Below are 132,907 nucleotides of genomic sequence, written 5' to 3'. Positions count from 1 at the left end.
TGTGAGCTGTATTTTGACAAGATCCATGACATCTACTGGGCACGGGTGAGAGCAGTAGCTGGAGGCGAGCATTCTGAGTGGGCCTACTCCCGTGAGCTGCAGCTCTACAGAGACAGTAAGGACCAGTAAAGGAGCTCCTTCACTCAGCTGGGCTCCTGCTCTTCCCAAGGAACCAATGGGGAGAGAGTGCCTTGGAGAGGGCTGGTGGGACATGGTGGGAAATCAAATGAGGATACTGGTGGGAAAAGTGCCAAGAGCCCTAACCAGGCAAAGGGGTGGGAGCAGCACTGCTGGAGAAGGGCTGGGTGAAGGGCAAGGGGACAGAGGACGAGGCACAGTAAGGTGATGACCATGGATGGGAGGCCCCAGGCCACTGAGGCATTGTGAGAATTTGGGTCTGTGCAGGATGCAGCAAGATGGGGTAGGAAGGAGGATCCCCTCCGGGCTTTGCCTTTTAAAAGCATCCCCTGTTTATCTCTGCCATGGCTCTGGGAGGTGATGGGTGTTCCAGCACGTGAGGCTGGCGCAGGCTGGGGAAGGCAGGAGTTGTCCCTCCAGCTCTGTCCGCTGTGACTGTGTGTGAGGTGCTAGCACATGCCTCTTCTCAGTCACAGGCTGGCTGTCCTGGCCAAAAAACCTGCCTGTGTTTTGGAGGAAGAAAAGCTTGAAGACCTCCCCACAGGGGGTTCTCACAGTGAACAGAATGTGTTAGCAGCTGACATGGGATGTAGGGTGGCTGCTTTTCCATCCCTCCTGCACCCAGCTGCCATGGAAACAGCTGCACTTTGCTGGAAGAGCTGTTGCTGTACTCCACAGTGAGTCTCCAACCATCATCTGATGGCTCAAGATAAGGCACTCAGCAGCAAGAAGCAGCTCAGCCATGGCCTGTGCTGGTGTGACCAGAGACACACTGAGCATCACAAAGATGTGGTGGTGGCTGTTTCTGGAGCTGGTTTCAGTCACAGCACAAAGCGCCATCATGCCAGGTCTGAGGAGGTTTCTGTGTGCTGGGAGAGGGATGTCAAACAGAAAAACATCATTTCTAGGGAAACAAGATGCTGCCTTCTGTTTTGGGGGTTTTAAGTTTTCTCTTCCCCTCCCTACAGCCATTGTGGGACCCCCCAGGTTGTCCTGGCTGCTCCAGGGTGACATCCTCACTGTCAATATCATCATGCCACTCACTCCCTATCGAAGGAAAGCCGGCTCCCAGAAGCCGGTTGACCGAGTGCTGCTGAAGCTGTGGTATTGGCTGCGCCTGTACGAAGGGGACATGCTGGTCCAGCAGGTATGTAGCGGGGTTGGGCAAGTGGAGCAGTGCCCAAACCCCACCTCCAGCTGGCTCAGCCACACACCCCTTCTGCTTGCAGGTGCCCTGTAGGCGGAGCAGGGAGGAAGCTCCATGCACCTTCAGAGACCTGAAGCCCAGCACACAGTACTGCCTCCGGACGGTGGCCGCAGACATGTCCCGGGAGCGGAGCCGTGAGGCTGAGCAGTGCATGATAACTGCCACGGGCACCGCAGGTGGGACCTCTCACCAGCTCATCTTGGGTCCTGCTTGTGGCATGGGCATGTACGGAGCTGTGGGTCACCCACCCCCCCAGCCACTCCATCTGGGTTGGTGGCCCTGTGGGGACTTTTGTATGGGAGATAGAATCATAGAATCAGAATAGTTAGGGTTGGAAAGGACCTTAAAATCATCTAGTTCCCAACCCCTCTGCCATGGGCAGGGAAAACAGTTGTTTTTTTGTTGTCCCCCTTGGGCTTGCCCCTCATCTTCTCAAACAGTCTGCCACAGGAGCTCTGTGGAGATGCAAGCATAGGGCAGGCTAGGGGGATGCTTGCTGGGTGGGATGCAGGAAGGGGTCTTTCCACCCCTCAGCCTATTGTGACCTCCTCACAGGCTTTCCCTGGGTCCTCCTCGTTGTCCTGAGTGGCATCTTCCTGCTGCTGACTGTGTCCGGCCTCTGCTTCCTCCTGCGGCTTCTCTTCCCCAGCCCCTTGGAGACCCACCTCCCGAAAACACTTGTGAGTGAAGAGTGTTCCTCCCTCTGCCCCCCGTGTGCTGTGGCTGAGTCAGGGTCCCCTGCACTTCCAGGGGGCTCAGCGCCTCCTTCCCTCCACCTCCTGCACCACCAAAACCGTTGTCCAACCCTTTGCTTTCCTGTTCTCCCTGGCTTCTGTGCAGGGATTGCTTGTGTCCCCAGGCAGGTGAGAAGTCTCCCACGGCCTCTGGCAGCTGGGGCATAGCTTGGGAGCAGCAGTGTGACAGGACTTGTGGCTCAGCGCAGTCCCTGCAGGCTGAGGCTGACGCTGACTGTTTCCCACCAGGGTTTCCTGAACAGGGAGCTGAGTGTGACCTTTAGGACTCCCACCCTCGAGCTCCAGCAGGACTCTGTCGCCCTGCTCCTGCTGCCCATTCCCTGCTCCCATGGGCCACCTGCAGCCGAGCAGACACCCGCAGCCCAGCAGCTCCTCACGGAAAGCCTTTCCCAGAACACGAGTGGCTATTGTGCCAACGGGTTTGGGCCGGACTGCTGGGAGGGAAGGGACCCATCCTGTGTCTTGCATCCTGCGCTGGGGAAGGTCTTGGGCTGCCAGGTCTCCCTGCCGCTGAAGGAGGATGAGACGAGTAGTGGTGATGTGCTGGAGCGGCCGGTGCCAGTGGGACTGGCAGGAGACGGCTACACAGGTGACAGGGAATACCAGACATCCAAGACATGGCTCTCCCTGCACCTCCAGCTCTGTTCTAAATGCCAGTTCCAAGCCCCTGTAGCAGGCAGCTGCCTTCACCTGCCCACACCAGGCAGGAGCCCCAGCCCAGAGGACGAGTGGGAGAGGCTTGGCCTGGCAGGCTGCTGGGTACCGCTCAGCTCCGTGAAGCTGCCGGCCAGTGAGGAGGAGGAGGAGGATGGGGGGCAGTTTGCCTCCACCCGCCAGCCCCTGCGTGGCTGTGGGGCTGCTCGGCAGGCAGGTGACGGCAGCGGGCAGGAGGGTGCCCCGGAGCAGGCAGCGCCGGGTGCACCCAGCCCCTGCCTGCCACGAGCCGCTGTCTGTGGCTACGAGCCGCGTCCCCCGGCTGCCTGGGAGCTGTAGCAGCTGTGTCTCTGGTCACGGCATCCGTAGAGCTCGAGGTGGCTCCAGGAGCTGCCCCAGCCACGATGGTGCGAGCTCAGACCTGCCTGTGCCTGCAGGGCCAGAGCCGCGGCAGCTCCCGGGGCAGGCACAGGCTGCCATGAGCTGGCGACATCGGGATCTACAGGGCTGCCCCCTGTGGTTTTGGTGCTCCTGAACCAAAGCATGAGGAATACATCCCAAAGCTGAAGCTCGAGACTTTTATTTATCCATCTACATGTGTGTATGTGTGTGTACGGTATATATACCAGTGCAGATTTATGTATTTACTCACATAGAAACTTCTACTGAGAGAGTAGGTCTTTTATTTTCTTGTCTGAAAATCCTGACTGTGCACTGGAGCTGGCTTTTAAATAACACTAATTTGCTACGGAAAACTGGCTCCCCTCCTTGTTCTTGGTGTGTTACAGAACCACCACTGCCCTGCCTGAGAAGCATCTGGGAGAGGCACCAAGAGTATTTTGGGGTTTCCCTGGGAGAAAACTGCACCTGCAGCTGCTCTGCGTGCGGCTGTTTTGTGGGAAAAGGCTGGATCTCCAGCTGTAAACTGCTGGGCTGGTTTCTGATCCTGCCTGCCAGCACTGGGACAGGTTTCTTCTGAGAAGCCCTGCCCTGCTGTTGTCTCAGGGTGAGTTTGAAGCTGTGCCTGGGGCAAGGGAAACCCTCTTCCAAGTGCCAGGCAGTGTGGTGCTTATCCCAGCCCAGGAGGCTTTCATTGTATTTTCTCTTCTGTGCCTGAGGAGGGGAGGGATAGAATGGCGCTGGGGGGGAGTAGGTGTCCAGCCAGGTGGACGTCCACAGACATATGGGGAGATGTGGTGTATTAAATAGGTTGGGCTGCATTTTGACAACAGGAAGGAGGTTGTCCCAGGAGCTGCTGGAAAGAGCACGGGTGCTATCACCACAAGCTGTTTGCTGCCAACCGAGTTCCTCACAGGCTCAGCTGAAACAAGGCTCTGAGTTTCTGTAATTTGTTTCACTCTCTGTGATGGGCTGAAAACAGGGGCTCCAGCTCCAGCACCACTCCTGACGGTCACTGCTTGTGGCAGGGCAGCTGCTGGATGCCAAGTTTGGGCTGGGTTACAGCCAGTGCTTTTGTGGCATCCTGCCAGGGCCTTCAAGGTAAAAGCAACCAGCTCTGTTCTGAGCTGCAGCGCTTGGATCCCCACGGGTGATTCAGGCGAGTTACTCACTGGCAGCAGGGACTCACCCTAGCATGGTGGGTGGCTGAAGAAGCTGAGATGTTCCCATTCTGTATGAAACAGAGATGTGCATGCAGGGTGGAAAAAGGCAAACGTGACATTTCAAGGTGGCATTTCAGCAGCTGAAGTTTCCGAGTGGATGTCAGAGGGGGTTTTTGCTTCGTCTCGGAGGTGTGAGCTGTGAGCCACAGCAAGAAGATGCGATGCTCACTGCAGGGTTTGGAGCCGGGTCCAGGGGCAGGTCCCAGGCAAACCAGTGCAGTATGACTCCTGGCTGGGCCCCTCCGTTGCTGCCGCAGCGCTCGGGAGCGGGCACGCATCCGGCTCCCACTCTCCCTCCGGGTGTCGGGGCTGTTCCTTGTGTTGCCTCAGGCCAGCGGCCGCAGAGCAATGCCGAGTGCTGGCTGCGGAGGTTTGTGAGAGCTCTGACTCACCGCGATCAATACGCTGCTCCCGGCTGCTCCGCTCTCAGCTTCTGCCGGTCCAGCATCAAAGTGATGAGACGAATGCAGTTGTAAACAGCTGTGTATTAGGCACAGTCGGGTTAGGGCTGTGCAAGGGGGTATTTATTACTAATTCTCAGACAGCTGCTAGCCTATAAAACTATTGGAGAGTGGAAAATTGCTGTGTTGGGGCTAATGGGACTTTTGCAGCTGCCGCAGGGGAAAAGCCACCCAACAAACCCAAGGGACTTGGCAGCTCCTGAAACGATGCGGGGAAATTGAGGTCTACTATTTTGCAGGCTGCCAGGACAAATGAAGGACCCTATTTGTCTTTGAAAGCCATGGGAGACAGAGAGCAGTGTCTCAGGCCAAGCTCTGGGGCTGGGATGCTGCAAAACTGCTTCTGCTGCATGTGGTCTGGGAAAGCCCATGCCTGGTTCCTGCATGCGTCTGCATCCAGGAGGTGCCATGTGCACTCTGCTGAAAGAGCTGTGTGTCACCAGCTTGTCACCAGCTGCCCTTGCTCCACAGGAAGAATGTTGGATGGAGGAGGCTGGCAGCTTGCCCCAGCTCTTCTCAGGCAGGTTCCATGAGATACGGCCGGTCCTTGTGCTCCCCATCCTCCTGATGCATACATCAGGGGATCTCTGGCCTGTGGACAAGGAATGGGCTGGCGTCACAGCTCGGAGCTGTCCCAGTCCCCCCATGCTGCTGGGGCCACACTGCTCTGCAGCTCTCTGCCCACACAGACAGCTCATGCACCAGGTGATACACAGCACAAGCAGAGCTGCCCTCTGGGCTGCGGGCACATCATCTCTTGTGATGCACGTGTGAATTTGGCAGGGTACCCAGGCTTTCTCCCTGTCTTGCCCCTCTCCAGGCCGTGCCTGTGTCCTGAGAGCAGAAGCAATGACCCTGTCTCCATGATTTTTCATTACATGACATGAAACTGGAATCCAGGGGATGGAAGCAGCTAGAAAATAGGCTAGGTATGGATTTCTGTTAGGAGAAAGGTGCCAGCTGAGCAGTCCACCCAGGCAGGATGGATGAACACTTCACCTCATCCATCTCCCGGTCTGATCTGTGCCTGACAGGCAGGGGTTTGCAGACAGAAGTAATGATCTCCTGTCAATGCGCCTTCAACCACTCCATGAAAAATGAGAGCCTGTGCCTGGGCATGCAGACGCTGCCATGTCCCTGTTCTGTGGTCAGCAGGGCCGTGGTCAGCCTCGCGTTTAACAGACAGATGCTCAGGTTCCCAAGCATCCTCTCCAGCGTTCCACAGGGAAGACTCCATGATGTTCCACCCCTCACAAGGAGAGGACACCAGAGATGGAGGAACACAGCTCTCCTACCGAGATTTCAAAGGGACTTTCCTCATGGCACCTCTGAAGCAGGTACTGCTCAGCCTGGCCAAGTCCCAGCCTTGGTGTGGATAGGAAAGAGCACCAAACAAACTGCTCAGCCAGGAATAACACCCAAGGTTGGTTTTCAGCTGAGCGCCTAAAATCCTCTTGTGTCTGCCAGATCCTTCCTTGCTGGTCTCAGGAAGCACGGCACTTTATGAGCAAGAGTGCAAGCTGCTGTCATAGCAATGGTGGCCTGGCTGAGGCCACCGAAGAGAGGAGCAGTTTCCCCTGGCTTTCTCCGAATTAAGCCTTCTAGGCAGAGATTTCATTAGAATCTATTCCAGTTTGCTGACAATAAAGTCAGTTGAAAGTGAGCTTGTGAATAAGATGGGGTCTCAGATGGGAACTGGAGAAACCTGGACGTGAGAGAGCTGGGCCAGGTCCCTGATGACATGTGGAGCATGTGGGGTCTGCTCTGTACTCACATCTTTAGAGAGGATGTGTTACTCTCAGGAAAGCCATTTTCCATGACCTCGCCTTGTGACGGTTCCTGTGGGACACTGGATGCAAGGCCTCCATCCCTGACTCCCTTTTCTTTTGCAGAAATTAAAATGAGTGTTTAAGCCCAAACTACCCAGACTCCAACTCTCTCTCTCTGAGCTGCTCCACAGCTGCTGGCTGCAGAGAGTGAGGCTTATCTCTTGCTGGGTCCTGTCAGGGGCTGGGGCACCCCCTGAGGATGCTCAGGTGGACAAAGACTTTGCCACTGTCCTCGTGTTGCCATGAGATGTGAAAGGAGCAGGAAACATGGTAACTCTTGGGGAGGAAGATCATGCAAAATGGAAGTGTGGATCCACGTATTTTGTCCAGATATCGGCCCTGTGTTCTCTTCTGATCCTCCTCCAGACCCAACCTGTCCATAGTTGAGCCTTCCAAGGCACTTCGTCCCATGGTAAGCAGTGGAGCTTGTGAAAACCCAGTCAAGCATTTATCAAGCATCCTCATTCTAGAGTGGCAGAGATCGAAGTGGAGGGAGAGCAGATCCAGTCATCCCCTGTCATCAGGATAGAGAGCAGGGATAGTCATTGCCTGTCATTCAGGATGGATGGCCAGCCCAGCAGCAAAGGCAACCCACCTGATGAGAGCAGATCGATTGCAGAGGTGGAGGACATAAAAGAGAACCACCTTGACTCCATCACTTGCAGGCTCTCGGGAAACTGTGACCTTTACTAGGCTTGGAGAAGGAGAGGAGATGCCTCCCCAGAGGATGGTTGTCACTTTGGCACTACTGCTGGAGGCTTGCTGCTCCAGTGCTTACCCTGCCTACCCTGAGAGCGACAGAGCCCAAGGTAAGGACACCTGAAAGCTGGGTGGGCTTTGTCCCTGTGCACCACGTTGTGGCTTGCACTGAGCACTGGCTCCTATCCAGTGTTTCATGGAGGCTTGGCTTCTGCAGAAATGCACAGCAGTGCAGCTTCCCCCTTCTTCTCTTGGGCTGAAAGACCTTCTGACCTGGGGAGGCATTTCTCCAGTGCTCTTAGGGGCAGTGTATGGCCAGCAGGGTTAAACCTATTCCTAGCGTGACCAGGTTGGACAGAAGACCATCCTGAACCCAAGGGATTGCTTTGGCTGTTGTGATCTGTGGACGGCAGAGTTTGGGTGATGTGTCCAGGTACTCTGGGGTGACAGACAACGTTTCCCTGGGGATCAGCCAGCCTGGGGCGTAAAAAGCATCCTTTCGGCTATGTGTTCTTCTGACACCCGGCCGGAGATGAGGGAACTGCAGCTCATGTGCAGAGCAAGCGGAGCCCTCTGGGCAGCCTGGGAGGGACTGAGTGAGCTTTCCTCATGTCACAGGGCTGGTACCAGCCTCCCCACCAGCCGTGAGACCTGGTCCCACGACACTGCCTGACCAGCATGTGCTGGGGCTTCTCTGCAGCTTGGGCAGAGCTTGAGTCCCAAAGGACAGTGTGACCTCAGCCCCGTGATCCGCTTCTGCAAGTGGCCCTGGGGTGGCGCTGGTGCCTGCTTAGGGGCTGCTCTTGGCTGACTCAGGGGGACTTCCAGAGCTTCAACAGCTTGACCACATGTCTGAGGCAAAGGGAATTCAAGGCCAAGCCCTTGGGATAGCTCAGCTCCTGGAGCTTAGGGGAGCTTCCCGCTGGCTGTGTACAGACGGGCACTGAAGGAGGGATGGGTCGAAGAGTAGGATGCTGGAAAGCCCCGACACACCAGCTGGTTTCCAGTTAAATACACTCGGACACCAAAGGACTTACTGCCTGAGTTGTAGCCATGTGCCTAATGCCTGGTTTTGTGGTGACCTTAAATTACGCCTCTCCTCAGAGCAGCACAGACAGACTGCCAGGGGACAGACTCACCCAGGGGAGATTCCTGCTTGTGCCCACCCGAGGTGCTACCTGGGACACCGGGATCTGGGCTCAACCCTCTCCAGCTAAGCGAAGCCAGTCAGGGGTGCTTGGAGCTGCCCTCAGAAGGGACTTCAGTGGCAGGAGGAATGCTGGTGGCTGATGAGGACCTTCTCCACTGCATGCTGCAGCCATACTGGAGGCAGTGCCAGGCAGTGGGTGCTGTGTGCCTTGGCTGGTGGCGCTGTCTCCCACACCATCCTCACAGGCGAGGTGACAAAGCTGGTGTTAGATAGGTGGAATTGAAAGCTGGCTGTGACCCGTGACACAAAGTCCAGCTGGAGGCCTGTCACCAGCGGTGCATCCCAAGGGTTGGTAAGAGGAATTACTGTGTTTAACATCTTCATTAAGACGTTAATGATGGAAAATGGGATAGGGTGCACCCTCAGCAGTTGGCACAGTGCTGGGAGAAGTGGCTGATAACACCACAGGGTCATGCTGCCATCCCGAGGAACTTGGATAGGCTGGAGACTTGGATAGCTGAGAGGGACCTTGTGCTGTTCAGCAGGGAGAAATGCTGAGTCTTGCCCCTGGGGAGGAACAACCCCAGGCTCCAGCACATGCCAGGGCTTTCTGGTCAATGCCAAGTTCACAAGACAGCAATGTGCCCTTGCAGGAAAGGCAGCCAGCAGTGTCCCAGACTGCATTAGGAGGAGCATCACTGCAAGGCGAGGGAAGGGATCCATCACCTCTGCTGAGGTGATGCTCACAGTGCCATGGGCAGCACGCTGGCTCTTAGCCCAGGCTGGCACTCATGGCCAGGTGAGGGGATGTGTCCTAGTCCCCCTCAAACAACCTGCCTGCCATTCCTGGTACCAGTAGTCTATGCTCAGGCTCTGCATCTCTGCACCCCACTGCGCGGGGAACAAGCCCACCTCCAATGAGCCACTTTGTCCTTGTCACTGTCTCCCCCTTCAACCCAGCCCTCAAGACAACAGATTTTAGCCTGGCTGACAGCGCAGGTAGCTTCATGGCTGAGAGCAAGCCTGCAGCAGGACTCTGGCCATCCAAGAGCCTGAACCAGGCTCTGCCTGCACCGTGGGAAGGAGTGAGCCATGACCGGGGAGCAGCTCATGGCAATGGTGAGTGTCAGTTCACAATGAGCTGGACCCATGGATGGAGCTGGTGTGGGAGCACCAGGATGGTCTTGGGTAGGTGAGGGGTTGCATCCAGGGGGAAGAGTCCTGAAGGCTACATGCCCCAGGGGAGATGGAGAGGAGCAGGCGGTGGTGCCACGTCCTTTCTCCCCTGGCCCCTGCCCCCCACCCTGCAACCACAGCCCCCTGTGCTCATGGCATCGTTTTTTTATTGTTTTCAGGAGAGAAAAGTGCTCTCCAGGAGGATGTCCCTGGACCCTTGGTGAGTGGAGGTGCCCCTGTGGCTTGGGGGCAGCACAGGGGAGCACTGCTACTCAGGGGACTCCCTTGGGCCAGCTCCCCACCAGGTCCCAGCAGACCCCATCACTGCTGGCCACCACTGGGGACTGAGGCCTTCCCGTTCGGGGACTGATGCTGCTTCCCTCACTGGTCCAGAACTGAGGGGACAGGGCTTTGGGGCTGCTTTTGACACATGGGCACAGGATACGGGTGATGGGGCTGCTGTGCCACAGCAGGGTGAAGACCTTGATGCATTCCTCCGGAAGATGGTGGCCATGGGCAATCTCCAGAGCCAGGGGTTTGCCCAGACAGACCAGGCCCCTCCACAGCCCAGCAAGAAAGGTGAGTGCCCAGCACCTAGGAGGTCCTGGGACCTGGCCCACCTGCACTAACCTGTGTCGTGGTTTAAGCTAAAACCAGGACAACCTGAAAAGAGGCCTTGGCAAGCAGGGGCTGGGCTTGGCGTGGAGATGCTCGTGACTCGGGGTAGAGGGTGCTTGTGGTCTCAACTGAGGCATTCAGCTCCCAGGCTGTGCTCCTAGAACTGACTTCAAAGCCGGAGAGCCTGGGAGAAGAGATGGACATCTCCCTTCCTTTAAACTTTCCAGCTGTAGCCAAGTGCTCCTGCATCCCCTTGCACGGGTTTCTTTTCCTTCCCTCCCAGCTTGCTTCTGGAAATACTGTGTCACCAAGTGAGGGGTTCAGGAGGAGCTCTGCCAGCCGCATCCTGCCACCACGATCCCAGCACCTTCCGTCCACACCCGACCCTGCTGGACTGATTGCACTGAGTTGTGAAAGGGCTCTGGTCCCCTGTGGGGAAAGCGGGGAGGGTCTGCAGCAGAGGAGGGGTGTTGTGGGGCAGGGGAAGAGTGCATGAGGATCTGGGGTACAGGACAGTGCTTCTCCCATAAAGCAGCCCTCCAGGACTCCTGGCAAGGCAGAGCTGCCACTGTGGCCTGGCAGGGACGTGCCAGCTGCCAGCAGGAGCTGAATAAACCCCTCACACCAGAGCAGCATCCTGTGGTTACTCATTCCCTGCATCCTCCCAGCGCCACAGGCAGGGTGAGGGCCCATGTCCATGGATGTGCCCCACGAGGGGACATTGTTCCCGTGGGACAGGGTTTCCCTTCTCAGCACCCTCCGTGCCTGGTGGCTGCAACCCTTGCGCTGACACTACACAGGCGAGGCGTATTAAAATAAATTTATTGCTGTTCTTAGATTACAAAACCCAAACAAACCAAATCCCATTAATAACAAAACCAGTCCCCAAACCCAGTGCTATGAGAGGCAGGCTTGCAAGGACACACCTTTTAGTGCAAAGAGGGAAGTGGCAGTGAGGGCCAGAGGGGTTCTGCTGCGGCCCTGCAGGACCCACCGTGCTCACTGTACAGTATTGTTTTGCCCACGGGCTGGCCGGGGGAGGGAGAGGGGTCTGGCTGAGCTCACGGACACTGGCAGGAGCCCTTGGGGAGCTGAAGGTATAGGATGGGGTGTCATGGCTGTGCAGAGTGGCTTTGATTCTTCTATGCATCAGTGGACAGGAAGGCACAGTGCTGAGCCAGGGAGCACCAAACCTGCCCCCATGTCTCCGACAGACACAGCGCTCTGTACAGCAGCTTTTGCCTCTTGGGCTGTCTGCTAGCAGGGTGTGGAAACCAGACGGATGCCATACCCTGTGTGCCTCCATCTGCCAGTCAGGCACCTGACATGCTGGTGAGGACTGAGGTGGACCTAGATCAGCACACGGCTGTATCTCCTGCAGCATCTTGCAAGACAGGGAGAGGTTTCTTAGCTTTCAGGAGCCACATGGGACCTTGCAGCAAGCAGCATATAGCTCTGGGTTCTGGTACACAGGGAAGGGATGCCCTGATCCTCAGCCCTCCATCCTCAGCCCTTTACATGCCTCAGCACCCCCCTTCCCTCCCGCAACAGGTCCTGGCACTCTCACACCAAGAGCCATCCACCTGCCTTCATGTCCTAATGGGCAGTAGGATGCATTACAACACCTGAGCAGCGACAACAATGTGTCACTGCAGCAAACTACTGGGGATGGAGCCTTCCAGTTCTTCAGATGGAGCCTGGATGCTGTGGTGGAAGAGAGGGCTTGCCCAAACACGCTGTGGGGTGGTGTGCAGAAGGGTGACTAGGTGAGCTCCAACAACTCCAGCCCAGGAGGTGTGCTGGGATCCTGGGACACCTCTTCCGCAGCATATGGCATGGCTGGGACTGCGCAGGGCTGGCGAAGCAGCTCCAGCAGTGGATGGGGAGGCAGAGCCGGCCGAGCCATGGGGGAGGGATCTCTCAGCTGCTCTTCCACACAGTGCTGCTGAGGCAGGCGAGCGCTCCACTTTGCCCATGACATGCAGGCACAGGCCACGAGGCCAGTTTTCGGGGAGCAGGGATGGGTCCTTGCCAGAGGAGCGGGAGGAGGAGTGGTGTGAAGCAAGGCACTATTAGGAAGGACAGGGGCAGCAGTGCTTTGAGCCCCCTCCGGTCCCTGCCTTGCGGAGGGAGGCAGGTGCCCCTTGCGGGTTAGGTCATCTTTCTGGCCACGCTGGCATAGGTGTGCTCGATCTCCTCATCCGCAGGACATGTGTGGCTGAACTCGTCGCAGGCATACGCATTGGTGAGGTAGCGCCACACGCCTGTCATGTCTGCCGGGATCTCAAAGTTGCGGTACTTTTTGGCTGCAATCTGAAGAGGGGAAGAGAGTAAGAGGCTGAGACTTTGCAGGCCTGGGGAGGATTCATCTCTGGGACAAATACAGGGGACCCAGCTACAATTTGCATCCCCCCACCTTGTGACCTCCCCTTGGAGTGGCTGTCCCCACTGCAGCCCGAGGACTGTGCCGTTACCTTGATGATGTGCAGTTTGGGCAGGAGGTTGCAGTCAGCCAGCGTCAGATGGTCTCCATCCAGAAACCTCCTCTTGGAGACGGTGACATCTTCCACACTGTCCTGGTCGATCTCGTCAGGGAGAGGCGTGTTCAGGTAAACGTCCAGGCGCTGGAACTCCCGCAGCAGGGCCTTCTCAAAGCCTGGGTACACAGGGGGACAGGCACCATGAGCCGGTGCCCTGGGTGAGCCCACAGAGCCACACCAGTGCTGCACACCACTGCACCCTGGCCAGAGCCTCTGCTCCCAGGAGACTCCACTAGCATCACCCCATACTCCTCTCCCCAGCGCCTGCACATGGGGCCATTAGCCCCATGGAGCTCGAGGCTGCCTTCACCCTTCCTGCCCACACCTCTGCTCACCAGGAAAGCTTTGGTGGGGAAGGCAGCGGTATCCTTCACCGCCAGTTAACCTCACCTGGATGCAGACAAAAGCACCTCCCCACCCAGCAAGGCAGATCATGGTGTTTCTTACTGATATTCGCTTCCTTGCGTGGGTTCTTGACGTACGCCGAGAACTTGGCAAAGATGTCACTCCCCACATCGAAGGACTCCTTGTACTTGGGACTGAGGCGCGGATACCTTCAAAGAGACACTTGTCAGTACGGGCAAGGATAAAGGCAGGATTCAGCCTTGTGGTTCCCAGGTGAGTTATGCCTTGAGTGCCAAGGGACATGGGTCTTTCCTTCCATTGTTTTCCACTCCAGCCCAGCCCCCTCCCCTCGCAGCCTAACCCACTGCCTTCCCCAGGGGATGCAGCCCGCTGGCACTGCCATCCATGTCCCTGCGGAGCAGGGTGCCAGGTGCTGGGTGGGAGCCAGCCCCGTCCCGCGCTGCCCTGGGCACCTCCCAGTGCCCTTCCTTGGTTTCCCAATCTGCCCGGCACTGCACAATGCTGCAGCGTGCCCAGCGCCCCCAGAGGGGAAGGAGGGAGCTTGAGATTACATGGGTGGGCCCAGGGTCTGCTCCAGGAACTCCTCAATCTTGATGAAGTCTGTTTTCAGCTCCTTGTTGAACAGCAAGAAGGGTGGGTTGGTGCCTGGTGCTAAGTCCTTCAACTCTTCAGGTTTCCTGGAGCGGAGGAAATGAGTGGGCTCAGTGCCTGCAGCCTCCCACAGTGAATGGGCCAGGCTGAGGTGGGGCTGTGGATGGGGCAAGCACCGGCAGCATCCCCACTTTCATGCGCCACTGGGTTTGAGGGGCTGAGAAGCGCTCCCCAGCCTCTCGGTCTGCCCTGTAGTGCCTCATGCTTGTACCCACACCCAGACCACAGGGGGTTCCTGTGCCACACACAGATTGGCACATGGCTGGTGCTCTGTGCTGGCCCCCTAGCAGCACCCCATGGTGGGGGCTGTCACCCCATCCTTCTGGCATGCTGGCTGTGGGATAGGAGGAATAGAGTTGAGGAGGGGTGTCTTGCCCCACTGCTGGCCCAGGACTGGGCCGTGGAGCTGCTCACCTGGTCATGTCCACTGTGGTGACGTTGAACTTGACCCCTTTCAGCCACAGCACCATGAAGAGGCGCTGGCAGAAGGGGCAGTTCCCGATGTTCTCTCCATCCAGACCAGCCTGCAGGGGAAGCAGAGAAATGGGGATTTAGTGCCTGGGCTGCGCTCTGGTGAGATGCTTGGAGGTGGAGAGCCTCTGGAGCCAGTCTCAGGAGGAAGGTACATGGAGGACCAGACTGGCACCCCGGCACCCATGCTGTAGGAACCTGGCCCACCACCGGGGCTTGCTCAGCTGCAGGATTCCTCCTCTGAGCCGTGACCCTGCTGCCTCTGGGAAGATGGGAAAGCATCCTCAGGATGCCTGAGGTCAGGCCCTTCCCAGAAATGTGAGATAAAGCCAGCAGGAGGAGAAGGAGGAGGCAGGGGAAGGAGGTGGAGAGTGGCTGCCGGTGGATAGGGAGGAAGGGAGGATCCGCTTGGCTGGGAGACCAGGCTGGAGAGGGTGGTGAGAAGGGAAATGTGCTCATATTTGCCAGGAAAAGAACAGTTTTCATGTGCTGCTAACGTCTGCCTCCAGTTGTGTTTAATAAATCCAGGTGTGATTTTCCCAGGGCTGATAATGGCCAAGAACCACCCAAGCAGCCTCCTGGGCCTTGAGGAGAAGGGGGTAGGGGTGGCAGGGTTGAGCAGTGGTGGATCTGTGCTGGCATCCCACGCAGCATCAGTGGGGAACAGAGCTGTGTGTTAGCTCCTAAAGCTTTGGTCATGTGCAGACAGTCCCTTTCAACCCCTCTGCATGGACACAGCTGCAGCATCTCAGTGCTTGAGGGGCTGTTCTGTGAGCAGGATGGGGACAAACACCAGCGGGGAAGCAAGGAGCTTGGACAACCTGCCTGTGTTCCAGCAGGGCTCCCTCATCAGCCTCTCTCACCCACATGATGCCCATTCGGCAATCGCTAAGGGAAAGCAGCAGCAGGTGGAGCAAAGCCTATGTCCTTGCTACATAGCAGCTAAATACCTTTTGCGAAAAGGATTGAGACACCTCATGAGTTTGGCCAAGATGAATGGGGCACGTCACGTCCCGTCCCGTCCTGTCCTCTCCTCCCCTCCCCCCCCAGCCAGCGCATGAAAATGGGCACAGACGCTGCTGAGAGAGGGAAGTTGGTAAAATGGCTCACAGGAAACCCGACTTCTTTAAGAGCAGTCAGCGGTTCCTCAGCTGCACATGAAGCACGACCCTGCATGATGCGCGCCTGGCGTCCTGCTGGTGCAGGAGGAGCAGTGCAGCCACGCCAACTTCTTCACGGGGATGCTGCTCTCACGGCACCCGGCAGGAGGCACGACCCCCGGCTCTGCAATGAGCCTCGAGGTCAGCCGGGGAGCTGGAGCGCAGGGGCTGAGCAGGAGGGTGATTGGAGCTGGGAGGATTTGGGGTGCAGAAGTCAAGCAGCAGCAGTAACATCCAGAGTGGGCAACTGGGGCTGGCTCCAGAGCTTGCACCTCACTGGGACCCCAAAGACACGCTGGGTGGGGATGCTTCATTAGCAAAGATGTAGAGACCTGTGCCTGGCTCTGCTGGGCTGCACTTAAGTGCCATGAGTCTTGCAGAAACCTGTGGGCTGTGGAGTGCTCGGCTGCTCCAGGAGAGAGGCACCAGCCTCAAACTCATCCTACAGGAGATGCTAAACTGATCAAACCGAACCCCTGATGTACTGAGGGCTCCACTGGAGCTGGTGTCTGCTTTTCCACCATGCCAACACCTTCTAGTCCTTCCAGGGGAATGAAAATTACTTCTTAAGCAGTGTTTCCTACGCTCAGCTGTCCTGAAATGGTGCTCCTGAGAAAGGAAATGGGAACTAAGAAACAGATTCTGGGATATACCCAGAGAAGCTGAATTCACACAGGAGGCTTTTGGTTGGCTATTAATAAGAAATGCTCCTGGGAAGCTGCTGCTCAGGAGTGTCCTGGGTCAGCTTATAACCAACAGGCTCCTTTGGTAAGGGGTATAAGGTTGTGTGTTGGATCTCCTATGAGAGAGCACAGCCGCAGGGGTTCCCTGCAGGCACCAGAGCAGGGCACCCTGCCCTGGGGAGAGCACTGGGAGCCAGGGCAGTCAGGGAGAGGGGCTGGGGACACTCGCAGCTGCATGTTGTCCCTCCCCAGCAGCTTCCCCCCGCCCGATGCCAGGGAAGTCATCGCCCTTCGCTTCTGCCTCTGCAGAGCTTTTGCCCCTGCTTCCGCCCACTCCACCCCTCCGGCGCTGCAGCAGGGGCCAGGGTGCAGAGCCGGCAGCCTCCAGGCTGACCTTCCCCACTCTTTTCCCCACTGGATGATGGATAAACCCAGCACAGGCTGGTGCAGCATCTCCAAGGAGGGGCAGCTTTCTAGCCCCAGCTCTCTGGGGCCTCACGAAGCTGTGTTAAACCCCAAAGTTCCTTGGCAGTTCCTGTGGTTTCCCCCTCAGTGAAACAGCATGAAACACTGTAGGAGGAGGGAGCAGTTCTGCGTGCCTGAGGCACTGCAAAGTGCTCATCACCCACTGGGACCTGCCCACAGTTCCTGCAGCCACCCTAAAGCCCAGGGAGCAGTCATGGGACAGCTAAAAGCCTTGTGGGGCTGAGGGGCAGAGGTTCCTCTGGGTAGGGAGAGCCTCACAGCCACAGGATGATGCTCTCATCGGGACCATGGCAGGGCAAAAAATCGCCAGCCCTCTGGGGACCTCCTGCCCCAACCCAAAGGTGATGCAGGACCTGCTTCACACCCTCCTGTTCTCACCAAGTTAACTGCAGCATTTGCCAGAGCGAAAGCCAGGCAGAGACAGGGTGCGGGTAGGTGCCTGTAGGAGCACCGCCCCCCCCCCCCATGATTTATGGCTGTCTCATGCTGATTTATGGCTGTCTCAGGACAGACCCCGGCCCTGTGAGGTGCAAGGCGTGATGGTGTAGGCAGGTGACTTTGGTAAAACTGGGTGCTGAATGGCAGGAGGAGGCATAGCATCACTTTGGTAGCAGACAAGCCAGAAGGGGTTTTTCAGACTAAATTAAGGCACAGGGGAAGTCCTGAGGATGCTGCTGCTTTGTTTTCAGTTTCCCTTCCCTCAGAAGGTCCCTGGAACATGCTGCCGCCATTGCAGTCACCTCATGTGTCATTTTCCACGTCTCCCTGGCCACCCCTGGGAACAAGTAGTGCTAAGAAAGGAATTCAAGACCCCCATTACTTTCACCCAGAAAATACACTTGTCTGGATCTGGCTCAGCTGAGCTCAGTGCCTGGCAAGCATGGCTGTGGCCACAGTCTTGGCAAAGGGATGGGGACATCACTCCCACAGAGGCTCAGGTTATCCTTTCCAACATGTATTCCCAAGTGCTACCCAAGCAGAGCACCGCGCAGTGCTCAGTGCTGCTGGGTGCCTGTTCCCAGGAAGCTGGTGCCTCTGGCCAGGCAATGCAGTGCCTCCAGTAACCGCGCTGCCCGGGAGAGGAGTGGAGACCACCAAGACAAGTAGCTACAAGGAAACCCCTAGAAACCTCAATGTGGTGGCACAGGGAGGCTTCTCTCCCCTTGGCCACTGCCACTTAACAGCGTGTCCTGCGGCCCCGCTGGCATCGCTGGTGATGCATGTGGGTACCAGCACTAGTGCTGGCTTCTCTTTCCCTGCACGCCATTGAGGATATTTTGAACTCGTGTTAAAATATTCCTGGGGAAGTGTTCAGAAAATTGCTGAACAGGGAAAAACCCTATTTCCAGCGAGCAACCCCTTGACCTGCTCTGTGAAGCTGTCCCATCCATCCCACCGTGGCACCTTATGGCTCCCAGGGCGGGGTGCTCCATTTCACAACCCTGGCCCACAGGAGAAGCTGAGGCGGCTGCTCAGCCCTCCCACTCGCTGCTCCCTGGTGGGGGTTCCTCTCATTTGGGTATGAGAGGCGCGTGTGTGCCCGCTACCCCCTCACACCAGCTGCCAGCAGCGCTGCTCCCAGGGTATGAGACAGGGGCATCCTGCAGGATGCTGGTGTGACACCCACTGGTGCCTGCACCTGGTGCCTCCCTGGGGCACCTGCTCAGCTGCCTTCATGGCCAGTGATCCCAAACTTGGTTCCTGTCTCCAGCCTTCTGAGACGTGAAGACACTCCCGAGCTCCCACCACCCGCACCCAGCTGGAGCCTGGTGAGGATGAGCTTGCAGGGAACTGCCAAAGAGCAACTGTTCCCCCCCAGGACCCACCTTCACAAATAGCTCGATCTCAGGCTCTTCGGTGGCGCTGTGCTGCCGACTCTCCATCCCAGGAGCGTGGGGAGGGATCGCTCACTGCTGCGCTGACTTGGTCTGTCCTCCGTGGAGCACCAGCACGGGAGGCTTTCAGAGGGTTGAGGGCTTGAGCACCTTGGCTGCGCTCACACCCGCTCGCGGAGGGCCGGGGCTTGCCCTTTCCTTCCTTTTGAAGCGGGGAGGAGCAATGGGGTGTGCGTCTGCCGGGACCTGCCACCGGGGAGGGGGAAGCTGTGAGGCCTCCCAGCCGTGACTCAGCACGGGTCTATCTGGATGCTTTCACGGGTCCCCTTCCAGTCTATCGCACCCACCCAGGCGCTGCTCTGGTGTCTGGGAGCCCTGGGCTGGCAGCCCCAGCACCACTGCCATTGCCTCCCTGCCAGCTGGGAATGGGGGTTCTACAGGGGAAGCATCTCTCCCGTCACTCCTCACGCTGCTCCACTCTGGTCTTGCCCCTTTGCCATTCTCCCACCCTTGCGCCCAGACACCAGAGCCCAGGTCTTGCCACTTCTTTCTCTCTCGGGGGTGAACCAAGCTGTCACCTTCCCACTGCCTCCCAAGGCACAAGAGCACAGCTCCCCTGCCTGCCCAGAACCACCAGGGCGGGCTCCTCGGAGCACCCCTGGTTGAAAGGAGCCAGGCACAGGCCTCAGCTGTGCTGCAGAGCAGCCCAGGAGGGTGCAGTGGGAGCCCCAGAGTGCTGCTGGCAGCAGCCCAGCCGGGGCAGTGCGTGGCAAGACGATGGGAGGTATCCAGGGCTGACCCCCGCCAGGGCCCCCCCTGTTCCTGGAATTTGGGCTGTGTCACAGGAAGGATGACCACTTGTTTTCCTCCTCAGGATGGGAGTGAAGTGTTCTCTGTCAGATCATCCTGGCTGCGGGCCCAGAGGAGACGGCTTCCCAGCACCCACGTGCTTAACTCCTCTCTTGGGCAAGTCCCATCTCACTCCTTGGGACCTTGTATCTGGCACCGAACTTTACACAAATGGAGATCCCAATTCAGCCCACTCCCCCGCCCCCCCAGGTTGGGTAAGCTCAGGCTTTCCTAAAACTCAACAAGCCCTGATAGAGAGTCCACCCGAAGCAATCGTGCTGGGAAAGGATTGTGTAGGCTCCCAAGGGAGTCTCCCCAAGGGAGATGCTTCTCCTTGGTCTTGCTGTGCAGCCCAGAGCGGTGCTTACACCATGGGCTGTGCGGGGAGTGGGGAACTGGGAGGCATTTTTCTCTCTGCCCCATCAAAGCATTTGGAGGACTTGACACTGCGCCTGATGGGTCAGGAAACTGCCCAGTAAGCGAGAGGGGTGAATTAATGACACTGTGAGCGTCAAGTGCGGCCACGGCAGCACCCCTAGGACCCATCCTACTGCCTGCACCCTGCTATGGACCCCTGGATGATGTGTGCTGGTCCCTGCTGCTGCCCCAGCCCGAGGGGTGCTGAGCCTGCTGGAGCGCGCCGGCTCCTGGCACTGCCGGCTGCTGCTTGAGGCTGACCTCAGCCGGATGCATTCCCCCGAGCCACCAGCTGAGGCAGCAGGCAGGGGTTTAACTGAACTGCTGTGCTGCGGGGCACTGCCCGGTGCCCTCCTCTGGGATGTCGAAGTGCCCGGTATACAGCCCTGCCGAGGCTGCAGGGGCAGAAGAGCAGTAGCAAAGAGGCCCCGGCCCGCAGTGGGTTTTGCAGGGAGGGTGTTTGCCCTTTCCACAAAGGAGGCACTCCGGCAGCCCTTCCCTTCCTCCTCAGAAGGCCAAAATGGAGATTACAACACACATGCATCCGGACTTCTGCCTCACCGTGCCAGTGCAAAAGCAGGAGGCAAGTTGGAAGCCCCTGTGGTGAACAAAGGCGTGTGGGAAAGGGGCTGCTGGCTGCCAGCGACAGTGGTGCCAAGGCACAGAACCACTTGCGCCTCTGGGAACACGTCCCTCCGTCCCTCCCCGCGGGGGGGGGTGTCCCTGTGCTGAGCGTGCCCCAGCTGACCAGAGCAGCCCCTTGCACTGGCAGCGCACACAGAGCGGGCTCAGGGGCCCTGCCTGGGCAGGGCACAGAAACGAGCCATTGTCCCCATGCTGCCTGCCTGGCGCCAGCCGCCACTGTGACCACGTTGCAGCCAGCAGCACTCGTGCCATGGCCGGGCTGGTAGGGACAGCAGCAGCCCTGGTCCTCCTCTGCCTGGCCGTGGGGCTGGAGGCCAGCCCGGAGCTCTCTGGTGAGTCGGGGCATAGGCAGGGTTGTGAGGGATGCTGGGGGCGGTGCAAGGGGTGGGTGAGGCAACAGCAGATTTGGGGGGCTCAGGACAACAAGTGAGGCGCCAACCGGTGAAGGCCAGAGGAAGTTTGCCAAAAAGAAATTGGGGTTTTGCATCCTCACCACAGCAGGGCTGGGTCTAAAACCACCCTGTACATGCCCCACAGCCCTGGTGTGAGTGAGGGGGCCGTTTCCTGCGTTGCTGCTGCTGTGCTCCATTGGACAATTTGGAGGCAGAAATGCAAAACACCAAATCTTAAGGCAGACCCCAGTTTTCCTGAGCCCCCCATGCACAGACATGATACTCATGGTCTTGGGTGGTGTGTGAAGCTGAAGACTCCTGGAGTACCCAGGGCTTCTCTGCAAGCCTTTGCTGCTCTGAAAAATCGAGGGCAGAGATGGGCCGAAGCTCTACCCAGTTCCTGGCTGGAACTGGTGACTGTGATCCCCATCCAGAGCCGCTCATGAGGAGGGGGCTGCAAGGTGCACTGCCACAGGGCACGGCCAGACCTTCTCCCAAGGGCAGCACTGGTAGCCAAGGTGGAAGTTTGGGATCTCTTGTGCCACAGCACTTGGAATAGTGAGGAGGGTGCAGGCACAAACAAGCCCCGCATCACTTCACCCCCAGGTATCCATCATGGAACCACTGAGCGGCAGCACAGGCACTGAGGAGACGGAGGAGGAGGAGGAGAAGGAGGAGGAGGATGATGTGATTTCATCCGGGCAGAGCTGACGGCACAGCCGCACCGGCAGGGACTGAGTCAGTCATGCTGGATGCACTCACATTCTGCCTGCAGCCTCCTCACCATGGCTTCACTCAGAAAAAATCTTCACAAGTGCTCGCTGCCCCAAAGTGTTGTGATGGAGCAGCAGAGGAGGCTGCTGCAGGGCAGGCTGGACTTGGGGAAACCCATTTCTCCCCTGTTCCTTGCCCATGTCCCTCAGCCCATCGTGCCCCAACTACCCGGGCACCAGCTGCCTCAGTGATGGGAAGGTCGGCCTGGAGATGGTGCCAGGCAGAAGCCGAGTGCCTCCAGAGCCTGCACAAGAGCCTGGATGCTGCAGCAAGAGTGGACCTGCTGCTTCCATGAGTGCAGGGGAAGGAGATGGGGCCGGCAGGGTCCTGGGCAGAGACCCCTGTGCCTCGAGGCCCACAGCACCCCGTGATGTGGAGTGACAAGAGGAGAGGTACAGGACAGGGTTTGTCCTGCCCTCTTCATGTGGGCACTGCACCCCAAGGGTCTGATCCAGCTCTGATGTGCCCTCCATGGAGCACCTTTGCATCTCACTGGAGCTCTGATATGGCTAAGACAGCATGTCTACTCCCATCCACCCTCCTCTGCCTCTCCTCTCTCCTCCAGCACTCAGAGGAGAAGGCAAGGGCTCGTCTGCTCAGGGCTGCAGCCCTTCCTCTTGCTCATCCTACACTTGCAAGGAGAAAGATTAACCCCGATTAACTCCCAGCAGCTCCCAGCTGCATCCCTGGCTGCCTCTGGGGCGTGATGCCAGCAGCAGGGGACAGAGGGTTCATGGCAGCAAGGGAGGTGAAAGGGGCCCTTTGTGCAGCTGGGCCTGGCACTGGTTTGCAGAGGGACAGCAGGAGAAGCATGGGGCTGGATGCTGGAGCTCCCACCTCCTTGTGTTGGTCTGGGGGAGTTTGACACAGCGCAGGATAGGGTCGGGGTGCGTGTCCTGCCCTGGACCCTCGCATAGGACTGGGATGTGAGTCCCTCCAAGGACTCCACAGCTGAGGACTGGGGTCTGTGACACAACCTAGGCAGGATTAGAAGGGAGAATTCAGGGAGAGAAGAGGCCAGTTCCCATTGGAAAGGCTTGCACCAATGCACTGGGCTTCTCTGGCAGAGATGGGGTCAGCTGGGCTCAGAGAATGACTTGGTGGCTCACACCCATTCACACCAACGCAGACAACTGTGGGAGCTCGCAGAGGCCGCTGGACCCTTCCTTTCTCCAGCCCACGGCTTGACATCTTGTCACATAGCATCCTCCTCTCCCCGCTCTGGCAATAATCTCTGGGTGATCATCTCTGGCTCATCCTTGCTCAGTCTTCCCTGTGTCTCCACATCTAACTTGATTTTCTCTAAACCTTTGAACCTTCATGGGATTCTGTTCTTATTTTTCCTGACCTGTCATTCGGCCTCCAGCTTTCACTTCCCTTTGCTAACCAGCTCAGCTGCTCCATACTGCTCCCTAGCCCCTTGGCTGCAATGCTGGATGTGAGATTTGCTGTGAGTCCACCCTGCTCCTGTTTGCCCTGTACGTGCCCAGCCCAGGTTGTCCTCACTGCCACCAGCTGCCAGGAGCTCAGCACCACCACCGCTGTGCTCCAGCATCCCCCCGGCCAATGCCACCGTGCTCTCTCCCCACCCAGGGTACCTGCGCAAGGTACTGAGGAACCACACCACGCACACATGTGATGGGGAGCAGCTCCTCATCGTCTGCCCTCACAGGACCACCATCAGCATCCTCGGAGCCTTCTACGGGCGTCGCGTGCCCAGCCCCAACCTCTGCCCCAGCCCTGGCAATGACTCCCAGGAGAGCACTGAATGCATGTCCACCACAGCCCACCTGGTAAGGGCAAGGTCTCGGGGACCAGGACCCACCCAGCTCCTTCCCTGGGTCACTGGGCTGCCTGCTTTGGCTGGGCGGCTGTACCGCAAGGGAGGCTGCTACCATCGGCATCGCGATTCACCCGTGGGATCCCTTCCTGGGAGGGTTTTGGGGAGATGAGGGTGGATATGGCCTTCTGCAGTGGGTCGCTGGGCAGGCAGGAGGCGCTGCTCCGTCCTGAACTGTGATTCTCGAGTAATCCCGCAGGATGCAGCAGGATGCAGCCCTGGCAGCTGGGGTGGGTCCTGGCAGTTGACGCGGGACAGGCCCAGGAGGGCTCAGCGCAGAGCCCCTCTTCGTGGGCCAGGAGAAGCACTTGTCCTTCAGGCAGCCCCCGGGAAGCAGGTTCATGAGGGAGGCCCAAAGGAGAGCCTGTGGGTGGCAGTAGCTGGCACAGGAAGGAAAGGCAGGCAGGACACAGGGAGGGGGCAGCAGGAGAGTCCCTCGATGGGGAGATGGTGTCACGTGCTGCTTTTCTATTGGGGTTACAGCTCCTTGAGGAGCTGGGACCTGCGAAACTGCAGCTGCATGCAGGTGCCCGTGGGGAAGGGGAACGTGGAGTTTGAGACGAGGAGCAAGAGCTGAGGGGCCAGTTCCCTGCTCCAGGAGCTCGTGAAGCTTTGCTGCCCTGTCCTGCTCCAGCTGCAGATCCCCTCCTGGTATCCTGCATATCCCAGGAGCTCTGCAAGGGCAGAGCTGGACCATGCCGGCCCCACAAATCATGCTGCAGGGTCTCCCAAGCTTACGTGTCAAGCACAGGATGGGGGATGTGACCCAGCAGAGATGTCTGGAGACCAAAGAGACAGACAGGGGCGCCATCACCGCAGGTGGTGGGATCCCAGCTGTAGGGCAATCCACTTCTCAGGGGGATGCGGGGGGCTGGGACAACAGCCCTGCGGGCTGCCCGAACCCAAAGCTATTGGGTGGGCAGCAGCAAAGGGCACCCAGTGCCTGAGAGGTCTGTTGGCTGCACGTGTGCTTTACACAGAGCCGCATCTGGGTGCATGGGTGTTGCACAGGGCTGCGTTACGGTGCACACTGACTGTGCTGGCACGAAGCTCTGTGTGAGTGCAGAGGGCTGGTTCAGGAGCCAACACGGGGGGGGGGGGGGCTTGGGGTGGGAGCAGACGTGGGACACCTCTGCGAGGGGAGAAGCTTTTTGTCTGAGTCTGGTGGTGGCACCGAGGTGGTGAGCACAGCCTCAGAACTCCTCACCCACCTCCTTGTCTGTTCCACTTTGCTCTCCAGAAGCTGCTGGCTGAGTGTCAGGACCAGCAGTGGTGCCAGTTCTCAGTGCACAGCCAAGTCTTTGGGCCAGACCCATGCCCAGACACACACAAGTACCTCATTGTTTCCTACAAATGCCGGCCAGGTAAGGTGGAGTGGGATCTGGGCAATGCTGTCAGGGCCTCTCCCCAGCCTCAGCTGCTTGGGAAGGGCAGAGAGCGGAGCTGAGATGCTCCTGCGCCTTGCGGCCCTCCTGCAGCACTGCGGCTTGGGATGTGATGGGGCACTCCACAATGTCACACCCCAGGGAACCATCGGGTCAAAACTGTGTGTGAAAATGACAAGCTGAGGCTGCAGTGCCGACCAAAATCCGTGCTGGCCATTTATTCTGCCAATTATGGACGATTCCTGCGGGGGAAACCAGAGTGTGATGCCCTGAACACTGTGGGGCCCCATATAGGTACGCCAGAATGGGTCAAGCCAGAGAAACAGGGACAGAAGCTGGGCAGAGAGCATGGCACAAGTATGGCATCGGGCTGCCCCTGTGCCTCTCAGTGCCCCACAGGCAGGGGCAGGCAGGTCTGCCCACGGGTCCATGCCCCATGTCTTTGCAGAGTGCTTGGCTCCGGATGCCCTGCGGAGGGTCTCCAGGAAGTGCCACCGCAGGGGGAACTGCACAGTGGCTGCTGACCAGGCCACTTTCGGGGATCCATGCCTCCCTGGCACAAAGAAACAGCTACGAGTGTCCTACACCTGCGGTGAGAGTCACCACGGGGCTGGGGCCACAGGGGAGCCCCTGTTATGCAGCCCCGTGCCACACAGGCAAGGTGTGGGGCTGCCGGGCATGCAGGCGGCTGCTGGGTGGTGATGCTCCGTGTGTGCTCTCATTGCAGTGCCCAAGCAGCTGCTGGAGGAGGTGGGCCCTGACACCTCGGACCCCTTCCTGCTCTCGGACTACATGCACGGTATCATGAGGGGGAGGCTATGTCAACAGCCACGTGTTCACACCTGGGTGAACCAGGCCTTCCTTGGCCTGTCTGTACCTATGGTGCCCACCACTGGCACACATCCCACAGCTCTACCCCAGCATCACTGTCCCATGGCTAATGCCAATCAGTCAGCAGCTGGAGGGATGTGGTCACTCGGAGCTGAGAAGAAGGGGACCCAGCAGGAGCATCCTGCAGGCAGAGAAGCACTTGTGCAGGAAGGAAGGAGAGTGGCATGGGGATGAGGGCAGGCAGTAGGCAGCAGGGCGCTGGGGAGTACCCTGTGCCTCAGCTCACATCCCCTTGTCCACTACAGGTGGCTGGTACAAAGGGCCCAGGTCCTCCAGGCTCCGGGAAGACCGGATGATTTTTACTAGCACTCTGGCAGCTTTTGCCCACCTCTGGGGTACGTGCACTCCCCGGTTCTCATGCAGCACCTGGGGGAGCGGGACAGGCTTGGGAGGGTGGCTCAGGCCCCATGGTGGCCCCCACTCAGCCCTGGCTTGAGCACCCATGCTGGTCTGGGAGCACAAGAACAGGAGCTCAGAAGAGGAATGAGCCCCAGGGTCCTGCAGCATCCATGGTTGCAGTGCTGCTGTGATCATGCCCGCAGACCTTCCTTCTCTGACTGGCATTAGCTGGGTCTCCTTCCTTCCTGCCCTGTCTGTGGGGGCACTGATGGAGAACACTGCTCTGCAGGCAAAAGTTTCCCTTGCCAGGGGAAATAGCTTATTTAAGTCCCTGGCAAGACGATTCCTCCACCTGTTCTCCCTACCCTGCATCCCAATGGGGGTTTCATATGGAGAAAGGGGCATTTCAGGACACTGGTGGGTGCTGATGTTGGGTGAGGCTCCCATTTTCACTGGGGCAATCAGCCCTGGCTACAGAGGGCAACCCTACTCTCTTCCTCTTACATACGCCCAGCAGTGGGGGGTTCCCAGGCACTGGTACCTGCAGGCCTCAGAGGCAGTATGTACCCTGGTGTCTCTCTTTGCTCTTCACCCCCCAGGCGTCCCAGAGAAAGTTGGTCTTTACTTTCTTTGTGGGGTCTCCGGAGGCCTCATGCTCCTGCTGTGCATTGTCAGCCCCAAAACCACCTTCCTCCAGGAGGTGGGGGAGGCTCTCAGAGACCCAGAGCTGGGAAGCAGCTCAGAGCTGGGCAGGACCAAGCTTCAGGATGAGCAGGATGACGACCTTCCCGATGACAGCTCTTCGGACTCCTCCTTCCGCCGCCTCACCCGCACCTACCGTGCCACCGACAGCATCTTCAGCCCTGAGCTGACGGCAGCCATGGAAGGAGCGGTGGAACACCAGGGCTGTGGCAGGGAGGAGATCTGGATGCCGAAGGAGTCAAGCCCATATGCCATCCACAAGATCAAATCGGCCACCAAATGAGAACTGGAAGAAAATGAAGGGAGAGCAATGTGGGGGTGGAGGCTGAGTGGGACCAAACATGGGAGAGATGGAGTTTGTGCTCCTCAGGGTGAGTGGCAGCAGGCCCACAAGCGGCCCCGGTGTGGCCATCAATTCACTGCTCCACCAGCCTGGAAAACTCTAACCCAGGGGTGGTAAGAGGTAGTCCCTGGGTGTGCTGAGGGGCTGCAGGGTGGCCCCAGGGACCGCCGGCTGCTTTGCTGCAAACACGGCACTAATCCTAAGATAACCTCCCTGTTCCTGGCTCATGCTGGCTGGCTTTAGTACTTACCCATGCTCAGCCAAGGCTGCCCTGAGCCTTCCCAGGCTGTTTACTCCTGTTTCTTCTTGGATGTTGCTTCTTCCACCCCTGATGCTGCCAACACCCCACAGTGCTTGGGCTGCATGCTGACAGCAGGGATGCAGGGAGGGCGCAGGCAGAGCTGGTGGGAAAGCATCACCTAGCACAGCCCTCCCATGCCACGGGCCTTGCGGCCCCAGTTCCCCCAGGAAGCTCAGCACAGGGCTGGTGCTCTACCCCTGGCTTTCCTTTGTGCTTCCTCCACTGGCAAGGGAGCCCTGGAGGTAACTCACTGGTGCTTTTTCCAGTAAATAAACACAAGGGCTTGTATGGCAATGTCTCCCTGACCCCTGCCATTAGTGGTGTATATGGAGAGAAAAGGAAGTGGCAAACCTCGGCCTTCCCTGTGGATCTCCTGGCCTCCTGCCTGTGTTTCTGGCACTGGGCCATAAGGAGCAACAAGTTGAGCCTGTTTTAGCATGGGAAAGGATAAGGGTTTAGCCTGAGGAAGGGAAAGGGGGGGAAAACGGTTCATATGGATCCTATGAATGATGATTCCCTGCCCTCACTCCTCTTGAGCCTGAGCCTCTCTGTTTGGTGAGCAATCACGGAGCAAGCATCCCCAGATGCTGTGCATAGGGGCTTTTCAGTTCCACAGCCTGGGGGCTGCTCCAGCTCCAACAGGCAGCACAGGCTCTGTGGTGCTGCAGGAAGGGGATGCATGGAAGCAGCGACCCAGATGCCAGCCAGCAGGGACACTCCAAGCACCAATGGTCTTGAGCTGGTGCACTGCGGGGTCTGTTTCTCCATCCACCACTGCACATGAAGTGCTTGGGCTGGGCACAGCAAGAGAGGGCTGGGGGAGACGTCAGTGCACCCCTTAGTCCAGCTGGTGCAGGTGGTCTCTGGGAGCGGGGGGGCACTGGAGCTGCACTGTGTTCAGCAGTGGATGCTCTCCTGGTGCAGAGCTGAGCACTGTGGCTATGCAGCAGCCTCGTGCTCCTGCTCCAGTGAGGGGGGGCAAGGACTTGTATCCTGCCTGATGTGGGGGTTTGCTGAGTAATGCCAGAGCCCAAGGGGAGTCTAGGTGGCTCTGGCATCAAACTGGCCTCCAGCATCCTTAGATGACAGGCAGGACTGAGACCACAGATTTGCCTCTGTGCTTGGAGGGTTTGCCCAGGGGTTTGCCTTGCAGGGTCCAGTTCTTGCTCCCCCATCTTTTCTCCAGTACCCCTGTGGCACATGAGGTGTGAGCTGCAGCTCCCACAAGTGGGAGCCTTCTGAGGACCTGCAGTATTGTGGGGACTGGAAAATCCAGCTTCCCATGCCAAGCCTGGACAGGATGGGCAGACGTGGACCCGCCCCAAAGCAGGCAGCTTGCCAAAGCCCCCGCAGAGCCACAGGCAAACCTGGATGGAGGTTTTCTGGCTGAAGATCTTATCCCACAGGCCAATGCACTGTTTCCATCAGCAGTGGGATGTGTCTCAGCTCTGCCTGGCAAGTATGAACCTGATGCATATTTTTGACTGGAGGACGTACTGCTCCAACATGCACAAGGAGAGGCAGACAGCTGGATCCCACAAGGATTCCAGACCAGCAGTGAGCAAATTTCAGGGAGCTCCCAGGCCAGGGACAGCAGCGGCTGCACCACTGGAGCTGGGGCTTGAGAGGACAAGTGGATGAGGGGGAAATGGGATGGGCTGGAGCTACAGCAGCCCTGACCCTTTCTGGGTACTGACGGCACCCGAGATATGTGGACTTGTCGTGGTTTAAACAAAGTCAGCCATAAATCACACAGTCACTCTCTTACTCCCCCCCACCTTTTTGGCTTCCCCCTGCTCCTGGAGGGATGGGAAGGAGAATCAAAAGAACGCAACTCCCACGGGTTGAGATAACAGTTTAGTAACTAAGGTATAACACAAGTCACTACTGCTGCCACTAATAATAACGATAAAGGAAATAACAAGGGAAGAGAATACAACATCTCACCACCAGCCAACCGATAACTTGCCCCCCCAGCCCAACCAAGCACCAACCGATACCTCCTCCAACCCCGCAGTGCCCTAGCCCTTCCGGGTAACTCAGTTACATCCTGGGCATGACGGGCTGTGGTGTGGAATACCTCTTTGGTCAGTTTGGGTCAGGTGTCCTGTCTCTGCTTCCTCCCGGCTTCCCCTCCTCCCTGGCAGAGCATGAGGCTCAGGAAGTCCTTGGCCAGACCAAACATTTGAGCAGTAACTGAAAACATCGGTGCTATCAGCACCATTCCCAGGCCGAAAGTCAAAAACACAGTCCTGCACCAGCTACCAAGGAGGAGAAAAAAAATGACTGCTACTGCTGAACCCAGGACAACTAAACCAGGTTTAACGCCCCCACCAGCCCTTTGAGCACCCAAAAAACATTCTGCTGCTCCTGGCCATCAGCAGCCCCAGGTCTTTCTGCTAGAGATGTGGCAGAGCTGCTTGTATATCGCCCTGTCTGCGGGGAGAAAGGAGTGTAGGATTATCCCAAAGGATTTGGATTAAATTTGGATCTGGAAAGTTTTGCAGGGAATCTGCCAAGGGTTTTGGGGGGAAAAGGAGCTCTCTCCCTGGCCAACATATTAAGCAGCACCCCCTTATGCCCCGCTTCAGGCTGCACGCACAGCAGCGTGTTGCAGCCCTCAGAGCTCAACCAGCGGGGATGAACTGGTGACTGCTGCTGCCATCCCTGCCCGGCTGGGCGTGATGGATCTGCCCTCGGCCTGGGACACCCTCATGGCTCCTCCTCCTTTCACGAGCAGCAGGTCTTTGATAAGCGGCGGGTGCGCTGTTTAACCTCTTAGTGAGGCAGCTCTGGTTTGTGCCTCGGTAGGTTTGAACGGTGTTCAAGTGATCCTGCAGTGCGGTAACAGCGAACCTTGCACCCAACAAACCACCTTCTCCCGGCATCGTGTTAAGACGGCTCTGCCGATGCCTTTGACCGTGTTCTCCAAGCGAACCGAACCACACATTCACAACACCGGCTCACAGGAGCTGCACGGCCAGCCCAGGGTGCCCCGTTCCCCCAGCCAGAGAGCCCAGCCCCGAGCAGGAAGGCAGGCCCGGCTGCGGGCAGGGGTCGAGCCCGCTACAGAAGCAGTGGGCCCAGATGCCTGCGGAGGTCGTTCCACCCGAGCGGGGGATGCTCCCCGGTGAGCCGGATCCCACAGGGGGTGATGGAACAGCGGCCGCACCACCACGGCCCAACCTCAGCCCAAGAACCACCATGACACCCTGCCTAGCGACCCCGCGGCACCCATTTAAACGGCAACGTGCCGGGGAGGGCGGCTTCTAGGACCCACGACCCTTCGGGAGCTGCAGGGGAGGGGGTCTCCGGCTCTCTACGGGATCCTGGGCCGCAGGGCAGTGCGACCTGCTCTTGGGGGTGGATGCTGAGCTCCTTCCTCCTTCGAGGGTGCCGGACCGCTGCTCGCTATGGGCTCGGTATCCCCCTGTAGGCCCGTTCCCCAGCTCCCTGGGGGAGGACAGCGGTGGGAATCCCTGTCCTGGGGGCTTCTGCTCCTTTGGAGTGTGGAGGTTGTCCTAAGCTCACTTACCCACCCTGTGTTTGGGGTGGGGTGTGAAGCGGTGGGAGCTCGTGCATCCCTCTCTGGGATGCAGGGGGCTGTGCACTGTCTCTCACACATCAGCCCTGCTCCCAGCAGGGTGCTGTTGACAGGGGTCATGGGGCTCCATGTCTATCGTGTCCTGTTTTCCCCTGGGAGGAGCACACCAGCCCTTCCCTGCACCCCCAGAACATCTCCTGCCATGCTTGGGGAGGGTGTTGGTGCTTGTCCCTGCTGCCCTACCCCAAGGAGGGACAAGTGCTGTGGCCTGTGAGGGTGTCTCTGGGCAGCTGCCTGCATCAAGTCCTGCTCCACTCCCAGCTTGTTTGTAGAGACTGAAGGAGAGGATGCCGTTGACACGCAATGCCAAGATGGTGATCACCAAGCAGCCCCGAGCAGGCAAGATGGGTCCTGCTGCAGAGAATGCTAACCCTGAAAAGGTGAGTCCTGAGCCATGTGAGGGATGTGGGAGTCTCCTATGGGGCAGCAGGCTGCCATTTCAAACAGCTTCTATTGCAGGAGGAGAGCTGTCAGGCCAAGAGGTCTCCATCCTCACCCCAGGGTGCACCCAAGAAGAGGTCGGCATTCGGGGATATCACCAATGTAAGTGCTTCTGATTTGGTACCCCCTTTGAGCCCTCCAAGGGAGCAGGGCTGTGTATCCACTCCAGCACAGACTTGGGGGTGCCCCATGTCCTGTCTGTGGGAGGACAGGTCTTCCTGCAAGGCACTCCTCTCTATGCCCCCATTCTCACCCAAACAGTCTCACAAGAACCAGGTGGTGGCAGGGAAGAAGGAGGCCGTGAAAGTGGCACCAAACAAGGCACAGAGAGCCCATGCTGCTCTGGGGGTGGCCAAGAACAACGAGATCAACCTGAAAAAGTGAGTAACCAGAGGAGATGGGGACTAGGACCAGGGGATCTCTCCCACGGGGAAGAGCAAGCTGTGGTGGGGACTTCCTTTGGGCAGGGGAGACCATGAACCAGATGGGGAGGGCAGACAATAGGTAAAACAGCCCAAAGTTATGCCAGAGCAGGTTTAGGTTGGATACTAGGAAATATTTCCTTACCAAAAGGCTTGTCAAACACTGGAACGGGCTGTCCAGGGAAGCAGTTGTTTGACCATCCCTGGAGGTGTTTAGAAGTCACATGGATGTGGTACTTGAGGGCATTAAACTTGCGTAAACAGCACTTGGGGGCATTAAACTTGCATGAACAGCAAGTTTAGCTGTGAACTTGGCAGCATTAGGTTTGCAGTTGGACTGGATGACATTAAAAGTCTTTTCCAACCTAAATGATTCTAAGAGTCAATATGGGGATATTCTAGGGGTGGTTTAGACCCTTCCTCAGGCAGCAAGGGGCTCTGGAGAATCAGGCAGGAGATCTGACCTCCTCCCAGCAATGATGCACGTTCTTGTCCTGTTCAGGTCAATGAAGAAAAGTCCCCCAGTAGAGGCTCCTGCAGAACCCAAGGAGGATCCTGTGCCAGAGGAGCCAGTGCCTGCTCAGGTACTGGATCCCTCCAAGGAGAGGGTATGGACCCTGGGCTGCAGCATGGCCCCAGTCCCATTCTGATGGTGCTGGTCTTAGGCTACCACTGGTGATGTCAGGGCACTGTGCAGTGCTTTGTACCTCAGACACTTGGGCAGTGTGATGTGAAGCTGGGGAGGGTTTGGGGTAAGCCCCCAAACCTTCTGTCTTCAAAAGACCTTCTACGGAAAAGAGTAGGGTGGGGCTGCAGCGTGATGGGGGCAGATGGGAAATGGGGGCCAGAGGTACTTCAGCCTTGTCCTGAAGCACACACAGGGCTCAGGGTTATCCCCCGACCGCTGGCTCTGTCACACCAGGTGCCTGCTGTGGAGGACATTGACAAGGAGCAGCTGGGTGACCCCTATGCCAATGCCGAGTACGCCAAAGACATCTTTGAGTACATGCGGGGAAGAGAGGTGGGTGATGCCTGTCTAGGGAGTGCACTGGTGTGAGCAGGTCTGCCTGCTGCCTGGAGGCTCTGGTGGGGGTCTGCATGGGACAGGAGGGGGTTTGCTTGAGGGTGCTGGTGCCTGGTGAGTCCCTGACAGCCAGTACCTTGGCAGGAGAAGTTTATACTCCCTGACTACATGGACAAGCAGCCAGACATCAGCGGGGACATGCGTGCCATCCTGGTGGACTGGATGGTGGAGGTGCAGGTAAGTACCAGGGCATGGGGAGGGGGCATGGCCTTCTGCAGGTTTATCCCAACCTGGTTTTGGTGGGGGGGGGGGGGGCATCACAGTGTGGTGGCAGAGGCTCCTGTGGGTGTCCCCAGTTCAGAGCTGACCTTGCCCTTCCCCAGGCTGGGGGTGAGCCTAGCCCCATGGGCACCTCTGGCCCCTGGAATGGGGAGGGGGGGGGCAGGTGGTTCTGGCTTCTGCCTGACACCTCCCTCCTTCCCCCTTCTCTGCAGGAGAACTTTGAGCTGAATCATGAGACGCTGTATCTGGCTGTGAAGCTGGTGGACCACTACCTGGTGGAGGTGGTGAGCATGAGGGACAAGCTGCAGCTCATTGGCTCCACTGCCATCCTCATTGCCTCCAAATTTGAGGTGACTCCTCATGTGCTGTTTTGGGGTGGAGTGGGTGCTGTGCCTCCCTCATCCCCACAGGTCATTGAAGAAGGCCAGGTCCCTGTGGTGCCAGGCCATTCCCCTGGGAGCAGCTTGGGGTGGCATGCCTGTCCTTGTGTTGACCCTTCCTGTGCCAAAGGGCTGTGAATGCAGTCCTCATGGGCTGGATCCTGTCTCCTGGTGTCACTGGAGACCTGGCTTCTCTCTGCTCCGGAGAGACTACCAGGACATCCAAGCTCCCCTCAGGCAAGCAAGGCTTTGAGTCACTGCCACAGGCTGGGGCAGTGCAGGTGACACACAAGCCCCACTGGGTGTTGTAACAGTCCTTTAGGGTCTGGCAGGGCATGAGCCCTTACAGGGCCTGCAGACTGGTAGGATTTCCTGCGTAGTGCCAGGGTGAGCCCTGTCATGGTGTTAAGTGGTTGTGCCTCACCAGGAGCGGTGCCCACCATGTGTGGATGACTTCCTCTACATCTGCGACGATGCCTACAAGCGGGAAGAGCTCATTGCTATGGAGATGAGCATCCTCAGCACCCTCAAGTTCGACATCAACATCCCCATCCCCTACCGCTTCCTGCGACGCTTTGCCAAGGTGGGTGTAGCAGGAGGGTGGGCTGGTTTCACAGTGCCTCCAGACACCCCATATGCTGGCTTCCCAGGGGGTGACATGCATCCCTGAGGCCCAGGGCTCACAACAAGGAAGGGTTGGGCCAGGTGTGAGGCTGCTGGTGGGGTGTGGAATCTGTGTCCTGTACCCCAGAGGCAACACTAGATCCTGAAAAGGGTGAGAAGGGGGAGGAAGCATCATTGTTGTAGAGGCTGAGCCTTTCCCTGCATGCCTGCCTGGCCGCAGTGTGCCCGTGCCACCATGGAGACGCTGACACTGGCCCGCTTCCTCTGTGAGATGACCCTGCAGGAGTACGACTATGCCCGTGAGAGCCCCTCAAAGCTGGCTGCCAGCTGCCTGCTGCTGGCGCTCACCATGAAGAATCTCGGTGGCTGGGTAAGTGCCCACCCAGACCCATGCTCTGCCAAGGTGCCCGGGGAGGCACTGTGGGGTGCGGGAGTGGATGGAGCAGTGTGCGGGGGTGATGCTCCAGGACTACGCTCAGGTTTGGGGGGCTGGAGAGGGAAGATCATGGCTATGCTCTCACGGAGAGTACCCAGCCCTGTTGTCACTTTGCAGACCCCCACACTGGAGTACTACAGTGGGTACCGCTCCCAGGACCTGCACCCTCTGGTCAAGAGACTGAATTTCCTGCTCACATACCAGCCGCGGGACAAGCTGAAGGCTGTGCGCACCAAGTACTCACACAGGTGAGCATCGCAGGGCTCTGCCCTCTCTGTGCAGGGTGGCACCACCACAACCCCATGCCTTTGTGTGCTGCAGAGAACTGTGGGGCCCTGATGGGTGGGGCTGTAGCTGAGGTCTGAACCAACATGCATCCTTCCAGGGTCTTCTTTGAGGTTGCCAAGGTCACCCCCATGGACATGCTCAAGCTGGAGGAGATACTGAAGAACTGCTAGCCCTGTCTCTGTACATAGCCTGTAAATAGCTGGGCGCTCTCTGGTGAAGGAGCACCATGTACATAAAGAACAATTTTAAGTAAATGGGAGGGAGTGGGATTAGAAAAGAAAAGTCATGTAGCTGTGAATAAAATACTGGGTTTGTCTTATGGGCTGGTTGGTTTTGGGACAGGGGCAGGGATGAAGGCGAGTACGCTGCAGTTCCCCTTGCCGGGCTGGGGCAGGGGCTGGGGGCTTGTTGCATGATGTGGAGCAGGAAGTTGAGGGGTGAAGGATGGAAGGGTCTTCACCCCCACCCCCCTGCCTTCCCCTCAGTAATGAGACTACATGAGCAGCAGCAACGAGTGTCTCTTCTCCACATATTTACACAGCTTAAATACCCACATGGGGAAGGGGAATCTCTGCTTTGGCCCCAGCTTGGGCACACGTGGCAGCCCCAGCTCCTCTAGTGATGCTGCCAGGGCCTGGATGGGGGGTTAGACCTTAGTTTCAGTGTTTCCAGCCCCACCGGCTTGCGGAGAAGCAGCAGTTTCAGGGACACTGGGGGATGAACAAGCAAAGCAAGGCAAGCAGGGGTGCTCCAACCGCACGGCGCACAGCAGGGACCTTGCACCCCCCTGCCCGACCCCTGGTCCCTAGGGGCAGCACACGGCATGGCCTAGGGTGGGTTGCTGAGCTCCTTAATGGCCTGGAGGATTCTCTTCATGTGGCCCACTTTGGTGATGCCTAGGTCCTGCAGGGAGGAGAGAGGGCTGTTGATGTGCTCATAGGGGACCAGCCCTTGCCATGGGCAAGCTGCAGTGTGGAGGACAAGGTTGCAATGCCCAGCTCTCCCCATGCTCCCTGCCAGAGCATGGTCCTTGCTAGAAGCCTTCTGTCCTCTTACGCGCATGTCCCCATGCCTGGGTGCAGCAGCAGGCATGGTGCTGGTGATCCTGGTATGGGTGTTCAGAGCCTTGCAAGCTGGATATCCAGGGCCAGCCTGCTTCCCTCCTCCCACCCCCTGCATGCCAGCCAAGCAAGCAGTGCATGAGAAGGGCTGTACCTTCAGGTCTCTCCTCTCCAGCAGGATCAACTCAGAGCCCTGGATGTCATGCCGAATAAAAATGTCTCTGTACTCCCCTAAACCGAGCGCTTCCAGCCAAGCTGCCACCTCCTCGGAGCCCCACTTGTCTGCTAGCAGGGAGGAAAACCACAAAGGTGGATGGGTCCCGGTGAGGCAACAGGATATAGCAGAGCATGCACTGAGGGCAGCAGTGGGGCAGGCTGCAGCCAGTATCCCTCCTCCAACCCTGGCAGGGCTGCAGCCATAGCTCAAGCTGGTGAGGTTCCTCCTCTCCTTAGCTTACCTGCAGAGCATCTCAGCATCTCCCCCTCGACAAGCCTCCCAGCCCTGGGACACAGACTTACCCAAAGGGCTGAGCTGTTCCACAGCCCCTTCTCCCCCTTGCAGTGGTGGTGGAGTAACAGGGCCAGGGGGCTCCATATGTCCAATAGCAGAAAAACTAAGGTCTATGGGGCTGTTGGTGACAAAGGACATCCCCAGCCAGCCAGGACATGCCCTGTCCCCCTCCCAGAGGGTATCTCCACAGCATGCCCAGGACAGGAAGGAGATGGCATGTAGGGGTCCCTACCAGCATGTGCTGCACGTGCTTTACCTGGGAGCACGCTGTTGGTCTTCTGCTTTTGCACCTTGTCCTTCCTGGGCTTGGGAATGTTGAGGCGAAGCTTGAAGCTGCCCTTGGTGCTGCTGGCACCCTCCTGCAAGAGGCCAGGCTGAGCGGGGTGCTGCAGCCCCTGGGGCCGCCTCTCTCCCGGCCCCTGTGCACCCACCTCCTCAGCAGGGTGGACGATGGGCCCCAGCCAGTGGATGTCCAGCAGCCGCTGCAGCTCCTGGCCTAGCACGCCCAGGGGCCCGTGCAGTGTCTCCTCCTCCTGCGGTGAGTCCAGCTGCGGGCAACAGGGACTGTGCCCAGCTCTGCTGCCATTCCAGAGGCACCAGTGCAGGACGCAGGCTCCTGCACTGGGGACTCGGGGCACTCACCGGCACCCCACTCACCGTCTTCCCCTCCAGGAATGCCCTGGTCTCAGTGTACAGCTCCTTGATGCTCAGCACCACCTCCACAGCCATGTTCCTGCTGAGAAACTGGGGGCCAGGAGGGGTGACCCCATGAGTGGCAGGGCCCGGGCTGGCTGGGCAGAGGTTGTCCTGCACCCCTAGCCCCAGCTCACCTCCGAAGGGCCCACAGTTTTGTTGGAGAGGGCCTCGCTCAGTGCCAGGGAACTGATGTTGACAGCATGTGCCAGCTCCTGCTCCACAGCTTTGTGAGCCTTGGCTGCCTCATGGATCCTGTGGGAGACAGGGGCTGGAGCTGCTGGGGCTCCCTGGGCAGCATGGCATGAGGACACAAACCCCTGGAGCTGTGGGTGGCCGCGCCGCAGCAAATGTCCCCTGCCCCATGGCCACCACATCACCTGTCCCGTGGCCGGACCTGGCAATGAGGGTCTCGGCCACCCGCGAGACCTGCTGCAAGAGGCTGCTCTCCTCCTCTGTCAGGTACTCCATGGACTGCTGGGAGCTGAGCCGCGGCCGCGCAGCCGCACGGTAACTCTCCCCCTTCTGTTTGTCCTCCCAGGACTTGAGAGTGCTTTCAAATGCCTGTGAGGGGTGGAGATGGCCCCTCACTCAGCCTGTTGCACCTCCCTGTGCCCCAGCGCAGCCCCCCTCCATGGGCTGTGCAACTCCAAGCTGCGCTCACCCGGTCCCGCGTCAGCATCTGGGCTCGGTTCTTGTGCTGGATCTTGATGATGCCAGGTGGCTGAACCCAGGCTTCTCCATCCACCTGCACAGGGACACCCTCATCCCCCCGGATGGTGATCTTCACCACACGGCACTGTGGGGCAGAGAGCCTGGGGTTGGCAGCGCAGCCAGCACTGCCCCACTGGCTTCAACTGCTGTGCAGCCTCCCGGTGCAGTGCCAGTGCCAGCCAGGAACTCAGCTGGTGCCCCAAAAGTGTCCAGCACCATGCAGGTCCTGCAGGGACCCTTGCCCCTACCTGTGCAATGCGATGGTGCTGGAGGTTGATGACCCGTGACACGGCCATCTGGATGCTGCCAAAGACGGCCACCACCTCCAGCTTCCTGTCATCAAAGGATGGAGCCCCAAAGTTCTGCAGAGGACCAGTACAAGTGAGACTCCCAGATTGGGCTCATCTTGGGGCCCAGATTTTCCCCCCATGTGTGTGCCTGAGGCAGGGACATCCTAGGCTCCTGCCTGAGGGCTCTGAGGTTCCCTGGGTCCATGGGAAGGACATCATGCCGCTCTCCCAGCTCCACAGCACTGGCACTCACATTGTCCTCCTTAGTGCCTCCCCAGAAGTTGATGCCCCCTGCATAGCTGGGGATGTTGAGCACCGCGATGCCCTGCAGGCTCGGCAGCGAGATGGGCACCCCGTCGCACTGCAAGAGAGGGCTGAGCTTGGGGGGCCGCTGCCCCCCACCCACTCCCTGTGCCCCAGACCCATACCTCCAGCTGCACCCGCTGCTCCAGGTTCTTGTAGGTGCGCTGCAGGAGCTCTTTCGTGCCCAGCACCCCGTACCACATCATGTTCTTGGTGCGGCTACTGCAGGGTGAAGCAGGGCAGTGGGAGGGGCTGAGCTCCCTCCTGCTGGGTGCAGGTGGGAAACCTGCTGCAGGAAGGGGTCCCCAGCCAGGCAACATCAGCCCTGAGCCAGCCCCATGGCTCCTGGCACCCTAATAGCCCCTCCTGCTGCGGGCACCCAGGAACCAGAGGCATATATTTTTCCAGGGCTGATCCAGCCAACCTGCACTTCTTGGGGTGCTCATCCCGTTTGTTGTTGAACTCCAGGGAGATCTTGGCATCCAGGCCGATGCCAAAGTAGTTATTCATGACACATTTCTCTGAGAAGTGGCTGAAAGCAGCAGATGGGGTAAGCGGGTTGGGTGGCAGCTGCACATCGCAGACACCCGTGGGGCTGGCACCAGGGGACAGGGTATGAACCCACTGGAGCTATGGTGTGAGCTCCTGGAGGGGCTGGCACTGGGAAGCCTGACTGAAGCCAGCACCCAGAGCTCAGAGCTCCCAGCATGAGCACGGTGCTGGCCATGGGGCTAGCAGCAAGAGATCCTGCACCAGGCAGGGAGGCCTGGGCACCAGGGGTGCTACACTTGTGGGCAGAGGATGTCCCAGTGGCCACATCCAAGAGGCAGCATGGTCCCAGCTCTGCTCCCACCCCACAGTGGGGAGCAAGGGTGGGCAAGGGTCCCCAGTGGGACATGGCCCCAGACTCACAGGACACTGGGGTCTTCAGGGAACTGCAAGCTGCCAAAGTTGTCCGACCGGTCCAGGATGACAGAGGAAGATGCAGAGGTCACCGTCTCCCGCCGGGAGCCTGGCCAAGGTGGAGAGAAGGCAGCTGCTGAACTGGCTCTTACTCTGAGCCCATCCCACAGCGCACCCCCATTCCACCCAAAAAAAAACACATGTCCCATTGGCATCTTACTCAGCCTCTCTTCCTCCTTGTTGAGTTCCTCTGAACTGTTCTTGCTGGGGCCCATGCTGCCCTGGTAGGCCTGGGTCTGCTTGTTCTGCTCATCCACAGCTGGATGTGAAAAGGGGCATGACAGTGAGTCTGGGCAGCCCTGTGCGCCCTCCCCATGCACCCTCCCTGGGTCAGCCTTGTGGGCTCTGCCCCATGCTGAGGACTTCCATCGGCCAGGCCAAGCACTGGAGAAGGGTTGATGCCCTTGGACTGCACAGCACTGCTGCCACCTCAAGTGTTCAGGTGGGGAAACCAAGGCAGGGGTCTGGCACTAGCCTGGGGTGGCTCCGCAGCCCCATGCAAGCCACTTGCCGCCCCTCACCTTTCTCCGCCTGCTCGATGATCTGCCGCAGGGCTTTCTTCAGGCTGTTTGCCCGCAGCATGAGCTGCTCCTTGGATTTGAAGATGCGCGGCACCGGGCTGGGGTTGAAGCTGCCACCCTTCTCCTGGTCCTTGGTGTCAGCAGGGGTGGCGTGCGCAATTCCCTCAGGGACCACGACAGCCTGAGCCTCCTCGCTGAGCTCCCGCACCAGTGAGTCCAGCTTCTCGTTCAGCATGGCACACTGCAGGATGCTGCCAGCTCAGCACCCTGGCACAAAGCCACATCTCCCCAACAGGATGGGTGCTTCCTGGGGACCCTGAGTGCTGGCATCCCGTCTTTGCCCAGGCGCTGCATGCCTGACTGGGGACTCTGAGTGTCTGAGTACCCCAGGCGCAGCACACCCTGCTGCATGCACAGCAAGGGCACCGGCCACCAGAGCAGACCCCACCAGCCCTTCCACTGCATGGGCTGTGCCCCCCAGCATCACCCTGTCCTTCAGCCACCTCCCCTACAACCCACCTTTCGTGCCATCATCTCTGCCTCCTGCTTGTTCTCTGTTGCCCTCCTGTAAGCACGCCCAACCTCGGCCACAAAGTCATTGACGGTGCCACAGAGGAACCTGCAGGGGGAAGCAGCTGGAAGGTGGGAAGGGGCATGCCACAGCCAAGCACAGCCAGGGGGCTGCCCCAGGGTAATGCCCCCTGCACTAGGGGGGCAGTGCCAGCATGATCTGCCTGGCACCGGTGCTACCGGCAGCCACTGGTGGTGGGGGTCTCCAGCACCCCAATCACCACCCCCCTCCTTACTTTGCAGAGGAGATCACCACCGAGTGCTTGTCTGACTCCAGGATCTTGGCCAGGTGGAAGGCAACAGAGTCAGCATAGTGGGAGATCTGAGCCTGGGGTGGGACAGGAGAAAACAGTTGGAGCCATGACACCCAGCCTGGTGTCCTGCTCCAGGACAGAGCCTTGCCCAGCCAGCCCCGGAACAGGGATGAGCAGCCCTGCTCTGCCATGCCCACACTGCCAGGCAAAAGGGATGCTCAGCCACAGCAGGAGAGAAACTGAGGCAAGGGGTGAAGGTGGAGCACAGGGACGAGTCCAGAATAACCTGCCAGTTTAAGGCCAGCTCTGCCTCACCCTGCTGCCCTCCCCCAAGCACCACAATTGCTAGGCTGACACCTGCCAGACTCATGTCATCACCACATGGAGCCAGCTGACAGTTCCCTCAGCCCTGGTCTCCAAGGACCCCTGGCGTCAGCTCTCCCTGTGCAATCCCACTCTGTGTGCTCCCCCCATCGGCTGACTGGGTGAATGGGAACCTGCCCCAGCCTACCCTGCCTATCTCAAGTCCCCGTCCCCTGGTGGTGCCCACCTGGATGTTGGAGTCCCCATTCTCATCCTTCAGCGTCAGGGGAGACTGCTTGGGCACCTCATAGGTCAGCACACTCCACCTGCCAAGCAGAGACCACGGCTGCCCGCCATCTCCCGGCGCCACACACAGGGACACGCGAGGTGCCAAGGCTGGGCAGGAGCAGAGCGGCACGTGCCCCGTGCCATGCTCACCGGTCCAGCATCTTGGTGGTGGCTCTCTCCAGCTTCTCGAGGATCTGCAGCAGCTGGGTGTCGTCATCGCACAGGCTGCCCCAGCCCAGCACCCGTGCCAGGTCGTTGCCAGTGCCCAGAGGCAGGACGCCCAGCTGACACTGCGGAGAGGGATGGGACTGAGCTTTCAGAGCAGCTCCTGCGACAAGGAAGTGCTGCCGTACCCATCGCTCTCAGTGCCCCAGGGCATATGGTGGCTCCTGGCCACAGCGGGGCTGGGGCTGGCTCATGCCAGCCATGGCGGGCGCTCCCACTCACCTGCTTGTGGAGGCCCAGGGCATCGATCTCAGAGAGCACCCAGCCCACGCTGCCATCCCCCCCACACACCAGGATCCGGAAGGTGGAGAACTTCTGGAAGAGGCGCAGCCTGGTGCAGGGAGAAGAGACAGGGCTGCAGCTGAGCCGGGTGCCTGCAACACCCCACCAGCCACCCCGCCCCACCCAGCCCAGAACCTACCCCAGGTGTGGGCCCCCATTCATGAGGTCAAAGACTTGGGCTGGGTTGAGGAACTGCTTGAATTTGCGTAGGAACTTGACGCCCTGGTTGTCCCCACTCTTGGAGTTGACGAAGGCCAGGAGCGGGCTGGAGCAGCTTGAGGGGCATGTGGCCTTCCAGAAACCTGCAGCGAGCCCGAGAGCACATAAGCCCCAGCCCCGGCTAACAGAGGTGCCTCCAGAGAGCAGAGGCCACATGGACATACTGACTGTGCTGCACCCCTCTGCAGGGCGCTGGGGTCGGGCAGGAGGGACAGCAACTGGGGTTGCCCGGGGATGACAAGGTGTGGAAGATTAAGAGGTGGAACTGTGAATGGGAACAGGGATGGAGCTACGGATGGGCAAGGTTAGCGCTGGGGCAGATCCAAACTAGGTTCCTGCTCCATCACTGTCCCTTCAGGCACAAATGTGTCACCAAGCTGATTCACGTCCCTTGGCTGCCACTCCCTAACGGGCAGTGGCGGTGGGCACACAAGAGAGTCAGTTTCACATCGTGCCAACAGCCTATCTGTGACCAACCCAGCAAACCCAGAAGGGAGCAGGACATGCTCCCACCAGGAGTGGTGCTCCCAGAGGTGGCACCAGCAGCTGGCATGACTGCAGGGGACCAGCCACAGCCTGGGGGGCTGCTGACACCCCCAGCTCTGCCTCCTGCTCAGCCAGGACTCCGGTGGGGTGGGTGTGATTCAGAAGCCTCAGGAAGCTTGGCAGCCAGCATCGTGCTTTTAAAGAAATGAGATGGGGAACGAAATGTGCCCGATGCAGAGGAGGCTCAGAGCTGGCTCACAGACACGCTCTGCTCCAGCCCATCTTGGCCATACCGGGGCATGGGCCAGTGCCCACTGGCTTGTGCCCTAGGCACACCGGGTGATCCTGTGACAGGGATCCTGCGACAGGGATCCTGCATCAGCCCTCACTGCCAGCAGCACCAGCCCCACAAGGAGGCCCTTGACTGGGACCCCCGGTGCCTCCACCACCTGGGAGCAGCATCCCTCAGCTCAGCACCGGCTGGTCCAGCACGGCCTGGCATGGCGCAATCTCTGCTCCCAGCCTGGCTGGAGCTGATTGGCAAAGGGAAACACTGGGGGCTGCTGAGTCAGAGTGCGGCTGCCCCGTGGAGCCTGCACCGGCGGCACCCATGCTGAGGGACACCACTGCAGGACGAGGGGACCGTGATGGCATGGCTCTGCAACAAAGCTGGGGTCATCGCAGCCACACCAGCCTCAGGAGAGGCACCAGGCAGAGATGCTACTGCAATGAGCTACAAGCAGCACTGGGAGCCAGAGAAGCAGCCGCGTGATGGTTACCCTGACAGCACCTGATGAGTAAGAAGCAGCAGATGAGCCACCAGCTGAGGCGAGCAGTGAAAACTATTAAAGAATGAGGAAAAATATCCAGAGCAGAACAAATTTCGCTTGGCAGAGGCTACTGGGCCCCTCTAGGGAGGGTGTGGGAATGGCGGGGGGGAACCCCAGGGCTGCCCATTGCTTCTCCCCCAGCACCCTGCACTAGCCACAACGGGGGGGGGAAGAAGCTGTGCTTTGCACTACCAATAACCCAGCGAGGTTCAGACACGAAGAAATGACCAAAGTGAGGACTTCATCCTGCCCTGCGAGGTGCTGAACCACTGGGGTGCAAAGTGGGGCACCCCACATCAGTGCCCCAGGGCTGGTGCCACTGACCATGGAGGGACCATGGTCAGGGCCACTATGAGAGTCAGCCTGGTAGAAGCAACTGAAGCCACACACCAGAGACAGGTTCCAACCCCACAGCCCCAGGATAGAGCAGAGGGCAACAAGCAACCCTTACACCAAAGGTGCGGCTGGGATGGACACTGATTCTGGAGCCTACTGATGGTGATGTTCCTGGTGCCCCACAGGAAAGCAGGCTTACTGACACAGATCAAAGCCTGTAGAGAGGCTCAGAGAGCTCACAGCCCTATCCCAAACAGGCTGTCCCTCTCCACCCGCAGCCCAGCCCTATCCTCTCCATGACTCACCGTCTGAATCAATGCTGTTCAAGGCTGTCGGCGGGATTATGGACACTTTGTACTGGCCCAGAGGGCACCTCTTGCCAAAGAGCTCCTTGCAGGCACTGTGAACCTGGGGATGCAGAGACAAGTGCATCAGCAGAGCTATGGGTTGTGGCACCAAAGCCCCCAGCCTCAGTTTCCCCAGCGATGCACCCAGGTGGGGCAGGGTGGCCACTGGGATGGACACATCCTTACAATGGCCTTGCACCAGAGACACCGCCAGTCCTGCAGCCTCCGGACGCTGCCGCAGGTCCTGTCGCAGACAGCACAGCGCGCACTGACGGGCAGGTTCCCCTCCAGCCACTGGTGGGGCATGGCCACCTGCAGAAAAGGGTCACCAGCAGCACAGCACTGGCCACCGCTACATCCGAGGGACAGCAGCACCCAGGGGACAGTCCCCACAGCAGGACCAGGCAGCTCCAGGTCCCCCCCATTCCCACTCATCCCTGCCCTGCAGCTGCCAACGTGTGGGGCAGGGCAGGGCCGTCCTCAGAAAAAGTCTGCAGGTGGCAGACATGGAGAGCGGTTTATCCTTTAGGATGTTGGGGGTTGGAGGAGGTGTCCCTGGGCCGTGTCCCCACCAGCCAAGCCCAGAGGCCACAGAGTGCAGAGGACAGCTAGGTGACAGGGTCCCCTGGATCCTGATGTGGGGGCAAAACAAGGCCAGCTCTGCTGGTGGCTCTGTCCTGCCAGAGTCCCCTGCGGAGACTCCCCAGCTTACCCCATCCTCATCCTCGATGATTTCAGTGCCAATGGAGGCCAAGGTTGTCCACTTGCAGTTGTTGGTGGCTCTGACAGCGCAGCGCTTGTGTGCCTTGAACTTGCAGACTGCATGGGGGATAGCAGTGATGGTCCCCATGGGATGCCAGTGATGGCGGCCAGTGGATATCACCCCATATCCCTCCTGCTCGAGGCCAGGCTTGGAGGGGGCCCCCAGCCCAACCCCAGCTGGACCCTGGCACTGACCTTCACAGGAGAGGCCATGGGAGGTGACCCCCGGAAGAGCTTCACGGCACACATTGCAGAAGGTGGGGCGGGCATGGGAGCAGGCGTACCAGTTGTGCATGCCCGAGAAGTGCTCCATGTTGAACTGTGTGGCCTGCGTGGGGCACAGCCCTGCCCCTCAGTCCCATGGGAACCCCCAGCACTCCCTCCTTCCCTCCCAGCTCCTGTGCTTCCTGCAGCTGCACCAAGGACAGCAGCTCCTGTTCAGCAGCCAAAGGCTCCTGACAGGTACCCGCTTGCAGACAAGCACCAGTGCAGCCCCTTGCCAACATCACCTCATGGATCTCCCACTTCTGGACAGATTTCAAGGCGCTGATCCAGTCCTCCATCTCCTTCCGGTTCTCCGCACATAGGATAAGCTTCCGGAATGGCGTGATCACCTGCAGCAGCCACTGTCCCCATGTCCCCATGCAAAGCCACCATGCAGCCAGCCACCCCCCAGCAAACCCCAGCATGCCGCCTCCAGAGCCACCTCCAGGAGCATGAGGCTATGCTGTGGGGTGCCCCATGGCTCTGCCAGGCTTCAAGCGGCAGCCCTGTGCCTGCCTCACCGTGAAACTGTTGTTAATGTTCTTGGTGCTGGTCTCAGCCACGCTGGCATCGGAGAGGTCCACCTCGTCAAAGATCAGCGACTGCAGGGGAGAAACCGGTGCCCCAGTCCACCAGGCAGGACTTTGGGCTCCTCCCGGGGCTCACAGCCTCAGACCCCCTGGCTGGGCAAGCCGGAAGCATGTCCCCAGCCCACCTTGGCATCCTTTGCATAATAGAGCGTCCTGCCCCGCAGTTTGAAGTATCGCCTCTTCCACCGCTGGAAGGAGCTTGTCTGCTTCAGCAACAGCCCCTCCTTCACGCTCTTCTGCAGAGACCACAGGGTCGTGAGCTCCTGCAGTCTCCAGGGCACCCGAAGCCACCCCCACCCAACCCAGTGCTACCAGTCCCTGGGTCCCCAGGAGCTAAGCAGTGCCCACAGCACCAACGGGACATTCTGGGGATGCTAGGACACTAGCATTCCCAGACACTCTGCTGGACGTAGCAGAGTAAATGATGTATCCACCACTTGCCATACCCTGGGCATTGAGCACTTGTGAAATGGGAGGATGCTGCTGGGCATGGCAGTACTGCCAGCTGGAGGTCTCCAGCAGCACAGAGCCACTGCTGCTGGTTGCTCCCTCCCCATCCCCAGAGCAGCATCTGAGGGACTCTCTACCTGCTGCAGCTCCCCAGAAGCCAAGCGCAGAGCTGTAGCTGGGAGAGCTGCCTCTGAGGGGACACCACTGCCCCCGAGCAGACAGGACAGCACCCGAGCACCGTGGCCCCAGCCGCTGCTGGGCGGGGGAGCAGACAGCAAGGATACAGCCAGCCCAGCCCGGCCCTGCAGGGGGCAAGGCAAGGCCGAGGGCAGCCCCGGCAGGCAGCGCACCCCCTGGGAGGAGCCAGGCCACCGGCCTCTGCCCTCCCCATCCGCGGCACCGGCCGGTGTTTCCCCTCCCCTCAGGGTGTTTACAAGGCTCAGCTAATGAGTGTGTGGCGGGTGCCGAGCGGGTGGCAGAGATGCTCTGGCAGCTCCTTGTCTTTCTATCTCCTCGGAACACTCCCGGCAGCTCCATCCCGCTGCTCCTCTGCAATTAGCCACAACAGCGGCTGTGCTGGAGCCCAGCGCACAGTGACAAGGCACGTTAAAAGGAAAACCGGCAGCGGGCACAGAGAGCACGGTGAGAGAGCAGTGGTCCTGGGCCTCTGCACTCCTGTGCCTGGCTACATGCTGCGAGAGGCAGCACCCAGGCACCCACCAGCCTGCAAACACACCTTGGCCTCAGCACCAACCCACTGACCCACAGCTCCTAATGTGATGGCCTAAGCATCAGGAATAGCAAGAGCCTTCAAGGTGACAAAAGAGCCAAAACCCCACCTGGGGTGCTCCTCGAGCCTTGACTCCCCCAGATGCCCAGCTCCCCTCCGAGCCCCCGGGGCATGCACCAGGTTGTCCCCAGCTCTCTTGCAGCCCCCCGCGGTATGCACCAGGATGTCCTCAGCTCCCTTCCAGCCTGCAGCCCCAGTTTCCGAGAGGGATATTTTAATCCTTTATCACTTGCTATTAACACTTTGTCCCCCGGGACTGGTGCAGGGCTTGACTGTGGCTGGTGCCCACACTGCCTGCCAGTGCCGGAACAGCACTGCTATGCCCAGGTATAGGTTCAAACAGCCCTGGTGTTCCCTGTGCCAGCACACCCCAGGGGTCCAATGCATTGCCTCCCCAGCCCCTTGGCTGTGAGAGCATATGGAGATGGTGAGCCCAGAGCTGCCCTGAGCACAGGCTGCAGCACAGCCAGCAAGGGGATCACAGCTTTGCAGGGGGTCCACCTGTGACCCCAAAATCCACATACAACCCATGCACCCTAGCATTCCTTGCCACATGTTGAGAGGAGACAGGGAAGGGTCCTGCCTCAGCCATCTGGAATCCAGCCACAAATACCACTTCTACTGCTGCTGTTTGCCATGGAGTGGATACAGGCACAGGCTCTGGGTTTGCTACAGTCATTGCTTTTGCTGCTGCAAAGGACAGGCAGGATGTGACAGTGAGAAGAGGCACTAGGGAGCCCGTGATGATGAGGAGCAGCAGGGCATGGGAACTCAGCTTTAGCTGGGGCCGAGGCCACACAGGTGGCAGGATGGAGCCAGGAATGCTGCCTGGGGACGCAGCATCACCTCCTGTGAAGGGCTGGAGCTGAAATGCTCCCAGCAGTGCTGCTACTGCAATTCCTTCTGGCAGCCAGCACAGCAAAAACTTCTCCCAGGCCCAGGAAGTGGAAGTCCTGGCCGTTCCCAGGACAGGGATATGGCTGCCAGCACTGCAGCAGCCCTAGGATAGTGCAGAGCCTGAAAGGCAGAGCCCCACCACCTCCACCAGGACACCCATTAGAGTTTTATGTAAGTGTTGTGGCTATGGGGGGAATGTGCCTCAGTTTCCCCCAGTGCAGACTGACTAACCACCAGCATCCTGGTATGGGGTGGCAAACCTGTGCAGAGAAGCTTGGATGGCACCTCTCCCCACATCCACCCTTGAGTGCTTCCCAACACATGCCTGGGGTGCCCCAGGCATGGCAGCAAAGGCCGAGCCCTCTTGCTCCACCATGCACAGCATCACGCTGCACAATCCCTTATACTCATGGCTGGCCATCCACCAGGCTCTGTCCCCCACAGTGCTGGTTGGATCCGCACCAGTGTGGGGCCAGCCAGCCTCCTCCTTGGGAAAACGAGGCAGCTCCCCTCTCCAGACCGAGTCACACAGCCTGGAGGTGCTGTGGTGCCGGGGCAGGCACAAGAGTCACGCTGCCTGAGGTGCCGTTTTGGGGTATCATTGCACCCGCCCGCCTGTGTGTCTCAGCCAGGAGCATGTGCCAAGAGCAGCTCCCCAGTGGCTCAGCAGTGTTGGACCCCTTCTTTTGGCACTAGAGACGGGGAGGGGACCAAGGCCAAGGCCACCGGCAGACCCGGCCCGCTGTGGGGGCAGCACTGAGCGAGCCTGGCGATTCCCTTCCTCCAACAAGAAAAGGGAGGGGAAGGCAAAGGCCAGCGCTCTGGTGAGCAAAGGGTGAGACTTGACGGGATGGCATTGCCCTGCTGTTCTGGCTGCCTCGCAGGAAGAGCCAGGGCTCCAGGGTCACCGCAGTAGTACAATGCCCTATAGCAAGTGGCTATCAGGTGCTCTATAGCTCCTAGGAGCAGGAGCCCTCGCACCCGTAGTACAGGGCAGAGGCTGCCTCTTCCTCCTGGAGAGCTTTGGGGCACACGACAGCCCCTGGGCACTGTGGTGGGAGCTCTGCACTGGGCACCACATGGCCCCGTGTTCCCCATGCCCCAGACCGAGCCCTGGCCCCTCTGCTCGCCCCAGATACAGCTTTCATAGCCAGTGAGCCCCAACTATCACTGCAGGGAGTCACAGCAGAGCCAGCACTGGCTCCATCCCAGAGGCACCATACTGGTGCCCAGAGCTATGGGCAACCTGCCTAGCACCAGCTCGAGGGCAGTTCTCACAGTGGGGCTCTGCCCCAGCCCTCCCCTGCCCCATCTCAGGGACCCTCCCTCCTGTGCCCAGCCTGGGAGGCTCAGCCCTACCTGGGATGTAGCCAGCAACAGCGGGGCTCAGAGACTTAGGGTAAGGTGGCAGAGTCAGGGATGGAAATGTCATCTCCTGCTCTACCAAAGCCGGTGGAGAACAAGTGGCATCGGGGCCTCAGCAGGTATGCAGCTGAGAGTACCCCAGGAGGGCAGCAGGTCCCCAGCACCGTGCCCCCAGGCCTGGGCTGGTCCCCAGGGGCCAGCACATCATGGGCTGGTTGCATGCTTGGCAGCGCACCCCAGCAGGGTTTCTTCCAGGCCACAGCGCACCCCTAAGCGCTGGCTCTTCCCTCAGCCCTGGGATGCTGCTTCGAACCCCAACCCCACTGTCCCAGCTCTGCAACCACGGTCCCCCGGAAGAGACTGTAGTGCATCCAGGTTTGGCCACAGCTGGGCCAAGAGGGTTTTCCCACTGGAATCAGCTTGGACAGCAAAGGAGCTGCTGGAACAGAGCCAGGAAGGCTGTTACTCCGGAATGCTGGCACATACGGCTGGTTGGTACCACACTGGCTCCCCACCTGGATTGCAGCCCTACACCACTCCTGATGGGATCTGCTTGACCACATGGCAACACACTGCCTCACCCAGGGAGGAGGAGGGGGGACCCAACACCCACCAATGCACTGACCTGCATCACACCAGCATCATCCCAGGCAGCTGCCCTGCTTCAAGCGCAGCAGCCTGCCAGGCAGAAGCTCATCCCTCAGCCTGCACCAGGGGCAGGGAAGCACGGCAGAGTCGTTGGGTCACAAGCATCTGCTGGGCACCCTGTGTGCTGGAGTCAGTTGGAAACCTTATCAGGCTTTGCAGATATGGCAGACCTCTTCCGGGAGTTCAGTCCCTGGGGGGTGCTATGGCTCTGCAGGCTCAACAGCATCTGCACTTCTCAAGGATGTAACCTGCTGCCATTGCAGGACCCCAAATCCCCCTTCCCAGTGCTGGGGGGGATCCTTGAAAGTAAATTTCAGTACCAGTCCTGACTTGCCATTTTGTGGTGCCACGAGACACCGCTTAGGCCATCAGAAGGGGATGGAGGATAAACCAAGAGGAGAGGAGCGAGGGAAGGAGCCCCCAGAAGGGCAACCCCCCTTGCACCTCATCCTTCAGCAGTCACACCCTTCAGCTGCTTTTTAGAAACGAGCTTGTGCTTCCCTATCTACAGCCACACTGGTCACTGAGCATCCTGCCAGTGGCACCCTGCGCCTGCCTCAGCTCTACCATCCTGAGCAGCACCAGCAGGCAAGGGCAGTGCTCGCACAATGGGAAGTGTGAGCCAGGAGAGGGCAGAGCTCCTGGGGAACCTCACAAGCAGCTGGCAGGCAGCGCTGGGGCTATCTTTGCACCCCAGGCACCGGCTTGGCAAGCTCTGATCAGGGAGAGCAAGCCTGGCCTCCCCTGCAACCTCCCCTGGAGCCTCGGCCCCAGGAAACCTCACTGTGCCCTGCAGTATGGTCCCACTGTGTGAGGTGACTCAGTGACTGGCCAGAACCCCAACCATCCCCTGGTAGGACACATGCCACCAACCAGGGAGCAATGCAGGGCATGGCTGGGGTGGAGTTGGGCTCTGGTGCCAGGTGGCCATGGAGCAGGGAGCTCTGGGGTTGGAGCTGGGGGTGGTCACCAGGAGCTGCCCAGCATTGTGGAGATGCTCAGCCCGTGGGTTCTGAGTGTCTCTCTATGGACGGAGATTCCGCAGCCTCTCCGTGCAGTCTGTGCCAGCGTTTGACCAGTCTCATGATAGAGTGTTCCCTTGTGTCCACATGCAATTTCCTATGTTTTCATCACTGGGTACCACTGGAAACAGCCTGTTCTCTCTTTGCTGCACCCTTCCCTCCAAACATCTACCCACAGTACTGGAGACCACTCAGCCCCAGCCTCCCTCCAGTTTGAACAGTCCCAGCTCTCCCAGCCTCTCCCCATATGAGGGGTGCTTCAGTCCCTCGCCAGTGTCAAGCCAGGACAATTCACTGCCCAGGAGCCATGTGCCACCCTCCCACTGCAGGAAGGTTTCCAGGCCTGGCCCCAAAGGCCCTGCTTTGCTTTCCTTGTCTTTTGGCCAGGATCTGGCCCTTGGCAGGCAGCTCTCCCCACAGCCGGGCTCTGCAGCATGGCCTTACCAGGCCCCCACCCTACCAGGCCCCAACACCCCAACACCCACAGGCACTGCTCGCCCCATCCCTGGAGCACCCTGAGCATGCAGGGTGTCCAGTGCTTGCAGCAGGGTCCAGGAGCACTCGTGCCTCAGGGTACCAACCACACCACTGACCTGCCTCAGGGTACCAACCACACCACTGACCTGCCCCAGCCTCCTGGGAGGATGCTGGTGGCTCCCCCAGCCCCACAAATTGCTGCGATATACCCTAGCACCAGGAATGTGGGAACATCTGCCCCCTTTACCCCACTTGGTGCCTGAGGCCCCCGGCTCTGGTGCAGGCACCCTGCGAGCAGATGCTCACAGCAGCTCCCCGCAGCCGGAACCAAGCAGAGCTGCCGGGCTGCTCCCGCCTCCGCTCAGCCTGCACCGAGGAAGCTCCGGGAGCCTCGCCTGTCCCACGTGAGCAGGATGTGCCCCCCACCCATGTTCTGTACCCAGAGCGCTGCCCCCTCCTTCCCATTGCCCCTTCCCTCCATGCCCAGCCCCAGGAGGACCAGTGCCGGGCCATGGCATAGCCCACATTCTGCCCTGTGCTCCCAAAACCTGGCGCAGGCAACTGGCAGCCCCTGGCTGCGGTGAGGAGGAGGAAGAGGGGGAGACAGCAGGACCCCATCCATCTTGTGGCCATTCAGGCCGGTGAGGGCACCTGCACCTGGCAGCTATCATTGTCACTGAGCACAATGGCCTCCCGCCTCCACCAAGCCAGCACAAAGCACCCCGTGGCACCCAAAAATTGCAGCCCAGAGAAAGCCAAGCTGGGGGTGTGGAGCAGGGAGACATGATTGATGGGGAGGCTTGAGAAGGGAATGGGAGAACAGGCATCTGTGGGAAGAGGGGACATGGGGAATGAGGGATTCAGCAGGTACCAAAATGATCCTCACCCACTCCTGTCCCCATGGGGCTGGGCAGCACCCCAGCATGGGGGAAGCTGCTCACTCCCATCACCAGGGACTGAGGTCCTTCCAGTCAGTGCGGGTGGGCAGTGGGATGAGGATCCCTACCCCTCTCACCCTCCTTTCATGGCAGGCTCCTATAGACCCCCTCCAGCACCCCAACCACCACCACTGGTCAAAAAATAGGCCAGCCTGCCACTCTGTGCTCTTTCCCCCCACCTGGTACCTGGTTATCTCTCAGGAGCTGCAGCCCTGGCACTAGACTCTCCCTCATTAACCCCAGTCTCTGGGGTTCAAGCAATGGTGTGTCCCCCCACTCCCAGCCCTGTGTTAGTGCACAGGGTATCGAAGCAGCTCAGAACGGTGCCTGCCACAGCACGCGTGCTGCCCATTGCTCCAGAGGCAGCAGTGGACACAGCCAGAGTGACAGGCAGCATGTGTGACATGGCACAGCATGAGCCAAGGACATCCCAACCCAGGTGGCAGCAGCAATTGCATCCCAAGATCCTCATCTCTATGGGGAAAGAAGGAGCCCAGCCAGCAAGGAGCCAGGCTGGCAAGCCTGCCCATCCAGATCAAGGCAAAGGAACCTGCAGGGAAAACCCTGACACTGAAAACATCTGGGGGGAAACAGCACATGCAGAGCTTGCTTTCAGCCCTGCCCAGTTGTCACCCCTCTCTCTTCTCTCCCAGCTCCATGGCTGTTAACCCAGATATGTCCTTCTCACCTGCCCATCCATCATGCTGCCGGCCTCCCCAGCACACTGGTGGCATCACCTCTGGCATGGTTAATTGCCAGCAGCAGGCAGGATTTGGGCAGCAGTGGGCAGGGAGCCACCAGCTCAGCCTGTGTCCACACACACCCTGCCAGCCAGTGAGGCTGGACCTACCAGTGGCATAGAGGGGCTTTGATCCATGGGCTGGGAGCTCAAGACATGCTTGTGTCCCTGTTCTGCTGCTGGACAGCCTGGCCATCCACCCTTTTCTCTTGGGTTTCCTGGGATCGATGGCTCCCTGCAATATCCCCTGTGCTCCGCAGCACGGCAAATCCCTCTGGCATGGCAAATGCTGTGTGGCAAACTCCAGTGGCTGCTGCTGCCCACCCAGGAGTGTGCTGAGAGCTCACACACAGCAGTGAGCATTCCCAAGACCCTGCCCACCGGCCCCACTTCCCACTGTGTCCCTCACACAACACAGCCCATGGCACCCACCTGGCAGCCAGGGGAGAGCAGAGGGGGTGCCAGCCTGCTCCAAAAGTAGGGGAAACTGAGGCACGTTCCTCGAGCAGCCGGAGGGACTCATCAAGAGACCCCCAAGCAGTGCCTGCTCTGGAAATGTCTCCTGCCAAGTGGGAAAACCCCACGGTGCCAGGTTGGGAGTGTGGGACTTCCACACTCCTGGGCAATTGCCCTTTGTCCCCCTGGTGCCAGTGTGCCAGACTGGGCACAGCAGCCAGGCCTGGGCCAGCCGGGGGGGGGGAGCTCGCCCCAACTCTGAGCAGCCCCAACCTGCCACTAGACTCAGTGCATCCCCCATTCCTCCAGCCTTGCTGCCCCCTCCATGCCCACAGCATCCAGAGCCTAAGGCTGCTCCCAGCTCTGCAGTTGCATCCCCTGTGGAGCGCTCCTGGCTGCCCCCCAGCCCTGGGACAGTGCAGCCACCAAAACCCCACTGAGGAGTGGCTGGGGACGGCAGCCAGGTGTGGCGGCTCTGCCATGGTCCCAGGGCAAGGGTCCGCTGTTGCAGTGCAGGAGCCCTCCTGTACTGCAGGCACCACCTTGACTCACACCGCAGCTTCCATGCCAGGGGGTGGATGGAAAGGAACCACTTGTCCAGAGCATCCTCCCATGCTGTGCCTACATTCCCCCTCCCCAAAAAGGCCCCCCTCCAAACCTCCTCCTCTGTATGGTTCCCACCAGGTCGTTCAGCCCAGGTTATCTCCCCCTGCACTACAGGCAGTAGGTGCCATTCACATAGTAGGTGCCTATCCATTTCACTGTCCCCACTGTGGACACCTACAGCCACCCACTCCCGTTTGTCCAGCAGGCGCTGCACCCCGTATTTTTGGAGGGCCTACAAAAATAGTTCATCTGAGCAACCTACATACACACAACACAAACTGCCCTCATGCCAACATCCAGGAGGCAAAAGAGTGTTATGTCTGACCTCAGAGGTGTCCCCATCCACCCAGCAAAGCACCACAGGGGACCAGATCTAGGGAAGGCTGTGCAATTGGGGCCCACAGGGGAGCTGGCACAGCCAAATTAATCTGGGGCACTGGGGAAGATGACGGCTCCATTCTGCCACCCACCAGGCCCTGCACACGTGGTGCCTGCAGCGGGGTGTAGGATCGCAGGAGCCTACGGCATCGTGACAGCCTTAAGTCTCGCCCCCGGGCACCCATGGGCCAGAACCTTCCTGAGAAAGTCCTTTGCCCACAGGCAGGTGAGGGGAAACCAGAGAATGTAAACATGGGAAGAAAGCAACTTTGCCGGGGGGGGGGGGCAGTCCGGGTATGAGAGACCCTGTCCCCAAACAGCGATGCAAAATCCATGCTCCACAGCCCCAGGGGACCAATGCTGACCCTGCCACCGTGGGGTTTGCACCTTTCCCGTTTGCCCTTCCCTGGGTACAGGGAGCCAGACCCCTCCTGGCACTGCCCTGGGCACTGGCTGGGGGCGGGACTGCAAGCAGCAAGTGCCTGGAAATGATTTACACCCCAGGGCAGGCAAAACACACACACAGAGACACCTCCGATCTCAGCAGGGACCCCGGGTGCCAGCCAGCCCCTTGCCTAAGCCCCCGTGCCCCTGACCTTGCTCCTCATCTGCCCTGATGTGGACACCTTCCGGATGAGCTTGTGGGAACTGTCTTCCTGCTCGCCCTCGCTGTCAGACGACTCCTCACCGCCTGCTTCAGGTGAGATGGGTGCCAGCTTGTCTGAGTCCAGGGATGACACCGATTCCCGGGTCTTCCTCAGGAACAGGTCCCCAGGCACCAGCTTCTCAGCCATCCTCCCACCCAGCTTGGCTCTCGGCTCCACTGGCTCCTGACACGGCCCTGGGAGGACAAGGACACACGGGAATGGAGGAAAAGCCCTGAAAGGGGGTGAACAGCACTTCACCCTCTATGGCTTGGCCAACTGGGAGGTACAATCCTCAAAATCATGGTAGAAGGCACCTCCAGCACAGGAACGCCACTCGGTGGCTTTCTTGCAGGCAAAGTTTTCCTTTGTCACCTTTTCAGTGTCCTAAGTCTCCCTTACCCTGCCTGGCATGCCAACACCACTCCTTGCTCCACCCTGGGAGACTGTGGCCACCCTATGCCCTGGCATTGGGGTGCACCACCCTTGCCGCAGCCTGCACCAGCACCCAGTCTGGTGCCCTTCCCCGGGACGCTGCGCTGCCCTCAGTGGCCAGGGGAGATCGGGAGAGGTGGAGCGGGGAGGGCCATGAGAAGCAGCAGCTGCCTCCTGCCATCCACTCCAGCAGCCGGGAACGGCTGGGAGCATCTCCCGGCCCCACGCCGGTGGGTCACCAGTCCCAGGCAGGTGGCTGAGGGTGTGGTGGGATAGAGGGTGGGGGCGCGGGGCTCCCCGCATGCAGGGGAAGCCATTACCCCTCTGTAACCCCTCCCGCCAAGGGGGCTGCGACCGGGCGGGGGGGGGCACCTACCTGGGCGAGAGAGCCTGGCCCGTGCAGTGCTGGCCAGGGGACACCCCACGGCGCCGTGCCCGGCCCCATGCGGCCCCAGCTCCGCACGCCCTGCCCCCCCCCCCCGCGGCTGCCGGCAAACGTGTTGCCGTGTCCCCGCGCAGCAACAAGCTTTTCGGGGGTGGGAGGCGAGGGCACCGCAGCGCTGACGCTCCCCCGACCCCGGGCACACACGCCGCCTCGATGCGGGCCTCGGCCCCCCCCGTCCCCCCCCCCCCCCCCCCCCGGGGTTGCCGGGTGCCGCGTCTCCGCCGAGCATCCCGCAGCGCGCCCGGGAGGGGGGAGGCGGAGCGCACCCCTCGCCCCTCCCGCGCACACACCTTGCGCACCCCGCGCCGCCGCCGCTCGTGCAAGGTCGCTGCTGCTCCGGCTCCCGCCCGCAGCCCCCCGGCCCCGCGGGATGCGCCTCTGCGGGCGGCCCCGGCCCTGCCCCTGCGCCACAAGCCCCGGCCTGCTCCGGTGCGCGCGGCGGCGCGGGCGGCCCACGCACGGCCCCGAGAACGCGGGCGGGCACCCGCAGCGCCGCGCGCACATACGTGTGCAGCGCCCACGCGGGCACGGGGATGGCAGAGCATACGCACCGCCGCGCGCACATACGTGTGCACATGCCCGCGCACATGCGGGACTGCGCCCCCGGGCGTGGGTAAGCCCATGCACATACATGTGCACGGCCAGGCGTGAGCGCACACTCAGGTGCAGCACTCACACGGGCGCAGGCACGCACATGCATGATCGCTGTGCGCACCCACACAAGCATGGGTAGGCATAAGCGTGGGCACGGGTGAGCACACGCACAGCTGCTGTGCTCACTTGTGTGAATATGGCACGCTGACACCAGCATGCACACCCCTGCTGTGGGAAACCACATGCACCCACACTGGCAAGGGCAAGCACATGGGTGGCACGCACACTGTGGCCATGCACATACATGTGTACACACCCCTGCATGCATTGGCATGAACAGCTCAGGCATGGGTGAGGAAATACGCTGCTGTGCACATGTGCCAACATGCATGCAGACACACACTCGCATGTGTACAGGCATGAGTGAGTGCACACACTGCTGCCATGCACACATACGTGCACATGCCCACACATGCCCAGGCACGCACACCCCAGTCAAGGGGTGCTACCTCCGTGCAATTATACATGCATACGATCACATATGCACAGGCATAAACAGGCATGAGTGAGCACACAGACTGGCACCTCCACGCACTTGCATACGAAATATATGAGCCCAGAATCCTCTCCATGTGCTGGGCTGCATCCTGAGAGCATGAGCAGCAGCTCAGGGAGGGGATCCTGTCCCTCTGCTGCTCTTGGGGGAGACACCCCCCCCTGCAGTCCTGATCCAGCTCTGGGGCAACAGCACGAGAGGGAGGTGAAGCTGTTGGGAGTGAGTCCCGAGGAGGTCACAGAGATGCTGCAAGGGCTGGAGCAGCTCTGCTCTGGAGCCAGGCTGAGAGAGCTGGGCTGGTTCCACCTGCACAAGAGAAGGCTCCTCAAGGGGAGACCTTAGAGCAGCTCCAGTGCTTAAAGGGGCTGCAGGAAACCTGGAAAGGGGCTTTGGTCAAGGGCCTGTAGGGACAGGCCAAGGGGAATGGCTTTAACCTGCCCGAGGGGAGACTGAGCTGAGCTCTTAGGCAGAAGCTCTTCCCTGTGAGGGTGCTGAGGCGCTGGCACAGGGTGCCCAGAGAAGCTGTGGCTGCCCCATCCCTGGCAGTGCTCAAGGCCAGGTTGGACACAGGGGCTTGGAGCAAGCTGCTCTAGTGGGAGGTGGGGTTGGGAAGAGATGGTCTCCGAAGGACCTGGCCTGCCTGTGCATTTGCTCACCTGTGCACACACGCGTACAGGCGCTCACACACGCGGGCACATGCACGTGCTGTCACCCAGGGTGCGTGCGCCCGCGCCAACACCTGTTCACGCGCACTCCGACGCGCGCGCGCGCCCACACGCACCTGCACGCACATGTGTGTGCCCGCGCACTCGCGCGCTACTGCCACCCCGTGGCCAGCGCTGACCCTGCACCGCTGGCCCCGTGTCCCTTACCCCCCCCCACCCAGGCCCCTCCACCCCTCCTCTGGCCACCTCCGAAGTTCCAGCGCTGGGTGCCGCAGCCAACGCTGCAGCCGCCACCCGAGCACCGTGAGCCCCCCATGTGCCGCTGGGGGCTCCAGCACTGCGCCCTACCCTGACACCCTGGTAGCACCCACCGGGTGCACAGGACCCGCCTGCCCAGGCACCTGCGGTGCCACGGGGACGTCGGGGTCCCCAGTGCTCGATGGGGCTCGGCTCACCCTGCACGGCGCACCCGCCAGCTGTGGTGCCAGTGACTGGAGACACAGCGACAAACCACGCGGGACACACGGCAGTTGTCCAGCTGCGGCTGCTCCTTTACTCTGAGGCACGACGGAACGCGGCAAGGAACCGACAGCGGCACCGCCCCGGTGCAGCGACTTACGGAGGGGCCCCGGTCCCCCCGAGGGCAGCACAGCCCCAGCGCGTGCTTCTTGGTCCTAGCAGTGTCTCTGGGCAGGCAAGGGGGCGCTGCCATGGGGACCCCTCACCTACATGCAGAGCGCAGTCTTAGAAGGGTGGGGGTGACATGGAGGACTGCTGCAGCACAGGGCAGACAAACACGGGCACTGCCTGCACCCTGGGGCTGGGCTGCCCAGTTGTGGCCACCCCGAAAGGAGTTGGGGGCCACACTGCGTCTCCTAAATGCTTCCTTCCCCCTCCCACCCAAACTGCTCCTGGTTGCATGAAACCCCTGTGCAAAACTAGCATCAAGGCATCTGCCAATCCCATGGGGACATTCAGGCAGTAGCAGGGTAGGGGGTGACTCAGGGTGAGGTCCAAGGGCTCCCTGCGCTTGCTGCAGCACAGAACAGGGGGACAGGCCCCCCCTTCGTCGTCAGTGTGTTTTTTCCTCTATTAATTCCTGCTGGTGCAGGGCAGAGGCTGGAGGCAAGGGCTAGGTGAGGCCGGGTAGTCACTGCGCCCACAGCACTGGTTGCAGCGGATACCTGTAGCACCTGGCATCCCATTGCCTGGCAGGACACCATTCCAGGGGCACCCACCACAGTGTCCCCGGGGTCAGGTGTGCACTGCACCCACCAGCACCAGCCTTGGCCACCCGCAGTGCCTCAGGCCGGTGGGGATCGGGTTAAGGACCTGCTGGCCAGGGCCATTGTTCTGGACACAATGGGGAGGAAGAAGGATGCTGGGGGGGGGGGGGGGGGGGGGGGGCAAAATTCCTCCAGCTCCCACCGGACAGATGGACAGAGCTGGACAAACAGACATGATGGAGGAAGAGTGAGGATGGTTTAACCCTTCCAGGCACTGCATGGCTATGCCCGGGAGCACCCTGGCGGGACGTTTAAGGCACGTGGTGCAGCACCAGCCACAGGACAGGCAGTGGTGTCCAGGACAAGGTGGAGGGAGGCCTGCGAACACACAGTAGGGGGGGGGAGCGGAAGGATGATCTGTCCATTTGGTCCTGCTGGGACACAGGGTGCTGGGTGGCCACAGAGCCCAGAGCAGCTCAGTGGCACACACGCACACACCCTGCCAGTGCCTGAGCTGGCACCAGCTCCCCTGCTTTGTAAACCAGAAAAATAAATAAAAGACAGGGGCTGGACAGACGGACAGGTGCAGGGAGAGCCCCCAAGGGGCCAGATCCTCTTTGGCAGCAAGCTGGGACCAGTGCCTGGGGGGGGAGGCTGGATGGGGGGCTAACAGCCCTTGGGGCCCTGCTCGAGGCTCTCACGCAAGCACCGGAGCTGCTCCTGACCCAGCTTGATCTTCTCCTCCAGCTCCCGCTGCTCGGCAATGAGGGCCGACTTCATCTTGACGAAGTGCTGGTAGTCCTGGAGGTGCTCGGCGGGCAGGTACCGTGCCACCATGGCACCCACCACCTCCTCCCGCCGCCCCACGTGCTCCTTCAGCTCCTTGGCATCCTCCAGCTGTGCCACCAGCAGCTGCTGCTTCTCTCTCAAGGCCACCTGTGGGCAAGACAGGTACCGTTCGTGGGGTCCCTTGGCCTGGTGCCCCACAAGCACCCCCCTGCCCTGTGCCCACCTTGTCCTCAGCGGGAGCATGCGGCCCCAGGCTGCCTAGGGCACTCTCCACCCGGGCGAGGCGCCCTGAGAGGGATAGCAGGAGGTTGACCACCTTGTCCAGGTCACCCACAAAGAGGCGGTACTTGTCAAACTCCCCCGGGGTGCAGAGGGCCTGCAGGCGCGCAGCCACGTCCTCGCCCAGCGCCCCATTGGCGCTGATGTCCTCCTGCAGCCCCCGCTGCGCCTCCTGCAGCACCGCCAGCTTGCGACTCAGGCTCTCAATCAGCTGCAGCTGCAGGAGGGAAGGAAGGAGTCGAGTGATGGGGGACACCTGCGTTGAGACTGGCATACGGGTGCAGGGGTGCCATCCACACTGGGCCCCGCAGACCACAAGCATCTGGTGATGCCCCTGGGACCCATAAGCATCTGCTGACACTCCCAGGCACTGCAAGCACCCACCACCACCACAGGTCCTCGCAAACATCTATCAATGTCCCAGCCCCTGTGAGCATGCAGTGACGGCCCAAATACCCACAAGCATCCGGCAATGCCCATGGCTCCAACAAGCAACCAATGATGCCCCGGTCCCTGCAAGTATCTGGCAAAGGCAGTGGAGAACGCTGAGGGCATGGTCTCCAGCAGCACCCACTTTACCTTCTTTTCCACCAGCTCATGGTCTGCCTCCTCCTCCTCCTCAGAGCTCCCCTCCACCACATCCGGCAGCTCCTTCACCTTGCCAAGTGGCTCGGCTTTACCCACTCCTGCACTGTAATACGCTGGGTAGTAGGCAGAACTGGCAGCGCTCATAGAGGGTGGTGAGATGGGCTCGAAGCCCTGCCTGTGGGGACAGGGGCTCAGCACTGGGGACGGTGGGGTGCAGTCCATCCTCAGCACAATGCCACGCAATCCCTACCTGTCCTGCGCCAGGGTCTCCATGTGCCAGTCCTGCTGGAAACACTCCTGCCAGGCCTGCTGCTGCCCCGTCACCAGCAGATTACCAACCACCTTGGTGGTTGTGCCAGGAGGGGCCAAGGGGGCCAGGATGCCAGCCAGAGAGTGGTCCCTGCCTGCCACATCCCACAGCAGCTCCTCCGAGTCCACAGGGCGGGGCTGGGGCTGGTTCCCCTGGCAGCCCATCCCCTCTGCCACTCCAGGGCTGGCCTTAGGGGCCTCGAGGGCAGTAGGGCCGGAGCCATCATGCAGGGGCAGGGAGCGCTCACCCACCCTGCAGGGGCTGACCCAGTCCCGCTCCTGATGCCAGCCGAGCCTTTGGGGCTGCTCCTCCATCTCCCAGGGGTGTTTTGCCTTCAGCCGCTCCTCCCCGGCTCCTGCCGCCCTGCCAACATCCCACATGCGAGCACCCACATCAGCTCCCCTGCCCACCCATGGGCCAAGGGAACACACAGGACTGTTCCTACCCCAGGAAAAGAGGTCAGGAACACCCCCCATCCCAAGAAAATCCCACAACCTGACCAAAGGGGTGGATTAGGATGGTTTGACACAGGGCTCAAATGGCTCCATGGCCCCAGAAGCACCCCTGTGCCCAGGCCGAGCCTGCAGCCCCACTCCCACTGCTGCACCATGGTGGCACTTGCCTGCAAATCTCAGCATCAGGCCCAGGAATTCTCTGGAGTGACCCAGGAGGCTCGGGCCGGGGCCAGGCACCTGGCAGGGCAGCTGGACGGGCAGCGAGACGCCGGGATCGGCCCCCCTGCTCCCCGGTGAGGCTCTGTGAACGCTCACGTGCAGCCTCAGTGATGCTGCGGGGCGGCACTGGGGCAGCAAAGGCAGAGCTGTGCCCAGAACCATCCGGCAGGCGCTGGGATGTCCGGTGCTGCCTGTACTTCTCCCAGTTGGGGGGCGGTGGACGGGGAGGAGGGGGACCCTTCTTTTTGGGAATGCCAGCAGGGTCCAGCTTGGCCTGGAGCAGGTCCCTCTGGCTGTGGCTCCGGGGGCTGGCAGGTTCCAGGTTGAGGTGGCTCTCGGAGAAGGCTCTCCCTCGCAGCGGGCGGTGCAGGGGGTCTGGAGGGCTCTCAGGGGAGTGGGTCAGGCGGTCACCATCCCATGACAGATCATGTGTAGAAGTGGCCCGGTAGCAGGGCAGCCACTCTGGCTCAGCGCTGCTCTCAAAGCAGGGGTGGAAGGGGCCAAGCCTTGGGAAGCCCAGTTGGTAGCGAGAGAGCTCACTGGGGAGAGAAGGGGGCACCCATCTCCCAAGTCAGTCACACACACACACACCCACACCCACACCCACACCCACACCCACACACACACACCCTTCCCTAAACCTAAAGCTCATGCCCTGCCTCAGCTACCAGCCACCGCTAGCAGGAGCAGCCCAGGCTCTCCCATGACTCCATGCTGGGCACAGCCCCCCAGAAATGCCTCCAGACCCCTGAGCATGGACCCCTTCCCTGCCTCAGGCATCTCCTCACAGCCCTTGGACTTGCTTGCCCAAGGTAGCACATGTTCCAGCTCTGCAGGGTACAGCACAACTATGGCTGGAGTGTTAAGAGAAGGACCTTGTACATCACTGACCAAAACCACAGCAGCTCCCACACCTCACCGGCAGAGATCGTCACTGAGTGGCATGCACATCCCGTTACAGCAGCACCCAGCGTGTGCTCACCTGACGGACTGACTGGCTTTCCTGGTTATTGCTGGTGGCTCCCACTCATCCAGAGGAAATTCCTGTGGGGGAGAAGTAGAATCATAGAGTGGTTTGAGACAGAAAAGACCTCAAAATCATCCAGTTCCAGCCCCTTGCCATGGGCAGGGACACCTCACCCTAGACCACCTTTCAAGGTACTGTCTGACCTGGCCTTGAACACTGCCAGGGATGAAGCATTCACCACCTCTTTGAGCAACCAGAACCAGCGCCTCACCATGCTCACAATCAAGAACTTCTGCCTTTTGTCTAATCAACTTCCCCGGTTTCAGTCTGAACCCATCACCCCTTGTCCTATCCTACAGTCCCTGATGAGAGGGAGCTTGAAAGTAAGGTCAGCATCCACCTCCCCAGCACCACCTGGCCCATCCCCACCCAGGCAGAGCAGGCATACAGGGGGTCTGCAGGGACCCCGTGGGCACAGCAGCCCCCATCCCAATCCAGGGTCATGCTGCAGGGGTGCAGGGTGCTGCCAGCACTGCTCGTGGTACAGCCCCAGGGTCTCACTCACCGGGGCAAAGGCTCTCCGGGGGGGCCAGGCATCGCTCTCCTCCCGTCCGGGGCGCAGCGCCGGGCAGCAGCAGTCGGGGCAGCGTGCCCAGGGCTGGGGGTGGCAGCGGCAGGTATGGCCACGAGGCAGCGGCCGGGGGCACGGGTCCCCACCGCAGTAGCGGCAGGGCTCAGGGTGCAGCGGGACCCCGTAGGGATAGGAGAAGCCCCGCACGTACTCCAGCTCCCCCAGCCTCCCCAGCGGCTTGTAGCAGGAAGGCTGCTCCCGGCAGCGCTCGGCGTAGGGGCCGGCAGAGCCAGGGCGGCTGGGAGAGGGAGCGGTGTAGGGCTGGTCCACGGAGAGGCGGCGAGGGTCTCGGCGCTCGAGCCCGGAAGGCTGGAAGGCACCGGGTTCACCCGCCTCAGATTTGCCGTGCCGGGGCGGCGCCGGCCTGCTGCTCTCCTCGAAGAACCGGCGGCGGTCAGCGAAGGGCAGGAGAACAGCCTCATCCCCGCCCCGTGGTGGAGAGCCGGGGGCTGCCGGGCCCTGCCCGTAGACCTCCAGCTCGCCGGCGCTTGGCGAACGCCTCAGCGGCAACTTTCGCTCGGGGGACCAGCGCCAGAGGCCCCGGCCTGTCGCCACCGGCCGCTCGGGAGACGGGAGCCCTTTGGGGACCGGGAGCGGGTCAGGGGTGGGGATACCCCGGTCCCCCGAGCGGCCTGGGCTCCTGCCGCCCTCGCTCGGCGTGGGGCTAAGTCGCTTCGGCGGGGCGCGGGGTCCCTCCGCCGGCACGCTGCCCTCGGGGGGCTCCTCCGCCTCCTCCACCGGCTCCTCACCGGGCGCGGGGGCGCCGGCACCACGGCTCTTCTGCAACTGGGCCTTTCGCCGCTGTATCTCGTTGCGCAGGCTGGTGGCGAAGCGGTCGCTGCGGCGGCGCATCTGAGAGGAGCGGCGGGGAAGGCCCCCGGCCCGCCGGCCTCCCCCCCCCCGGCTCTCCTCTTCCCCCGGCCCCTCTGTGCTGCGCGCTGGGCTGGCTCCCGACCCGTCCTGCCCGCAGGCTCGCTGCAGCTCCGGGCAGCAGCGGCACGGTGGGAGGCGGCAGCACAACTCTGGGCAGAACTGCGGGTCCTGGGTAGCCCCTGGCCGGCTGCCCTCGGGGTGCAGCGGGGAGAGAGTCTTGCGGTGCCCATCAGAGGCCGGTGAGGCTTGCCCACTGCCAGTGCCCACCTGAAGGGAGTGGAGCTGGGAGGCCAGGAGCTGCTCGGGAGCACTGTGCCGGTGCAGCATGTGGCCTTTGAGCGGGGAAAGCAGACGGTTGTCACCTGCTGCCACAGTATCTGGCACTCGGTGTGTGCTGCCATCCAGGTACAGCTGATCACCAGGCTCCACACTCTCCCCCATGAGCAGCTCAGTTGCACACCGGTCTGGGCGGGAGCTCAGCATGTAATACTGGTCGGCAGAGAGACGGTCCTTCGTGGGGTATGGCACCGGTGTCCTACTGCCTGCCGTCTCTGCCTCCCCATCCCGCTGGCAGAGGAAGGTGTCAGAGATCCACCGGCCTTTGACATGCAGCATGTCTGCTGACACCGCAGCCCGGCACCGGTCACCTCCACCAGCCGGGGCTGCCCGCAGGCTGTCCCTCCTCACAGGGGGCTGGGGAGGTACAGACACCCGCAAGGCCTCCGGCTGCCGGCTGCTGGGCGGCTCAGACCCCGTGGTCATGTAGCGCCCATCAGGGGCCTTGCAGGGGGCTTGGAGGATGGAGTCAACAGAGGTGGCCTCCTCGGGGCGGAGAGAGAGGGCACAGTCAGATGTGATGGAGCTGGCGGAAAAGGAGCTGTAGGCCGAGTCCCTCTTGCTGTGGTACATGCCCTGGTCAACGGGTGAGGGGTCCCCTTCATAGTAGGCCTGGCCAGGCTGGTCCAGGCTGTCCATGCTCCCGATGGAGCTGCTCCGGTCGGTGCTGCAGTGCCGGGACAGCGGGTTCCACTGCAGGGACAGCTCACTGCTGCCCGGCCCCATGCCGGAGTTAGGGGTGCCTGCTGCCCCCCTCCCAGCACCCCAGTAGCCCCTCTGATGGGTATGAGATCCCGGGGAGCCAACATCCCACCACCACATCCCCTCTTCCCTCAGGATAGGGGAGGCACAGGCCAGCACAACCTCAACTTGCCCTCCACTCTGGGCTCGGGGCAATGCAAGGGCTGCCTTGGCTCTGGCAGGTGAAGTGGGCATGGAGATATGGCATGCATGGCTCTGGCCACTTGGGACCTGTCCACTCTGGAAGGGGTGTGGGGCACCAGGGCTCAGCTCCTGGCCAGCCCCAGCAGAGCCACCGCCCCTTCCTGCCGGGAACAGAGGAGTAAACATGCAGGGAAAGGGCAGTGCAGTGGCAGGACGCAGGGGACGGATGCCTGACAGTGGTGTGGGGTGAGCAAGTGAGCTCACGTCCCACACCCCCCACCACCACAGCCCAAGCAGTGCCCTGTCCACCCCCTTCCTTGCGTGGGAGCCCCATGGGTGGCTTCAGAGTCTCACCTGACATCACACCCCGAGGGCCAGGAGAGGCTGAAGGCATCTGTAGGGCAGTGCATGGCAAGGACATCGGGGCGGCTCTCGGTGAGCTTGGCCACGTGCCAGGAGTGGGGCCGGAGGATGGGCACGCTCCTCCTGCCAAGAGCAACAGCAGGAGAGGATAAGAATGGGGAGGAAGCCAGGCCGAGGAACCGGGGCTGAAGTCACTTCCTACGGGGCTTCCTGTCCCCCCAGGCCAATGCCTGCCCAAGGGAGGATGGCAGTGAGGAGGGTCCAGCCCTGTCAGCACCCAGCATTGGGCAGGGGGATCCCACGGCTTCCCTCTGGCTGCTGGGGCTCCCCTGCCTGCAGCATCCCCGCTGCCAGCACCAATGGGGCACTGAGGGCTAGCCCTTGCAGGGTGAGGGTCCCTGACATGTCCGTGGGCATGCTAAGGGCCCCTGAGGCCACATCTGCAACCCCACTGCGAGCCTGACCTTCCCCCCTCATTCCTCTGTCCCTCAGCGTCCGCAGCAAGCGCCAGCCGCATCCCGTCCCCGGGAAGGGATCCTGTGCCAGGCCCCTCCCATTCCCTGTGCCCGGCAGTCATGGGGGTCTCCAGTCCCCCAACACATGCAGGCAGCAATGTCCGGTGCCACCGCCCAGATGTGCCGGCAGATACCACCTCCTGTACCCTCCCAAGTGCCTGGTGCTGTTCCAGCATCGGCTGGATGCACGGGCAGGGTGGCAGGGACGAGCTGTGGGGTCAGCACAAGGGTCCCTCCTTCCTAAAGCCCCCAAACTCACCATGGATGATGCTGAGCCCTGGTACAGCCCCGTGGGCAGTGCCCTGCACTGCCCCCAGCCCCTGGGTGCTGCTGGATCTGGAGTCCGGTCGAGATGCAGCCAGGGAGTGGATGTGGGTTGCAGCGGGGAGCGGGGGGGGGGGCTACAGGGCCTTGGCCCTGCCTCCCCTTCCTTTCCCAGGCAGGCAGCAGGCAGGCAGCAGGCAGGAAGGGAGAGGAGCGGCCAAGCTCGAGGATACCGCCCAGCCAGCGGCTGGCAAGCCTACCGCACTGCCTCGGCTCTGCGGGCAGCACACGGGCCTGGGGAACCCCCACCCCACCCCGGGGTGCTTGCAGTCACGGTGGGGCTGCCCCACGCCCCAGCTCAGCGCAGGACGCCGCCGGGCTCCCATCAGTTCCCCCGGCAGGCGATGCCCCTCCCCAGCTTTGCCGCCCTCCCGTACCCCCGACCCGCGGCGCCGCCAACCTGCGGACGATCATCTTCAGGGTGCGGTAAGAGCCCTTGATGAGGATCAGAGCCTCCTGGCGAGACCCGTAGAGCGGCGTCCCGCTGATGTTCACCAGTTCATCACCCGGCTGCAGCCTGTGGGACAGCGCAGCCTTGCCCCCCTCCTCTACCTGGGCAACAGAGAGGGGCGTCAGGTAGGGCAGAACCCCCAGAACAGGCTGGGGAGCATGCTGCTGTTGCTGCTGCTGGGTGCCAGGTGAGAAAGAGGCTTCAGAGAGGGGGTGCCTGTGCCCCAGGCACTGCAGAGGGATCTGCAGCACTGGGCTTCCCCCCCCCCCCCGCCCCAGTCACATGAATTTCTGAGCAAGGAAAGGGCACTGGAGAAGGGGGAGAAGAAAAATGTCCCGTACCAGCAGATTCCCCCGCAGGCACGGGCAGCACAAGGGCCCTTTGTACGAGGTGGATGCCAGCCCCCTGCTGCTGCTCCCAGTCTTGTGTCAGCCCTGCCCCAGCACCCACAATTAATTCAATGCCCAAAGGATGCCAGCGCACCGCATACACCCAAGGGAGCCAGTGACAGGGAAAGCACCAACTGTGCCTGGCTCTGGTATGCACTTACCCTATCCTAGCACCCACAGCCAAAATGAGCCAAGTACCCTGTACTGCCACAGCTTGGAAGACACAGGGCCATAGTGCTGCCAGCATGGAGGACCCCCAGCCCATCCCCTCTGCCCCAGCAGGTAGGTGCAGCACAGGCAGCCCTGGGATGAGCAGTGCCCCCCAGGTCAGGCAGAGTACCAAGTGCTGGCCCTGATTGCTGCCCATCCTGCCACTCCTGATGGCCGGGGATTGCCATGCCCAGCCCCTCAAACCAGAAGGCTGGCAAGCAAGCCCAGCTGCTGGGCTGCATGGTGGCAGTGGCAGAGGGTATACAGGCACATGGACCAGGACCTGAGGTGCCCTATGCCCCCCGGGGGGGGGGGCGTGGATGTGGAGCCTGACCTGGACAGATGCTACAGCCACCCGCAGCATGACGAGAGGAGCTGGCCTGGCCACGTGCCTGCACGTGCAGACTCCTGCGCCCACCCTGCCCACAGGGTCCTCGCCCTGCCCTGCCATCCCAAGAAACAGGAGAGAAACAAGCTCTGCCAACAGTGCCTGCAGCACCATCTCCGCAGCCCAGCCTGGGAGTCAGCCAGGCCCCGATGCCTGGGGGCACCCACAGCTCCCCAGCAGGCCCCCATCACACATGTGCCCTCAGGCATTCCTTCCCAGCCCTTGCACAGGGCAGGGCTCAGGGGGCATCCCGCTGTCCCTGGGCAACATGGCACCAGGGGAGCCAGGCAGGGGCAGCTCCATCTTCTGCTCATCCTGGCACTGCCCCATGGCTCTGCCTGGCAAGGCTGTGCCCAGCACCGCACAGTTCTCCCATGTTTTCAGGGACCTGGGGACTGCAATGCCATGCCCAGGCTGGGCAGAGCCCAACATGCCTGCTGTGCAGGCTGCTCTCCCACCCAGAAGTCAGCCTTGGGGCTGCCTTCCTAGGACAGGCCCCAGATGCCTGCAAGGGCTCCTGGACCCATCATGAACTTGCTGGAGTACCAGTGAACTCAGCGCAGGCAGCCAAACTGTGCTGCCATCTGCCCTGCCCAGCTGGGCCAGACCTGAGCACTTCCCTATCACCAACCCCCCCGTGTTCACTCTGGGCCCTAATGGTGGGCACCAGCTGGCTCACAGGAATATCTTCCTGCTCCTGAAGAGACTTGTCTTAGGAGTCACAGCCACGACAGCCCTTGAACTGCACCCATTCTGTGCCCCCCCCCCCCCCCCCCCCGACCTGTATCCATGCTCCCAGTGTGCCTGGCTAGGGAAGCCTGTGCTGTGGAGGGGTGGGGTGTTGCTCAGAGCCCTGCGGAGGGCCCGCAGCCCACACCAACCCTGCCGTGGGAATCTGCAACAGGAAGGGATCCTGCGTGACGCGGGCTCAGAGACCGAACTGTGCCGGCGAAGACCGGGAGCCCCTTCCCCTTTCCGGTGCGAGGCCCCGGCTCCCCGCGCGGCTGGCGGGGGCAGCCCCCTCCTCGCACCGGCCTCGGCGGCAGAGCGGGTTCCCCGGGGGATCCTCCCCTGAATGCACAGAGCGCTGAAACAAGCCCCCTTTGTCTGCAGAGCACACGCGGTGCGGCGGTCCGGCCGGGGAGCGCGGGGGACGGCACCCCTCCCCGGCCAGCAAGCCCCCCCCCCCCATGTTCTCAGCGGCGGTAGGGAGCATCCCCGTCCCATCCCCTCCTCCAGCAGCCAGGGCACCCAACGGGACCCACTGCCCCGAGACACGGCAGCCAGTCGGGGGGCGGCAGTGGCCCTCCCCCGTCGGGCTCCCGCAGGGCCCCAGCTCCCGCCCACCGGCAGTGCCACCCCGGGCGCAGGGCAGGGACCAGAGCCACTTTTCCAGCTTCCCCAGCCAGACCACGCTGCTCGCGTCCCGGCGCAGGGTGTGGAGAGCCCCAGGGGGCAGCCAGCCCGGCTCGGGGCAGGCGGGCGGGCAGGCAGCCCCGGGGCCGCGGCACAGCCCGGCCCGCCAGCACCCTGGCCCCGGCTGGACGGTGACACCGGCGGGCGGGCAGCTAAATCACTCGGTTGTAGGGGCTTGGCGGGGTACCGGGTGCTGCCTGGCTCCTAGCGGGTTACCAGGGAGGGCGATATCTCGGCGAGGCCACGGGAGTGACTGACCCCCTGCGTGGCAGGACGTCGCGGCCGTGGGGCCCCACCCTCGCTCTCCGCGCTCCCGACTGCAGAAGGGACCCGGACGGCCGGGCCCTGCGCCGCCCGCTCGGCGCTGCACCCCGATGCCAGCACCCTTCGTCCTGGCACGGCCCTGCCCAAGCGTTTCGCGGGTGCCCAAAAGGGACGGGCACAGGGAGGGGGGGGGAGGGGGGCTGCCCCGCCCTGGCTAAACCCTGCGGAACGGGCCCGGGACGGGGGGGGCGCGGGAGCCGCCGTCAGCCCAACGGATGTGCCGGAGGAATTTCTTCCTGCCGCCGGGCCTGGGCTCTCCCTCCGCCTCCTCGACCCCCGCGGCCCCGCTCCCGCTCTCTCACACGGCTTGCGGGTCGGACGTGGGTGCGGGTGATCGCCACGGCCCGGCCCCGCCGCGATGGGAGACGCGACCCCCCGGCCGGGGCTGCCCGTGTTCCCAGCGCCGCCTCGCAGCGGGTGTCGCCTCTCCCCTCGCCCCCCGCGCCCCGCCACGGGTCAGAGGCCGCTGGTGGGGGAATGCCGCTGAGCCCCCGCGTACCTTGGACACGATGAGGGGCTCGCCGTGCTCCAGCCCGCCGCGCAGCGTGAAGCCCCAGGGCGCTCCCCCCTGCAGCTGCACGTGCACGTACTGGGGGGCTCCGGGCCGGCCTTCGGCCCGCTCCATGGCCACTACTGCCCCATCCCTGCCCGGCCCGGCACCGCACGACAGAAGAAATAACACCTCAGCCCGCCCGGGCTGAGCGGCGCGGAGCAGAGCTGCGGGGCGGAGCCGGCCCGGCACCGGGGCTGCCCCGCTGCCGCCAATAGGGCGCTGGGGGACGGTGCGGCTCGGTGAAGCACGGTACAGCACCGCTAGGTACAGCTCTATTTGGCTGGCCGCGGCGCCGCTCAACTCAGCCCAGTTCAGCCCAGCCAGGGCACAGCTCAGCTTTGGCACGACTCAGCACAGCATAGCTCAACTTATGGCATGGCTTCAGCACACATTGGCACAGCACAGAACAGTGCTGTTCAGCTTGGCTTGGCGCAGAACAGCTCTGTCCGGGCACCTGTACTGAGCTGCTTGGCTCAGCTCGGCATCCTAGCCAGCAGGTTTTGACTCAGTCCAGCTCAGCCAAGCATGGCACAGTTCAATGCAGTGCAACATAGCGCAGCACAGCTCAGCCTGGCACAATTTGGCTCATCTTAGCGTGGGATGGCAAAAGGGACAGCATGAGTTGGCTGGCCCAGTATGGCTCAGCCTGGCATGGTTCAGTGCAGCTCAGCTCAGCTGGCACATTCTGTCATGGCTCAGCTCAGCATGGCATGATGTGGGCTGGCATGGTTCAGTTTGGTAGAGCATGGCACAAACAGTGCCCTGGCCTGTTTTGGCTCTACTTGGCCTGCTCAGGTTTCACTCAGTGCAGTTCAGCTTGGGTTGGCACGGACAAGCAGGGCTGGCACAGTTCAGGTCACCACAGCATGGTCTGGCCTGGATTAGTTTGGCCTGGCATGGTTCAGCACAGCATGACCTGGTCTGGAGCAGAACAATATGGTGCCACCAGGGACCAGCACCACTGGGGCCATCTCGGCAGAGCTCAGTTGGGCACAGCATGGCTTGCCATGGCACAGGTCAGCCAAGCATGGTGGTGTGGTGTGGCCAAAAGTTTAGGGATGAGGGGTGCCTGCTCGGGTGGTGGTCATATGATGCAGCACCTGGCGGCTCCCTGCTGGCGCTGGCACTCTTGTTGGCACCCAGAGCTCTGCTGCCTGCAGGCAAGCTCACGCTGCCAGCTCCTGTCTGGCCTGTCAGGCTCCGGGGACTGTGCGTGACAGTGTGGCCATGCTTCACTTCTGCCTTTCCACCACCAGGCCCAGGTCCAGGAGGGGAAACTGAGGCAGGGGAAGGAGACGCCAAGCGGCATCTGGGGCGGTGGGAGTGAATCAGCACCAATTCCCCGGAGAGCACAGGCGTCCCGCTCCTCCCCTTCCCGCCTGGGGCCATGGCTCTTACTCATCTCCTTCCCAGACAGAGCAGCCGGCCCGGAAAGCTCTGTGCTGCCAGCAACGCCCGTGGCCCTGGCTGCCTGTGGGCTGGGTGGGCGCCTGGGAGGGTGGTCTTGTGATGCCAGGCTGGTGAGCTCCTCCCAGGCTGCCTGGCTCCAGCATGGGAGGGGTCCCTCGAGTTTTTCTTGGCAGCCGTAGTCCACCAGTGCTGGCCTTGAACCCTGCCTGCACCCTGGCCAGACCAGCTGCAGGCAGCCCAGTGCGTGTGTCCTGTCCTTGTGCCACAGGGTCCCAGGGCAGGGGGTGAGGGCAGTCCCCAGGCCATTTGGGGTGCTGGAGCCCAGTCAGCAGGGATGTACAGCCTGCCTCACACTGTCTGGCCATGCCCACCTCTGGCCTGACTCTCCTGTGCTGCCCATGCCTCCCACTTAGCCTTTTTGCTCCCCGTTGCCATGCCTCGCACTCATGGCCGCTTCCTGCCATGCCTGGATTTTCCCATCCTCAGGCTCTGCTGCCCCCATGCCCTTTCCCAGATGAGTAACCGGTGCTGCCCAGCCAAGCGTGAGGCTCTGCAAGCGCTGTGCCCTGGTTTCTCACGTGGCCTCACACTCCATTAAGCACTTCTGCCCTCCCCATCCCAGCGCCCCACAGTCGTGCCAGCCCTTGCCTTTGCCTGCCTGGTACCAGAAAGGGGGGGGAAGCACCAACACCCTTTTCCCCACTCCCCCATGTCCCTTTGCCTGCACCAGTGGTTCCCAAACAATGTGTCCACCCTGCTTGGCTCCCTCCATCCTAGCAGTAGAGCCACAGTGTCCTAAGGAGCCGGGCACCATGCCCGGAGCTCTGCAGGGGGCACCTCGTTTTGCCCCCAGAGCCTGCCTCAGGTAAGCACCACCAGGCCACTGCAGCACCAGAGCTGGGGTGGCCACATCTCCTGTATGGGTAATGCTTCAAATACTGTATCAGCAAGAGTTGGGACAGCCAAGCCCAGCATAGCCACGTGGTGATGTCCACAGTGGGGGTACCACTGGCTGCCCTGGTTGCACTCATCGCTGCTGGTATCTGGGTAACTCTGCCCACTGTGCCGTGGGCTTGATGCCCATCTCTCAGCTGGCGAAAGTGAGGCACTGGGCAGCCTGGCTGTGCCATGGGGCCTGCCCAGCCACAGGTACCCAGGCTCTGTGCCTGCTCTGGGCAGTGTCTCCCAGCTTGCAGCAACTGGCACAAAGGTGCTGAGCCCTCTGCCAGAGTCGGCATGGGTCAGGAGGAAGCCGAGGGGGCTCTCACCTTAGCAGATCATCCCACCAGACTCCAGCCCCACCCCCCTGGGAATTTGGATGTTCCTGGCCCTTTAAACCTTGATTGGGACCGTGCCTTTAAAATGAACCCCTGGGGCAGGAGATCTCACCCTGCAGGAGGAGGCTGGCCAGAAGCAGGTGGGCTGAGCAAGCTGGTCTTCCCCACCCCACCCCACCCCACCCCCTTTACAGCCCCAAGGCCAGGCGCTTGCCCGGTTGGTTTTGCCCTGGTCGGGGTTTTAGTCTGGAATTTGCACCTTTTTTTTGCATCCGTGTGTTGTCCCCCGTCTCCCCCTCCCCCTTCTGTTTCTGAACAACAGAAGCAGCTGGTAGCACCCTGGGGTCCTTTTTCTGGTGCCAGCGACCAGCTCTGCCTCCCTACATGGGAGAAGCATAACTGCAGGCTCACCCTACTCCTGTTGCTGACCAGCCTCACCTTGCCCTGCTCACCCACGTCCCCCTACACCTATTATGGCTTTGCTCCATCACTTCACCAGCCTCCTCCTTCTTCTCGCTGTGCCCCTTTCACGGGCTGCAAGCAGGTCCCCACTGTCCCCCAGCGCCCTGCCTGCCGCCCCTGCTCTGCCCCTCCTGCAGGCCCTGCAAGCGCGGGCACCGGGCAGCTGGGGCTGGCGAGCAGGGCCAGCGGGTGGGCAACCCCTGCACTACATGCTGAGCCTGTACCGGCGCGCTGCTGACAGCGAAGGACGACCCCGCCGCAGCCGCAGCCTGGGCACCAACACCATCCGCCTGATCCGGAGCAGTCCCCATGGAGGCCAGCCCTGGGCAGGTAAGGAGCAGGCAGGCACCAAGGGCAGTGTGGGAGCTTAGCAGAGGTGGTGAAGTGGGTTTGAACCCTGGGGTATCTCTGCCTGCCTCCTTCCCCCTGTTCACGGTGTTCCAGGCAAGAATGTTCGAGGCAAGGCTGGCACATCCCCTGTGGGGTCCCCCTTGGCAGGGGCCACAGCCTGTCCCAGCCCTAGGGGTGAGATGGGCAAGGCACTGCCAGCCCCGCATGCCTCTCCCCTTCCCATCCTGGGCAGTGGTGTTGGTGCAGAGGGTGGGAACTGCCCGAGGCGTTCTCTGCTCTTCACCCAGCAGGGGAGCTGTGGCACGCAGCTACTGCTTGCTGAGGTCTCCGTGCAGCCCCGCGGTAGCAGCCCCCTGCTGGGTGCAGCGCCTCCTCCTGGGGGAGGCTGTGCCGGGCCGATGCCTGCTGTGCCGCACGGTAGCGGGGGCGCTGACTGCTGCTTTCCCCCAGGTCGCTGGTACGTGCAGCCCCTCACCTACCGCCTGGAGGGCCAGCCTGAGGCCGAGCACCTCCTCCGAGCCACCGTAGTCTACCTGCCGAGCCTACCGCTGGCCCGTGGTCGCCTCCTCTGTGCCCTGGAGCTGTCAGACACCAGCAACGGACCCGGGGCGCTGCTCAGCCCTGTCGCCCGCCCGCGCCGCGGCTGGGCCGAAGCGGATGTCACCCCTTACCTGGTGCCAGGGAACGGCAGCGCAGGGAGCCTGGCACTGCGGCACGTCTGTGTACGTGCCGGCCGGGCCAGTGGCCGCGATGCCCCGGTAGTCCCCAGCCACCCCTTCCTCCTCCTTTACCTCAACGACACCCAGGCTGGACTGGCATCTCTGGCAGCAGAGCCCCATCGGCACCGGCGTGACACAGGGATACTGGCCCACGACCTGCTGGGCTACTTGCAGGAGCAGGAAGGGGAGAAGAGTGACTGCTCCCTCCGACCCTTTCCCGTCAGCTTTGCCCAGCTGGGCTGGGACCACTGGATCATCGCTCCCCATCGCTACAACCCACGCTACTGCAAGGGTGCCTGTCCCCGCCTGCTCCGCCATGACTACCACGCACCCAACCATGCTGTGGTGCAAAGCTTTGTCCATCAGCTGGTGGATGCCAATGTGCCCTGGCCCTCCTGTGTCCCCTACCGCTACAGCCCCATCAGCGTTCTCATGATCGAGCGTGATGGCAGCATCCTCTACAAGGAGTATGAGAACATGATAGCAGAGTCCTGCACCTGCCGGTAATGCTGCTCGGGCACATTGCCCCAGGCTCTGCCTGGCCCTGCCACATCGGACTCCAGGGATTGTCTTGCTCTGCCTGGGGTGATTCATCTCCCTTCCCTGCGTGGCAACTCTTCTGCAGGAAGGTTTTACCATGGCAGTTTTATGTAAATTGTATTTTTTTAAAGGCAGGCACCTGTGATAGGGTGGTTGCCCTGTGGCATCTGTCCTTCCTGCAGCCCCAAGGCTGCTGCCCGCTTTTGGGGGGCGGGAGGGCTTGGCTTGATGCTCCTGGAGGAGAACTGTGTCCCTGAACTGGAGTATGAAGCATCTAAGACGTGGCTGGGGATCTTCTGGTGGAGCCAGGGCAGGGAGGGTGAGCAGTCCAGATGTTCCTGTGCTTGGCACCAAGCTGGTGTTATCAGTATCTGATGCAGTCTTGCCTGTGGGATTCCTTCCAACCTCATGTGCACCCAATCCTGTCTAGTCCCAGCTGCAGCTGCATCTCACTGGTCTGGGAATCAGGCTTGGTGGGGAGGGGGACCCATCTCCTGCCCAGTGGCTCTGCTCTGGGGGGCTGTGGAAACTGGAAGGACCCGAGCTGCCAGCTCTGTTCCCGGTGCTGGGGTCAGGCAGCTGCCTGTGCAGGCTCTGCCTGCTGATTCCTCTGCCACCCCTATCTTGTCCTTCACTTCTTTAGCTTGCCCTCTAGCAGGGCTGAAGTCTCACCCTTATTCCAGGAGTTGTGCCCTCAGTTGCAGTGTCCCTCCGTCTTCTTGCACTCTTGTTTCATGGGGCTTGGCCTCCCAGCCTGTGCCTGTTCCTGGAGGGGTTGGTTGCACTTCCAGCGCTCCAGCCACTTGGCTTTCCTCTATTTATTGCTGTGTAAATAAATAAACTGATGGATTTTGCTAAAGACCATCTTGGCCTGTTATTGCTCTGTCTCTGGGGTCCAGCAGGTCCTGCCTGTGCAAAGATGAACAGGTTACACAGGGGTTACCCTATGCCCCAGGGTGGCATAGGGTGGCACATGGGCTCCTGCCTCTTGCCCAATGGGTGCTGAGTCCACCACAGCCCCCGCTTGGCCCCCACCTGCCCAGATGGGGAGAGGGATGCTGGGAACCCCCAGGAACCCACCGCACCTGCATGCTGCCAAAGTGCCTATGTGCACGTGAGCATATTTGTGCATATGCACACCTCTGCTTGTGCCTATACATGTAGGTGTATATATATGTGCCTATGTCTCTGCATGTGCATGTATGTTATTATGTATGTGCATGGGAAATGTATGTCTATGCATGTATACGTATGTCTATGCATGTGTGTGTATATGTGGGTATGTACATGTGTGTACACATGTGGATGTACATATGTGTGCATGTGCACGTATTCCTGTCTCTGTATGTGTATATGTGTGGATGCCTGTATGTGCCACGTGTGTATGTGCTGTGTACTCATGAAAGTGCACGAGTAAGTATACATGCACAGGTGTGTACAGACGTGCGTGCATGGATGCGCATGCACAGACGGGTCTGCCTGTGCACGTGTTTATGCCGGTAGGTGTATGTGCAGGTGTGCATATCCATGCCGCTGTGTGCCTGTCCACACTGATGCACACATCCATGTCTCTGTCCATACGCCGGTCTGTGTGTCCGTGCACCCACCCCTGGCACGCGTGTCCCTGTGTCCGTACAGTCCCGGTGTCCGCACAAAGCGCGGCGAGACCTCCTCCCACCAGGGGGCGCCGCTCACCTTCCCCCATTCCCAGCGCCCTCCACCGCATGACCGCCGGCGCCCCTCGGAACTGGGTCCTGCCCGCTCTGTAGTGAGCACCCGGCGGGCCGGGACCGCCGCCCTCGGCGTGAAGCGCTGAGCAGGACGAACGGAGAGCGCTGAGCAGCGTGGACCAGCGCGGACCAGCGCGGACGGGGAGGCCGCTCCTAAGGTGTCGCGATGCTTGGGGCAGTGCTGCAGGCGGCAGCGAGCGGGCGGTGCCGGGAGGCGGGGCGCTGCCAGGACCCGGAGCAACGCGGGCAGGCCCCTCAGTGCCGCTGTCCGTCGCGCTCGGTGTTGCTGCCGTAGCCGCCGCCATGCGCAGCCGGAGCAATTCGGGCGTGCGGCTGGACGGGTACGCGCGCCTGGTACAGCAGACCATCCTCCGGCACCAGGTGCGGGACCGTGTCCGGGGAGGGAGCTGGAGCAGGGCGGAACCTGCCCCACCGCAGGCCCCTACCGGCCCCCGTGCCTGAGGTGCTGCTGCCCGACCCCGCTGGCCGCATAGGCCATGGTTAACTGGGAAACGGGCCGCGGCCCCTCGGTGTTGCCCCCTCTGCAGGACGCGGTGACGGGCCTGCTCCCCGCCAGCGCCGACCACAGGGATGCCTGGGTGCGGGATAACGTCTATAGCATCCTGGCCGTCTGGGGGCTGGGCCTTGCCTACCGCAAGAATGCCGACCGCGACGAGGACAAGGCGAAGGCCTACGAGCTGGAGCAGGTAAAAGGGAGCCGGCGGGAGGGAGGGCCCATGGCGGCCGCCCAGTCTGACCGGTGGTACCCGGACCCGACTGTCACCTCCCGGCTGGATTGCTTTAGGCACAGCCAGGCTCTGGGACCAAAGGGCCATGGGAAACTATGCAGTGAGGATAGGGACAGTGCTGGCCCTAGGCGCAGGGGAAGACACACAGTAGAAAAGAACCTCAGAGCTTGCTCTTCCCAGAGCACAGTGGAGCCCAGCTAGAGGGTCCAGCTCTCTGGCTCTGGGGTGGTCTCGGGCTGCAGTCCTTCTCCCAGAGGGTAGCAAGCAGCATCCTGCTGCCATGCCCTCTGTTCCCCTGTACGGTAGCTTGGCTTTGCTGGCTGGTGAAGAAATCATGCTTCCCTGTGCTGTTGCCTAGGGTGAAGGGGCCCTGGAAATGTGAGCAGGGGCTCCAGTTACAGACTGCAGAGCTCCACAAAGGTCAGCAGCCAGCTGATCCTGAGTCAGGGCTTCTGCCGGCCACGTGGGGATTTACAAGGCTGCTTTCCTTTTTCCTGCAGAGTGTGGTGAAGCTGATGCGGGGGCTGCTCCAGTGCATGATGAGACAGGTAGGGGGCTGGGGAGTGCCTCTAAGGGTCAAGTGGTCCCCTCAAAGCCCAGCTCTGCTACAAAGACTGTCAGTCCCAGCTGTGCCATCTCTCCCCAGCCTTCACTGGTGAGCGGAGGGGCGGCCTCCTTTCAACAGGTTTCAAAATAAAGTCTGTTGGCATGTCCCTGGTGTGATGGAAGTCCCAATGCTGTGGGCTGGTGGCCAGCAGAGCCTTTGCCACCTGCTCCCTTCTTTTGTGGCCTGGCTGGTGCTGGGACTCTGCAGCTGTACTCCTTGAGAGCACTTGTGGCCCTTTTCACTGCACTCAGTGCAGCCATGTCTGTGGGCTTTCCATAGTTGCAGCCCTGCACTAGGGTGGCACATGACTGTTGGTGCGTGGAGGGGCTCAGTCTGGGGGCTGTAGAATTTCTGCTCTGCCAGGCGTGGCACTGCATGTTGGGCTGATGGCATGGGTTAGCCCTTGTCTCCAGGGCTGCCAGACCTCTCTGGAGACAGGGTTTCATGAATCCATGCATCTCCTTGCCCTTTTCAAGGTGGACAAGGTGGAGGCATTCAAGTACAGCCAGAGCACCAAGGACTGCCTGCATGCCAAATACAACACCCATACCTGTGCCACTGTGGTGGGGGACCATGAGTGGGGTCATCTACAGATGGATGCCACCTCTCTCTACCTGCTCATGCTGGCGCAGATGACAGCCTCAGGTGATGCTATTGGGGGATGCCATTGCAGCTTTGAGCATGTTTATCTCCCAGACTTTTCCATGTTCTTGGTTTGGGTGCAACTTCTTGGGTGACAAGCTGCTGCAGTGGCCTCAGTGACTTCCCTCTTTTATTATACTTGCAGCACCCAATGTGGATTTGGCCCCCTCGGTGTCTGTCTGTCTAAGAGCCTCTGTTTGCCTGAAGCCTCAAAGCTTCCATAGCAGGGTGGGAGTAAGGATGAGAGCCAGTTGGGATGTGGCAGGCATGCTGTGAGGAGCACAGGGGCCAGCTTGTGTCACTGCAGCCCCTTCCTAGGGTTGCCTGTGGGCTTGGGGCGACTAATGTGAATTGCTCCCCCTGCTTCAGGCCTCCACATCATTGACAGCTTGGATGAAGTCAACTTTATTCAGAACCTCGTGTTCTACATTGAAACAGCCTACAAAACTGCGGTGGGTAGCCCGTGCTGGGGAAAGAGGGTGCAGGTGGTGGGCTGGTGCCCAGGGGCAGCTGTGGGTCACTCCTGGCTCCAGTGGGCAGAGTCCCACTACGCTTGCTGGGAGCAACGCGGGCCAGCCCCCCAGTGCCGCTGTCCATTGCACCCGGTGTTGCTGCCATAGCTGCCGCCACGCACAGCCAGAGCAATGGGCGTGCGGCTGGACAGGTACACGTGCCTGGTACAGCAGACCATCCTCCGGCACCAGGTGCGGGACCGTGTCCGGGGAGGGAGCTGGAGCAGGGCGGAACCTGCCCCACCGCAGGCCCCTACCGGCCCCCGTGCCTGAGGTGCTGCTGCCCGACCCCGCTGGCCGCATCGGCCATGGTTAACTGGGAAACGGGCCGCAGCCCCTTGGTGTTGACCCCTCTGCAGGGTGGGATTTGAAGTCTTTCTGGACATGCTGTGAACTATTGCACACTCCAATGTGCCACTGTCTCTGCACAGGACTTTGGGATATGGGAGCGTGGAGACAAGACAAACCAGGGTATCACCGAGCTGAATGCTAGCTCTGTTGGCATGGCCAAGGTGAGCTGGAGGGAGAGGTGCTGTTGCCAGAGGGCACCGGTGACCCCATGCTGCTTTTTTGTAGAGAAGGCTGGGCATATTTAACTACTGAAGCTCAACTCCCCAAGGAGTGATAGTTCCTGGGGAGGATGGCTTTTCACTTTGTCTGCTGGGATAAAACTGCTCCTCTTGCTCAAGTTGTGCCTGAACCAGGAGTGAGAACTTAATTGGGGTGTGTGGCAGAAATGTCCAGGGCCTGTGGGATATAGTCATATTCTTACCAGGGTGCTCTGCAGCCACAGCAGGGTTTGCGTTTGTTTAAATTTTGGAAGTGTGGCACACACGGGCTGGCACAGGGTGTGAGTGCTTTCAGATGAGCAGCATGGTGCAGGACTTGCTGCTTTGAGTCTCACCCTGCTTGTAGGCTGCCCTGGAGGCACTGGATGAGTTGGATCTCTTTGGAGCAAAGGGAGGCCCACAGTCTGTGATAAGGGTGCTGTCGGATGAGGTCCAGCATTGCCAGGTGAGACCTGCATGGGCTTTACACCATCGCAAGATGAACTGTGATCTGCTGGTTTTGCGGTGTGGATGATGCCTGGCCTGGGAACCTAAGCACCCCTACTTTCCCCTCCAACCAGTCCATCCTCCACTCGATGCTGCCCAGGGCCTCCACATCCAAGGAAGTTGATGCCAGCGTGCTCTCTGTCATCTCCTACCCAGCGTTTGCTGTGGAAGACAGTGAGCTGGTGGAGATCACTAAGCAAGAGATCATCATGAAACTGCAGGTGAGTGGCTTTGCCCTTGTCTTGCCCTCCCCAAGAGGCAGCTGCAGTCCCAGCTGCTGTAGCCCTTTTCTCCCCAAAAATATGCTCAGGGATGAGGTGCTGGGCTGTGTCTTCTCCCAGTCTCCATGACTCATGGCCAGGGTGTGCCAAGTGAGTCCTGTGTGCTGTGGCCCTAGGCTGTGGTTGTAGTAGCTAAGCTCTAGGTGAGCAAGTGAGATGGTACTTTGCTGGTGGAGGAGGACCACCCCTGCTTCTGCACTGAAAGTGTGAGTTACCTCACACTGTTCCTCCTCCTGCTAAGCACTACTCTCTCTCTTTCCCAGGGGCGCTATGGCTGCTGCCGCTTCCTGCGGGATGGATACAGGACCCCCAAAGAGGTGAGTGTGCTCAGCCCTGCCCCTCCCCCCCCCCCCCCCCCGAACAGCAGTGCCAAGCATCAGCAGTGTGTCAAGGCTATGGTGAGGAGCATGGGGAAGGTGAGAGCCCTTAGCAGCCCCAGGCAGTGTCATGGGTCTGGGCAAGGCTTCCCAAAATGCCAGAGCCCACTGCAGAGGTGGTACATCCTGTCAGTGCCCATGGCAGATGGGCAGAGGCTGGCTCTGCATCTTGGGACCTGCGGTATGTATCTCTTAGGCTTGGGGAAGGTGGGACTATGCCCCATGGGGAGCCCTGCCAAGGCGCGCTCTTTCACCAGTTCTTTCCAGGCTGCACAAGCCCTGAGTGAGGGCTGAAGGCCTGTGGAGGTGACTGCAGTGTTCCTCCCTCAACACTGTACAGTCACTGTCACTGCACAGGCACAGTGTGCATCTTGCGACCTGGCTCTGCAGCAGCACTGGAGGTCACAACCGTGCTTCTGCCTCTCCTGGGACAGAAGGCAGCTTTTGTACTGCCATACTTGTCTCTCAGCGGAGCGAGTGGAGCCTTTCTTCTGCTGCTCTGGGGTGGGAAACCATGAAAATTTTATAAGCACTGTCCTGATTTTATAACCACAGAACCGGGAAATGGTACTTGGAGGGTCCTAAATCATCACCCATTGGGCCCATTATGTGCTGGGGTTCCTTTGGGCATGTGTGTCTCTAAATGCTTTTCCTCTGCTGTGCCTTTTCAGACCTGACCATAATAGGCAGCATGGGTGGCGGCATTTCTCCAGAGCCAGGGAATAGCAGCACCATTTCCAGTCTGACTTTTCCACCGCTCAAACTTTGCCAGAGTGCAAAGCCGTGAATTGCTTTTGGGGAGCTGTGAGGGGCAGGAAAGGCAGTGCTGCCTGCAGAGCCACTGCAGCTGCTTGGAGTCAAACTGGAGTTTGAGAGCTTGTGGCCATTGTGCAGGCGCTATAGAGTACACACACTGCCTGTGTGCTCTCTGCCCAACAGTCTGCTAAGGCCACCCATCTCCCTTCTTTGCAGAAGAGTTAAAGCAGGCATCAGGGAAGGTTGGTGGCCATAGGTCCCCTGGAACGCTACAGCACACACATCTGGGGTGGGAAGATTCGTCACAGGCAGGTCTCCATCCTGACCCCTTCCCTTGTGCCAGGCTTTCAGTCCTACCCCCTGGCAGAAGGGCCCCTGCTTGGGCCCCTGCTCTCTAGCCCAAGGCCTGGTGATGCTGGAAGAGGCAGGGGCTGAGGGGCTAGGGGACAGCAGGCAAGGTGAAGGGGATGCAGGTGTCCCCAGGGCAGCAAGAGGAATGTTGTGCTGTTGTATGGGGCTCTGAGGTGCTCTCCTGGGGACAGGGTAGGTTCCTTTTGCCCAGGCAGGGTGAGTCCCTGTAGCATTAGTGCAGGGATCTGGGAGAGAATGCCTGATGGCAAGAACACAGCTTGGAGGTGAAGCTGCTTTTTGGCTCTCTCAGCCATCATCTGCAGAAGAGCACTGGGAGGGCATTTTGAGGCTGGGGCCTCAGGGGGAGTAGGAGTCCTGTTTGAAGGGATTCTGCCACCCGCCACCCTCACCGCTGTCACCCTCCCTGCAGGACCCCAACCGCGCCTACTATGAGCCTGCAGAGCTGAAGCTGTTTGAAAACATTGAGTGCGAGTGGCCTCTCTTCTGGGCGTACCTGATCATCGATGGGATTTTCAGTGGAAACATGGAGCAGGTAAAGGAGGCAGGACCTGCCATGCTGCTGGAAAGAAGTCCCTGGCAAAGGAGGCGTGCAGGGAGCCATGCCCAGGGCAGACTCCCTTTTCTCTCTCCTCAGGTGCAGGAGTATCGGGAAGCCCTCGAGGGGGTTCTCATCAAGGGGAAGAATGGGGTACGCCTGGTGCCGGAGCTGTACAGCGTTCCACCAGATAAGGTGAGTGGTCCTGAGCTACAGTGGGAGTGGAAATATCATCAGGTAATTACTATCAGGTTTTAACAGCTTAACACACATGGTGGCTTCATGCACATGGAAACCCTGTGAGAAAGACAGCCAACCAAACAAAAAACAACATGCTATTCCAACTCCCCCCCCTGAAGCATTTCTTGCCCCTGTACTGTACTCAAGTTGCTGTACTGAGAGGGTGCAACCTGGAGATCGAGTCCTCTGAGAGCTCAGGACACACAGACCTGGGCTGAGGAGGTGCTGAGGATGTGTGAGCCTGGGCTGAGAGTGACGGCCTCCTGGTGCCTGGATGCTGTAGCATCCGGAGCATTGTCCCAGTGCTCCTGGGGAATGTCAGCCATTCCAGAGGGATATCTCAACATCTTGGGAACCGAAATACTGAGCAGCTGATGCGGTGTCTGGCACGGGTCCCTAGGGCAATCACGAGAAGGTGTGAGGAGCATAGCTGGGAGGTTTTGGGCCCTCTGTGGCAAATGCTTTCACAGATTCTTATTCTAAGCCTGGAACTGCTGGACTTTGAAATGCAGTGATGATGATTCACAGCATCCTGTGTGTGTGGATCCATCCCTGACCTCCTGACTTGCCTTCCAGGTGGACGAGGAGTACAGGAACCCTCACACTGTGGACAGGATACCCATGGGCAAGCTGCCGCTCATGTGGGGGCAGTCCCTCTACATCCTGGGCTGCTTGATGGCTGAGGTATGGTCATCCCTAGTGCTAGGGGGGGCTGAGGGGCGAGGCTCTGAGCTCTGAAAGGGCAAATATTGCCACCCTGTGCCACCTACCATGGGGAACCTGTCACTTCCATCCTGCAGGACCTCTTAAAGGTGGGTTGTCTGTAGGCATCACCTGCTTTACCCTGTGCATGAAATGTTGATCTCCTCATATCTCGTCATACCTCTTTTTCCTCAGGGGTTTCTAGCTCCTGGTGAAATAGATCCCCTCAACCGCCGGTTTGCGACTGTCCCCAAGCCTGATGTGGTGGTCCAAGGTGAGAGAAAGGGCCTGGTTTCAAACTCCTGTGCCTAGCAGGCCTGGGGCCTCTGCCTGCATGGAGCTCATGGGGCTAGCTCTGCTGGCTGGGTGGCTGCCAGTGCAGCAGGTCTCAGCCCTGGCAAGGTGGGTGTAAGATGGGGTGTAAGTCCTTCTGCTCCACCCTGCATTGATCCAGGGGAGCATCACTGGCTACAGCCTCCTCTGCAGACAGGTTGAAAAGGTTGAAAAGCCACTCAGGACAGAAGGCTTGAGTGGGAAGAATGTCAGGGGAAGCAAGGCAGACCTCTGCAGTGGGAAGTCGTTCCCGAAGAGACCCCAGACAACCGCCTTTATGTGACATAGCACATGCGTGTCCCCAGAGGTGCAGAGCAGCACTCCTCACTCTGGTGCCCCTGCCACACTGAACCTGTCCTTCTCCCTCTGCAGTGTGCATCCTGGCAGAGACAGAGGGGATCAAGGGTGCCTTGAGGAAGGAGGACATCGATGTGGAGACTGTGGCAGATGTCTACCCCATCCGAGTGCAGCCTGCTCGCATCCTTAGCCACATCTACGCCCGGCTGGGTAATCTGGGCTCCCTGCACCTGCAGAAAAAAAGGGTGCAGAAGGGTCTGTCCCATACCCTGACATTGCTGCTCATCAGTGCCTAGCTAATGGTGGCTCTGCTACCCTTTCCTTGGCCTGGTAAAGGGGAACTTGGGCCCAAGGGGAGCTGGGATGGCAGACAGTGCTATGCAGAGTAATTCTAAAATGGGTAAAGCTTTGGCATTGCAGTTGCACAGTCACCCCAGGGACAGGCAGGGGTTATAGGATGGACTTGGTGTGGACAGGAGCCAGCTTTTGTTCATGTGTCCCAGATGTCAATGGGGGAAGCAAGCCAGACCCTGGCAGTTCCTGGCTTGCTGAGAGAGTCTGTAGCTGAGGTGAGGTGGCCGCTGTTGGAGGGTTGGCAGGGCCATTCCCTGATGCAGCGGCCCTTTGGGCACAGGGCTTGTGTGGAGCTGGAGACCTGGCCTGGGCCAGAGGAGGAACCTGACCCACCACAGGCTGCACAAGCTGGCTAATTTAAGCCACCAAAATGCCAAGTGTAACATGGGCAAAGGGAGCAGGGGAACAGCTCAGCAGCTGCCAGGGCTGACGTGAGCGAGGGGTGATGCTGCTGCTGCACCATCCTGGGCTCTGGGAGTAATTCCAGGAGCAGTGGGAATGTTTACAGAGCTCTCAGCTTTGGGGAACCAGCCCTGTGCAGGGCTGAACCCCTGGTCTTGCCCCAGCTTCCAACATACCCCAAAACCCAGAGGTGTGGCACATTGTGGAAGCCAGGACAGGCTGTTCCTGTTTCAGCAAGTGTTCCTGGGCGGGGCCTAGTGTCTCTATCCACTGGGCAGGGCTGTGGGGTAGAGCATCACTGTGCTTTTGAGCCATACCAGCACAACACAAGGTCCTAGGGTATCCCAAGTGCAAACCAACTGTTTCCTGCTGGCTGGGAGCACAGAAGCCTGCCTCTGCTTGCTGTATCCCTTTCATGAGAAGGCTGTCACTAAAAACTCCTCCTCCTGGACTCCTAGGCCGCAACAAGAAGATGTGCCTGACAGGACGGCCCTATCGACACATGGGAGTCCTTGGGACCTCCAAGCTCTACAACATCAGGAAGAACATCTTTACGTTCACCCCACAGGTGGGTGCCATTCCCTGCTGCCAGGAGATCTGGAACTAGGCAGGAGGGCTCCCCACTGGCTGAGTGCTCAGGGGCTGCCCAACACCCTCTGAACAGCCTGGACCAGTCCCAGCTCTGTGGCATGGAGCAGCAGTTGGTGGTCCTGGCTACGTGCATGCTGGGAGAAGATGGTTTCAGCCTTCCAGTGATCAGTGCTGGGTGGAAATCTCTGCTCACCCTGACAAGAGCACTAGGAAAAGGCTGCTGGCAGGACAGGGATCCCTCTGTCCCCTGTGTCCAACATGGTGCAGGGATGAGCAGGGTTGCAAGCCTGGAACTGTGGGAGTGCATGTTTGCTTGGGATGGGCACAGCACAGACCCGTGGCTGTGTGGGGCTTGTGTGACACTGCTGCTGAGCTGTGGTGTTACCTCGCCATAGTTGTTAGGGGCCAGCAGCTGCCCTGGGAGCTGAGGGTGCCTTTCTAGGCTCTACTGATGCTTACCAAGTGAGGTGGGACACGCTGCTGGTGCCGGGGTCACTGGATGCGCTGTGTGGCTGGCCTGGCAGAGTGCCTGTGGGAAGATGTGGGTGGCGCTAAAGGTGGCTGTGGGAAGGGCTGCTCATGTCTCCTCCCATCCTCACAGTTCATAGACCAGCAGCAGTTCTACCTGGCTCTTGACAACAGGATGATTGTGGAGATGCTGAGGACAGATCTTTCGTACCTTTGTAGCCGCTGGAGGATGACCGGACGGCCGACCATCACCTTCCTCGTCTCCCACACCATGCTTGGTATAGACCCTCCAACCTCGCAAGGCGTTTGGCTAGAGCAGCTGTGGGAAGCAGCCCATGCAGGAGGAAGTGGGTGGGCAGTTGTGTCAGTAATGGTGGGGCTGGAGGAGCCAGAAGCATCCTGTAAAGAGCCAGGAGCATCCTGTGAAGAGCTTGCTGCTCAAAGGAGCTGCACTGGGTTAGCAGTGGGAGAGCCTGACTGCCTCTGTCTCTGTCCCCAACAGATGAATTCGGCAAAAGTGTGCACCCTACAGTGCTGGTGATGCTGCGGAAGCTGCAGGATGGGTATTTTGGTGGTGCAAGGTGAGTGCAGCTTCCTGGAGAGGGCTGGCGGCCCCCAGGAGCCTGTTTATGAGGGTACCTGCTGGGCCTGAGCATCAGCTGTTGGGGAACAAGCTGTGGAGAATACATTGGGGTGTGCTAGGCTGTAAGTGCATCCCTGGGGTACAGTCCCAACAGAGGAGATGTGAGAAAGTTCATAGCTCTTTATGCTACTAAGCCCGTGGCTGCAGGATCCCTCTAATACCTTTTGGGCAGCCCTTTCATGTCTGCCTGTGGCTGGAGGAGTTGCAGGTAGCTAAAGCAGGCGTGGGGGCATAGTATGCTCCTGAGCAAGCGCATCTCTCCCTGCCAAAGGGCCTGTCCTGTATCCAGAAGGCAAAGCCAAAGGTGCTGCTCCCCCCTTCCTCTCTGTTTGACCTCCCCTCCTCTCGCCCAGGATCCAGACGGGTAAGTTGTCGGAGTTCCTGACAACGTCGTGCCGAACACACCTCAGCTTTATGGACCCTGGGCCAGAGGGTAAGGTCTTTGCCAAAAGTTATGAGCTCAGCACTGGCAGCTCTGAGGAGCTAGATGCCGAGGAGTGGCTGCATGGCTTGCAGATAGCAGAGGATGGTCAGGGGGAGCAGGCCAGTTGCTGCTGTGGCATAGCAAATGCCAAACTCACCCGTAGAGCTGTAACACCCCACCACCCCGCCAGCACCTGCCACCATGTTCTTCATACACTTGGGTGTTCACCATGTTTTTGTTCTCATCCGACACTCCATCAGTAACCTTGTCTGGGTGATGCTCAGGGTGACACCAGTGGGGTGGGACCAGGTGAATTCATGCAGCCTCACCAAGGGTTTTTCCCAGCCAGCCAGGGCTGAACCTGTTGTGCACATGGAGAGCATGGAGGATGCTCTATAATCAGTCGGTCTGGCTGTTGCTTAGGGAAGAGACACAGGTTTGGCAACCTGCCTCTGCTCGGGTGATTGGGCTGAGGATCTTTGGAACACCAGTGACAGTGCAGAAAGTGATGGGACCATGCCCAAGGTGGTGGGGAAGACTCACCATGTCTTAAGCAATCCAGGTGGTGTTTTCCCAAAGCCTTTGACCCTCTCTAGGCAGGGCTGCTCCAGTTGGTGCCAAATTGAGGTCTTGCTGCTGTGGATATGGTGCCTCAGAGAGCCTTAGCCCACCACAGCGTGATGGACCCGTCTTGTCCTGAGACCATGGTGGGGTGCAAGGTTTGCAGTTTCCCTTGCAAACAGCCCTGGGTGCATCCTCCTGTGTGACCTAGAGCTCGTCATCTTCCCAGCCTTCCCATCAGTCTGCTTTGCCTCTGCTGCTTCTGTAGCCAATGTCTGCACCACTGTGACTCTGAATACTCACTTCTCTTGCCCTCCTTTTGCTTTGCCTGGAGTCTCCTTGTAGGCTGCACCTGGGCTTCTCCAAGGTGTCTGCTTCTCCGCAGCCCCAAGGGGAGATGGGGCCTGCCTAGCCTCTCTACAGCACTTACAAAATGCTTAATTTTAAGTGTTTCTTGTGGTCAGATGCTGCAGCCAGACAGGATGATGTTCTCGAGCCTGATGTCTGGAGGACTCTTCCTTCAGGCATTGTCGTAAGGCATCCCTGCCAGATATGAAAAGGGAATGCTGTGATGTGGGCCTCTGATGTTGTCTGCATCTCACCTAAGGAAGGACACACAACAGAGCTGATCTGCCAGCTGAAGAGCAGCATGGCTTTGCCCTGGCCCACTGTCTGGAAGCGCTCAACAGCTCTTAGTTGTGTTGCATTGCTTTGGCATGGGGCATCTTCCCCTTGGGATATGCCCATCACTGTTATTTCCTGGCTGAGGAGAGAGATGGCCTCTGAGCACCCTCATCCACGGTGCAGGAAACGAGCGGTGGGCCCTTGTGCTCCTGTTGTGGCATTGGGAGTGATGGCAGCTGCTGTAGGTTTGGCAAAGAGCAAGACCAGGAGCTGTAGCTCCTTCTCTAACTCCTAACTAGAAATAACTGGTAATTTCTAATTAGAAATAACTGTGTTGTAAAACCCACCCTGCCTTGCTCCCGTGCTGGAGTCCTGCTTGGATGAGGCCCCTGCTGTGCTGGGGTGCTCACAAACATTCCACATGGACAGGCTGCTGCTGGCTGTGCCTCCCCCTATCATCCCTGGAGGAAACAAGCACGAGGGTTTCACTGTGGGGTTGGGGCAGGCTCTGGCCATCCTTGCACAGGCTCAGACTCAGCACATGCTGCATCCCCATCACCTCTTTCGTTTGGGTGGGACTCCGAGGGAGCCCGGCTGGCAGCCAGTGTCCCAGGCAGCGGAGCAGAGTGGGAACAGGGGTGTCATGGCTGTGGGACTTCAGGCACCAGCCCCATGTTGTCATTTTGCTCAGCCAGCAAAGCTTCACCCTTGCTGAGGTGCGGGCGGGAGCTCTCTTGGGCTTGGGGCACAAAGCAGCTGAGCCCCCTCTTGTGCCTCCCCTTCAGCAGACACATATGATGAGGTTGCTCAGTACCTGGATCACTTGCTGCAGCGCACAGCTCCGCAGGTGAACCTGCCTCCCACCGCACAGCGGGGAGGCCTGAGCCGCTTCCGCGCTGCCGTCCACACCACCCGTGACCTCATGTCCTTGGCATCCAAGGCCAGGGACCTTCACATCCAGAGTGAGTAACTCCAGCACCCTCTGCACCTTTGGTCAAGCCCAGGGGTAAGGCTGAGGTGCTCTGGGAGCTTTCCCAGCTGTGCAATGCCTGGGCCCCATAAACTGAAAAGAAGCCTGCATTATGTCCATCATGTTAGTCCTGGCCATTGGAGTATCTTGGAGTTGGTGCATGTGCATTCCTTATGGAAAATTCTGAATGATAAACAATGACAGCTCCCTGTGGTGTTCCTTTAACACGGCGGGATGGGGCTGCTTCTCCCACGGCCTGCTTCACTGCAGGGGCTGACAGGGGAGCAGTGTGTCAGATGTGAGGTGGGTTGGGGTTGGGAAGTATCTGTACCAACCTTGGTTTTCTTTTAGATGTTGGGATGTTTGTCCCCAGCAAGATCTTCCAGGCATCCCAGCAGTCTGTCAAGCTGCTGGGTTCACCCCACCAGCATGATGTGGATGGCAAGGTGAGCCATGTCCCTCTCAGGCTGGCCAAGCACTGCTGTCCTTTCAGCTGGAGCCAGAAGTCCCTGTGGGGCTGCATGGGGAAGGGTTAGTGTTTAGTGAGGGGGAATGTCTATGGGTGAATGTCCTCAGCTCCACAACCAGACTGCACTTGGTGTGTGGTGCTGGTGATGCTAACCAGGAGCACGGGTCTCCCTTCCTTCAGAGCCACACACTCTATGCAGAGATGAACCTACCCCGCGATGAGGATGGCAACGTGGACTGCAAGGCACTGGTGGACCAGCTGCGTGTCTGCCCCACGCTGCAGGAGCAAGCGGACATCCTCTACATGCTCCACATCCTCAAGTATGCTGAGCTCTGAGTCCTGCAGGCTCACTGAGCAGAGCACAGCACAGCCGTGCAGTCATCCCCACCTGCAGAGCCAAGGGCTCCTTCAAGGCAAGCTGCTGGCTGTAACCCAGGATCTCCTTCAATGCAGAGGACCTGAATGGCACACAGGGCTTGACAGTGAGCCTGGCCCCACAGTGAAGGAGCTCCTCACTGAGCTGTACATGCGGGTGGGGGACACACGCCAGTGGGCCCTGATCCGCTACATCTCTGGCATCCTCAAGAAGAAGGTGGAAGCTCTGGATGAGGTAACAACCATGCATTTGGCCTCCAGCTGGCTGAGCTCTGTTGGGGAAGAGGTTGCAGAGCGGGTGGGCAAACTGCACCTGCATCTGCTCTGTCTCACCCTGCCTTGGGCCAAGGCCCAATCCCTGAGCTGTTGGTGATGCCTGGGGTGACTCTTTCTGTCCCCAGGCCTGTACTGACCTCCTGTCTCACCAGAAGCATTTGACAGTTGGGCTGCCCCCAGAGCCGCGTGAGAAGACGATTTCCGCGTGAGTGTGGCCTGTCTCCTGGCGCGTGCTGGCCTGGGGTTGGATGCGGACCTGCTGTCCTGGAAGCCTGTGGGAGGAGCGGCTCTGGGTGGCCACCCCCAGCTTGCGTCTCTCCCCTCTGGGCAGTGTGGACCACAAGGGACGCAGGGTTCACTCTACTGCCTCTCACCTTCTCTGCTCCCTCCATAGCCCGATCCCCTATGAGGAGCTTGTTCGCCTTATTGATGAAGCCAGCGAGAAGAACCTCAGTGTGTCTGTCCTCACCCAGGTGAGGGGCCAGGGTGACAGAGGAGCCTGGCCTAGGGTTCTCTGCCCTGGTGAACAGCAGTGGAGTGACCTACCCCTTCCCCTCTAGGAGATCATGGTATATTTGGCCATGTACATGCGCACGCAGCCCGCGCTCTTCGCTGAGATGTTCCGCATTCGTATCGGGCTCATCATTCAGGTGATGGCAACGGAGCTGGCGCACTCTCTGCGCTGCTCAGGTACATGCAGTGGGGACAGCACCCAGCTGGAGGGTGCTGCTGCAATGGGGACCCCATCAGCAGGGAAGAGAAGTGCTGTTAAAGATGGGCAGCTCAGCTCCAGGGCAAGACCCTGCACTGAAAGTGCCAGGGACTGTTCTCAGGCACAGCTGGGTGATTTCACTTCAATCTGTATTCAATTGTGTGTTGGGCTGGCATGGGGAAGAGTTCCTGTTGTAGGCAAAACCCAGAGTTAGTGTACGTCCCTGGAGGATGAGCTCCTGTACCAGTGCTTCCCCTGCTGACGGAATGGTGTGCAGGGTAAAAATGTCCTAGGAGGGCTGTGAAGTGGGGTACGACATCCCAGCTCTGTTCTCTCCAGCTGGAGAAGCCACTGAGAATCTGATGAATCTCAGCCCATCAGACATGAAGAGCCTCCTGTACCACATCCTCTCTGGCAAGGAGTTTGGAGTGGAAAGGAGTGGTGAGTCTCTCAGCACGGTTGAGAGAGCATCTGTGGGCAAAGCTGGGTGCTGGTGCAGAGCGTGGCCTGAATTGAAGCAGTTGTATGCTGTGCTCAGGGATCTCTGGTGCTGGCTGGGGTAGAGGGCGAGGGTGTGCAGAGGTAGGTACCAGTGCCCAAGCAGAGGCAAGAAGTGTGTGTGCCCTGAGCCATGGTACCCACTCCAGGCCTCTCTTCTCCAGTGCGATCAGTTGACTCATCGCTCACCACTGCTATCTCCATCTGTGAGGTGGGGGCCACTGGGGCCACCAAACACGAGCGTTCCGGCATCATCAGGCTGAAAAGTGAGATCAAGCAGGTGAGGGCAGGTGGTGCAGGCTGCTCCTGCCAGGGACAGCTACAGGACAAGCAGGATCGGTGGGGAAGCAGGAGGGAACTTGCTCCTGGGCTTCAGAGAGCTTACAGCTGCTTCCAGGATCTGCTTTTAGCTCCAGTCCTGCCCTGTGGGGAGAACTGGAGCAAACCTGTTAATGGGACTTGGGATTTCTTTGGCAGGGCAAGCAGTACAGGGGGAACACAGGAGTGCTTGGGAAGTGCAGGGGTGGGAAGGACCACGCAGAGTCCCAGGCGTTGCTAGTGTCCTGGTGGGCCTCTTTCCGCAGCAGAAACGTCATTTCCTTCTTCTCTTGCAGCAGCTGGATAAGCATAGGCAGTCTCTGCCTGGAAGTAAGGTGATGCCCCCTGGTCCTCCTGCACCTCAGCTTTTGTCCCTTATGCCACACACCTGGGCAGCTTTCGAGCATGCATGAATTAGCAAGCTTTACTAAGTAAACCTGAGTGAGCTGCTGCAGCAGTGAGCTGGCTGCCCCTCTGAAGGTGCAGGGTTGCTGTGTTCAGGACTGGAAGGGAGGCTGGCTCCCTGGGAAAAGGTTGGCATTGCTCACCATGCTGTGGGGCCCAGGGCTGGCACTGTCCCACAGCCTTTGGGGAGCTCCCCCTTTGTGTGAGACCTGCCATATTTGGGCTGGCAGGGAGGAAGGCTTCTTTAGATCGTGTGTTGTCATTAGAACCAGCTGGGATCTGTGCTCCATAGCTGCTGTGGCCTAATAGGCTCCATTATACCCGTGAAAACTTGCTGAGCATGATGGGGTGATATTACTGTAGTGCAATGACCAGCAGTGGCCCTGTCTAGTAGCTTACTGGTGGTTGCTGCATCCTGCCTGTAATCTCCTCAGCTATTTCTTCTCTGGAGGAAGAAGCTCCTGCCCAGCTACAAGGACTTCCTCTGTAGCCTAGCGTGTGTCCAGGACAAGTCCTGACTTCTCGTCCCAAAATGACAGGGCCTGCAGGGACCAGGCTGTTGCAGCAGTTTTATGTCCAGTCTGCAGCAACGGGAAACCCGGCATTACAAGGGGGACCATGTATGTGATGAGGAGGGTTGTCCACAGGCAGTAGCAACCTTGCTACTGCCTGGTCTTGCTACTGGGCCCCTGGTCTGCCTGAGACCAAACCCCACCTATGCCAGCAGCCAGCAGAGCAGTAGCAGCCCTGCTCCCATGTGCTCACCAGCATGAGCTCGCTGCTACTGCAGCACCAGTGTGCAAAGGCCTTGCAGCCACCCTGTGAGGTGCAGCCCTTCCCCTGTGGTGCTAACATGCAACTTCCCGCAGGTTTGCCCTTTGAAACTGCCTCTCCAGCTAAGCATAGCCCCTGGGATAACTGCCCTGTGACCTGAGCTTGGTCCATGCTGCTGCTGCTCTGCTTGCTGTCATGGCTTGCTTGCTCCAGTACAGTCTGATTTTGGTCTCTCCCTTTCTCCTCCAGCCCCTCGGTTTGCAGTCCGGGGACGCTGACCTCAAGTCGTCTCTGGTAACTGGTGTTTGTTGGCAGCACATGTGGGTCTGACCTGCTTGTGGCTGCACAAAGGTGCTGCAGGGTGGCTTTGCTGTGGTGGGGGGTGGAGGCCAGGCTGGGGGAGCACAAGCTCTTGGGCAGCAGGGTGTGTTCTTGTGGGTATTTACTCTACAGCAGTCTCTGTAGTCCTTGTCTTGTGTCGGCTCAGTCTCCTGGGCACACAGAGCTGCTGGGCCAGGGCTCCTTTTCAAGCATGCTGGAAGACCAGGGCAGCAAGGACAGCCGCCAGGGCCAGTGGCAGCGAAGACGACGGCTGGATGGGGCCCTCAACCGTGTCCCTGTGGGCTTCTACCAGAAGGTCTGGAAGGTCCTGCAGAAGGTGAGCTGGGTGTCTGGCTGGCTCCTCCATGCACGTGAGCCTGTGGGTCCCATGCACCAGCCTTGCTAGGGCAGCTTGTGAGGTACACGAGGATGGTTCCTGATGTCGTGTGGGTATATGCTTCCTGGACAGCCTGGCCCTGGGAAGCTGCCTTACAGGCACACAGGACCTACCTCATACTGTGCTGAGCCTTGCACAGTAACGGATAATGGCTTTACCCATTAGCCAGGCAGGGGCAGGCTGGAGCCGCAGCTGAAGCAGCTCTGGGCACAGCTTGTCCTTGGCATGGTGAGCCAGGGAGCAGAGCCCCATGCTAAGCTCAGGGCTGAACTGGTGGGGAAGGAGCAATGATGTGCAAGGAGTTAGGAGGTGGAGCTAGCGTGTGTGGGCAGCGTGCACCAGTGCACAAGGGAGAGTGAGCTGGTGAACCGGCCCTATGTGTTCTAGCATAGGTGCTTCTCAATGCCATAACTGTGGTCTCTCCTTGTCCTGCAGTGCCATGGCCTTTCTGTGGAGGGCTTTGTTCTTCCGTCTTCAACAACCAGAGAGGTAGGAGGTTTATGTGAGGTGTAAGCAGGGTAGGTGGGTTGGTGCTGGGTTGCCCTGTGCAAGCACCCAACATTGCTCAGGACTTCTGCTGGTGATAGGGTGCTGCAGGTGCCTTTCTTTCTCCCTCCTCACAGATGACCCCTGGGGAAATAAAGTTTGCTGTGCATGTGGAGTCGGTCCTCAACCGTGTGCCCCAGCCAGAGTACAGGCAGCTGCTGGTGGAGGCTATCTTAGTGCTCACTATGCTGGTGGACATGGAAGTGCACACCATTGGTGGCATCATAGCTGTGGAAAGGATCTTGCATATGGCCAATGACCTCTTCTATGAGGAGCAGGTAAGGGCCAGGCCTCACACAGGAGCCACAGGTTGCACCCAGGGCCGCTGGCTGCGTTCCCTACAGCCAAGCAGCAGTCACCCATGCAGACAGTCCTGCCTGTTGCCCTCATTATGTTCATGGGGCACAGCAAATACGTAGCGTACTCCTCCCGTTGTTCACCATCAGTGTGTCACACTGCCTTATTCCTGATGCTTCCTTTCTCCTTCCCTGCCCAACATCCAGAAAGCCCTGGGCGCTGACGAGCACATGCTGGAGAGGGATCCCGCGACAGGCATCTGCAGCCTGCTGTACGATAGCGCGCCAAGTGGGAGGTTCGGCACCATGACCTACCTGTCCAAGTCGGTGGCCATGTACGTGTACGACTTCCTGCCCGCTGATGGCTGCTCCATGCAGTAGCTCTCACAACTCCTCACTCTGGGTTGCAGATGCTGCAGAAAGGTTGTTTCATATAGCTTATAAAAACGGGCATTAGGTAGCTTGCAGGCAGCCTGCGTGGCCATCTCTCCTAGTCCTGCCCTCTTGGTGTCTGAGCAGCTCTCCTGAAGAGCTCTGTGGGAAGCTTGCGTGGTCCTTAGCTGTGTGCAGCCTGGGCTGGCAGGGAAAGGCTGAGCTTCGAAGCCTGCTTGTGTTAGAAGTGTCTGCCTACACAGCTCCTTCGGGGCCATCACCCCCAAAGGTATGTGTGTTTGAGGGAGGTGGAAAGGGCCCCCTTCACCAGGCGTGTGTGCAGTGCTGCAGCGTGCCCTGCAGATGCCTCCAGCAGATTCTATGTTTTTAACCTGTTCTGTGCTGCTTTTTATTCCAAATCTGCAGGGTTTACACTAGTGTAGGCTGGAACTCTTGCTCTTCCTGCTGCTGGTGGAAAAGCTTAGAGGAGTACAGGGTGCCACCTGAGCCTCTCCCCCAGCACACCCAAAAGCAAAACGGTCTAACCCAGCCACAGCTCTGCTGCTTGGAAGTAGGCAGCCCATCTCACCGAAGATGGGGTCAGGGGTCCTGTATACAGAGCTGGGGAGGCTGTGGGAGCCAGGAGCATCCCAAGATGGTAACAGATCCCAGTTACCACCGAGCTGCGAGGACAGAGCTTCTGGCTGGGGATTGTCGGTGGCAGCCCTGCCATGCCCTCTCTGCTTCTGGCAGTGTCACTCATGGCCAAGTCACAGGCTCCCGAGCTCATACACGTCCTGTAGAGAAGCTTTGAGCTGGCTGCTCAGTTTGGTGTTAGCTGTGCCATCACAAATGTGCTGTGAATGCTCAGCTCTGCCCTCTGTCCCCATCTCCTGCAGCCTTGCACTGGAGAGGGGAGTGTTTCCCAGTTCTGCTCTATCCTGCAGGTCAAACCCCGCACAGGATAGTGTGGTCAGACTAATGGGGAACGGGCACACACACCGCAGAGTGGCAGGGTGAGTGAGGTTATAAAATCATAAATAGTTTGGGTTGGAAAGAACCTTTCCAGGTCATCTAGTCCAAACCCCCTGCAATGAGCAGGGGCATCTTCAACTATATCGGGTTGCTCAGAACCACAATCAGCCCAGCCTTGAATGTTTCCAGGGACAGGGCATCTACCACATCTCTGGGCAACTTGTGCTAGTGTTCTTCACCACCATCATCTTAAAACCTTTTTTCCTTAAACCACACATAAACCCTCTTTTAATTTAAAGAAGAGAGGTTGCCAGTGAAGACTGAGGCAAAAACATTGTTGAGTACCTCAGCATTCTCCTCACCCTCTGTTACTGGTTTACCAGTCCTACTCATCAAGAGGGTTTCGCTTTCTGTGACCCTGCTTTTCTGGCTGACATACCTGTAGAAGACCTTTTATTATTCTTTTTGTCCCTTGCGAAGTTCATCTCCAGATGTACCATGGCCTTCCTGACCCCTTTCCTACACGGCCAGGCAGTGTCCCTGTACCCTTCCCAGGATACCTGTCTCTGCTTCCACTGCCTGTGCGTTTTTTTGCATTTTAGTTTGACCAGGTCTCAACTCTTGCCTGCCTTTCCTGATTCCTTGCACATGGGGATTGAGAGCTCCTGTGCTCTATGGAAAGCATCCTTAAAGACCTGCCAGCTCTGTCTGTTTCCTTATCCTTGAGGGCAGTGTCTCAGGGGGTCACACAGCTCAATCCCTTGAGCAGCTGGCAGTTGCTTTCCTAAAATTCAGGGTCCTGACTTTTACTCTTTGCCTGACCTGTATCCCTCAGGACTGCAAACTGCCGGTGCGTGAGCATTGCAAGCCCAGGCTGCTCCAATCTCAATGTCACCAACTGACTCACTTGGGTGGGTGACCATCAGATCCAGTATTGCTTCCCCTCAGGTACAGGGCTGCCTATTCTGTGGTTTAAGAAGGTACCCTGCATGCACGCCAGGAGTCTCCTGGATTGCTGTGCTGGGTTGATCCTGGCTGGGTGCCCACTGCCAGCCAGAGCCGTTCTGTCCCTCCCCTCCTCAGCTGGACAGGGGAGAGAAAACACAATGAGAGGCTCCTGGGTTAGGATAAGGACAGAGAGATCATTCACCGGTTGTCATGGGCAATGCAGACTGACTTGGGGAAATGAGTTTAGGATAAGGACAGGGAGATCATTCACCAGTTGTCATGGGCAATGCAGACTGACTTGGGGAAATGAGTTTCATTTATTACCAATCAAATCACAGTAGGATAATGAGGAATAAAGCCTAAATCTCAAAGCACGTCCCTCCTCCCATCTTGTGGGCTCAGTTTTACTCCTATTTTCTCTGTGTCGTCCCCTGCATCGCCACAGGGGAATGGGGGTTGTGGCCAGTTCATCAGACATCTGGCATCCCTCCCTCTGCAGGAGGAGGACTCCTCACGCTCTTCCCCTGCTCTGATGTGGGCTCCATCCCATAGGGAACAGTCCTCCACAAACTCCTCCAACATGAGGAGCTGGCATTGGCTCTCCCAGACATGGGGGAGGCTTCTGGCAGCTTCTTACAGAATCCACCCTGTAACCCTCGTCCCCACTACCAGGCCCTTGCCACATAGACCCCATACAGTTGCCTGCAGCTTCTTCAGCAGCTCTTGGGGTGGTTGAGGTCCCCTGAGAGGATGAAAGGCTGTGAGTGCAGTGCTTCCTGTAGCTGGAGTCAGAAGGCTTCATCCACAGGCTCCCCTTGACAGCGTGGCCTGCAGAACCACAAGGTTCCCTTTGTTGCCTGGTCTCCAGTTCTTACCAATAAGCTTTCAACCTGCTCATGGCTATTTTTCAGAGACAGCTTTTCACAATTTATCCATTTTTAGATGCAGAGGGCAACACTGTTCCCCCTCCTTCCTGGCCTGTCCCTTTTGACCAGCTTGTAGCCATTGACAGCCATTGCACTTCCCTGGTGGGGTTCATCCCACCAAGTTTCAATAAAGGCAGCCAGGTTGTAGCTTTCTCGCAGCACAAGTCACTTCCAGCTCCTCCTGCTTGCTGCCCATGACGCATGTTTTGGTGTAGAGGCACTTCAGCTGGGCTGTTGGTCACGTCACCTTCCTTTGCCTGGTATTTCCCTCTTGGCTCCTGTTACTTCAGCATGTGCGTAAGACTAAAAGTGTGCTGCAGTGTACCTAGCATGTCTGAGAGCAACAGGCTGAGGGTCCTTGCCAGCCCCCTAGCTTTGGCATGTCGTCAGACAGCTTGTCTGGTATTATCCCACTCCGCCTTTAAGTCTAGTTTAAAGCTCTGTCAGTCAGCCCTACTAGCCTGTAAACAAAGACCCCTTCCCCCTCTGAGAAAGGTGAATCCCATGTTATGCCAGCAGGCCTGGTGCTGTGTAGGCCATCCCATTATTGAATACCCCAAAACTGTGGCAGTGACACTAGCCACAGACCTAAGTATTAATAGACTGGGTCTGTTACTTCTGGACATGCTGCCTACAACTATAATGATGGAGTTACAAATAACCTGTGTTCCAGATTACCAACAGTGCCAAGGTCCTGAAGTCTCTTGATTGCCCTTGAATTATGAGTTGTGGCTTCATCATCACTCACTTGGAAGAGCAGTAATAGGGTAATAGCCTGAGGGCCATACCCGGCTAGGAAGTTTCCTAGTGATGTCCTGAACACAGGCCCCAGGGAGGCAGCAAGCTTCTCTAAGAGGAGGGTCTATCCAGCATACTGGACCCTCTGTTGCCCTCAGAAGAGAATCACCTGACCCTGTAGCACATAATTTCTTCCTCATGGAGGTGGTCCTGACTCAGGGGTTAGACCTTTCTGACCTTGGCAATGCCTCTGGGGTAGGGGGAACGTTATCTGTACCATGCACCGACTTGCCTTCCACCATCCAGAACATCGTACCTGTCATACAGAGGCACTTGGGAAGGTGGGGTGGGAAAGCAGGGGTTTCGCCTGCTGTACCCAGCGTCGACTTGCTCCCATTCACTCCTTTCCTTTAAGCTGCCACCTTTAGCCTGGTGGGGAAGAGAGTGGGGGACGGACAACCGCCAGCCCGGCTTCTCTCCCTGTCCTAGTAAAACCAGGAGGATGCGTTGGGAGCCGGCGGGGTGTGGACAGCGCCAGTAGGGAACGGCAGGCGTCCCCCGGCCGTATTCCGGGAGCGGGGCTGCGTCCTCAGGCGAGGGCCTCTTGTAATGGCGGCGCTGCTTTTGTAAAGAACGGCCACCGCGAGCCGAGGACACCCCGGTAAAACGCCTCCGACACGAGCGTGCAGCTGCTCCGCGCGCCCTGCCGTGCTGGGCGCCGCTGGGGCCGGGCCCGCGCAGGGACTGCAGCTCCCGGCGTGCTCCGGGGCCGGAAGTGCCGGTCTCGGCGTGCTCCGGTGTGGCGCAGCGCGGTAGCTCGGATGGCGGCGGCGCCGGTGTATGTGTACAGCCCGGAGTACGTGGCCCTCTGCGACTCCCTCTGCAAAGTGCCCAAGCGGGTCAGCGCCGCGCAGGGGGTGGCGGTAACGCGGCCCTGGGGGACTCCGGCGGGGGGGGTGTTGGGACCGCAGGGGTGAGGCCTGGGGTCGGAGGGCACCCCTGGAGTCCCGCCGGGAGGCCGGGGGGTGTTGGGGAGGTTGCCGGCGACAGCGGGAGCGTACGGAGAGGGCGCAGCGCCGCCCCCGGGCAGCGGCGATGTGGGGCCGGGCTCAACCCGCGCACCGCCTGTGGCCGGGACGCGGAGGAGGCACTGCCGAGGTGCTCCCCCCGCCCCACGCCGAAGAGCTACAGAGCCCGCCTCAGGCTGGCGCCATCTGAGCCGTGCTGCTCCTGGGAGAAGTTCCGGTTACGCCTTCGCTGCAGGTGGCTCTGCTGCCGTCTCTTTCGCGGGGCTGCTCACGGGCTTACTCTTTCTTTTCTTTAGGCCAGTATGGTGCATTCGTTGATTGAAGCGTATGCCTTACTTGACCAGATGAAGTAAGTACTCTCCTTTTCTGTTAAGAGAATGTTTTCTTCTCTGCTAAGGTGTGGAAGGTACTGGGTAGCTCGAGGGCTGCCCCTGCTTGCAGAATGATTCTAGGAGCCTGGCAGTGTGTATTTCTAGGATATAAAGGAAGTCTGAGTTTTGTTAAAGGGACAAGATTGTGGTAATTATGGAAAATTGGACAAAAAAAAAAATGGAGAAAGTCCCACACGCCAGTTCAGCAGGGCCAGAGGTGCCTGTTGAAACTTTTTAAGGAATTTTTTTCTTTCTGGTCACTTTGCAAAATACGCTTTGGAAATATCTGTAGGTACCATTGCAGAGGTGAACCCAAAGGGCTGTTTGCCCTGGCATAGGGTTAGAAGTGCTCACCACTGGGCTAGCTTAAGGCTGGGAGCTTCTTGTGTTCTTCCCATAGCAACTGTGTTGCCTGCAGCTGCCCCCAGGGCTGAGGCTTGGAGGGAGCTTCTACATGTCACAAGATTTATTTAAACAGATTGCGAAGCACCACAACTTGGGAAAGGTGATGTGTGAATTGCTGAGGACAGAGACGGCCTCTGCTTTGAATGCAGGTGGAGTTAAGAGCGTGTGAGAGGTGCTGCTCAGCCTTCTGACCCATCAGGCTGGTGTCTTACTGCAGCACTGGGCTGGGCCTGGCCGTTGTCAACTCTGTTCTTTTCTCTGTGTGTAACCAGAGTGTTGGATGTGCTGGGCACTGCTTAAACTGGGAGAATATGCAGAAAAGGAAGAAAAACTTCAAGCAAAGTGGCAAGGTTAATGCAGGCAGCACCTGCAGGTGTTCCTCACTGGGGCAGGCACAGCAGATAGTGCCATGCTGGGGGAAAGGCCCACTCAGCTGATGAGCTTTTTCGCTCCAAATGATAGTCTGGTGTGAGAGGAGGTGGGAGTTTTGTTTGCTTTGTCAACAGCAGCTGGCAAAAGGCTTCTTGTTTGAGGAGGTTAAAGCTAGGTTTTCCTGACAAACCTTGGAGCTTCTTGTCCTGGATGTGCTCCCTTCCTCCTCTCTGCCTAGGATAGTCAAGCCTAAAGTGGCCTCCATGGAGGAGATGGCCAGCTTCCACACAGACGCCTACTTGCAGCACCTGCAGAAGGTCAGTGAGGAGGGAGACGATGACCATCCGGACTCCGTGGAATATGGACTGGGTAAGGATATGTATCTTCAGTGAGAGATTAACTGAGTATTAGGACCAGGATGCTTTCTGCTGACGCTGAGGTTAGACAGAGGGATGAGCTCAGGTGGGCTGTTTATGGGGGGAAACGCTGATAGGGTGCTGCTGAGCCTTGTCAGACTGGCGTTTTCAACTGTTGCCAGCAGAGGGTGCTGTCAGCCTCACACTGTCCCTTGCGTACCGGGAGCCAGTCCGTTTTGCTGCTGCTTTTAGGATCTCGGGCAGAACAGAAGGCCCTGACTTGCTGACTTTGGCTTCCACAGGTCTGCTGTGGTGAAGGACACATGCCTGAAGCTGCAGCCAGGCACCAGAGTCGTCCGGGTGTTTTCTGGGTGACTTTGCTTACCTCCTGAACAAAGGCCGCCACCTGCCTGCACTTAAGACAGCCTGAGCAATGCAGTAGTTAGCGCAGGCAAGATGGCTCTGCGTACGCTTAGCGTCAGGAGCAGGAAGAGTGACCCAGCACTGAGGCAGTGGTACACATTCTGCGCTGATCTCATGGGTTTCCCCTAGGTCTGCCCTTTGTGTCTCTGAAGTTTGTCTGTCTGGAGGCAGAGGAGCAGCCCTGGAGTTTTGCCTTGCCGAGGAGCAGCTTCAGGGAGGCTGCTGTCGGAATAGGTGAAGATCATAATCTAGCTATAGACCTGAGGTCTACCTAGGCATGTCTCCTTTGTGGAGTTCTTGTTTTTATGGGGGACGTACAACAGTGACTGTGCCATGGCTTTTCTCATAGGGTAGCCAGAGAACTGAGAGTGTTGTTGCAAGATGGATGTGAGGGGCCAGTAGGTTGGGCTAACCAGGCACACACATCATAAGTCGGATCAAGACCCACCTCTGAATGATCTGACTGCAAGGAAATGTTTTGGTTGTTGATATTTGTGGTGAGTTAACCTTGGCTGGCTGCCAGGTGCCCACCAAGGTACTTCGCTCCCCCTCCTCAATAGGGTACGGGAGAAAATACGATGCAATAGAACATGGGTCAAGATAGGCAAGATGGTTCGCTAGTTACCATCATGGGCAGAACAGACTTAGCTTAGGGATATCAGTTCAGTTTGTTGCCAATTAAAAACAGAGTAAGACAGTGAGAATTGAAAACAAAACTGAAATTACAGTCCCCCTCATCCACCCTTCTTCCTAGGCTCAACTTCACTCAGAGTTTTTTTGCCACCTTAAGCAATGCAAGGGGATGGGGAATGGAGGTCGTGGTCAGTTCATCATGTGTTGTCTAAAGCAACAACACAGAGGGACGTGGAGCTGTTGGAGTGAATCCAGAGAGGGCCACAGAGATGCTGCAAGGGCTGGAGCAGCTCTGCTGTGGAGCCAAGGTGAGAGAGCTGGGCTGGTTCAGCCTGGAGAAGGGAAGGCTCCTTAAGGGGAGACCTTATAAAAGTCTTCCAATACTTAAAGGGGGCCTGCGGAAAATCTAGAGGAGGGACTTTTTACAAGGGCCTGTAGTGACAAGACAATGGGAAATGGTTTTAAAGTAGAATGGGGTAAATTTAGGTTAGACATTAGGAAAAAATTCTTTATTATCAGGGTGGTGAGGTGCTGGCACAGGGTGCCCAGAGAAGCTGTGGCTACCCCATCCCTGGCAGTGTTCAAAGCCAGGTTGGATGGGGCTTGGAGCAAGCTGCTCTAGTGGAAGGGGTCCCTGCCTGTGGCAGGGGGATTGGATGATCTTTAAGGTCCCTTCCAACCCAAGCCAGTCTGTGTTTCTGTGGTCTGCTCCACTGTTAACCATCTTGGGCTGCAGGAGTTTGTGCTACACCTTTTTCATTGTGACTGGTATGGAAAGTTAGAGAAGTGATTAAAGACAGAGCTCAGAAAAAATCAGATGTGCTTCCTGCAGAGGAAGAGGCCTGTTGCGTCTGACACACGGACTCCTGCCCACAGGTTATGACTGTCCAGCTACTGAAGGGATCTTTGAGTATGCGGCAGCTGTGGGAGGAGCCACCATCACTGCAGCCCAGTGTCTGCTGGATGGCAAGTGCAAGGTAGCCATTAACTGGCCTGGAGGGTGGCATCATGCAAAGAAGTAAGAAAACAATCTCTTCCCTTGTGTTTTCTCAGCCAGTGTGTGAACCCTACTCCTAGTTCCCAGCTTCCCTTTGAACCCTCAGGGTGCAGCCATCCAGCTGGAAGAGAAAGCAGGATGTGAGAGGGGTGAGGGAAGAAGGTCAGGAGGTAGCCTTCTGCCCTATACTCTGCAGGAAGAAGCAGAGTATAGGGCAGAGGCCTGAGAGTAGGCATGTTACTGCCCAGTCCTTATGCTATCATGAACCACAGTGCAGGTCTGGGGCAGATAGATTCAGAGGTGTCCTGACATCCATGGATACTTGGTTATCTCTTGGAGTTTAGTGAGAACTGATTTTGCAAACTCCATAGAGAAGGGCTGTGGAGAGGTAAATGCTTGTTGTCACTCCTAACTTGGAAGAGAATGGGAACGCATTGTCCAAATTGGTCTGCGTGGCCTTTTGGTTTCTTAAATAAGAGGTCTGAAGCAATGCAGGACTGACCACTGTTCTCTCCATGCTCTTTGGGTGGCTTTTTGTTCTGATCTCTGATGTTAATAACAATCTTCAGAACAACAGGAGAGGAAGTAAAAATTTTATCCCTGGATTGTGTGGTTCTCTAGTGCTAAAATAATTTTTCCGTGGCCTGTGTTTTGTATGTTTTAACTCATGTCCCCCATCTCCCAAAACATGAGGCCTGTGTGCAGATGCAGACAGGATGGCACCCTTCCTTGTCCCCAGCAATCTGGCCTTTGCAGCACCATTCTCTTTCCCTGCGGAGCCCCAGCAATCAGCAGGAGTCATGTCTTGCCCTAAAGACTTGCACGTGGGTGTGCAGATTTCTCTTGCTCCAGTGACTCTTCTGACCTGGCAGAGGAAGCAGAGGTGTAGCAGTGGGTGCAACCACCAGCGACACCGGCGTTGTACTGGGACCTTCTTCGTGGTCAGCACTTCACTGAATATGGGTTCGGCTGCAGCTTGCTGGGGAAGGAGAGGGTCCAGCCTGGCCGAGCTGAAGCTCTTCACAGGAGGGATGCCTTTTAAAGATCTTCTCTTTTATCTTGATTGCACAGTTCATAAAATGCCTGTAACAGAAGAAACCTTTGCGGTGTTGTTGCCACCAAGCTGTGCTGTTACCCCTATTGTGGGATGCAAAGAGTGTTTAAAAAAGGCACTGAATACCTGCTGATCTCAAAGGAGCCTTCCCAGTCACTCCAGTGAGGTGGTGTGGGATGCTCAGGGCAGGCAGCAGCTTTGGTAGGTGCCAGTCCAGTGTGAAAGTTCAGCAAGACAGATGCTGAGCTGCCGGTGTCTGGTGCTAGGACCTGTGTTCTAGCAAAATACATACCCTTTTGTGAAAAAAGACTTGCTGTCTGGCGCCTTAGTTATTTACCTGAAGGTAGGAATGGTAACCGCTGTCACCACGCTCAGTTCCCTGGAGTGCCTTTGAGGCAGAGGGCAAGATGCTGAGTTGGTGCCTTTACTTGACCTCTGCCTGAGCTCTGCTGTGTGGATCTGGGGTGGGGAAATCCCAGGTGCTTTCCTTGAGCTGCAGCTCTGATGCTGGTCAGCCTCTGAGCTGGTGTCATGCTCTGTTTGGCCTCAAGGTTGAAAGAGTTAGTGTATTACGTCATGGAGAGAGTGCCTGAGACATGATGTAGTTCATTTTGCTTTCTTGCAGGCTGGGAAGGCAGGGAGGAGTGTGGTTTGTAATCACAGTTAAGGAAGATTCCCAGGGTACCTGCTAGCGTCCCAGTTCTCAGCATCACTGTAAATGAACAGAGTCAATGGGAAGCATCTGTGCACTGTGACATTTGCAGGGAGTGAGAGCAAGTGCAGTTATGCTACCTCATACCTGCTACTCAGTGTTCCCAGCTGTTTGCTGAGCAGGGGAGTGTCAGGAAATGACTGGAATGCTGTGGCTGAAAGTCAGGAAGCATTTCAAAGAGACACATCTCAGATCTTGGAGTCTTTGAGCCTGGGGAATGGGGTTTTGGACACTCCTGTTGCAAAGTGTAAAGCTTTGGTTTAAATCAGCTCTCCAGGGCTGACTAGGAGTGAAATGGGCTACTGCCAAGCAGTGCCGGGGACTTGACTTAGAAGAGAGTTTGGAGTAGGGATTAATAAACTTTTTCCTGTGATACCAGTGGTATGGAAGCTGCCCCCGATGTATGTTAGGGATGAATAAATCTTTCCATGCAATGTCTGTCCTCTTTTTAGCTGTTGTGGCTGTTGTCTGGCTGAGCCCAGGAGTTGCACTGTGAGGGACTGCCTTGTGGAGTATCCTGTTTGTGTTTTCCTGGGGAGGAAGGGAGAAAGTTGCTTTGGGAAGAGGCTTAACCTCCATACCCTAAGGGCCAAGCAGGACTGTCCAGGGGCCTGTTCTCTTGCTGCAGAGGTAGAGGAGGTAACAGTGGAGAGTCTGTTTGAGTTGGGTGGCTCTGAACTTACTTAAAATACCTCAGCTGCAGAAAGCAGAAATTTTATTTGTGCAACAGCAAGATGGTCAAGCCCAAGCCCTCCATGGCTCAGGCCTCCTTGCGGCAGGGCCAGACGATGCTTTACCAGCTGCTAGCAAGCCCAGGGTTGTGAAGCCATTGGCACAATGAGTCATATTCTCTGTGCTCCCCAGCCATGCTTTGAGCTGTTTCTGACCCGTCCTTTGATTCGTGCTGGGCCTTGGCTGGGCTATTCATACTCCTCTGTGCACCCACAGGGTGGAGACTTGCAAAATAAAGGAGATAATGACAAGATCAGATTAGTGGTGTGTTGACTATATGCAAACTCATGGATGTTGTTTCCACAGAGATGAAGCTTCTGGCTTCTGTTACCTGAATGACGCCGTCTTGGGCATCCTGCGGCTGCGCCAGAAATTTGACCGTGTCCTTTATATCGACTTGGATTTGCATCATGGGGATGGTAAGGACCAGTGCAGGCTGCAGACAGCACAGCAACATCGCTGGTTGGGAGGGGGAAATGGGGGAAATCAAGGCATGTCAGTGCAGTGGGGCTGTACCTGCTGCAGCAGTTGTGGCTGTGCCTCCTTTCAGTGCAGTTGAGTTCCCTCAATCCATTTCTGCCTTGTCCTGCTTTATGGACTTGCCCTGTGCTACTCATCAGACCTCTCTTGAGGGTTTGGGCAGAAGTCTTGTACCTAAGGCAACAAATATCATGTTCATATCCCAGTAATCCCCTGTGCTAGTGGCTCTCCAGCAAGAACTTCCCCCAGTCCCTTGTCTCCCCTTCTGGCAGAGCAACTGCTGACAGTGTTTGATTGATTGATGCTACCAGTGCAAGAGGGAAGCAGTAGTAAATGGTGCTTTTAAAAGAGTTCTTGATGCTATAAAATGAAAGCTAGTGCTGGCCATGCTGGAATCACTCTCTCTTTCAGAAGCATTATTTCAACACCATTTAACATTTCCTGCTCTTGTGAATTTTACGATGTGTTTCATTTTGCTCTGTTTCTCCCCTACATTTGGTTTCTGTTAGGTTTCTTGTTACTTCTTTTTCCCTTCCCACCCCAACTGTTTTAATGTGTCTTTAAAGAAAAGAAAAGGTATACTTAATTGCAGCAGTGCTGGGGAAAAGCCAGAGAGCCTGGGTGCTCTGTTTCTAATCACAGCCAAGCTCTGGCCAAGGCATCCCTGCTAAGCTTCCTCCCCCAGCCTGGCAGGCCCAGCAGTGCGGACCCTGAGTGCTGCTAATGTGGGCGCTGATCTGAGGCATTGAGACCCATTCAGTACCAGTACTGATTAGCATGAGACCTGCCAAATTCTTTTCAGTTGTGATCTTTGTTGCAGTCAAATTTAGATCTCCATTGGTTAAGGATGGAGTTACTGAGCCACATCTGGTTTTTCCCTTTCTTTGTTCTGTTCTTGCTCTGTTTGCAGCGGCATGTTTATCAAGTGGCTCATTTATCCAGTGGCTGTCATTTATGTGAATGATGCTTGAAAGCTTTTTCCTCTTCCTTTTCCAATAGGAGTTGAAGATGCCTTTAGCTTCACCTCAAAAGTAATGACTGTTTCTCTGCATAAGTTTTCACCAGGATTTTTCCCAGGCAAGTTGAACACTAGGAGGTTTGTGCTAATGCAGTTCATATGTAGAATTGTAGAATGGTCAGGGTTGGAAAGAGCCTTAAGATCATCACTGACAAGGCCCCAGCAAAGACAGGTCCCATCTCTTCTGTCCGATGGAGGCATCTCACTGCCTCTGCTGTTGACCCAGAAGAAGGAAAGAAGGGGAGCTATATGTTTGACATTTCCCTCTTTGTGGTTGTAGCTGAGCTTGGCAGAGCCACTGCTGGGTGGCCACCTGCACACCTGTGAAAGTTGCACAACAGAATTGGGCAGGGGGTGAGAACCAGGTCCACCCAGGCCCTCCTTTTATTGGTGGTGGCAGGTGGACTTTTCCATGAGCATGCCAAAGGTCTGAGCTCTCTGCTGTCATCTGAGACATTTCTCTTGCTCCTGATCTGCTTCCCTTAATTCACCATGGGGTGTTTCTCTTTTTCAGGCACCGGGGATGTGACAGATGTTGGCCTGGGGAAAGGTCGCTATTACAGTGTGAATGTACCCATTCAAGATGGCATTCAGGATGAGAGATATTACCAGATCTGTGAAACGTAAGCCCTCTTGCTTTGATCTGGTTTACTTGGATGGGATTTTATAGAACCTAGACTGCACAGATTTTTTTTATTTACTATTTGAAATGATGGTCCTTTCTTAAGGAAGGACCTTCTCCTGTTAGAGATTTTGGTTATAGCAAACACTGATCTTAAGGGGTCTCAGAGGTCTTGTGTGAATCCTTAAGCAAACTGAACATACAGAGGCATTTGTGGATGTCTGGAGGGTCTCTTTGCCATGGGTCAGCCTTGTGTGTTTAAGGAGAGACTGAGAAGGACTCTCATGGTTTAAGCCCGGATGGTAGCTGCTGGCTCGCTCTGCCCCACTCGCCAGTGGGATGGGGAGGAAAATCAGCAAAAATGTAAAAACCTGTGAGATGAGGTAAGAACAGTTTAGTAATGTAAATAGAATAAATTCTTGTAAAAAATAATACTAGTTAAAAAGGGAAATGAAGAGAGAGGAAGGAATAAACCCCACACCCTGCTGAGAGAAGAACAAGTGATGCCCAATATCATTGCTCAGCACTTGCTGACCAGCCCGACCCAAGCAGCGACCCAGCTCTTCTGGATAACTCCCCCGAGTTTCTGGACTGAGCATGACGTGCTGTGGTATGCAAGGAATACGCCTTTGGCTATCTCAGATCTGGTGTCCTGTCTCTGCTTCCTCATGGCTTCTTGTGCCCCTCCTCATTGGCAAAGTACAAGGGACTGAAAAGTCCTTGATCAGGGTAAGCGCGACCAAGCAACAACTGAAACATCCGTGCATTACCAGCGTTATTCTCAGAGTAAAGGTGAAATTTGGCACTGCACCAGATCCTAGGAACAGAATTAACTGCTGCAGCTGAAATCAGGGCAAGTACCTTTTAGCTGTGGAGTTGAACCCTGACCATCAGTGGGAGATCTGCTTGGGCCTGAGCTGAAAGTGTTTTCCAAGCAGCTTTTGTTTTGTTTTCACATCTGTTTCTACTTTACCAAGATAAAAACACTTGTGGAAAGACCATGTTTTTCTCCATTATTTTTCCTTGTATTTTGGGCTTTGGAGCACAGTGCTGCAAACAGGATTGTTATCTCTGTGGTGTTCATAATACCAAAAACCTGGAGCAAAGCCAAGTGTCTGACATGCCCAGCTGCCTTCTGCAAGAGAGAATACTGCTCATGAACTTTCTCCAGGCACCTGAGCATCACTAGAGCCAGGGAAAATGTGTTTCTGACTTGAGCCATATGGGAGAGAGGAGAGTGGGAACCTAGACAGAGCCTTCCTTTCTTCATCTTGCCCTGGTGAGAGGTGTCTGAGAGTTTAGGATTACTATTTCTCTAGACCTTTTGTTTCACTGTGACTTTTATAGGGGAGAAAAGCCCCTGGGTTTGGCTTGCAGCACTTCCACTAGGAGCAGCTGATGCAAACATGTGGTTTGGAGAGCATAACTTGTGTGAGGGGGTGGGAGCAGAGAATGCAGAAACGTTGAGAAGCGTAAGTTGATCTGAGGACCAAGGCCATACCACCAGCACCCTCTGAGTTGTGTCTGTGGTAACCCCTGTTGCTGCTTCTCTTCACAGTGTGCTAAAGGAGGTGTATGCCGTGTTCAACCCAAATGCAGTTGTGCTGCAGCTGGGGGCAGACACCATCGCTGGGGATCCCATGTGCTCTTTCAACATGACCCCTGAGGGGGTGGGCAAGTGCCTGAAGTACGTCCTGCAGTGGCAGCTGGCGACCCTTGTCCTGGGAGGAGGTGAGTGTGCCCGTCCTGCTGTTTGGTCATGAGGAAGACTGGTTTGTCTCATGGCCTGTCCTCAAGCAGGTGTCTTGAGCTCAGCTCTGGCTGGAGTTCAGCAAGGTGGCTGCAGGCAGCACCAGGAGAGTGCACTGTGCCGTGGTGCAGTCTTCACACAGACCTGAAGTCCTTGATGCTGGCTAATGCAAGTCTCAATCCTGACCTTCAGATCTTGAGTTAAAGGGTCTTTGGCCCTTCTGGAGATGAGCAGAGGCTGTTAACCATGATGAACTGACGTTGGCTTCTCAATGGCACCTCTGATTCCCATCTCTGCTCATCAGCCCTTCAGTGCTTCTCCTTGAAAGTGAGCACTGTGTTCCCAAATTTACCTTGGGCATCTGGCAATGAACGATTTACTCAAGCAGGGACTTGGGAAACGGGTTGGCCATCTGAATGATGCAGCAGGGCTCTGAAGGCTAAAGATGACTTAGTTCTGTCATACTGCATCACCAGCTGCTTATCCAGGAAGACAGGCTTTATACAACAGCATTTGAGATCAATAAAACTCACTGAGTGCCAGGCTGTACCAATGAGCTTCATATTGGTCCTCTCAAACATGACACGGCTGAAGAGCTCACCAGCAAATGGCCTGACATGTATATCATGATTTATGGGTTGGAGGCTGGTATTATAAAGCAAGGATCCCCCATGGCCACTGCTACCCTTGCACTTCCTTCTCTGCTACCTTTGATCCCCCCTCGTTGTTGCCAGGAGAGAGCCCAACACATGGGGTTGGCAGTTATGCTGGGTCTGAGATGATGACTGGAGGACCCAGGCCTGTGCCATGCTGGGTGTATCTGGGGTACAGTTTGTGAGGTCTGCCCTTACATACAACGTCATTCCAACTTGGCCTTGTGTAGCCAGCGGATGCAACATGCAGGGCACAGCCTGAGTGGGTGGAGCAAGCTGAATTCATGTAAACTGTGTGTGTTCCTTTCAGTAAAATCTCCCTCTTCTCCCACTCTCCCTCCTCCAAAATCACAAATCTTGCTGGAGACAGGAGGCTACAACCTTGCCAACACAGCTCGCTGCTGGACATACTTGACTGGGGTCATCCTTGGGAGAACATTGTCCTCCGAGATCCCTGATCACGAGGTAAAGCTTTGACAAACCCTTCCTTCTCCATGCACAAGAGCTGAGTTGTTCCCCCTAATCCTTGGTGCTCAGTACTGTTCTGTTGAGACACTCCTGTAACAATAATGCACTGTCCTAGCAATGTAGTGGGTGTTTGGTCCCAAACTCTGGGGCTGTCTACACCTTTTCATAAGGAATTGCGATTGCCAGTAACTTCTAGTCTGTGATAATTATGGAGAAGATGGGAAAAGGAAGTCACCCGTATGCTCAGAGAGCTCTTCTGGATATGCATGTGCTTTTTGTGCCAGACCTGTATGAAGGCTTTACGTTTTAGTCCTGCTTTCATAAACTTACAGGAAGTACCAGGAGTAGCTTTGGAGCTTTTCTGACCATCAGTGCTGCAGTGGGTGCTGTAGCGGGCTATGGGGCCAGGTACTCGTCACGACTGCACATGAGCTGCCTCAGTTCCCATCTTGAGTGGGGCTGGGCAGCTGGTTGGAGAGGCACAATCTAGACTGAATCTGGATGGAATAGCTACAGATTCATAATAGGTCTCAAAATGCAGATCAAAGTTATTGACCCTACAGAAACAAACCCACATGTGCAAAGCAGTTCCAGCCTGCAGTGACTCAGAGGAGAATTATGGGTTTGCCTTTGTCTAAGGATCTCATGGATCAGTATGCATGAGGAAGTAAAGCTTTTTTGTGCATTGAAACTGGAAATTCATCATTCTATAAACTGGTTATTACAGCTACGAGATGCTTTTTGAGAGGTGTGCTTAAATAACTTCATTTTCCTTGTCAGTACTGGCATGTTGAGGTCTGCTTGGAGAAGCCATTGCTGCCTACGCTAATGGAGAGATGTCAGTCTTGGGTTGCCAGATCTGCCACCTCCAGTGTCACCCTTAAAGTAAACCTCAGCCCTGTGCATCATTAATCACCTGGGAGACTGTGGTTCTGTGAATGTCCCTGTCTGGTGCAATAGCTTGAAGTCCAAACTAGTTTTCAATGCAGTGAAGCTCCAGGGATAGCAATAGGACCTACTGCAACTTCAGCACTGAATTTTTAACCCTAGAGTGTCGTCGTCTTTGGACAGCGCTGTGTGCTTGTGAAATGAACCTGTTGGCAGTGATTTGGGATTCTGCATTACCATGTAGAGTCCATATGCTGCAGATTTTCTCATTCAGGCTCACCTGCACGCTATTGGAAAGACACATTATTAACCTTAAAGAACTTTTGATTTTTCTCCTTCCAAGTGTTTGACAGTCATGTCAATGCAGCACTCTGAAAGGTTGTGTGGACATCTGAAAGGATATCTGATAGGCAGCACTTGAATTTTGTTCATAGAACACCCCCGCCCCCCCCCCCCCCCCGGCCCCAAACAAATGGGTTTGCAGGGAACCATGAGTAAAATGAGTGTCACCAGCTTTGCCTAATAAAGCACTGGGAGAGACATCTGCTTTTGGCTGCACCACAGAGTTCTGCTTCCCAAGCCCTTCAATTGATAGTGGCTGCAAACTTCCAGTGGGCACAGATGCTGCAGAAGCACCTCTTTGACACAGTTAAGGTACATGTGCACCTCAGGTGGAGAAAATGCTCTTCTCTTTTTACAAATGGGTCCCCATAGGGAACGCTCTCACAGCCACAGCCCACCAGAGACCTCTACACTCACTCTGCTCTCCTCTTCCTTGCAGTTCTTCACAGAATATGGTCCAGACTATGTGCTGGAGATCACACCGAGCTGCAGACCAGACCGCAACGAGCCACAGAGAATTCAAGAAATCATTAACTCAATCAAAGGTGAGTTGTCCAAGCCAATGGTCCTGCTCCAGGCTGACAGGTCCTCTTAGAGAGGACTGGCAGGAAAGCTCATAGGAGTCTTTTCCACAGACTAGAAAGATGAACCACATTCTTGACTTGCCAGTGTTTCCCTGTCCAGTCACTGGGGACTTCACCTGGTTGTCATGACTTTTCCAATAGGATGATGATTATATTTTTCAATTATGGTCTTTCACCATAACTGGGAGTCTCACCAGTTCTTCACAAACCTGATCTTACTTTTAAACAAACCCCCCTTAATAAGGTGACAGAACCCTTTGGTGCACCAAGCTGCTGCAGAATTGAGGACTGGATCCTGAGTGCTTTCCCCGGGGTCCCACAAAGACCCAGCTATTCTTCTTTTTTATTTCAGGCCTAATGAGAGCCCCTGGTCTGCCTTTGGCAGGAGTATGTGTAGTGTCCTTGGGGCCACCTTCTGCAGCATCCTTCCACTGGCCCTTGAGGCAGAGCCAGAGCTGCCTTGCTCTTCTCAGAGCTTCCTGCAGGGCTGGGCCTTGCCTGAGGGCAAAGATGGTTCCCCACCTGATCTCCATACATCTCCTAGCCAGGCAGGAGATTGAAAGCTGTTGGGAGTCGAGGGTAGGCAGCTGGGTGAGCCCAGCAAGCTCCTGCCAGCCTTGTTTGATGCCCTTGCCCATCTGTCTTGCCCCTGTCCCCAGGAGGAGCTGGAGGTAGTGAGACAGGTCTCTGCAGCCCTTTCCACTCTGGATGTTGTGATGTGTTGGTGTTCAAAGCAGAGTAGGAGGTGGGTAGGAGATGCAGTGGCTGCGGATGCCTTGAGTTGTACATTTCCAAGCACAGGTCAATCCTAGGGAGGGGACATCCTCCTCGACCTGTCCAGGAGAGGAGGAACAGCACTGCTCCAGAGCTGGGAGGGATCTGTGCTGCACGCTTCTGGCAGTGCATCCGGCAGAGAGGAGGGACAAGGCAGCCTGGAGTGAGTGTGTGCCCCTCCAGTGCTGGCCCATGTATCCAGCCAGGCCAGCTGCAGGTTGTAGTGGGCAGTGGTGGCAACATCTCCCTTTGGTAGTTGCCTGAGTCTGACTGGGAGGAGGGCAGCAGCCTCTGCAAAGTGAGAGAGGGGTGAGCAGGGGCTGCACTGAGGCTGTCCAGGCTCTCAGGCATAAGGATGGCACCACGGCCCCTGGCAGACTGAACCATCAGTGGAAATCCAGTTTTCTGCCTCATTTTATTTGCAGGAAATCTGAAGCACGTTGTTTAGCAGAAAAGGAAGGTTCAGGTTTCTGCAAGAGCATTTCCTGTGGGCAGCATGGTGTGTTTATGTGAGCAGCAGTGAAATTCGTGGCTGTTGGGGAAATCTGGAAGAAATTACTGGTAGTTGGTGATGTTTTTCTCTTCAAAGAAGAAAAGCTGCTGTGCACCATGGGCACTGTGGCTCTCCCCAGGCAGGAGTCTGGGCCCTGGAGCCACAGGCTTCCAGTGTCTGCAGAGCCTCCCTTGCTCCTTCCTCTTTCCTTCTTCAACACCACAGAGTTTATTCTCACAACTAGTTTTAAATTTTTTTCAAGAGAGCTGTGACCCAGGCCCAGCACCGCATTGCCCTGGGGGCAGGAGCACGGCCTCTACACTGCCCTGCTGGAGACAGGCCCAGGCCCGGCCAGGGCATGGGGCACAGCCTGTGCCTCTGCCCAGGGAGGGGCCCAGCCAGGATGTTTTTAACTGGGACTTTTTTTTTAATCCAGTATTTGAAATACTCCTCAGCCCTTCCCTTTCCTTTCCTCCTGCGCTGCACTGCCCTGCTAGTGCTTTTTCCACAGCACTTCATGCATTTGGTGCTTAATGCAGCACAGACACCCCTGCCTTGGGCCATGGTGTTTTCCAGGGATGCTCTCTAGAGCATCAATGGAGATGCAGGGCAGTGTGGCAGCTCTTGTCCTTGGAGATCTCGCCTGAATGCCCCAGCACCCCAGGAGAGCTGCTGGCTGCATCCTCAGCAGGGGGACAGGTACACACACATGGGGCCTTGGGCTGTGAAACCTTCCTCTGCTGCCACTGTCCCCTCCTTCACTGGGTCCGCAGAGCATTTTATTTGTGGTGTTTCTTGTTAAAGATGTCTGGTCACTGTGGGAAAGCGTATTTCCTGTGGCTTTAACTAGAATATGCTGGAATAAATAGGAAGACCAAAGGGACTTGCAGCCTGGTTTTGTTTTGATCTCTTGTTTTTCATCCAAACGCCACACTTGGGTTAAGGAAAGCCCCTGACTCTGTAAGGTGGTGGTGGGGGAATCCACAGAATTACTGGGGAAAGAACCTTCTAGAAATGCCCCCAAACCACCTTCAAATGTTGCGAATTACACTCAAACCACCAGCTCCCAAAGTGCAAACATCCAGCCCTACTCCTAAGCCTAAGGTGCCTGCAGGACAGAATGCTGCTGCTGGGCATCACCTACACACGGTGTCCTCGGGAACAGCGCTGCCAGTGTGGCAATCCACCCTTGCTTAGCCACGTGAAAGTCCATCTGTGCCAAGCCTCCCTGGGCAGCACCCTCAGCCAACCCAGAAATCAGCTCCCCAGGTGCAAACGTTCAGCCCCTGCTGCTAAGCCTAAGGTGCCAGGACAGAAAGCTGGTGCTTGGCGATGATTCGGCAGAGGAGCAGGTGAGTAGAGGATGGGGGTGTCCTCTGAAGAAAGGGGGGGTAACAGCTTCATTTGAGGCTGGTGCCCCCGAAAAGATCTTTCCGTGATGGGCTGTACTTGTGGAGCCGGAGCCGCTGCGGTGGCCCCAAAATACTCCACCCCCCCCCCCCGATTCTCCGTCTGCAAGGGTTGGGGCGGGGGGGGTGCTGGTGGAGGAGACACCCCCAAAACTCGGTACGGCTGGGGGGGGGCGGGGCGCGGGTGTGGCGCCCTCTGCTGCCATTAGTGTGCAGAGTTCGCTCCTGCAGCCCGGGCTCGCTCCCTTTGTCCCCGCTGCTGTCCCTGGAAGCGGCCGGTGTCACGTGGTGGCTGCTGGCTCCCGGTGAGCAATGGCCGCCGCTGGTCCACGTTGGGGTGCGGGCGGCAGCAGCCCGGTGTTCGCGCACGGGCTCCGGTCCCTCCGGCGCCGTTTTGTTGTGCGATTGCGCAGCCCCCGGGAGTAGGGTAGCGGCGGGCAGAGTCTGGGTCCCGGCAGGGGCGGCAGGAGGTGAGTTCCGAGCTCAGCGGGGGTCTGGGGTTATCGGGGAGGCGAGCCCACCCGCCCGTCCCTTGGGTGGACGCAGTGGGGCGTCTTCTGCCCGCTGGCCGCCCGGCGCGGGAAGGCTCACAGCGGCCGGTGCGGCCCGGTTGCGGTCTGCCGGGGACGAAGCGGGCCAGGAGCCCCCAGTGCGCTTGATTCTGCCTTCATATCCCTTGAATCTCAAGCGCCTCGGAGGCTCATGGCCCGGCATCCTGCGCCCTGCCACTGTGCTCTCTCTGCCTTTGCCTTGGTTTCAGCTGCAGCAGAGTTAATTCTCTGCCTAGGATCTGGTGCAGCTCTGAGATTCACCTTTACTCTGGGAATAGAGCTGGTAACGCACCGATGTTTCAGTTGTTGCTTGGTCGCACTTACCCGGTCAAGGTGATGTGGACTATTGTACAAGGGGGGTTAGGTAAATTGTACAGGGGGGGTATTGCTTAAGTTACATGGCTTACTCAACAGATACATCGCTCAGCATAAAACTATTGTGCCTTACCAAGAGAGTTAGGGTTAAGGAATGATTTATTAGGGGCTGCAGCTGCTTGCGAAACAATGTACATTGCTTGCTTAATGTTTCTTGCGCTTGCCAAAGGAGGATGGGAGGATGCAAGACTATTGATAAGAGGAAGGAACCGTAACTTGGTTCCTGGTCTCTGGACCCCTAAACCGGCTGAGGCTATCTTTGCGGTTTGGATGGTGGCCAAACAACCAGGGAGCATGAGCGACGACTAAAGGTAAAAAGTTCAGGTCCGAGGAAGACTCATTTATCTCATCTGAAGACCCTTGCCCACGACCACGAGGAGGCACTGCGCATGTGCAAAGGACCTTTGAGCTCATTATACTACGAAGCAGGGATAGGACATGAATATGTATAGGCGTATTGTGTAACCTAATGCATATGTAGTACTTTAGAGGATAAATATCAAGGAGAGCAACGCTGGGGTGCACATGCTTTTGGAGGAGCAATCCGCAGTTTCTCTCATTAAAGCTCTACAAATGCCCTTTAAATCCTAGCGCTTTTAATGTATGAGATAGCTGTGGATGGCCCGGTACACAGGCTACGCGTACAGCACCCTACAGTACAAAATATGTATGACCTTCCTGGTCCCTGCGTGCGGCTGAAAATGAGTGTGGTGTCACAGGAGGTTATTTGAGGATGAACTGGAAATGTTCCAGGCCTTGTTTCTGGGGAAGTCTCTCGTTCCCAGGTTGTCCTGGTGCTCTGTGGACAGGCTCCTGGCCATGTGTTGTCTGTGCAGGTGTCCGGGAGGCTCCGTGCTTCGTCACGGAGTCGCGTCCTGCACTGAGGTGACTCTTAGTTACTGCCGTAGCTCAAGCACAGGCCCTCGCCAACGGCTGCAGTCGCTGTGAGTGCTGGTTTTTGTAAACACGTTTTTTTTGCAGGGGATTGTCTCTTCTGTGAAACGTTTGCATGGGATTTCTGTAGTTAAAAAAATACACAACTGCTTTGTTTTCCCCCTCTGCTTGCCTGTGGTGAGTAGGAAGGAGAAGGAGAATGCCTGGCAGAGACGGGTAAAGAAGAGAAAGGGGAAGAAACGAGCCCAGAGAAGCAGTGCGGAAGATGCCAGTGAAGAGCAGGGAGAAGAGAAGCAGCAGCCTCCAGCAGGTCAGGCGAGAAAGTGCCCCTCCCAGAGCAGCGTCCCAGAAAAAGGAAGGCGGCGAGAAGTTGGAGTCTCAGGTGAGCCTCCTGCTGAGGGAATGGGTCGTGGGTTTTGGTGTCTGAGAAGTTGAAGGGTGAGAAGCAGTCTCTAGGTTCAGGCAGGCCTCGGTCAGACACAGCAGTGAAGCAGCTATTTATTTAACGTTTGTGCACAAACGGGTGTCCTGGCAAGCAGGCACACACAGCAAAGGCAGAACTTTGATTTGTATTTCCTTTCCCATCCTCAAGTTCCCTCCCTTGTTACCCCATTGGTTGGGGACTCCAAGGTTTACAGCCTCTCCGACGTGTATAATCTACGTGCTAACTGTCCCGCCTCTGGTTACACCTCCCCTTACTCAGTTTCGTACACCCCTTCCTCTTACTTCTTTCTTTCTCTCCTTTTAGGGTTTGATTTCATAACTCTCTGGCAGGCACATGGTACCCCAACTTACTGCTTAACTACAGCAGCGGTTTGCACTGTCTTAGCTTCATAGGCTGTACAAAGATAGAGTTCTTTTGCACCACAGAGTGTGTCTGTTGCCCACAGATGCCGTTGTCTTTAAGCACAGAGTGTGCCTGTTTAAGTCACGGTATTTCAAACCCTATGTTTCGTTCCCTGAGTAACTTAGCCCCAGCCCCAATATTGCAAAGTCTTAGTATTACAAAACCTTAATATTGCAAAGCCTCATCCCAAATGTGCAAACCCAACAGTGTTTCTCTCTCATGCGTGATTTTTCCCCGTAGGGAGCCTGCCATTTTCTTTTCACAGAATCATAGAATGGTTTGGGTTGGAAAGGACCTTTCAAAATGCACTGGCAAATGCATTGTGTCCCTTTCCAAATGCTGCAGTAAGCATTACTGAAGGCAATTCCATAGAACAGGGCAGTTTGGCAGGTGGCCTTTTTTCTCTCCATTGCAAGAGTAGTCCTGCATTGCTTTTCTTAGTTGTTCTCCCATGCACCAAGTAACAGAAACCCCCAGTGTGTCTTCTTTTATTACAGCTTGGGTTCACAGTGCAGTAGAGAGGAGACTGAGAGCACAGTGCCCAGGCAGGTTTGTGACCTGCATTGATATTCAGGCTTCCTACAGATACAAACCCGATCAGTGGAATTACTTGAAGCAGTTCTGCAGACCTGGTTTTAAGAGTCCTCACAAGGTCTGTGTGTATCAGGAGGAGATGGAATCCATTTTGTTTCTTCAAGCAATGTGTAATAAGCATGATTTTACTGAGCTACAGCAAAGCTTTGAATTATTCTGATCTCACCGTATAAGGAGTTGTCCCATACATACGCTTTGACAGTGATTTGGTCGGGGATGAAGGTCTTGTATGCACATCCCAACTACTTTCTTTGATTACTGTTCCTTAAAGAGCCTCTGCAGCTACCCATCACAGTACTGTGAGTATCCTTTAGTACTTAAGTACCCCATAGCAGTCAGCAGAGTGTCTCAGTGTTTTTTCTTAAGTCCTGTTGTGTAGAGCTTCAGTAATTCTAGGCAGAAGTCTTCTTTTTCTGGAACTGATTTTGGACTCAAATGTACTGTGTGATTTCTCCCATCTTAAACAAACCCGCATCAGCTGTGAGTGTGTTAAGCATTCTTAGCTCTTTTTAAGAAAAGTAAGTGTGTATCAGGAGGCATGGATCATTTTGTTTCCCAGCAATGTGTAATAAGCATGATCTTTCCCATACATACGCAGTGATTTGGTCAGGGATGAAGGTCTTGTATGCACATCCACCTTTCAGTGTTAGAGTCTGTTTTTTTTGTCACTAGAAGAATTCTTTTGTGTAAAGGTTCCTAGGCATTGAGAGGACTCAAATGTGTTCTCAATCATGAATGTTAGTTGTGTCTTACTCTTCAGAAGTAAGGGGGAGGCAGGAGATTGCCCAGTCATTGCTGCTTTACCTGCCGATCCAAAGTGAAGAGGTCTTTTCTTTTTTGTCACTAGAAAAGTAAAGAATAGTCTTTTCCCAAATCCCATTGAGAGGCTGGATTCTCACATCATGAATGTGTCTTGCAGCTCCAGCAGTCAAGTTTGGGGAGGAGGCTACAGAGTCCAGTTTGGGGCATTTTCTCAGAGTGGGTGGAGTACCACGTATTTAATTCTGCTATGTATTCAGCATTCCCGGTTTTCCCCTTTTCAGTCTGTTGCTCAAGCTCTACGTGATGAAGGTTGTCCTTTGATGATCATTCCAAGCAGGCCTTGTGAGTGGTTCTATTTCTTACACACATCTTAGCAGACTGTAAGCGTTCACATGAAATCACAGCTCCAGCCTGAAAAGTGTTCTGTGGCAAGGTCACGAGGAGCTGGCTCTTACCTGGCAGTGGCCTCCATTCAGTTTTAAACAGTTTGAAAGTATGAAGCTTTATCATCATTTTTTCTAGGGAGCCATCCATGGACACTTGGAGTGTGATTGGGTCAAGCTGAGCTCTTTCTTGCTCTTGAATCATTCCTGATAAGAAGTGGTTTACGGTGCAAACTCTTCCTTCCAGAACATGTGAGCACCCAACCGAACCCAAGCCAACCTGTTGGCAGGAAGGAAATGCCACGACTGCAGGAAAGCTCCTCTGGGCAGCTGTTGAAGTTCAGGTGGTGCTTGAGCCCAGTTAACCGGGCAGCTTGCTTTTCAGTGCTGCACATAGTGCTGCCTATGGAGGGCGGCAGAGGAATTAAGGGGACAAAAAGCTGGTTTCATCACTGTGGTCAGCAGGTGCTTTTGAGTAGACAGGCAGAGGCCTCAGAGCTCAAGAGTGTCTGTCACTGACCTAGAAGCTCATGCAAATAAGGAAGTGCTGTTATTTTTTTCCATGCTTTAAAATAGAGATTGTGTAAAGCAGGCCCAGGCTGTCAAAAAGAGAAAATAATGGATGAAGCGCTAAAGAATTAAAAATCTGTATGAAAAATGATGTACTGACCCAAAAGACAGAAAATCATTTGCAAAGAAGTTCTTACCTTCTTTTTGCCTACAGCCAGAGGTGAAGATCAGAGAGGGAAGAAAAGAGACAGGTTAGTTAAGTGTTTCCTGAGAATAAGTGGGGGAGTAGATATTGCAGACTGAATATTGAGCCCAGGCATCAGTGCTTATTGGAACCTGATAAGGAAAGTGCAGAACCAGTAGATAAAGGTGACGTACAGCTGTGTAGGAGGACTGACCTACCTACTCTTCCCTTTGGAATGAAACCAAGGATTTGGTGCAGCAAAGAGCAGGGCAACATAAATGAGTATGTGAACGTCTGTCCTTGTCTCTCTCTTTTATAAACTCCTCCTCTCTCTGTCTTACCCATAGTTTCTGTCTTTTTTTCCATTGCTTCCTTTTTCCATTGCTTTCCATTTCTGCTTTCTTTTGGTATTTTGAATAGTTCTTAAGAGATGCTTCCTGGACTTCTCCATGAAGAGTGGTGTGCTAGCTGTGGCAAATCAGACTACCTTCAAAGATGGAAGAGGGAAAACAAGAAACGTAACCGACCTCAGGGGAGCTGCAAAGTAGGTTTTACCTTTCTTAAGTGCTTGTGTGTTGGATTCTGAGACTGTGAAATAATTTAGGAATTGAAAAACAAAGATCAGAATCTGTTGTATCAAATGGCTGAGGGTACCCAGACGAGACTTCCTGGTAGATGGTTTCTGTGCCTGAGCACTTGCAAAGTTCCAGTAGGGAAAACCAGCACTGTGGTATGCAGAAATGAGCAAGGAGCCAAAAGCTTTAGTGTTCCTCAGAATGACTGTCAGTTTTGAAAACATTCCACTTGGTTTTCCTAGCCAAAATTAATAGCAAGGAAAGTTAAAGGAGGTTCAAATTGAAGTCTTCATGCAGCAGGACTCGGGCCAGCCAGTGATGGCCTCAGCTCTTCCTTCCTACAGCAGCCTTCCTAGTACTGTGGATTGTCCTAGTACTTTTGCATCTCACCTCATCAGCATGCTCCTGTTTTTAGCACACGTCTGAAGGTCAAAAGGCAACGTCCTGGGCTCTGATGCCAGACAGCACCTCCCTTGCAGATGGACAGCAAGCATCTCCAATGCTGGGTAGCAACCAGCTACTCTCCATCCTCAGGCAGTCTGGAGCACAGGGGTACCTTTTCTTACCTCTGGATCTGAGGCTGCCACATTCTAGCACCTTCCCAGCAGTGCTAGCACCCGCACCTTAGGAAGTTTCCTTCTTCTGGCATCTACAACTACATTGTTTGTTCTTTGACAAGATGATTCTTCATTTCTTCTTAGGAAACGTTAATATGGGCAAGCACTTTTCAGGATAGGAAAACAACTCCAAGAAGTCCTCCTTTTGCTTCACTGAGCTGTTTTCTGCTTCTCTGCTATTAGCAGTCTTGTCTTTTCTCAGCAGCATCAGTAATATCCTGGATGCAAGATCAATTGGAGTAAAAAGTTTTGAAGACTATGCTATTTCTTGGTACTGGATTTTAATGTAAGATTCTAATGGGTAATTTTATGTTTTTCCAAACTCACTATGGAATGTGTAGGGAATTGAAGAATTGACCACGTACGTGTTTGTTACCAAACCTACTTTTAAGCTTTGCCGTAATGTTGTTATGGTTCTGTATGTGAGGTAAGGATAGCACAGCATACATGCATACAGTATGGTCTGGAGTAGCTTTTGAATATCCTACCAGGCAGAAACCCAAGAGGTGCTGCTGTCTTCTGTTGCAGGACCCATCTGCCTGGTAATTCCAAACCTAAAAATTCTTGATTAAGAGACTTTCAAACCAATTGCAGTTGCTAAATGTCATGAATATCTATATAAAACACATCCCAATTTCCAAATTGATACTAGCAATATGTAGTTAAATTCATTGTAATACACAAATCCAGTGCAGCAGGCAAAGCAACTTAAAGAACAAAAACTACTGAACAGAGTTAGCTTTATCTTGCAATTATTACTCAATAATGAGCAATTAGTAAAAATGCAGCACCAAAACAAAAGAAGTAGCTATTTTGCTGCAGCAGATCTGTGAGTATATATGCCTAAATGGCCATTCTCTCTCGATCTGTTACTGAAATCAGACTTACAGTGAAGATTCTCTCAAAGGAGATGCTGCTCAACAGATGGGCTGGAGAGAGACTTGACCATTTTCTGAACAGACTTTCTCCATACTGAAGCCAGTTTCCCCATTTCAAATAGGATACTTTTATAAGGGATTGTTGTTACTTTTAAAGTAGTTGGGTAGAATTTTCCTCACACTTTTCACCAAATGACAGCATGCATCCAGTGATTTCTGGGCAAACATATGAAAGTGCCAGAGTTTGGGTGATGAGAGTGAAGGCCTGATGGTGAAAGGAGGTGGGATTAAAAATCTAATATGGAATTGCTCTGTTCTTTTTATCCTACTCCCAAAGAACTGCTGCTTTCAAGGCTCAGTTTAAGGGAAGCACTCTATTAATGACAGTTGTTACCATGTATTCATTCAGTTTTGGTGTTACTAGAGCAAATCTGAAGCTAACCGTAGATAAAGGTATCTTACTGCCTTGAAGAAGAGAGTCAGGAACTCCAAAATGACAGTGCTTTTTTTGAGGAATACATTCTGAATTTCAAACAAGCCATTCAGAAAGGGAACACGCATCATGCTGGGAAGCCTCTAAGGGGCTAGGACTTAAGACCAGTTTACAAAGGCTTAACTAAATAAACTGATGTTCTTTTTCTTGTCCCTCTGCCCGTCTGGCTTAGTTTGCCCAAAACATCCGGTTTTGATTGTCTGTGGTCAGGCTGACCCGTTTGTTATCTTTAGTCACTGGCTAAATAAACTGGGAACGTTCAGAAGAGAAGTTCCTGACCACAGGGAAGAAAAGGGTTTCATTTCTTTTGAGTCTGTTCTAACACAAAATTCTGATGTAACACCTCAAAGTTCTAGAGAAATGAAATGTTCTGTGAAGCGTCTGAGCTGGATCTTTGTTGGATGGAACCATTGTTCACACTGCTTTATTTGCATTGCTTTAGAAGAAACCCGCTGAGTAAAGGCCTTTTGCAGTCATTCTTTCCTTTCTGACTTGCTTTCTGGGAGTGAAATGAAAGCAAATGTTTCCTTAGCACAGACTTGATAAAGACACTGGAGATGTCCATCCTAGGGGTCCCACTGATGGCTCTGAACAGGTTCTTTTTATGCATCACTATGCCCTGATCATTTTCTTCTCCGATGGGTAGAAAGGATCACTGGTTTTCCTCCTAAAATGAATTCTTTTTTTTCTAGGAAAGCTCCTCAAATGTTACTTTCCTAATATTGTTTCTGTGCAAGCAGGGATTTTAAATGGAGGACATAAACCAGTAACCTCCCCACACACAGGTATTTCTCCCATTTAAGTTTGTGTGCTGTAGACTAGGCCATGGCCTGGAAAAGGCAGTGAGTTGGTCAGCCAGTGTAAATGACCAAACCAGACGTGTGCTGGTCCCATTCAGACGCCCTGAGAACTCGGTGTACGCAGACAATTCTGGCTGTGTCCAGATCATCATATATAATCTGTCTGTTTCTAACAGCAGAGAGCCATGAGGAAATATTTCATAAGGAAGATTTTGAAATACATTTTTGCAAACCGTTCTCCTACACGAGACGAAGGGACCCTCATTTGGAGTAAGAGGCGTGCAAGAAAGATGCTCACACTTGTTCTCCCTGGGTTTCTGTTTCTTGTCTTTCTAGTGGGCTGTTCGTTGCAATGATTGTGAGTCTGCTCTTCCTTGTGTTATTGAGGTTCACAGCTGGGATTCTCTTCTGGATTTTCATCTTTGGCGTGACTGGAATTATAGGTTATGGTAGGTGTAATCCTCCAGCCTCTGAGGCTGTTTTTCCTTATTGCTTGATTTTGGGCAAGGAAAGCAAGTGATTACATCAGTTAAATGCTGTAGTTGGGAGAACTAGTGCCTAGGTTTAGACTCAATTAAATGAGAAGGGCCTAAATGGCAGCAAAATTTCGTAAGAATCCAGCTGTGCTGATACTTAGCCCCAGATGTAGTAACCTGAACTATTTACCCCCAGTGTACTTAGTCCGCTTTCACTTGTACTGATCTTTCTTATCTGTAGATGTGATGTTATAGCTGGCTAGTCTCGCAGTAACGCGTGTTTAGTTTTGCTTCCCTGACATGCTGAGGACAAAACGCTTCACTTGTCAAAGATTTAAATAACCCCAACCTTGTCTTTGCACTCTTCAAAAACGCTCATTTGATATTGATTGATTTTTAACAGGCATCTGGCATTGTCGCTGGGAGTACGACCATCTTAAAGGAATACCTGGATCTGAGCTCACTGTTTCTGGTACTGGATTCCAGACAGACTTGAGAGTGCACCTGCAGCTGAGGCAAACATGGTTAGCATTTAGTAAGTGCCCTTTAAACTTGGTATCCGTTAAGGGATGTTCAGAAGATTCAGTCGCTGTCTTGCTACAGTTTCTGCCTTGTTAAATCTCCTCCTCTACATATGTTGCTCATAGAAGTAATCAGAATTCACTTTCTTTGTATAGTACAAAAATCTACCTTTTCTGCAAAGCGACTAGCGTATGTGTAAGGGGCCAGAATGCAGTCGCACTAGTGATGAGAGTGAAAAAGGCTTGTGTTCCTAGCATTCTACTTCCCGTGTGTTCAGTCTTCACAATGGGGAAGCAGAAGGCAAGAACTAAGTCCCGATGAAGATAAGGAGGGGCATTTTTGTCTCTCAGTCTGTTTATGCCCCCTCCTGGAGGGCCCCAGAAATGAGACGAATAACTCTGTGCATCTTTTGTAGACCTGTTTACATTCAGGTCACTGCATTTTCTTGGAGGCTGTCCTGAGGCTGTGTAATGAACCATCACAAATGTCATCACTTCTGGTTTTCAGAAGTGCTTCACTGCTTTCTCTTACAAGGGCAGTGTATTTAAAACAATCCTACTGGAACAAGACAAGGAGGGGCACAAGAGAGAACAAATACCTGTCAAATACTATTTGTGCTGCTGTTACTACTCTATTAGCAGGCCTGCAGGCACTAACTGATGATGAATGGCACATAGCCTAAAGCACTGCTTCTCCCTATTGGTAGCTAAATGAATAGAGCAGTAGTTTACTCCTTTAGTCTGCTTTCTCTGCTTTGTGTCTTCAAGTAACTGTGTTGGATCATTGAGCTCAGGAGCATCTTTGCATATTGTTGAGGCAGAGCTTTTTAGCATGCTGGCCCTAGAGAATATTAGGATTTTATTCCATCTTTCCGTGTAACTCCCCTGCCTGATTCTTAGCAGCCAATGTACAGTTTATCCAGAGGTCAGTGTCACTTTCAGATGAGTGAATTGAGGTACTACTAATGGGGACAAGCTACGTTAACTTAAGAGATCTGAACTGGCCTGAGACCAACTGCAAAGCAACCTGCCTATGTATTCCTTCATGGAGAACCATATCAAAAATAGGTGCTGAAATGTGTGTAACAAAACCTTTGTTCTGAAGAAAGTCTGTGGCTCTGAGCACCCCAGGGGTCACTTGCCACGTGCAGTTCTGATGGCTAGGGGTACTGCTCTCAGTACTGGGGATCGCAACTGAACATCATCTCTGACTATCTGGGTCTGGATTCTGAGGCTGTGTCAAAGCTGTGGGACCTGAAGCCAATTCCCCTGTCCCTGTGCAAACCTCCAGACCACGGCTGAGGGATACCTTCCCTTTGTCTTCCTCTCCCTCCACAGAACTCTTGGTTTCAGCTGGAGGAGACAGGGCCTGCTGTGTGTAACCATCCACCACCGCTGGGCTGGTTTAATTGTTGTCTAACCCTCTGAGGCACCCAGAATTAAGGGATGTGTCTCAGGGTGAGAGAGTGCTTCAGGCATTTAAGACTCTGCCTTCTCGAGGTGGAGTCCAGAGAATTCTTTTGCTTCCTATTGCAGCAGTAGGATTTGAAGTGACACAAATAGAAATCAGAGAGAAGCCAACTCTTTAAACAAGATCTGGGTTATGAATCAAACACTGCTCACAACTAAGAGAGGAAATGTTTCGGGACATGGTGCTCTCAGCTCTCTAACCTTAGAGCAAGTTTGTCATAATCATACTGATGCTGATCTTCCTAAGGAATCGGATCCTGATCGCCATTGCATTGTGCTTATAAGAGCTTTCTCGTTTGCAGGAAGACATTTCTTATCTCCCAGCTCCCTGCCTTAAGAGTACAGACGCTGTTAGCGGCCCCATGTATCCTGGGTGCAAGGAGGTGTGTGCCCAGTGTGGGGCACTGTTAATAGGAGCCTAAGAGCTACAGCTGCCAGCTTTGCTCTGTCATTGGATTGTCTCCAGAGAGACATATACTAGTGGTAGAGGAGTGGTGTGGTTTTGGCTGGGGCTTTTAATTTAGGAAAGACCTTTTTTTCTGGAAATGCATAAGTCTGCAGAGGGAAAAGGAGAATTCCACGACCAGACATTGTGATGTGGTGTGGTCCAAGGCTCTTCTTTTCAGCTCTGCTTACAAAGGAAAGCAGAGCAGGATGTGAGAGTTGGGAGGCCTCTTCATTTTGTGTTTTCTGAAATCTGGATAGGCTTTATTCACAGTGGTTCCTGGTTTATCCAGTGCCAACTCTTAGTTGTGGTTTGAGTTTGGTTTGGGTTTGTTTTAATGGGAACATAAGAAAGGAGAAATGGACTTAACACGCCCTTGGATTTAATTGCAAATAAGCTAAGGCCTTGAGGGCCTCGGAAGTAGGGCTCTGTTAGAGCACATGGAGTTAGCTCTGAGTTTCTCTGTGTGCACTTGCTTGTAGTTTTCTGCCCTCTCTGTTGATGTTATGGTTCTCAGGAGTCAGGGTTTAGGATTTTTGTAATGGGATTGGGAAATGCTGAGGTTCTGCATTCAGCCAGGTACCTGTTTCCTGTCTTATGCTCCTGTGCAGTTAAAGCATTGCAATTAATTAATTATCTGTGTACCTCTCTGGAGGAACAGAGATCCAGACAGGCACAGGCAAAGCCCAGAAGCCCACCGGGGTTAATTGCATTTGGTGGGAAGGACTGCTGGGCTCTGGCCTCACCTGAGCAATGGACTAGCGGAATGCCCGTGGAGCATTAGAAAGAACTGGTCCCCCAGCAAGGTAGGACAGGTCTGTTTCTGGTCCCCTTTGGCAAGCACTGCCCCAGCCCCAGCAACACTCGGGAGCTGCGCTTCCTGAGCAAAGAATGCTGCTTCCAGCTGCGTGCTGTTACAAAGAGCCCAGCTTTTCTTTGTTGTCCAGCCCCTGCTGTCACAGCAGAGGGGCCAGGACAGGGTCAGTGTTGAAACCCAGCCGGGAACTCAGCACCAGCAGCCGCTTGCTGAGCACCCAGGTGGGATAGGGAGGAGAATGGGAACAATGTAAAACCTGCAGGTGGAGATGAGAACAGATCAGGAACTGAAATCAAGTGCAATGTAATATTAGCATGATTGTGAGTAATAAGAGTGAAAACAACAGGGGAGAGAGATGGAACCAAAAGGGGAAAGAAAACAGCAAAAGCAGCAGGGATGCCCAATACAATTGCTCAGCACTCGCTGAGCGACACCCAGGCCGACCTGAGCAGTGACCCATACCTTCTGGGTGACTCCTCCCATTTCTATGGCCTGAGGTGTCATGGGCCCACCTCACTGAAAGGCATTTCTATTAGATTGTATGATTTATAATAGTAATACAGATATATAAGCATTTATATTATTATAATAGATATTAATTTTAATTATTTATATATAATTATATATATTTTATATATATATAACTTAGGTGTTCATGTGAAACTTTGAGCTTTGAAACTTTTGTTTGCGTTTCATGATGGTTTATATGAGGGCATATTTCATTAAGGAACTTAACTTAGAAAATTAACCAACATGTTTGAGGCATCAACTCTACTTGCACTTAATTTGATGCATTCAAACAGTATTACTGACATGTGAGTTATTTCATACATGGTAGCAGTCTTGATTGCTTCCAAGATCAAGTTCTTAAGCTGTTGCATTTTGCTTTGACTGCAAAAAACAGTGCATGAAAGTATAGTATATTTGATTAATTTCTCATTCACATCCTCTGTGGATCATTGGCCTTCACCCACAGCTCAGGAGATAAACATCTAGGTCTGAGAGAGCTGGACTTGTTCAGCCTGGAGAAGAGAAGGCTCCTTAAGGGGAGACCTTAGAGCAGCTCCAGTGCCTAATAGGGCTGCAGGAAACCTGGAGAGGGGCTTTGGATGAGGGCCTGTAGGGACAGGCCAAGGGGAATGGCTTTAACCTGCCAGAGGGGAGACTGAGGTGAGCTCTTAAACAGAAGCTCTTCCCTGTGAGGGTGCTGGGGCGCTGGCACAGGGTGCCCAGAGAAGCTGTGGCTGCCTCATCCCTGGCAGTGTTCAAGGCCAGGTTGGACAGGGCTTGGAGCATCCTGGTCTAGTGTAAGGTGTCCCTGCCCATGCAGGGGTTGGAGGTGGATGAGCTTTAAAGTCCCTCCCAACCCAAACCAGTCTGGGATTTTGGGATGCTGGGATTTTGGGATGCTGGGATTTTGTTCAGTACCTTTAGCACTGGATGTAATTCTTAAATGATGGGCAAAATGAACCACAGATTCCTTCAAGTGCCGTATACCTTAGTAAGGTTAAGACTGGAAAAGTAAATTGTTTTTTCTTTGCCAGTGTCAGGAAACATTACCAAATTCAGGTTTGCCTTCATGCTGCAACAGCAATCACCGCATCCTCAGGACCTGCATATGCATCTTGTTCCAGTGCTAACTAGTGCAGTTAGTTAGTAAATACCGCTTGTGTCATAGCGTAGTTTTCACAATGATGCCTATAACTGTCCTCTCTGGCTTTTTCATTTTACTGAAAACTAACTTAGTACCTTTCTGGCCTAGTTTCAGTTGTCAGTAAAGTCACTCTTTCCAGTTGTCTTCCTATTTTCTCAGTAGCCTTTGATCTGTAAGGATCCGTACCAGCAGCTGTGGCTATCAGCCTCAATGTTTATAGTGACTTTGCTGATACAGATTCTAACCAGGAAAATACTGAAAACCTCTTGATAGCCTTAATGACATGATGTGATGTGACTTTTTCTTTAGATGGCACTATTTCTTGAATGCAGACATTTGCTGCCAGTGACTACACCCACTTGCATTGGATGTGAGTCACCAATAGCTCCACAGGTGCAGCCCCAAACCAACATCTGCTTAAAGGTAATTGAGAATAAATCTAACAAAAGAGCAATTTACATCCTGGCATGCATGTTTCTAACAGGTCATGTTAGAAAATGTGACTTTTAATGAAGTCACCTTCATTAAAAATAGTTTAATTCAGCTTGGGTTTCTCTAATTACATTATGACAGTTTTAAGGTTTAGTAGGATTCAAACCACCTTGAACAGAAATAAGCATTAAAGGTAAACCATTGTCCTGGGTTCAGCAGTAGCAGTCATTTTTCTCCTTCTTAGTAGCTGGTGCGGTGCTGTGGTTTTAACTTTCGGCCTGGGAGCAGCACTGATGACACTGATATTTTTAATTCTTGCTAAGTCATGTTTAGTCTGACCAAGAGCTTTCTGAGTCTCATGCTCTGCCAGGGAGGAGGGGAAGCTGGGAGGAAGCAGAGACAGGACACCTGACCCCAGCTAGCCGAAGAGGCATTTCATACCACAGCACATCATGCCCAGGACGTAGAACAGGGGGCAGTTACCCGGAAGGGCTAGATCACTGCTCGGTTGGGCTGGGTATCGGTCGGTGGGTGATGAGTGGTTGTATTCTCTTCCCTTGTTATTTTCCTCATCATTATTACTGTTGGTGGTAGCAGCAGTGGTTTGTGTTATACCTTAGTTACTGGACTGCTCTTACCTCAACCCGTGGGAGTTACATTCTTTCGATTCTTCACCCCATCCCTCCAGGAGCGAGGGGGAGGAAAGAGGGGGGAGGCAGTGAGCGAATGGCTGTCTGGTTTTTCTGGGTTGCCAGCTGGTCTTAAACCACAACAACCATGTAAGCTCAGGAAGGCATCTTGAAGAGCACAGGAGGTACCAGTGTGAAAGACAGGAACACGTGCACTTGTGTTCAGTAGGGAGCTATTTGTGATTCTATCATTTATGGCCTTAGTATTACTGAGCATTTAAAGTTTCTTAAATACGTCTTCATTACTCTGCTTCCCTCAGTTGATTGTAAGTGCTTAGCACAGATGGGCTGGCAGGACTGGGGCAGTGGGAAGATGCCCAAAATGCTCAAGTGCAGCATTAGTCAGTGATGCAAAAGTGCTGGTGGGCTTAACTAGACAAAATCTACTCTCCAGAATACTCCCTACCCAAGGGTATGGGGACCCACAGGTAGGGGCCATATCAACCCCTCTGGTCAGGGGAAAGGGTGTGAGAAGGAGCGAACTGATACTGCATGTCCACAATTGGTAAATTATAGACACTGCCCCAAACTGGGTGTTTCATGGCAGCCCTGATATGCAGGTGCAAAGGCAGTCCTGAGCTATTTGGTGGCAACCATCAAAATAGCAGGCTCATTATTCTCAGCTCTGGCGGAATCTTGCTTTTGAGATACAGTGACTGTGCTTGGGCACCCTCAGGGGGATAAGAATTGTTTTCCTTGCAGACACGACTTGCTGTTTTGTGTGAGTGCAGTGACTAAGCAAACTGGCACTAGCCTATACAAACATCTGGAGGTATTGATGCTGGATCTTGTGAGGGAACTGTACCATAGTTGAAAATGAATTGTCACCAAGATCCATGGATTTGTGATGGGCAGGCACTATGGCCTATCTAAAACCTGAAGCCCACAGCACAGGCTTGAAGGATCTCTTCTATCTGCAGGGCTGAATAAGCACAGCACTTTGTAAGATCAAGTCCTCTTCTTATTAGTGTTGTTCATAGTTTGCAGATACTTTGTGAAATGTATTCTTTCTCTCTTTAAAAGAGCAAAGTAATTTGTCTGGTGTGTGGCACAGGAAATCTTCACCATAAACACTGTGTGACTTGTGCAAGCAAGCTGCCTGAAATACAAACTTCTTCCATCAATCACAGTAGGGTTAATCAAATCAAAGCCAACATTCTTTTTCTCTGGCAAACTGAAGTCATAGCCCTGTGTCTCTGCTATAAAAGCAGAGATTCCCTCCCTCATGGGATATTCAAGGCCGGTACTCCCACAGATCCTCCATCACAAATGCTTACCTTTGAGTTCCTCCTCTGTAAGTCAGGATTGTGTGTGCTGTTGTGAAAGCTCAGAAGGCTCTTAGAAAATGGGTAGTCTTGGCTCAAAGAGAATTTTGTTTTGTTCAAATTATTTTCAACTGCAGTAGAAAACTTGAATGTCTGCATCAGGAAGACAGTTTTTGTTGTTTTCCATTATTTTGTGAAAATAAAATATTCTTTTATACTATTTTTCTTATCTCCATTTGCATTTCCATCTCTATGTGCATACAGTTCCTCTGCTTGGATCTAGTTGTGACTGTGTAACAGATGGGAACTTAGTTGAGAGTTGATTCCCTCTCATGACTGAGAGAAATAACACGGTATGGTTTTGGCACAGTGTATTTGGCAGAGTCCATGTGTGTATGTTCATGGTGACTGTTTGTAGGAAAGAGGCAGGAAACCATGAGGGTGCAGCTGTTCTATGAGCTTCCCACTTGGGCATGCTGAGGTGCCTGGCCAACACTCTCAGTGTGGCCAACACTGAGATGATGAGGAACTTCATGGGCCCATGAGTAAACAGTGACAGAGCTGGCATAAAGCCCCTTGTGTTTCTAAGGGTATAGAAGCCGGAGCCTTTTGTAATCAAATCCAGGGCCTTCCCTGTGGGTGGATGGACCTCATAGGAACTTTCCCATTTACCTGAGACCGCCAGTATCAGCTGCAAGGGGCCTTCCCTGCTGAAGTGTGTGCTGGGAGGATGGTTCGGTGGTGACTAGTGATGTCTTTCTTCTTAATCTCCGTTCTGCCTATGCAGTAGTGATTTGATGCATTGGTAATTGTCCTCTGTGCTTATTTACTGTATAGAAATATCTACCCAGTTCACTTTACTGTGCTTGTTTGCTTTAGTGTGCATGTTTAATCCACTGTCCATGTTATACAGCTAGTGTGTGATCATTTTGTGGAGTACCCTGCCTGTCAGCAGAACACTTGTGTACCCAGCAGCCTCCCTGCCTCTCTTACAGACACCAGGTCCTGCTGCACTCCCCAAGGTGGAACTGGATGTCTACAGAAAAGCGTCTCCCATGTACACGATGGAACCAAAATCAGCCTTGGAGGAGACAAAGCAGGGAAGCCAGGGCCAGCGGACTACCGCCCAGGAAAGGTAAGGCAGCCTGCTCACCTCTCCTCCTCTGCGTTGCAGCTACCAGCCTTTGAGCATCCCCACCTTCCATTGAGGCTTCTGAAAACACACAACAACCTTAGTGGAGTGACCAGCTCCAGGGCAGCAGGCCTGCTCCCCTGCCTTGGCCCAAACCTGAGCAGAGGAAGGCCAAGGAGCACATCTTTGCCTCTCCAGTAGCTCAGCTATTTAAAGCTTACAGGTGCTCACATATCACGAGCTGTTCAGAAGGCATAAGCAGATCCTGGATCAGACCTTTCTCACTCACTGGCGATCAGCTGGCAGAGCAGGGGCATCCACCAGTGTCTGGCTTGAGCTAGAAGGGCTCGGGACTTGGAGC

The 132,907-nt window shown here is 56.9% G+C and overlaps 10 protein-coding genes and 1 long non-coding RNA gene across 17 annotated transcripts in view; 8 read left to right on the top strand and 3 right to left on the bottom strand.

Moving 5' to 3' along the window:
• The window catches only part of LOC130601649 (interleukin-22 receptor subunit alpha-2-like), a 5,331-nt gene extending 1,701 nt beyond the window's left edge, over positions 1–3,630 (top strand). The window contains exons 3-7 of one of the 3 annotated variants that reach the window (XM_057413854.1): positions 1–115; positions 1,107–1,285; positions 1,368–1,521; positions 1,901–2,025; positions 3,543–3,630. The exon at positions 1–115 is cut by the window's left edge and continues 61 nt beyond it. In XM_057413854.1, coding sequence (XP_057269837.1) covers positions 1–115; positions 1,107–1,285; positions 1,368–1,521; positions 1,901–2,025; positions 3,543–3,563 — 594 coding nt within the window. In that variant the 3' untranslated portion in view covers positions 3,564–3,630. Of the gene's footprint in view, positions 116–1,106; positions 1,286–1,367; positions 1,522–1,900; positions 2,304–3,542 lie in introns of those variants that run through there. The other 2 variants (XM_057413853.1, XM_057413852.1) reach the window with 2 other exon arrangements.
• An 8,700-nt stretch (positions 3,631–12,330) lies between these two features.
• LOC130601650 (chloride intracellular channel protein 2-like) lies at positions 12,331–18,736 on the bottom strand. The gene is made up of 6 exons (XM_057413856.1): positions 18,493–18,736; positions 14,281–14,390; positions 13,767–13,892; positions 13,297–13,403; positions 12,784–12,965; positions 12,331–12,622 (listed from the first exon to the last, which is right to left on the bottom strand). The coding sequence occupies exons 1-6, from the start codon at positions 18,547–18,549 to the stop codon at positions 12,461–12,463; spliced, it is 744 nt and encodes a 247-aa protein (XP_057269839.1). The 5' UTR covers positions 18,550–18,736; the 3' UTR covers positions 12,331–12,460.
• A 1,839-nt stretch (positions 18,737–20,575) lies between these two features.
• LOC130601647 (protein eva-1 homolog C-like) lies at positions 20,576–27,108 on the top strand. The gene is made up of 8 exons (XM_057413848.1): positions 20,576–20,744; positions 23,172–23,371; positions 24,659–24,782; positions 24,945–25,097; positions 25,252–25,395; positions 25,531–25,602; positions 25,940–26,029; positions 26,633–27,108. The coding sequence occupies exons 1-8, from the start codon at positions 20,663–20,665 to the stop codon at positions 27,016–27,018; spliced, it is 1,251 nt and encodes a 416-aa protein (XP_057269831.1). The 5' UTR covers positions 20,576–20,662; the 3' UTR covers positions 27,019–27,108.
• A 4,120-nt stretch (positions 27,109–31,228) lies between these two features.
• On the top strand, positions 31,229–35,199 carry CCNB3 (cyclin B3). 2 transcript variants are annotated; one of them, XM_057413849.1, is made up of 11 exons: positions 31,229–31,363; positions 31,443–31,526; positions 31,686–31,804; positions 32,349–32,430; positions 32,769–32,867; positions 33,015–33,107; positions 33,365–33,502; positions 33,960–34,115; positions 34,377–34,526; positions 34,710–34,840; positions 34,978–35,199. In XM_057413849.1, exons 1-11 carry the CDS (start codon positions 31,271–31,273, stop codon positions 35,048–35,050), a joined length of 1,218 nt encoding a protein of 405 aa, XP_057269832.1. In that variant the 5' UTR covers positions 31,229–31,270; the 3' UTR covers positions 35,051–35,199. The 2 variants fall into 2 exon arrangements, with proteins under 2 accessions (XP_057269832.1, XP_057269834.1); XM_057413851.1 differs by having other exon boundaries at positions 34,691–34,840.
• A 183-nt stretch (positions 35,200–35,382) lies between these two features.
• On the bottom strand, positions 35,383–56,501 carry DGKK (diacylglycerol kinase kappa). The gene is made up of 30 exons (XM_057413859.1): positions 56,273–56,501; positions 55,055–55,299; positions 45,818–45,928; positions 45,624–45,704; positions 45,348–45,452; positions 45,034–45,166; positions 44,789–44,895; positions 44,263–44,388; positions 44,035–44,137; positions 41,998–42,160; positions 41,799–41,907; positions 41,502–41,641; positions 41,311–41,389; positions 40,743–40,834; positions 40,456–40,555; positions 39,937–40,177; positions 39,576–39,674; positions 39,365–39,464; positions 38,877–38,984; positions 38,578–38,674; positions 38,403–38,510; positions 38,108–38,221; positions 37,810–37,944; positions 37,543–37,709; positions 37,283–37,400; positions 37,110–37,196; positions 36,884–37,000; positions 36,705–36,811; positions 36,096–36,261; positions 35,383–35,783 (listed from the first exon to the last, which is right to left on the bottom strand). The coding sequence occupies exons 1-30, from the start codon at positions 56,484–56,486 to the stop codon at positions 35,709–35,711; spliced, it is 3,747 nt and encodes a 1,248-aa protein (XP_057269842.1). The 5' UTR covers positions 56,487–56,501; the 3' UTR covers positions 35,383–35,708.
• A 2,949-nt stretch (positions 56,502–59,450) lies between these two features.
• Positions 59,451–70,470, bottom strand: SHROOM4 (shroom family member 4). 3 transcript variants are annotated; one of them, XM_057413844.1, is made up of 10 exons: positions 70,235–70,470; positions 66,958–67,109; positions 65,710–65,841; positions 63,196–65,179; positions 62,646–62,707; positions 61,612–62,202; positions 60,930–61,352; positions 60,671–60,854; positions 60,036–60,308; positions 59,451–59,959 (listed from the first exon to the last, which is right to left on the bottom strand). In XM_057413844.1, exons 1-10 carry the CDS (start codon positions 70,358–70,360, stop codon positions 59,690–59,692), a joined length of 4,197 nt encoding a protein of 1,398 aa, XP_057269827.1. In that variant the 5' UTR covers positions 70,361–70,470; the 3' UTR covers positions 59,451–59,689. The 3 variants fall into 3 exon arrangements, with proteins under 3 accessions (XP_057269827.1, XP_057269825.1, XP_057269826.1); XM_057413842.1 differs by lacking the exons at positions 60,930–61,352; positions 61,612–62,202 and having other exon boundaries at positions 59,452–59,959; positions 70,235–70,466; XM_057413843.1 differs by lacking the exons at positions 60,930–61,352; positions 61,612–62,202 and having other exon boundaries at positions 59,452–59,959; positions 63,196–65,137; positions 70,235–70,466.
• A 2,815-nt stretch (positions 70,471–73,285) lies between these two features.
• Positions 73,286–75,703, top strand: BMP15 (bone morphogenetic protein 15). The gene is made up of 2 exons (XM_057413841.1): positions 73,286–73,767; positions 74,239–75,703. Exons 1-2 carry the CDS (start codon positions 73,449–73,451, stop codon positions 75,012–75,014), a joined length of 1,095 nt encoding a protein of 364 aa, XP_057269824.1. The 5' UTR covers positions 73,286–73,448; the 3' UTR covers positions 75,015–75,703.
• Positions 75,704–76,994: 1,291 nt separating this feature from the next.
• PHKA1 (phosphorylase kinase regulatory subunit alpha 1) lies at positions 76,995–95,744 on the top strand. Its single transcript, XM_057413832.1, has 33 exons — positions 76,995–77,158; positions 77,326–77,484; positions 78,027–78,074; positions 78,610–78,778; positions 79,145–79,227; positions 79,719–79,799; positions 80,203–80,301; positions 80,417–80,563; positions 80,887–80,940; positions 82,538–82,660; positions 82,763–82,858; positions 83,480–83,587; positions 83,801–83,879; positions 84,311–84,445; positions 85,450–85,559; positions 86,184–86,328; positions 86,553–86,631; positions 87,047–87,222; positions 89,088–89,264; positions 89,624–89,718; positions 89,922–90,061; positions 90,195–90,351; positions 90,518–90,597; positions 90,787–90,865; positions 90,953–91,082; positions 91,444–91,545; positions 91,767–91,882; positions 92,217–92,255; positions 93,349–93,393; positions 93,587–93,757; positions 94,253–94,306; positions 94,441–94,641; positions 94,867–95,744. Exons 1-33 carry the CDS (start codon positions 77,081–77,083, stop codon positions 95,038–95,040), a joined length of 3,729 nt encoding a protein of 1,242 aa, XP_057269815.1. The 5' UTR covers positions 76,995–77,080; the 3' UTR covers positions 95,041–95,744.
• Positions 95,745–95,953: 209 nt separating this feature from the next.
• Positions 95,954–97,338, top strand: LOC130601637 (uncharacterized). Its single transcript, XR_008972727.1, has 2 exons — positions 95,954–97,127; positions 97,197–97,338. It is a non-coding gene; the product is annotated as an uncharacterized LOC130601637 (long non-coding RNA).
• Positions 97,339–99,413: 2,075 nt separating this feature from the next.
• On the top strand, positions 99,414–114,192 carry HDAC8 (histone deacetylase 8). The gene is made up of 11 exons (XM_057413839.1): positions 99,414–99,517; positions 99,943–99,995; positions 101,033–101,163; positions 103,083–103,224; positions 106,008–106,120; positions 107,181–107,258; positions 107,714–107,822; positions 109,380–109,552; positions 110,595–110,689; positions 112,362–112,467; positions 113,706–114,192. Exons 1-11 carry the CDS (start codon positions 99,440–99,442, stop codon positions 113,726–113,728), a joined length of 1,101 nt encoding a protein of 366 aa, XP_057269822.1. The 5' UTR covers positions 99,414–99,439; the 3' UTR covers positions 113,729–114,192.
• A 5,270-nt stretch (positions 114,193–119,462) lies between these two features.
• Positions 119,463–124,799, top strand: LOC130601640 (choline transporter-like protein 5). 2 transcript variants are annotated; one of them, XM_057413836.1, is made up of 5 exons: positions 119,463–119,547; positions 120,703–120,826; positions 121,677–121,760; positions 123,982–124,094; positions 124,525–124,796. In XM_057413836.1, the coding sequence occupies exons 1-5, from the start codon at positions 119,526–119,528 to the stop codon at positions 124,737–124,739; spliced, it is 558 nt and encodes a 185-aa protein (XP_057269819.1). In that variant the 5' UTR covers positions 119,463–119,525; the 3' UTR covers positions 124,740–124,796. The 2 variants fall into 2 exon arrangements, with proteins under 2 accessions (XP_057269819.1, XP_057269821.1); XM_057413838.1 differs by lacking the exon at positions 121,677–121,760 and having other exon boundaries at positions 124,525–124,799.
• Positions 124,800–132,907: the final 8,108 nt, after the last annotated feature.

This window comes from Pezoporus wallicus, unplaced genomic scaffold (assembly GCF_028554395.1).
Source record: "Pezoporus wallicus isolate ANWC-B61680 ecotype Strahan unplaced genomic scaffold, APGP_CSIRO_Pwel_v1 contig_8788, whole genome shotgun sequence".
Classification (NCBI taxonomy): Eukaryota; Metazoa; Chordata; class Aves; order Psittaciformes; family Psittacidae; genus Pezoporus; species Pezoporus wallicus.
Note: the sequence above shows the minus strand (reverse complement) of the source record. Positions and strands in the feature narration are given on the sequence as shown.

Coding starts and splice junctions, on each gene's coding strand:
- PHKA1 (XM_057413832.1), top strand. CDS start 77,081: ATGCGCAGCCGGAGCAATTCGGGCGTGCGGCTGGACGGGTACGCGCGC. Junction 78,779..79,144: donor GGCGCAGATGACAGCCTCAG/GTGATGCTATTG, acceptor CCCCTGCTTCAG/GCCTCCACATCATTGACAGC. Junction 84,446..85,449: donor CCACATCTACGCCCGGCTGG/GTAATCTGGGCT, acceptor CTGGACTCCTAG/GCCGCAACAAGAAGATGTGC.
- CCNB3 (XM_057413849.1), top strand. CDS start 31,271: ATGCCGTTGACACGCAATGCCAAGATGGTGATCACCAAGCAGCCCCGA. Junction 32,431..32,768: donor AGGAGCCAGTGCCTGCTCAG/GTACTGGATCCC, acceptor CTGTCACACCAG/GTGCCTGCTGTGGAGGACAT. Junction 34,116..34,376: donor TCCTGCGACGCTTTGCCAAG/GTGGGTGTAGCA, acceptor GCCTGGCCGCAG/TGTGCCCGTGCCACCATGGA.
- LOC130601650 (XM_057413856.1), bottom strand. CDS start 18,549: ATGGAGAGTCGGCAGCACAGCGCCACCGAAGAGCCTGAGATCGAGCTA. Junction 12,966..13,296: donor ACGCAAGGAAGCGAATATCA/GTAAGAAACACC, acceptor CTGTGTACCCAG/GCTTTGAGAAGGCCCTGCTG. Junction 12,623..12,783: donor CCAAACTGCACATCATCAAG/GTAACGGCACAG, acceptor TCCCCTCTTCAG/ATTGCAGCCAAAAAGTACCG.
- SHROOM4 (XM_057413844.1), bottom strand. CDS start 70,360: ATGGAGCGGGCCGAAGGCCGGCCCGGAGCCCCCCAGTACGTGCACGTG. Junction 65,180..65,709: donor CCCTCGGGGTGTGATGTCAG/GTGAGACTCTGA, acceptor GCCGGGCAGCAG/TGAGCTGTCCCTGCAGTGGA. Junction 62,203..62,645: donor AAAGCCAGTCAGTCCGTCAG/GTGAGCACACGC, acceptor TTCTCTCCCCAG/TGAGCTCTCTCGCTACCAAC.
- LOC130601647 (XM_057413848.1), top strand. CDS start 20,663: ATGGCCGGGCTGGTAGGGACAGCAGCAGCCCTGGTCCTCCTCTGCCTG. Junction 20,745..23,171: donor GGCCAGCCCGGAGCTCTCTG/GTGAGTCGGGGC, acceptor CTCCCCACCCAG/GGTACCTGCGCAAGGTACTG. Junction 25,603..25,939: donor GCTCTCGGACTACATGCACG/GTATCATGAGGG, acceptor TGTCCACTACAG/GTGGCTGGTACAAAGGGCCC.
- BMP15 (XM_057413841.1), top strand. CDS start 73,449: ATGGCTTTGCTCCATCACTTCACCAGCCTCCTCCTTCTTCTCGCTGTG. Junction 73,768..74,238: donor TGGAGGCCAGCCCTGGGCAG/GTAAGGAGCAGG, acceptor GCTTTCCCCCAG/GTCGCTGGTACGTGCAGCCC.
- HDAC8 (XM_057413839.1), top strand. CDS start 99,440: ATGGCGGCGGCGCCGGTGTATGTGTACAGCCCGGAGTACGTGGCCCTC. Junction 99,518..99,942: donor TCTGCAAAGTGCCCAAGCGG/GTCAGCGCCGCG, acceptor TCTTTTCTTTAG/GCCAGTATGGTGCATTCGTT. Junction 107,823..109,379: donor TATTACCAGATCTGTGAAAC/GTAAGCCCTCTT, acceptor TTCTCTTCACAG/TGTGCTAAAGGAGGTGTATG.
- LOC130601640 (XM_057413836.1), top strand. CDS start 119,526: ATGATCATTCCAAGCAGGCCTT. Junction 121,761..123,981: donor TCTTGGTACTGGATTTTAAT/GTAAGATTCTAA, acceptor TTGTCTTTCTAG/TGGGCTGTTCGTTGCAATGA. Junction 124,095..124,524: donor GACTGGAATTATAGGTTATG/GTAGGTGTAATC, acceptor GATTTTTAACAG/GCATCTGGCATTGTCGCTGG.
- DGKK (XM_057413859.1), bottom strand. CDS start 56,486: ATGTGCGCGCGGCGCTGCGGGTGCCCGCCCGCGTTCTCGGGGCCGTGC. Junction 41,642..41,798: donor CCCTGGGCCTCCACAAGCAG/GTGAGTGGGAGC, acceptor CCCTCTCCGCAG/TGTCAGCTGGGCGTCCTGCC. Junction 40,835..41,310: donor ATGGGGACTCCAACATCCAG/GTGGGCACCACC, acceptor GTCCCACCCCAG/GCTCAGATCTCCCACTATGC.